At 35.3% G+C, this 144179-nt stretch overlaps 13 protein-coding genes and 1 long non-coding RNA gene across 18 annotated transcripts in view; 6 read left to right on the top strand and 8 right to left on the bottom strand.

Moving 5' to 3' along the window:
* LOC115701302 (protein TRIGALACTOSYLDIACYLGLYCEROL 4, chloroplastic) overlaps positions 1–1744 on the top strand; it is a 2279-nt gene extending 535 nt beyond the window's left edge. The window contains exons 2-5 of the mRNA XM_030629055.2: positions 15–261; positions 386–740; positions 1059–1399; positions 1480–1744. Coding sequence (XP_030484915.2) covers positions 15–261; positions 386–740; positions 1059–1399; positions 1480–1677 — 1141 coding nt within the window. The 3' untranslated portion in view covers positions 1678–1744. The remainder of the gene's footprint in view (positions 1–14; positions 262–385; positions 741–1058; positions 1400–1479) is intronic.
* A 5346-nt stretch (positions 1745–7090) lies between these two features.
* Positions 7091–10439, bottom strand: LOC115699651 (argininosuccinate synthase, chloroplastic). Its single transcript, XM_061102630.1, has 10 exons — positions 10149–10439; positions 9849–9892; positions 9618–9705; positions 9230–9375; positions 9082–9126; positions 8801–8983; positions 8477–8551; positions 8213–8398; positions 7871–7959; positions 7091–7772 (listed from the first exon to the last, which is right to left on the bottom strand). The coding sequence occupies exons 1-10, from the start codon at positions 10216–10218 to the stop codon at positions 7223–7225; spliced, it is 1476 nt and encodes a 491-aa protein (XP_060958613.1). The 5' UTR covers positions 10219–10439; the 3' UTR covers positions 7091–7222.
* A 25308-nt stretch (positions 10440–35747) lies between these two features.
* Positions 35748–39098, top strand: LOC115695774 (uncharacterized). The gene is made up of 5 exons (XR_009684081.1): positions 35748–35967; positions 36156–36241; positions 36822–36906; positions 38093–38171; positions 38836–39098. It is a non-coding gene; the product is annotated as an uncharacterized LOC115695774 (long non-coding RNA).
* Positions 39099–54889: 15791 nt separating this feature from the next.
* Positions 54890–56489, bottom strand: LOC115700002 (F-box/kelch-repeat protein At3g23880-like). The gene has a single exon (XM_030627549.2). It carries the CDS (start codon positions 56249–56251, stop codon positions 55037–55039), a length of 1215 nt encoding a protein of 404 aa, XP_030483409.1. The 5' UTR covers positions 56252–56489; the 3' UTR covers positions 54890–55036.
* An 8268-nt stretch (positions 56490–64757) lies between these two features.
* LOC115701262 (RNA-dependent RNA polymerase 1) lies at positions 64758–66613 on the top strand. The gene is made up of 2 exons (XM_030629012.2): positions 64758–65512; positions 65678–66613. Exons 1-2 carry the CDS (start codon positions 64973–64975, stop codon positions 66611–66613), a joined length of 1476 nt encoding a protein of 491 aa, XP_030484872.2. The 5' UTR covers positions 64758–64972.
* Positions 66022–70216, bottom strand: LOC115701264 (F-box/kelch-repeat protein At3g06240). Of its 2 annotated transcripts, none has more exons than XM_030629013.2 (2): positions 68707–70215; positions 66022–66702 (listed from the first exon to the last, which is right to left on the bottom strand). In XM_030629013.2, the coding sequence occupies exons 1-2, from the start codon at positions 69872–69874 to the stop codon at positions 66665–66667; spliced, it is 1206 nt and encodes a 401-aa protein (XP_030484873.2). In that variant the 5' UTR covers positions 69875–70215; the 3' UTR covers positions 66022–66664. The 2 variants fall into 2 exon arrangements, with proteins under 2 accessions (XP_030484873.2, XP_060958606.1); XM_061102623.1 differs by lacking the exon at positions 66022–66702 and adding an exon at positions 67945–68200 and having other exon boundaries at positions 68707–70216.
* A 6417-nt stretch (positions 70217–76633) lies between these two features.
* On the bottom strand, positions 76634–79634 carry LOC115698563 (uncharacterized). Of its 2 annotated transcripts, XM_030625659.2 has the most exons (7): positions 79449–79607; positions 79250–79361; positions 78612–78751; positions 78163–78525; positions 78007–78069; positions 77646–77862; positions 76634–77284 (listed from the first exon to the last, which is right to left on the bottom strand). In XM_030625659.2, coding segments are annotated over exons 1-7 (978 nt in total). In that variant the 5' UTR covers positions 79530–79607; the 3' UTR covers positions 76634–77282. The 2 variants fall into 2 exon arrangements, with proteins under 2 accessions (XP_030481519.2, XP_030481518.2); XM_030625658.2 differs by lacking the exon at positions 76634–77284 and having other exon boundaries at positions 77399–77862; positions 79449–79634.
* A 1475-nt stretch (positions 79635–81109) lies between these two features.
* On the bottom strand, positions 81110–81943 carry LOC115700001 (uncharacterized). The gene is made up of 2 exons (XM_061103259.1): positions 81935–81943; positions 81110–81616 (listed from the first exon to the last, which is right to left on the bottom strand). The coding sequence occupies exons 1-2, from the start codon at positions 81941–81943 to the stop codon at positions 81110–81112; spliced, it is 516 nt and encodes a 171-aa protein (XP_060959242.1).
* Positions 81944–82401: 458 nt separating this feature from the next.
* LOC115700822 (uncharacterized) lies at positions 82402–86737 on the top strand. Its single transcript, XM_030628483.2, has 6 exons — positions 82402–82951; positions 83190–83285; positions 83506–83739; positions 84396–84498; positions 85883–86112; positions 86267–86737. The coding sequence occupies exons 1-6, from the start codon at positions 82632–82634 to the stop codon at positions 86481–86483; spliced, it is 1200 nt and encodes a 399-aa protein (XP_030484343.2). The 5' UTR covers positions 82402–82631; the 3' UTR covers positions 86484–86737.
* Positions 86738–93327: 6590 nt separating this feature from the next.
* On the top strand, positions 93328–97659 carry LOC115699583 (uncharacterized). Its single transcript, XM_030627070.2, has 7 exons — positions 93328–93465; positions 93984–94457; positions 94942–94994; positions 95744–95808; positions 95913–95991; positions 96630–96935; positions 97101–97659. The coding sequence occupies exons 2-7, from the start codon at positions 94012–94014 to the stop codon at positions 97253–97255; spliced, it is 1104 nt and encodes a 367-aa protein (XP_030482930.1). The 5' UTR covers positions 93328–93465; positions 93984–94011; the 3' UTR covers positions 97256–97659.
* Positions 97660–108256: 10597 nt separating this feature from the next.
* LOC115700523 (rhomboid-like protein 20) lies at positions 108257–114100 on the bottom strand. Its single transcript, XM_030628072.2, has 8 exons — positions 113932–114100; positions 113715–113815; positions 112419–112559; positions 111412–111478; positions 110755–110906; positions 110571–110672; positions 109541–109657; positions 108257–108769 (listed from the first exon to the last, which is right to left on the bottom strand). The coding sequence occupies exons 1-8, from the start codon at positions 113954–113956 to the stop codon at positions 108602–108604; spliced, it is 873 nt and encodes a 290-aa protein (XP_030483932.1). The 5' UTR covers positions 113957–114100; the 3' UTR covers positions 108257–108601.
* A 1440-nt stretch (positions 114101–115540) lies between these two features.
* LOC133030499 (ninja-family protein AFP3-like) lies at positions 115541–118050 on the bottom strand. The gene is made up of 3 exons (XM_061103258.1): positions 116300–118050; positions 115996–116247; positions 115541–115930 (listed from the first exon to the last, which is right to left on the bottom strand). The coding sequence occupies exons 1-3, from the start codon at positions 116705–116707 to the stop codon at positions 115736–115738; spliced, it is 855 nt and encodes a 284-aa protein (XP_060959241.1). The 5' UTR covers positions 116708–118050; the 3' UTR covers positions 115541–115735.
* LOC115698562 (uncharacterized) lies at positions 116081–118615 on the top strand. 2 transcript variants are annotated; one of them, XM_030625657.2, is made up of 3 exons: positions 116081–116238; positions 116951–117009; positions 118047–118615. In XM_030625657.2, the coding sequence occupies exons 2-3, from the start codon at positions 116960–116962 to the stop codon at positions 118282–118284; spliced, it is 288 nt and encodes a 95-aa protein (XP_030481517.1). In that variant the 5' UTR covers positions 116081–116238; positions 116951–116959; the 3' UTR covers positions 118285–118615. The 2 variants fall into 2 exon arrangements, with proteins under 2 accessions (XP_030481517.1, XP_060958605.1); XM_061102622.1 differs by lacking the exon at positions 116081–116238 and adding an exon at positions 116365–116504.
* Positions 118616–119003: 388 nt separating this feature from the next.
* Positions 119004–122212, bottom strand: LOC115698561 (F-box protein At2g32560). Of its 2 annotated transcripts, none has more exons than XM_030625653.2 (6): positions 121840–122212; positions 120367–121508; positions 120205–120284; positions 119872–120044; positions 119724–119798; positions 119004–119411 (listed from the first exon to the last, which is right to left on the bottom strand). In XM_030625653.2, the coding sequence occupies exons 2-6, from the start codon at positions 121069–121071 to the stop codon at positions 119221–119223; spliced, it is 1224 nt and encodes a 407-aa protein (XP_030481513.2). In that variant the 5' UTR covers positions 121072–121508; positions 121840–122212; the 3' UTR covers positions 119004–119220. The 2 variants fall into 2 exon arrangements, with proteins under 2 accessions (XP_030481513.2, XP_060958604.1); XM_061102621.1 differs by having other exon boundaries at positions 119004–119600; positions 119641–119798; positions 121840–122211.
* Positions 122213–144179: the final 21967 nt, after the last annotated feature.

Here is a 144179-nt window from a genome sequence, read left to right as displayed (position 1 = left end):
TATATGCAATGCAGCTTTACCACATTGCTGGGTCAGTTTAATTTGCAAAAATTCGTTTCGTCCATGAAGCATAGTGGAGATAAACCTAAATCAGCATCGTCATGGCTTCAAAAAATTGGAAGACACTTAAAGAATAAGTCATTATATGCTTATGGTTTGTGCTCGGAGTTATTTTTAACACCTGATGATACATTTCTACTTAGTGTTGATAAATATGTTGAAAAAGACTTGTCTCGAAAGAAAGCAGTTTTTCATCACAAGGTAAAATAGCTTTCAGCTTTAGCACTTACTAAGATTGCAGTTGGTTATAGCGTAAAGACTAATTGCAGATGACATTTATATCTTTTATGCTTTATGTGAAGAATGTTTCATTCTATGCTTGCAGTTTCCTTATCATGATTTAACTGTGGAGGCAGTTTGGCCAGGACTTTTTATTGACAAGGATAGAAACTATTGGGATGTGCCATTTTTAGTGGCAGTTGATTTGGCTTCTTCTGTTTCTGATTCTGGCATAAGTTATCACCTTTCTGCGGTCCACAATTCGGGCTCACCGGAGCAGTTTGATGGCAATGGGAGCAATCAAGCACCCACGATTCTGCTTCCCGGGTTGTCAGTGAAAGGTGCTTTTGCCTATAAGAAGGATATAGAGCTATGGAGAAGTATTGCACCGAAGTTGGAGATGGTTCAGCCATATGATATTTTTCTCTTGAATCCTCGTGTTTCAGCTTCAGGAATCATTGGTAAGACATTGCCAACTTCTTTTACAGATTTCATTGATCCTCTGGAACTCAGCTAAGAAGAGTACAAACTAATAAAGATTTCATCTTTTCCATTAATTGAATCAAGCAGTTCTCTGGTTCATCTGAAAGCTGTAACTAATCTGTGGTGGGCATGATGGTTTGTCATAGCATGTAGTTGCCAAATTTTATTGCTAGATGTAGAGTCTCAAGGAGATTTGAGGATGAAAATCTGTTACGAATGCTTAAATTTGAACCTAAACTGTTTTGTGCAACTTTTATAAAATGGTATATGTAAATCACATTTTTCTTTGCATATAGGTGCTGCTGTTACAGCTTGTTTTGGTGAGAATTCAGCAAGGCCAAGAAGATTGGAAGAAAGTTTTCAGGGTTTTAGATGCTATAGTTTCCAGTCTGGCTCTGTAAAATCTGCCTTACAAGCAGACATGTTTGGATCTCTATTATTTACAGCTCAGTATGGGAGCTTCCAGAAGCCTTATTTCGATCTTACCCGATTTCATGCTCGACTGGATTTCCCTTCTGGTTCAAAATTTCTTTCAGGTGCAATACGGCTAGCACAAGATTTTGTGAATTCTCAGCAGCCAACTTCTAATGCCCTTCAAGCTGTTTGCCCAAATACATTTCTCTCCCTTCAGCAGCAGGTATTTTGAGGCATATCTATGCATTCAGTGCTTAGAATTTATTTTTCTTTTGACTTTTTTCAAACATTGTTTGTTTGCAGATTGCTGGGCCTTTTAGTTTGAGGGTTGATTCCGGAATTTCTGTTGATTTGAGGAACCAAGATTGGAATATAGGTCTGGAAGAGCCCATAATTGCCCTAGAATATGCATTGCAGGTCCTTGGTTCTGCCAAGGCCATTGCTTGGTATTCCCCAAAGCAACAAGAATTCATGATTGAGCTTCGTTTCTTTGAGACTTAAATTATTTACCCTCAATTATTTATAGTTTATGCTACAACCATGAGTAATTAGAGATTTTTTTCACTCATCTCACATAGCTCCATAAAGAGTACTAGTATTACTTACATGTTTGTAGCAGAAATTGATTTAAGAAAAAAGTAAGAGGCATAGGAAATTAAATTGAGCCACATTCTTCTAAGACCATCTCTAACCTATACACATAATTTGGTGTCAAAAACTATTTTCATTCTAACCACAACACCAAAAATTACACTAAAAAAGATATTTATTATTATTATTATATTAACTTTTAATGAAATAAAATATTTTTTTAACACTATACTAACTTACTAAAATCACTACAATTATAATATTTAATTAATAAAATTAGTAAAACATATTAAATTAAAATATCATATTGCAATAATATAAATATTACATTAGTAGAGAAAAAATATTACATTAATGACGAAAAAATTGCAATAAATTAAATCAAACTTAAAACACACATTTGAAAAGATTAATTAAATTATATTAATTTTGCGAGCTACCATATTCGTTCCGCGGGTGTTCGATTAATGCATTTCAAAGCTCAACATGAGCTTTTTTATCTTTAATTTTTCTATGTCTAGCAAGAAATTATTGAAATTGAGCATTATCATCTTCTACTATCTCAATTTATGGACTTGGTACTTTGACTCGCTCTTCAATTGATGCATTTAGATTATGTTCATCTTCTATTATCATATTATGCATAATAATACACAAAGTCATTATATCATGTAAAACTTTTTAATTCCAAAGACGTGTCAGTCCAACAATAATTGCAAATCTAGACTGCAATATTCTAAATGCGTGTTCAACATCTTTTTTATATGTTTCTTGTTTCATTGCAAATAATTTTTTTTTTGGACCGCGTGGATAATGAATAATTTGAACAAGAGTAGACCATCTTAGATATATACCATCAACTAAATAATAAACCATATTATACTCTTTTTCTTTAATAACACAATTAGCGGGTGGAACAATAGCTTGAGCAAGATTAGCAAAAATATGAGATGCTTCTAGCACATTAATGTCGTTATTAGATTCTGGTAAACTAAAATATCCATGTCATATCCAGAGATCATAGTCAGCTATTGCTTTAAGAATAATAGTCGGGGACCCACTACGACAGACATATTGTCCTCCCCAAGCAGTTGGGTAATTTTTTTTTCCAATGCATACAATCTAAACTTCCTAGCAATCGTAGAAAACCTCAACGTTCACCAATGTGGAGTAGCCTTACAACATCATGAGTGTTAGGTGATCGGAGATAGTGGGCTCTAAACACCTCGACAACAGTACAACAAAATCGCTTCAAACTTTTTAAAGTTGTAGATTCTACTATTTTGATGTATTTATTGGTAGCATCTGTCGGCACACCGTACGCTAACATTCTAAATACAGTTGTTACTTTTTACAAACCTGATATACTGAGTTTTTCCATTCTATCCCTTCGCTGGATGAAGTAATTATCATGTTTTTGTATAACGTCCAAAATATAAAGGAATAAAAGACGACCTATTCGAAATCTTTGGCAAAACATCAAATTGGTAAATTGAGAATTCTCTGTAAATTAGTCATTGAAAAAATTGTGATCAATATTTTCCCGATCACAGTTAATAAATGAGTTATTTGCGGCAAAACCTCCTTAAGTGGCCAGATTTTTACAACTAAACCCCAATTCTAAAATTTTGGTGGTAAAACTTCCTAAACCCAAGTTCTGTTAGCAGATTAACACTTCCATCCATTTTTAGCTGTTAACTGCCATGGTGGAATGTCCATGTGTACACAGTGTACACGTGACACAATTTTATTGGTCCACATAAATAAATATTTTAAAAAATAAAAAATTAATTATTTTAAAAATGAAAAATATAAAAATTATTTTTCTTTAAAAATTAAAAAATTTAAAATTAAAAAAAAAAAACAATTTTAAGAAAATAAAAATTAAAAAAAAAAAAAAAACCAAAACTCCCAAACTCCCTCACGCCCTTCTTCTTCTTCTATCTTTTTCTATCCTAAAAAAAAACCCTAACCTAATTAGGCTCTCTGCAACTCCAAATGGCAGCAGCCTCTACCAAACTCATCTCCTCTCTCCTCCTCCTTCACTTCCCTTCTCAGGGTACCCTCCTCCTCCTCTCTCCCTCCTCCGCCGCCCTCAAATCCCAAATCCTCCACCACCACAACCTCCATAATCGAATCTCCCAAATCTTCCCACTCACCAACGCCTCTCTCTCTACTCCTCCGTCTCCGTCTTCTTCATCACCCCTCGGATTCTCATTGTCGACTTCCTCAACTCCAAAATCCCCACCTCTCCGAGACCTCCATCGAGGCTTTCATCGTCAGAATCCCCACCTCTGCCATCGCCAGGCTTTTTCTGATAAGCCGCACTCGATGCACCTTTGGCCTCGGTTCCATGTTTATGTGTCTCAAGAGTTGGAGAAGGAGGCTCCTGAAGTGGTGGATATTAGGGTTTTGGAGGCGATTTTCGAGGTCATGGATGGGTGTTTGAAGGAGATGAGTTAGACGAAGTGGTGGTGGCGATTGAGAACGAGAAGAAGAGTGGGAATGGAGCGGCTTGGCAGAGAGAGAACGAGAAGAAGAGTGGGAATGGGTTAGGGTTATTAGGGTTTATTTTTTATTTTTTTAAAATTGTTTTTTTAATTTTTAATTTTTTAATTTTTAAAGAATTTATTTTTCATTTTTTATTTTTAAAATAATTATTTTTTTTTATTTTTTTAAATATTTATTTACGTGGACCAATAAAATTGTGCCACGTGTACACTGTGTACACGTGGACATTCTACCATGGCAGTTAACAGCTAAAAATGGATGGAAGTGTTAATGTGCTAACAAAACTTGGGTTTAGGAGGTTTTACCACTAAAATTTTAGAATTGGGGGTTAGTTGCAAAAACCTGGCCACTTAAGGAGGTTTTGCCGCAAATATTATGACCAGGAATTGCGCCCCGACGCGAGCCTTTATTTTTTTTGGTGTTGGGCGACACAAAAATTATTATTAGCAGTAATTTGACCTATCACTTGCATTTCTATATTATCATAATATTCATTATTTGAAGAAGACGATGATAAATAAAATGAACTACTAGGAAAATAATTCATATTTTTTAAAGATAAAGTGTATATATTTTTACTGGTGTACCCGATATCATGTATATATTTTTACTGGTGTACCCGATATCATGTATCATATCAATGCTTTTTAATGTAAATATTTTTTATTTTTTGAATTCAAAAAGCAAAAGGTACGAAATCTCGTGGTTTAATCTTGGTCGCTAAAATAATTTGACTGGGATCTCAACCGTTACAATATGTTATCACATCACATCTTATCTTCTAAATCCAAAATCAGAAGATAAAAAATGTCAAGGGTAAATTTATAGTCAAAAATTATTTGAACACATAAGATCCTACATAAACGAAAATGCATGTGATGAGCGGTCCTCTTTTATTATTATTGTTACAGTAAGGGAAATTTGATTTTATATGCTTACAAAATTAAAAAATTTTATTATTAAACCAAAAATTTAAACCCTTAAAAAACTATGCATTTTTTTTCAAAACCCCAAAAATACCCCCCTCACAATTCTCTCTCTCTGCATCATCTCTCTCTCTCTCTCTCTCTCTCTCTCTCTCTCTCTCTCTCTCTCTCTCTCTCTCTCTCTCTCTCTCTCTCTCTCTCTCTCTCTCTCTCTCTCTCTCTCTCTCTCTCTCTCTCTCTCTCTCTCTCTCTCTCTCTCTCTATCTCACCCCAACCGCCCACCCTCACCACCACCTCCGACCTCTGACCCTCACTGCCACCTCCGACCACCCGCACCAACACCCCGACCCAGCCCCACTCTCTCGGACCGCCCAAAAGTCGCATCCCGAAATCTCTTCCTCTCTCTGAAATCGTAGAAAGAAAAAAAATTGCCACCAGGTTCGATGGTTGGACCATGGGGTCCGACCAATCGGACCCATGGTCGATCGGACCTGGGAGCAATTTTTTTTGCGTTTTCGAGAGAAAAATTGCTCCCAGGTCCGATGGTCGGACCATGGGTCCGATGGGTCCGATTGGTCGGACCCCATGGTCCGACCATCGGACCTGGTGGCAATTTTTTTTTTCTGCAATTTTAAAGAGAGGAAGAGATTTCGGGGTGCGACTTTTGGGCGGTCCGAGAGAGTGGGGCTGGGTCGGGGTGTTGGTGCGGGTGGTCGGAGGTCGCGGTGAGGGTCGGAGGTCGGAGGATGGAGGTCGGAGGTGGTGGTGAGGGTGGGCGGTTGGGATGTGAGAAAGAGAGAGAGAGAGAGAGAGATGATGCAGAGAGAGAATTGTGAGGGGGTATTTTTGGGATTTTGAAAAAAAAAGGCATAGTTTTTTAAAGGTTTAAATTTTTAGTTTAATAATAAATTTTTTTAATTTTGTAAGCATATAAAATCAAATTTCCCTATAGTAATGTGTATATATCAATATCTATGTGCATGGTGTGTACAGTGTACTAGAGTATATGCCATATGCACTGCAGCACACACAACAAATTGAAGTGTGCTTTGCCGTTACGTTTGAGCGGGATATAACACCAAATTTGATGTATGCATACTCGTTGGTGTTGCTCTAACGGGGGAATATTATTCGTAGGGCAAGTATACTTTCATCAAATAGTTCAGAATGCATCATCAAGCTCAATAATATTCATGAGTCAAAAGGATTAAATAAACTTACATAAACTTAGATTGCTTAAACAAACATATGAATCCTCAATTTAACTTGGGAACTTAACTCACAAGCTAACAACTTTCTCACACACGGCTCCTCCGGTTCCACTTATCACTTTTAACAGCATCTCGATCATTTTGACTCTTTGCCCTTCAACATATCTATATTGCCTTAGTACTTGACTGTTGCTGATTTTCACCCTATGACTAACATGTACCGATGTTACCTTAGTATTTGAATGTTGACCACATCCACCTAGTATTCGAGTTTCATTGAATATACATTCTGAACAAATGGTTTCAATGATAATTTGCCTTTAATGGCTTATTGAAGCTTGTATTGGACTTGGTCCCTCTCCTGATTCTTTCTCAAAAAGAACTTGTTATCAAAAAGTAAGCAAGTGTTTCGAACCAACAGAACATGAAGCTCAAAGCAATGTCACATATGAAAGACTACAAAGAGAAACTCTAGGACGAGATTTTTCTTAGAAAACTACGGGCAGTCAACCTATGAGTTGCCCCTAGAAACATGCATACCATTACAGTAGCAAATTCCAGAGAATACAACCTAAAAAATACCAACTCCGAGTTAAGCTTTGGCTGTCCCTCTATGTATAGAAATTTCCCAATTCAGCTATGAGGTTTAAATATTAAAATATATGGATATGTTAGTGGCGGAATAACCAATTCAGAAATTATAAGGAAAATAAATAGTTGAAACTACATAAAAGTACAAGTCAAACTGGAGGAGAAAACATTATTGAAACACTGGAGACAACTAAAATATTTGGATTAAAAATACATTTAACTAGATCCAAGCATTGCTCGAACCCTCATTGGAAGACCATAAAGCCTAATAAATCCAGCAGCATCGGCTTGATCATATATATCCCCACTCTCAAATGATGAAATATCTTGCCTATACAAACTATGCTTACTCTCCCTGCTAGTGACTGTGATAGAGCCTTTGTATAGTTTTAAAGTCACTGAACCTGTTGTGGTGTCTGTGATCTTCTCCATGAATGCATCCATTGACTCACGAAGTGGGTCGAACCATCTGCCTGCATACACCAACTCAGCATATTTCAGGGCCAGGGAGTCTTTCACTTGCATTGTTTCTCGATCCAATGTTAAGGATTCAAGCTCGCGTACAGCAGCAAAAAGGATGGTACCCCCTGGGGTTTCATAGACTCCTCGGCTTTTCATACCAACAAGTCGGTTTTCTACCATGTCAATTCGGCCAATTCCGTGCTTTCCACCAATTCGGTTGAGCTCTAACAACATATTTGCTGGTGAAAGCGTCTCTCCATTGACTTTAACAGGGATCCCAGAAACAATATCAATTTTTACACTCCTGAAGAAAAGAGACCATGTGAACAAACAAGAGGATTAGCACATACATATCAGCAGATAATAAGAGAAAATCAAAGTGAAACTCTAGGATAAACTCACTCAGGTTGGTTAGGTGCATCTTCTGGGTCCACTGTTAACATGTACATATCCTTCTTAGGTTCATTTGCCGGATCTTCCAAAATGTCACCCTTCAGTTTTGTAGAAAATACTCATATATGAGATAATAAGATCAAGATTTACAAGTTAAACAACACAGTGAGACCTCTTCTGATGCAAAGAAACTGAGGTAAAACCATTATATTTGAAATATTTAAAAAGGCCAAGATTCTGCTATTGCAAAAAAAGTATTGAATCAAGCCAGATGTTAATATTAGAAAAATGTCATTATATAACATCTTGTTATGGTTTATCCAACTAATATTATATTTAGTAGAATTCTACCTCGTGACTAAGGTGCCATAAATTTCCATCTCTGCTGTATATAGATTTCTTCGTCACTGGAACAGGCACATTATGCTTCTTAGCATATTCAATGGCATCTTCTCTGCCTGTAATATCCCACTCCCTCCAAGGAGCCACAACATTTAGTTTGGGATTCAAAGCGAAGAAGGTCAGCTCAAAGCGAACCTGAACACAGAACAGATGACATCAATCGTCAAAAGAAACAGATGGGACTAGTGTTAAACATGGAATTGCAAAACTTGCCTGATCATTTCCTTTTCCTGTACATCCATGAGCGACAGCATCAGCTCCAACTTCTTCGGCAACATCAACCATTGCCTGTTTATAGGATTATGTCAGTTAATAATTAACAGATAACAATCTATAAGAAAGGAAAAGGCCCCCATATATGAAGCAATTTGGCTTTTTAAAATCTGACAGATTTGAGTAGTGGATGCATAAGAATTTTTGTTTTACAGAATGTGGGCACAGTCAGTTTAAACTAATGTATCTTAGTTTTCTTTGTAGATACATACATTCACACCTAGTGACTTCAAAACAGTTGACAGCAAGAAAAAAAAAAGTCACCTTAGCAATAACAGGGCGTGCCATTGAGGTTCCCAGCAAGTATTTTCTCTCATAAATTGCACCAGCCCGCAGGCAAGGAAATATATAATCTTTTACAAATTCCTCTCGTAGGTCCTTCACAACCAACTGACAAGCCCCACTGGCCTTGGCCTTTGCTTCCAGACCATCCAACTCTTTTATGCCCTATAAAAAAGTGAGAACAAACTTACACATCCCAAGAAAATGTACCGAGAGAGATTGTCAATTACCAAGGACCGTTACCAAGAAGTAAAAAAACATACCTGACCAACATCAGCAGTGAAGCAAACAACTTCACAACCGTAGTTCTCCCTGCAGAGTTCAAATGCATAAGGTCAAAACAGGGCAGTATAATAGAAATAGAAGCACACTACTGCAGTTAAATTTATAAATAAAACACAAACAAGGTACATGCCTTAGCCAGGGAACAATGACTGATGTATCTAAGCCCCCACTATAAGCTAGAACAACCTTCTTCAATTTTCCACGTAAGCCTTTATTGCTTGTTGCTTCAGATATTTCCGGCTCTTTATAACTTGGCAAGGTTGATCTAATGACTGCAAGGTAGGTAAAAATGTCAAACGCCATTGAGTCAAAGTAAAATTAATTTATCTTGTGAAGAAGAAAAGTATTCACTAGTTCATCATTAACCAAGCACTAGTATAAGGCCTGTAATCATGTTCATGTACAAGAAAATACTGACAATGTTAATGAGTCCACATCAAGTTAGTTTCATTAGATCAAGAGTAAGATAATTGAAACTACCAAAGAAGTAAGAAACAGAGTAAAAGAACCAAACCTTGCTTGTTACGAGAGCCAACACTAGGGCCATTACTTCTAATGGATACACAAGCATTACCATAAAGCTCATTTACTCTCGCCCCCAACTACGAACATAAATAGACGAGTTAATTAAGAGAAAAAGTAGCAAAAATCCAAATAAAAGATACACCAGCCCCTCAAAAGAAAAATTACGATATCATCTAAAGAGATATATGTGCATCATTTAAAACACAGTATATATAACTACCTCTAAAGTTGAATTCAATTTCCTGGACCAACAGGCTTGGTGAGCTGAAAAATAAGAACCAAACGAGCATATTAATCGCAGAAAAGAGAACAAAAACCCGCCTACATAGTGATTGTTCTACAAAGAATAAAGAAAACCCCAGAACAACAATTCTATCATAGGTTTAAGCTAAAACAGTAGCGAAAACCCCAAAAGTCGTTCTTTTTAAGTGTGTGCATTGAGAAAGGGAAGAAGGGAAAGCCCAGAGGTTCAACAACGAATATTATGAAAACCAAGATTGAAAAGAAGATGAAAATGTACCTCTTTCTGGACCATGAAAAGCGAAGGTGGTTGGTGAGTGTGAAGAAGAAAATGACTTCAATTGCGCCATTACAGAAGTGGCTCAGGGACAGAATGAGAAAGGGTAAGAGAGGTGGAGACGTAGACGTAGACGGAGGTAGGAAAGGGTGACAACTTGGATTAGGGGACGGAGATGGGTGGCGGCCGGGCGAGTGTGGGTTTGGACAACTTGGATCAGGGTTCTACTACACTATAGGTGGTATAAGCTTACATGCTTTAATCACAATAATTTCTTTTATTTATATATTTATTATAGTACATTACTTTTGTTTTTTTTGTTTTTTTTTTTTTTTAATCACAAAAATAAACATAAATTTGTGTTTTTAATATTTTGTTTTTTAAGAAATAAAAATGTGTTATTTAATCACTTTTGTTTTTTAATTTTAAAAACAGAAAATAAAAGTGTGTTCTATAACTATTTTTATTTTTATTTTTTAATTTTATTTAAGTCGGGTCCAGATCTGGGTTTGGGATCGGGGCCGTGGTTCAAGTCCGGGACTAGGACCAGGGCTAGAGTCTGGATCCTAAGGTCTAGATTGGGATCGGAGTCCAAAATATTGATTAACAAAAAAATTATTTAGAAAAATTTTGAAAATAACTTTTTTTTTTATTTTCAAAATTTTGATTCTTAATTAAAAATTGAAAAGTGAAAACAGTTTTATAGAATATGTTTTTGGAAAATATTTCAATTTTCTAATTAAAAAAATATAAAAAAAAGATTAAAAAAATATTACCGACACACTATATTATTTTTTTTATTGGTTACATGCTACTTTGTGTAATATAAATATTACAAATTACTAGGAGTGTTCATAAAAAACGAAAAACTGAAACTGACTGTCGAACCGACCAGACCGTAATTGAATTTTCGGTTCCACGTCATCACCAAATTTGGCATTCGGTTTCGATTTCGATTTTTTGACATGGCGGTCAGTTTTGATTTTTGAAATAAAAAAATGGTTAAACCAAAAAAAACTGTCAAAACTGTCAAAAACTACAATAAACCGCCAAAACCTATCCAAAACTGCCAAACTAAAAAATCACTAAAAACCGTATGGTCGGTTTTATACGGTTATAATTTCTAAACGGTCGGTTATAAAATTGTAAAAACTGACTATAACTGGCCGATTTTTAATAATGTAATATATTTATTTAATTAGTTGGATAATAAAATCAAATTATTTTAATAGCTTATTTGGTAACATTTAACTTTTTTTTTTATATTTATATTAGTTTATTTTTACTGTAAATTCTTAGGAGTACTTACAATAAGTAATGTTAATGAATTTTTACATTACATACTAAAATTTAGTTAAATTTTATAATTATATTAACACAAGAAACTTTTACATTTATGCTTTCTCATTTTTTTTATACATTTTTAAGTTTTAAAAATTATAAAAATACTGATATGTACTTTTTTTGAGCTTTCCACACCAACCCCCCTTCATTATCAGAAAAAAAAACTCCATCTCCTCCTTTGTCGAAGTTTCCTCATCGTGGCTAGCATCCCTCCGTCGAGCAGAGATCATCGTCTCCAGCCATTGCCATCGCACGCATTCTGAGTCAGTTATCTACCCTCTTGCTCAACTCCTTCTCTCTTTTCAAGCTTTTTTTTATAACCATTTTTGTTTAAGTTAACATTCTAAATTATTCTTCTCCTTTTATTTTTCTTTGATTTATATTACATTAGTATAAGCTTGGATCTGAATATATTTGCACAATTATTGTGTTTGTTTTTCTTATTCTTTAAGTTGATTTTTATGTATTGTTGACCGAGGTTTTCGGCAACCAATAAAATAATAAGAGTTTAGAGAGCTGTAAGAAATTAAGAGAGTGATTTTTACGTGGTTAGGGCGTTAATGAGCCTTAGTCCACGAGTCTGTATATTTATGAGTGTATTCAATACAGAGAATGTTCTTGGTGAGTATTTACTCTTCTTGCACTTATGCAACCCAGAATTCTCAACCCTCGTTAATGAGCTTTGAGGGGGTATTTATAGTGTTTTTGTGGGGTGATCCCCAGAATTATAGTACATGTATTTCTGTAACTATCAATAAAGTTGTGTATTCCCAATGAATATACCATGGGTAATGCATGGTCAAATCCCTAGGTGTTGTAGGGATTTTATGTGGGTTGTCCTTATTCCCTTTTGACCGATGTGATTCTTCACAGAGTAGCCGTTAGTAGACTTTAGTGGTCATAGTCTTGTAGGTGCACATCGGGGGTTGTGTCGTCAGACTTTATTGCGTGTGGCAGTTCCAACACGCCCCCTCCCATGCGGCATTGAATGCGAGATGACTGCTCAGAGGAAGCCTAACACCTCCCGGAGATGCTTTGATGCCATCTTGGTCTCCGAGAGCATATAGAACCTTGCATGCCTTCTCTGGGAGGCATATCCAAGATAATGTATTTCTACACAAAGACTTAGCTATTAATTTAAGTGCTAAAACCTTTGTGTCCACGTGTCCTTGTCTGGTTGGTCCACGTACATTGGGCAAAATCAGGGGCAACATTTACCCCCCAAGCCTTGTTTAATTGTGAAATGAACAAGGCTTGCTTAGATGCCTCTGGTTGGCTCCTCGGTTTCAAGGCACGTGCTTCGGGCGCGTGAAGGTGTATTTAATGATCACCATTACTGCAGCGATTCACTTTTTGCAGGCGTCGATTCGTTTCTTGTCCATTAATTGATACGGCGCATTAATGGGTGTCAGACGGATACTCAAGCGTTTCCACCGCCTCGATGACAAACCAATTCAGCCGTTGGGTCTTGGGAATTCAAATCGTGTGCCTTCCCAACTGCACGATTGGTAGATGATCGCGCCTATTCCACATGCACTTTGGCTTATAAAAGCCACCCTTCTCACTTCATTTGGTTACTTTCAGACTTTCACCAAATTTCTTCAAGTTTTCCAGAGAGAAAGAAACCCTCGAACCAGAAAACCCTCAAACACCATAGATTTCTTACTGACCTTCCTTCGCCATTGTCAGTCAACTTTTTACCGTCGATTAACAACAACGCCCAGTTCTAAAGCTTTATGTAAGTTCTTCGCATCTCCTACTTTATTGTTTGTGCTCATTGCATGCTTTACTGTTCATCTGCTTTTTTTGGGTTTGATGTTTGAATTTTCTAGGAATTTTCGTCTTGAGTTTCTGTGTAATATGTTAGATTCCTCTTTTCTGGTGTTCGAGTTACTTTTATTCTGCGTATTATTTTTTCAAGGACCCATCTTTTCTTCACGTAATGACCTTCAAGGGCTCAGAGAGGACTTTGTCTTTCTCAATTTTTACCTTTTTTTTTCTTTTCTTTGATTATTTGTAATGTCGCCATCTGTACGATTCTTGCACCCGACTTTTGTCAAGGAAAACCTTCTAAGGCTTTCTTGTTGATAACCGTTCGGAGGGGGCCTCTTTCCAGCGGTTAGGGGACCCCCATCCCCTTTTTTGACTTAGGGTTTGATTTGGGGCCTGACTGCTGGAATTTTCGATCTTTTTCAGAACCAAAATGTCTGCATCCGGATCCAAATCTTCACAGAAAGGAGGGAAACGTCTGGCCACCCTGGAGGAGGTAATGAAGGGTCCGGTGGCCCAAGAAGGGTATAAGCCCCGTGCTAAGGGGTGGGAAGCAGCCGAGCTTCACTCTACCCTTACCTGTCCCCACCAGCTGGAGCACATTGTGGTGGTGGCAGGCATCAAGCCTGCGACTTCCGGGACGTACCACCGGCCGCCCCAGGACGCGGAGACGCCTAATCACAATTACGGAGGCTTAAGAGTCTGGAGCCAGGCGCATTTGATGACCGGGGCCATGCTTCCCCTTCAAGACTACTTTATTAATTTTCTTGTATTCGTCGGCCTTGCGCCATACCAACTCATTCCTCAAGCTTACCGCCTGTTTTCAGGCTTATTTATTTTTTACTCTGCCCGGTGCTGGGGCTCTTTCAGTCCGGCAGAGATTTTGTACTTTTATGAACTTGTTTCTGTCCCTAAACAGGGGGACAAACTTAAGGACGACTTTTACGGTTTCTGGGCCCATCCTTTGAATGAGGGCCTGGTCCCTTTCAACCAGCAAAAACACGTCAGGGAGTACCGTCACCGCTTCTTCTTCTCCTCCGGGTTCCAGGTTGTGGAACATCCGGAGCTTCTCACGGAGTGGGTTAGGATCCGTCCTTACGCACGGACTGAACCTACTCAGCTTTTCCTTCAATGGGCTAAGACCTTCGCCACATATGACAAGAAGGCCCTTGACGTCGGGGAGTTGGTCACGACGGAGAACTGCCGAAAGGCCAAGCTGATCCAGGGGCATCAGTCGGTGCATGACTCCAATCTTTCCAAGGTCATCTGCCAGAACATAAGGGTTCCGGCCGCGGAGAAGGTACTCCGGGAGGACATCATCGCCACGGCGGAAGATAAGTACCAGAAGTACCTCTTCCAGAAGGCCCAGGAGCAGGCTTATACTAAGGCCCAGGCGGCCGCCGGAAGGCCCCTTCGCATCGGGAGCCCAGTCGAGAGAAGGACCCCTAGACCAAGGCCTACGGTCCAGGTGCCGAATATGGGAGCTCCCGATGCCAGCACTTCTAGTTTTGGTAAGTCCCCTTTAATGATACATTACGTCCCTTCTGTCCGTGAGTACGCTAGCCTTAGGCCTATAGGGTTCGATGAACGTCTCCATAGGTTTAGGATGCCGTCCCTCGGACAGCTATCTTGGGGATGATGCAACCAGTGTTAAGATTCAGGACTTTGCTAGGGCCGAATTAGAGAGTCAGGGTAGGGCTAGCTTGATTGCTTTTTAAGTGTATGCTGCTTTCGCAGATATTCTAACACTTGACTCTTTTCTCTTGTTGCAGCAGCCGATCCCATGGATGCGATCTTGGCCACCCTTGCTGGAGCCCACAGTCCTGATGCTTCCCCTCCTCCTACTTCTTCCCAGTTGGTCACCCCCGGGAAAGCTTCTTCCAGCGCCCCTCCAAACACTATTGACTTAGTGGACGACGAGGAGGTACTTCTTGAGGAAGCTGAAGAAGGTGAAGAAGAGCAATGGGTACTTCCTGAGGAAGTTGAAGAAGGTGAAGAAGAGCAAGAGGTTGCTCTCGTGCGCAAGCGTAAAGGCAAGATGGTAGCTGAGGAGTTTTCTAAATGCCCGCGGAGGATGGACACTCCGGCCCCGAGTCATGACTCCGGGATCCCCTCCGAGGCGGAGGAGTATACAGTGCCTCATGGCATTGTGTTGACTCCGGTCCCTGAAGGTGAGGAGAGGCAGGACCTTCGAATAGCCAAACATAATTACGCCCTTGACGAGTACACCCGGGGGCACGCTGAGGTGGAGGCCTTGAGGAGGATCTTACGGGAGGAGTTGCAAAACTCTCTTAACGAGGAGAACTTCCGGAATCCGTGGGATCTGAACATGGACCCTCTGACGGATTGGTTCAATCGTTTCCTCGGGCCCACCTTGGCCCCTTTTGCCTCCGAGATGACCAGCGAGTATGTCTCCCATCTGACTCGATTCCCACCTAAACGGTACGCTGCTTGTGCGTCCTTGAACTCCGTCTACCAGGTTTAGGACATCAGCAACGCCATGGCTGCGGTAAGTACTTGTGATTTATTTCTTTCCTCGATATTTTGCCTGAGGCTTTCATTCTCACTCTTACTTCCTTTTCCAGATCACTGCAGAGACCAGCCTGTTGGGTTTTATGCCCTAAATAAAACTCTTTACAATCTGATTAGTTATCAATATAAGAAATTTGAAGTGATTGATGTTTCCATGAATTTTACATGCTAATGGTTTAAATATGTTTATTACATTCACACACACAAAATCAGTTAAATCCAGATCATATGTTTATTCACAATTACAGTATCGTCAACACAGTGGAATGTGATTGTGATCATATGAATCAAAAGACTTGGTCCTTGTTTCATCAGTGTTATTGGATTTACACTAATGTGATAATCAGCGATGATGTGTACTTACACTTGGAGTAAGTGTTACGTTCTTTCCAGGACATTAGTAAAGTATACTAGTTTCGAATGTATGGAGTATACATTGGACTGGACCGATATTGCAACTAAGTTAAGATATTACAAACTTACCGTTATACATATCTTTCTAAGTCAATATCAGTAGTTGATCTTAAGATTAAAAGAATCTAAATCCTAATATGCTTAGGCTCAACTCAGGAGTGCTATTCATGTTCCTTGATTTATTAGTTAAGCCTACTTTTGGGTCAGGGTAATACGTATATTTTGGGAACATGATAGTATGATTGAGTGGGAGTGTTGAACATAAATATGGAATCTATAGCTTCTACTGGTGTATAGAAGTCAAGTGATGATTCCCTTCGAGCTTAGCAAATAGAAGTAAATAGATGAGCTCTTGTTTAACTGACTAATTATTAGATCACTAAACACCATTTACAGGTAGCTAAGTGTTTTAAGGGGCAAAATACATTGAGGGGTGAGAACGGTAAAGAAATCCCATCTCGATGTAGATCATCTATATAGAGGATCTTTAAATCACAATAAGATTATAACAATGGTTAAATGAGATAGTATATTGATATCGTGGAACATACAATATGCTCTATATAAGTCTGAGAGTGCAATTCTAAGTTCTAAGAGTGGATTCAACGAAGAATTAATAAGTAGGAATTTACTTGCTAAATTTGGTTCACTTATTGGAAGCTCAGCATATAGATCCATGGTCCCCATTCTAGTTGAGAACATTCTGCTTGTAAGACTCATTAATTGATTCGTGATTGATCAATTATAATTCTAAAGTTAGACTATGTCTAATTTTATGAATTTTCACTAAGCAAGGGTGAAATTGTAAAGAAAAGAGTTTCTAGGTTTATTTATTTATTAATGGACTTTATATGTCTAATTAATAATTAAGTTAAATGACAATATTATTTAATAATCTGTTTTAGTTATTAAATAATTAGTTTTGGCATTTAAAAGGTTAGAATTGGAAAATTAGCGTTTTTGAGAAAATAGAGATAAAATTTGATAAAACTGCAAAATCAAGTGAGGCCCATTATAACACCATGGCCGGCCACTTATTGTGGATTTTCAAATTAATATTTTCATTATTTTAATGCCAAATAATTCCTAACCTAAACCTAGTAGTTGCCTATAAATAGAAAGTGATGGCTCAGTCAAATCACAAGTTTTCACAAGCTTTTCTGACAGAAATTTCTCTCTTCAGAAAAACTGAGCCTTCCCCACTTTCTATACCTGGCCAAAACCCTCTCTCTTCTTTTCTCCTTGATCAATTTCGACCCTAGTGAAAGAGTACGTGCCCACACACAGCAAGCAGTAACTCAATCATAGATTGGAAGACTGTGAAGGATCAAACTTGAAGAAGAAGGACATTCGAGCTCAGATCTTGATTATACTCTGCTACAGAAAGAATACAAGGGTTAGAGATCTGAGTGGAAGGAGACATTAATTCCGCTGCATCAATGTAAGGTTTTCTTAACTTTATATGTGTTTAATTTATCGTTTTAGAAAGTTGATATTTAGGGTGTTTAAATAACATACTTGTGAGTGGATCTAAGATCCTGGTAAAATAAATTTCCAACAAATGGCCTCAGAGCCATGGTAATTGATTTACTTACAAGAAATTTGGACTTTAAAACGATTGTTTGTTTGTTTTTGGATGGTATCATGTTGTATTGAGTGTTATTTGATGATTGATTGATGTTTGTAAATTTTCGTGAAAAATAATTTCGATTCTGTTTCTGGAATTATTTTTATTGGATAGTATGGAAAAAATTAAGCAAGTTACTTTTTTACAGAACTCAATTTCGATTTAATTTGAATTAGTTATGAATTTTTGAAGATTTGAAAAAATCGGGGCTGTGCTGAAATTTTCCTGCGATCGCGAAAACTGTCCGTACAGCTCACAATTTTTTCATTTTTCTTCGATTTTTCATACTTTTTCATGGAATTAACTTCCGATTTTTTGTGTACTTCTATATTTATACTATTACTATTCCTAATTCAATTCTAATTATCATTTTGAATTAATTTAATATTTTTTAAATTTAATTCAAGATATTAGTGTAATTTGAATTTGAATAGAATTAGTATCTATCTTCTTGCTTAAAAATCTATCTTATTTTAAAATTTGATTATATCTTATCCTATTTTAAATTTAAAATAAGATAACTATAATCATGTAATTTTTAAATGATATAAGATATTTTGCTAATTTTTTAAATTTTGTTATTTTATTTATTTAAATTACATTTAAAATTTGAAAAAGATATTCATTTATCTTTTCTAATTTTTAATTTAATTTTTATTTATAAAATAACATTTAAAATTTAAAAGTAGTTAGCAAATTTTTGAAATGATATTTAGGTTGGTTGAAACCTAATTTTTCAAAAATTGTAGGTTTAATTTTAAATTTAAATATTTAATTAAATTTCGAATTGTTTTTAATTTTTTAAATTTTTCGATTTTTTTTTATTTAATTTTTTTTTCGAAATTAATTATTTAATTTAAAATTAAATAAATCCTACTTCCAACTATCCAGCTAACCTTGTTGCAGGAGTATGTGGTTTTAGCTTGTGTATAAGTTTTCAAAACCTATTATTACTTGATTGCAAATAGCAATGGTTACTTTTTGCCAGATCTAATGATCTGATGGCTCCCTTGGTCAAGTTAATAATTTGTAACAGGTAAATTTTACAATCTTCTTTCATCTGTGTATGACCTAGCAACATGATAGGATCCATCCAAAGTGTGCCTGTGTGAGCCTATATGTTTATTTTATTATATAGATGCATATAGGTTGTTGCTAAATAAAATGTCACACCATGATAGATTTTATTTAGGTCCATCTAGTTATTGGACATATTCAATTAATAACAGTTATTTATTTTAAGGTTAAATTCCTCTCTTTTGGGCCTTGTGTGAGAGTTGTGAGCCATAGAAGTGGGTACGACATACTGAACTCAGCACCCCCTCACATGAACTACCCCAATTGTGAAGGCCCATTTACCTGATTTAAATAACTGTACTAGGTTAATTATATTAGTTTGACCTAATAAAATTGAATTAGCAACATAATTAACTTTTAAAATATATGAAATTTATTTTCATTTTAATATTTTAAAGTTAATTTTAAGAAAAACACTTTTAGTTTTAGATATTATTTCTAGACAAACTATTTGTATTTTTCTTGTATTTAATTAAATATAGAATTTTAACTAACTAAGATTCTTTCTGAAGCTTATTTAATTAAATATTCCTATTTAAGTTATAAATTAGTTTAACAACTGATTTTTCTTATCTAACTTAAATTTGAATATTTGATTTAAATTTTAAATCAAGTTGAGGAATCCTAGGCATTAGTTATTAAAGATTCTTAAGATATTTTTTAAGTTAATATCTTTTCGAATATTAACTTAAAATGGAATATTTTAGATATTTTTTAGGTTAATATCTTTTCGAATATTAACTTAAAAAGATATCTTCAAATTAAGTGGTAACAACTTAATTTTTGATATTTAATTAAATCTAAATTTGAAATTATTTAAGTTTTAGATTTTTTCTATATAACTTAAATTAGATATTTTTCAAATTTGTTGAAAAGATACTTAGTCAAATAAGATATTTTCTAGATAGTAATTTCTAGACTACTTATTATTTCTAATATTTAAATAGGAAAATATTATACTTTGTGAAATTAATTATTTAAATAATTAATTTTGGTACAATTTTATTAAGTATATTTTTCCTAGTATTAAATAGAAATTAATAATTAAGCCTTCTCTACACTTAATTATTTATTTCTTGAATTTAATACATTTAATTAACTTGAAAAATTTAAATATCTAAGTTGATTTTCATCATGATACTTAAATATTTATTGATTTTTCATGAAACTTAATTAAATAGAAAATTATTTTTAGGTTGAAATTTAATTTTTCAACTTAAATTTAAATAATTTTCAATATATATTTTTCTTTATTTTCTTAATCAATTTCGAAAATTGCATTTTAATTATGCAATATTTTTTCAAATTTTTAATTTTGAAAAATAGATTGAGTTGTAAATCAATTATTTATTTTAATTAATTCTTGGGCCAACTTCAATCAATATTTTTTTTTTCATTTAATTGATTAATTCGAAATAAATGAATTTAAAATATATATATTATTAAAAATTGAATTAACTAGTCAAAAGAAAATCTAGATAGGTGATATTTTTGCTTGAAGTATTTCTTTTCTATTTTTATTATTTTCGAAAATTGTATTTTTTATATACTTTAAATTTTCGAACTCAATAAATATATTCTCAAAGGAAATTTTTAAGTTGCTAATTATTTAATTTAATTCAACTTAAATTAATTTTCTTAATATTTATATTTAAGATTATTACTAAGATGGAAATAATTAATTTTATTTCAATCACCATCTAAGTATAATTTTATAAATATTATATTAAATTCTTATTTTTGAATTTCAATTCTAAATTTCGAATTTAATGAGAATTTATTTATTAGAATAATAAAGAAAATACATTTTAAAGAATGAGCTTTATTATTATTAAGATATTCGATCTCCATTGTGGGTTTTACACCGCGTTTGTTTTAGTGAGTAATCCTCCCTAATGGAGGAACGTTCATTAGCAATTTCGCACCGTTTAATCTCGCATGATAAGTGGTTTGTAAGTGTTTTATATGGTATGGATCACCCTAATGGTGGCGACCATATTTGACTTGCAAATTGCGAAACAATGGTAGAAGCTCATGAGATAGAATAGCCTTGACTCTCGCCTAAACGGGACAACGCTGGATTCCAATCTTGATCGAATAAAAGGTTGCTAGAATGTTTAACATTTTAGATGAGCTGACAACTCTATTCAATGGATGGTAGCTTTGACTCTCGCCTAAACGGGACACTGATATCAGTTTGTTGAAAGACCTTGGAAATTATTTAGGATTGAATTTTTTTTTAAGTATTTTCTCATATCATTCCTACTTGCTATGTGCTTATAATTTCTGAATTGATTTTGTGTTAAACCATTATTTAATTTCTATTTGTTGATTTCTATTATTCTGTAGTATCCTGTATTATCAAAATGAATCCCATGTTATCACTGTTGACTGAAAACAAGCTGAATGGATCTAACTTTAATAAATGGAATGAGAACATTAATATTGCTCTCATAGGAGAAAGTGCCTTGTTTGTTTTAACTGAGCCGTCACCTGAAGTGCCTGGGGATAATGCATCCAAAGCTGTGAAAGAAAAGTATGAGCGTTGGCCAAAAGCAAATGACAAAGCTCTATACTTTATGCTTTCTAGCATGGTTGACACCCTCAAAACTCGGTTTTCTAAAACCGAGAAGGCTGCTGAAGTTATGACGAAGTTAAATGAGCTATTCGGTAAGGCATCACTTCAGTCGCGCTTTGACGCGACTAAGAAGTACATTAATGCACGGATGGAACCTCATCAAAATGTGCGTGACCACGTTCTCCTCATGTCAAGTTATTTCCAAGAAGCCCAGGATCATGGTGCTGAAATGGACAGTGCTACTCAAGTTAGCCTTATCTTGAATAGCCTGACTCCAACATTTCTACCATACACATCAAATTATGTCATGAATACGAAGAAAATTGACTTTCATGAATTAGTCAATGACCTTCAAACTTATGAAAATTTGATTGGAGGACCCAAGAAGAAAGGGAGTAAACCTCATAATCCTGGGAATGGTAATGGGACGATGAAACCTGAAGCAAATGTTGCCTCTGCTTCAAAGCCCAAATCGAAGAAGAAGTGGAACAACACCAAGAAGCGAACAAAAGCCATGAAAAATAAAAAGGTTGTTCCTTCTGGTGATGCTACACTTAAAGGAAAGTGTTTCTAATGCAATGAGAAAGGTCATTGGAAACCCCAGTGTCCTAAAATTCTTGCAAAGAAACAAGGTATTTCCATTAATAAACTTTGAGAGTTTTAGTGAATTATTATCCAATTGGATTTATGATTCTGGACTAAACTTTGTTTATTTGTTTTCTTCTTCTTATAGGCCAAGCTACTTGAACTCAGTTGAGTTGGATCAGAAAGCTGGACTAAGGGTGAAATCGTCCAGATGAAGATGAAGCTCTTCAATTATTTTTGAATTAATTGTTTTAGTTTAAAAACAATTTGGATTTCAAATTTTAGTTAGGGATATTTATCCCTTCTTCTCATATTGTTGCAATACATTTTTTATTTTATAAAGTATTCTTTATTTTCGAAATCAATATTGCAAATTATGAGATTGAGCTTCATTAATTTTATCTTCATCAACTATTACCACATTATCTTTGTATGTTTGAATGTGTAAGTGTTTTTATTATTGATGCAAATTCTATAATATTTACAACTCTTCATAGAGTTATATTAAATAAACACTAGAAATTATTTCTATGTTTATTAATAATTGTTCATTCTCATACAATTATTAAGAATTTGTTTAATAAAAGGATCTTATGATCTGATAGGGGTGGAGAAAAGTTAAGAAAACTATGCAGTTCAACGATCTTTTATATCTAATGAACTCTGGATAGTATTCAACTCCACATAAACTCTATCACACTAAGAGAATAATGATCTTTACAACCTTTAAAGGTGGATCATAATCTCTATATACTTAGGGGTGGAGGTTATCCATAGTACCCTATATGTATATTCTTAGGGGTGGAGTCTATTCCACAATTCCCTATGTAACACACATCTTATTTAAACATGGAAGTAATATAATGAGTCAGCTATTATCAATATAAATTCTTGATCTTGATTGTATGTTCCATTTCGTTTTTACTGTTGTAAGTAACAGTTTGATACCTTTGAAAGTTCTTTGTTAAAGTTTCACACTACCTTAATTGAGTGGGAGAATTTTAAAGTTCTATACCCATCTTCATCAGGTTGATACTTGTGATAGGTACTTAAGAACACTACTGAAAAGCAAATCTAACCATTCACATGGATAGGAATAGCTTATCAGAATTATGAGAATAAGATAAAGAACTCTAGTTCAGTCCATTCGAATGACTTGAACCTAGAATTCTTAATCCTCATAAAATTTTATGGTATCTTAATTTTGATTACTTTATCTCTGGCATGTATTTTTCACTTCAAATACTAGTCTGCTATGTTGATGACTTAGTCTTAACTTAAAGTTTCAGACTAATACAAAAGTCACAACTGGATAACTCTCTAAACAATAAGAGGTTAAAAGTATTATTTAACCAGACATCTGCTATTGAGTGGGAGCTATCTGAGATGTAATCAAATAGGGAACATTAGAAGATATTCAAGAAGGATTTATGAAAGTGATCTATATGTTAGATATTAAGAAACTGTGTATCAGTTGTCTTTGTATCACACCATCTAATTTCGAAATTCTTAAGATGGTGCTTACTTTGGGGGTGAAGGAATTATTGAATAATAATTCAAGCTCTACCAGAGAAGAATTATAACTTTGTGTATTAGAAATCCAAGAAAGTTATATCACTGAAGAAAAGTCTACACTATATTATCTCAATTACATATTTTAAAATATGAGAGATATGTCTTCTGTTAATTCAGATGTACTTTTAAAACAGTAAAGATTTAAGTATCCCTTGATGAGTAAAACATATAGTAAAGGATGTTTCATAAGTGTATTTATGAACTAGTTTCTAGAAGTTTGGGTGGATTCAAATATACTACACTTGATCTGAAGATCAAGACATCAGATTGACCTATTTGCACAGTTTGTTTTATATTAGTGCAAGTGGGAGTTTGTTGGGTTTTATGCCCTAAATAAAACTCTTTACAATCTGATTAGTTATCAATATAAGAAATTTGAAGTGATTGATGTTTGCATGAATTTTACATGCTAATGGTTTAAATATGTTTATTACATTCACACACACAAAATCAGTTAAATCCAAATCATATGTTTATTCACAATTACAGTATCGTCAACACAGTGGAATGTGATTGTGATCATATGAATCAAAAGACTTGGTCCCTGTTTCATCAGTGTTATTGGATTTACACTAATGTGATAATCAGCGATGATGTGTACTTACACTTGGAGTAAGTGTTATGTTCTTTCCAGGACATTAGTAAAGTATACTAGTTTCGAATGTATGGAGTATACATTGGACTGGACCGATATTGCAACTAAGTTAAGATATTACAAACTTACCGTTATACATATCTTTCCAAGTCAATATCAGTAGTTGATCTTAAGATTAAAAGAATCTAAATCCTGATATGCTTCGGCTCAACTCAGGAGTGCTATTCATGTTCCTTGATTTATTAGTTAAGCCTACTTTTGGGTCAGGGTGATACGTATATTTTGGGAACATAATAGTATGGTTGAGTGGGAGTGCTGAACATAAATATGGAATCTATAGCTTCTACTGGTGTATAGAAGTCAATGTAGGTATTATATTTATCCAGGATCTTAGATCTATTGCAAGTATGTTGATTTAACAACCTAATATTGAACTTCTAAAACGATGAACTAAACACATAAAAGTTAAGAATAACTTACAGTGATTGCAGTGGAATTTATGTCTCCTTCCACTCAGATCTCTAACCCTTGATTCCTGTCTGTAGCAGAGTATAATCAAGATCTGAGCCCGAAAGTTCTTCAGTTGGATGTGATCCTTCACAGTCTTCCAAACTATGATGAGATACTGAATGATGTGAGTGGGCACTTCTCTCTCACTAGGGAATTTCGAAATCTCTCTTTGTTTTTCTCTCTTATTTTCGTGTGATACACTTTGCAGAGCAAAGTTTCTCAAGCAACACACATGCATTCAAAGAGAAGAGAGGGGCTGCTATAAATAGGAAAAGAGAAGATCACAACTTTCCAAATAAACAGTTTCCTCTTTTACTGTGTAATAGAATAATTGCTTTATTTAGTGTGATTCACCACTTTCCTATTTAGGCTAGGCTTTGATTAGCAATTAAATGACAAATTAAATTGAAAAATAATAATTGGGAAAAGACAATGATGTGGCCGGCCATGGTGTGAATGGGCCTCACATTGATTTTGCAGTTTCCTCAATTTTATTTCTATTTTTCCAAAAATGCCATTTTTCTAATTCTAATCATTTAAATGCCAAAACCAATTATTTAATAACTAAAATAGATTATTAAATAATATTGCCATTTAAAATTAATTATTAATTCAGACATGCAAAGTCTCATAATTAATAATTAAACCTAGAATCCCTCTTATTTACGATTTCATCCCTAAACTGTGAGAATTCACAAATTAGACATAGTCTAACTTTTAGAATTATAATTGATTAATCATAAATCAATTATAGAGTCCTACAAACAGTATAGTCTCAACTAGAATGGGGACCATGGATCTATATTCTGAGCTTCCAATAAGTTGAACCGATTTACCAAGTAAATCCATAACTTATTAATTCCTCGTTGAATCCACTCTTAGAACTTGGAATTGCACTCTCAGACTTTGTAATATCCAGATTAAAATAGTATTTAATTTTTTTATTTTTTTTTTGGATATTAATTGAGCGAGGATAATTATCTTGTTTCTTTGTGTTGTTAGTGAGTTGATATTATTGCTTAGAGTAGTTGTACCAATTTTCTAGAGAGTTAAAGTTGTATTAACTACGAAAGTAAAATATTATGGTATTTTTACAGAGTAAGTAATCGTTTAATTAAAGCCCAATATGAAGGTCCATTAGGGTTTTATAATATATTTAGTGAGTTTAATTAATTAATGTTAAAAATTCGTAGGTTTGGATAAATTCGCAGGATTAAAAACTGTTTTACTAAAACGATCATATCTGGAGTTCTAGAGCTCGGATTGAGGTGATTTCAGTGGCGTTGGAAAGATAATTCAAAGATCTATCAATTATGTAGAAATAGATTTATCGTAATTTTAACTTTATTGGGGTCAAAATTAGGTTACAAAGTGACGACCTGTTAAGTTTAGTATAGAAACCCTAAGTTTTAAAATTTAAATTTAAAACTTATATCTAACAAATAAGATTTTTATTTAATTATTCTATTTAGAGTTAAATTAGCATCAGATTATAGGGGTTATTTTATTATTTTCTTTTATAGATTTAATTAGATTATAAAACCTAAATCTATCACATTCTTGATACGTAATATGCAGAGTCTCTAACCCTAAGAAAAATAAAACTCAATCTCAATCTCTTTCTTTCAAATTCGAATACAATTCTGTAGAGAGGACACTCATAAAATCCTATATCCTACAAGTTATCCATCTCGCTACCTATCAAAGATTTATAATTTTCCTTCTTGTTTCATTCTCTTCGCCAAACAACACTCATGATTTTCATCAACATAACATTGAGATCATCATCACCATTCTAATAATTTGAGATTTCAAGATCTAGCACTGATTAAGAAGAGTCGTCAAGAGGTAAGAGAGTTCTTCCACTTATTGTTGTGAACTTTTAGGTTAAACTATGAAATCTCGTTTTTATTTTTTTCTGAAAATTATTGTCTTAGTAAAATAGTCATATCTCTCTCAATATTGATTCGTTTCCAGCGATTTTATATCGTTAGAAAGCTTGTTCGATGATCTAAAATTTTTATCAAGAAACTATTCACCAGTTCGGTGATATTCTATGTCGAAAATTATCATCTTTCTGATGTTGTTGTAAATCGTTTTTTTCATATTCCCAAAAAAAGTACTTTCACTTAAAATACCATAACTCTCTCAATTCTTGTCCATTTTTAATGATCTATATATGGTTTCAAAGCTTATTCAATTTTCCATAAGTTTCATGAAGAAACATTTCGTGAATTCGGAGTTATACTATGTCGAAAAGTTAGTTTCCTTCTGTATCATGTAATTCGTTTCTTGAATCTTGTTCTTCCAAAACTGTTTGGGTAAAATTGTAATATCTCTTTGAATATAATTCCAATTTCAGAGATTTTGGTATCATTGGAAAGGGAATTTAATTTCCTAAAACTTTCATGAAGATGTTATCTTCTAGTTCTGAACCTTTCAATACAAAAAGTTTGTATTTTTGCTAAGTCGTATAATTCGTTACTCCATATTCCTTCTCAGAAATAGTTTCAGTAAAACAATCATAGCTCTCTCAGTTTTAATCCATTTTTAATGATCTTTATATCGTTGGAAAGATAATGGAATTTCCTATAATTTTTATGAAGACAACTTTTACTGAATTAGTGTAGTTGTTGGTCAAAAATAGTAATCTTTCTGCTGTACTGTAAGAGTACGAATTTTAATATTAGGGCCTTGACCCATGTCTTATTATAGGTAGTAGTGACGAGATAACAACTCTTAAGCAGCGGGATTTGAGGTAAGGAAATTAGATAGTTTTGTATGTGTTTATCTACATAAATTTAAATTCTTTATATATTGAAATATGATTTATGATTTGTTATTATGAATATGTATATGGTACTGAGAATGTGTGGAATGGACACAATATGAGTTTGTGAATTGATACATAGATTATGGTTGTATGACTTGTATATGTTGTATGTTGTATTTGTATGTTTCAGGTTGTATGTTGTATGATATATTTGTATGTTGCATGTTGTATGTTGTATGTTGTATGCTAACGTCTCAGGTAAAGTGGGGGACCATGGTGGGGTATGATACGGGATAAGGCCGTTGAATGTAGAGATACCCTACCCTGCATTTTACTGAGTCGTGTATGAGATTGTTATGGTGGGTATGATACAGTGATGTTACTGTTGAATATAGAGATACCCTATCCTATAACAATGGTAGGGCTGCATAGGCCCATGTTATTATATGGGCAGATTAGGCCCAGGATATTGTAGGGTCAGGCTAGGCCCGGGTTATGTAAGTAATGGCTATGATATGCCAATATTGTGATAATGTTATTATTATTTATAGTATTGATATGATTATGTTATGAGTATGATATTACAAATAGTATAGACTTGTATGGTAAAGGTTTCCATATGTACAGTTATTTGGTTATAGTTATAAAAGAGCATGTATGATATTGCTAAAACTTAATAAATACATTAATGGTATGTGTGATATTATATGGTATTGTTTGATAAGCATTTCCTTACTGAGCTTTTAGCTCACCCCCTTACTTTCCCCCTACAGGTATTAGACAGGGAAGTATGTATAGTGAGCAGGGTCAGTTAAGTACGTATGCGTGAGCGGCTACGGCGGACAAACGATCTAGAACGCCGGTGGTGCCTTAGTTTTATTTTAAGCAGTTGATAAATCTAACACAGTGGAAATGCATTATTTAAAATTATTTACTTACTGTATCTTGTTTTACAAATGAAGGATCCTTCTCTGTTGCATTTTGATTTTTTTTTAAAATCCACTGTTGTATTTAAATTATTTTTTTTTATCTTTTCAAATTATGCATGAAAATAGTATTTTTGTAAAATAAGGCAAAATACTGGGGCGTTACAGTTGGTATCAGAGCCGATCGTCCGTTAGCCCGAAGGATACTCACGGTATACATACAGAAGACTGAAAAAGATCCCTCTCACTATTATGTAAGTGTTAGTTTTAATTTTCTTGGTATTGCCATTAATAGTCTTATATGTGATACATATAATTAGAGCCTCATCTTAGGTGGTGCTTAGAGACATCAATAGTACCCTCTATCTCTTATGATTGATTACACTTTTTAGGAAGAAGATGTATAGGTTTATATTTCTTTATTGTCTTGAATTGAACTAGGAAGGACCGTGTTGCTTTCTTGAAAATTTAGAATAAATTATAATAGGAGTTCATAAGACTTTATTTGATAAATAGAATATTACTAGTTAAGCTTGACAACATTAAGTTTAGATATGTACATAGAATCTTCTCTTCCAATAATTGAACTCTTTTGTTTCTTTTAAATCAACATTTCTTGTAAACATGAAACTAGAAGATCAGTTAGAATCAATGTGAAAGGAACGACCAATAGAGGTGGGGGCTAAGGATGTGTGTTCCGCTGACCCACAAATGGTTGATGTTCCAGAGAACCCAATAATAGTTAAGGCTAACGATCTAATAGAGGTATTGGAAGGACTACGAGCATGACTAAGACAATTTGTTGAAGAGTTTTCACAGGCTCAGCAAAATATCACCAACACTAGTAGTGGAACTTGAAGCACATAATGAAATGTACCAATAGCCAACTAAGTACCGACGCATATATTTTCACCTATCTATGAATGGTTGAAGAAGCGGTCTCTACACCTAGCCATGAATGGAAGCCCAACATATAGGAAGTAGGGATGACTTAGAATAGCGTACGCTATACCAGACTGGGACAGTATAATTTACGAAACTTACTTATTAAGAAGGATGAAATAATAGATCTTTAAGGAGAAGGTACTATCTTGTTGGATATTCTATAAGTTACACACTCTTAAGTTAGATGGTAAGAAGTATGAGTACTGTATGCAAAGACATTGGAGATAAGTATGTTATAGAAATGAGTCAGGAGAGGACGATGCCATCATATAGAAAGGAGTGCGGTGTGCTGAATAGAATCCAAAATGAGAAGTTAGAAAGAGACATGATAAAATTACTAGAGGTAATAACTTATGAAGGTATCTTAAACACTAAGAGATAAGCAGAGCATCAACAAATATTAGATTACCGAAGGAAAGTTGTAAACTTTAAACTCAAGGTCATCTACTTGGTGGAGGAGATAACAGAGAAAAATGTGTATGGTTTCGGCAGAGACATTTTCAAAGGAGAAAGACAAAAAAAGTCCAGGCACGGCTAACAATTTGGGTACAACATGAATGAGAGACAACTAAGAGGGTGACTACTCGGAATTGATCACAACTACACAACTAAGAGATTGTGGATGCAGCTTTGTGGCAGGTGTACAACAAACAACTATAGAGAGTAGATCGCAAATTCAAAACTTGAGAAAGAGGAGGAATTAGCATTCAAGGGTGACATCCCTAGATTCCAAATACTCACTGATACAACAACAATGGTGTGGAGTATAGCTCAATGAGAAAATGTTAGGAAAGCCTCACTTAGAGACAGGAGAAAAGTGAGACACAATTAGGACCAAAGTAACATATATTGAAGAATGTCATGGCATGTCAAGGACTATACAAGTTTTTGATAAGTGTTGGGATTAGAAAATACACTCATGCAACATAAAGGAATTCAAGGCACAACGTAAGCAAAGGATACTACAATCCAATTACGACTTATATTATGGGCAATAGTATAAGTATGTTGGAGTGTCATCTAATGAGAAACTAAGAGGAAAACTCACAAAGTTCAGCCCTGCTGAAAAGAGATGGTGTTTCTAGGTCCTATAATGCCCGAGAAGAAAATGACTATGGATTTGTCAAAAGCTAAAATTGTTAAGAGCAAAAAAAAAAAAAAAATATTAGATATTTTTCTCAATCTAAAAAGCCAGTAATAGAGATCTTTGGAAGGACTCTCTCAAGCTGACAATAACTAACTTATTGCACACTACTAAGTCTTGTCCAATTGAAAGTGCAAAAGTTAGAAGAAGAAAAAAAAACAAGATAGGTATTGATAATTTGGTGGCGTTTGGATGTAAAATGAGACGCTTGAACGAATTATTGACTTGTGCTTAAAGGTAGTATGGGAAGTAAGAATAAAAAATTCCTGACTAAGGAATTATAAATAGTGAGTCTCCAGTAATAAATCAAATACAAGTAGGGGTATAGGAGGTATAATAGTGATGGACAGAGTAAGGTCTGTTCGGCATAGTTTGCAAATTATATATATATATATAGTATCCTTACCCTGATAACTTGGATGATCAATACATTATGAGATTGGTATGGTTGACTTATTGTTAAAAGTCAACAAATAATAAATAGTTGGGCTACGATAAGCTATGGTAGGATTGAACTTATTTTAAAGGGGTTATTAGTGTGCTTTCTATGTTTTAATACATATATGTTATAGTCTTAAGTAAATAATCAGTATTGGAATGTATGTTTAAGAGATTTGGAAGATTTAGAGGTACAATTAAGAAGTTGAGATATATATATATTTTTTTTTGGTGAATTAAAGAAGGCTACAATATACAGGGCATGAATATGGCTGGAATAATCAATGCTATGATAAGTATGAAATTATGTGATACCTTAGATGGCTAGTATATTAGAAGAAGCAATCATTGAACATAACTATCAGAATCTATCGGCATTACAGATTCAAAGTTCACCACTATAGCAAGATAATACCAAAGTAGATAAAAGTTAGTATAGAAAACTAGCTAATCTCATAATCAAGTCAACTTGATTGAAGGGGGTAATGGAGGACCAAGCACCATAGGAGAGATTAGCAAAGAAAATACAATATAGTGATACAAGAAAGAGACTACAAAAGGAACCGACAGTGGTTACCTAGGAAAATGGGAAGGCGTGACAAGTGCAATGAATACATGGATAAAGGATATCAAGAGGTGAATGTTAGACAAAAAGGTGGTCGAAATGGATCATTAAATATTTATATATAGAAGACCTTTTAAAGAGCTTAAATGTTTATTTCCAAGTGTCATGGAACAAGTGTCTATCGATGAGTGGGTAACACCTATGAAATTGAAAGAATGACATTGTAGCCTTATAGTAGAAAATCAAGTAGAGAAGTAAGATTTTTATAGGTAATAACATTCAACTAAAGAATGGGAATGATTAAAGACAAGTTTGCATAAGGTCTTCTACCCTACTCTTTGTGTTTGTTATTTTGTATTGTATAATGTGTTCTCAAGTGACATGTAAGGATGTTCATTTAGAGAATAATTAGTGTTACTTTAAATGGCATGTAAGGATGCTCATAGAAGAATAAATAGTTTCACTCTTAATGGCATGTAAGGATGATCATAAGAGAAAGAAAAACTTTTCATATATTACGAGCATGTGATTGCAAAACTTAGTATTTAAAGCATGTATATGTAAGTTATTATGATGGAGTACATTTTGGTATGTAAGTAATGTATAGAGAAATAATAATACTTAATTAAGTTGTGTATATTTTATGTGTTATGGATTGACCGATAAGACATAGGTTAAATGCATGTTTATTGGGTCCATATATATGGTAGATAATGAGGTAATGCAGTAGTAAGTGGTGAAAGACATGACGACTCAACACCCCGAGTGTTGGTAAGTTAAATTTCGAGGACGAAATTTTTTTTAAGGAGGGTAGAATGTAATATCCAGATTAAAATAGTATTTAATTTTTTATTTTTTTTTTGGATATTAATTGAGCGAGGATAATTATCTTGTTTCTTTGTGTTGTTAGTGAGTTGATATTATTGCTTAGAGTAGTTGTACCAATTTTCTAGAGAGTTAAAGTTGTATTAACTACGAAAGTAAAATATTATGGTATTTTTACAGAGTAAGTAATCGTTTAATTAAAGCCCAATATGAAGGTCCATTAGGGTTTTATAATATATTTAGTGAGTTTAATTAATTAATGTTAAAAATTCGTAGGTTTGGATAAATTCGCAGGATTAAAAACTGTTTTACTAAAACGATCATATCTGGAGTTCTAGAGCTCGGATTGAGGTGATTTCAGTGGCGTTGGAAAGATAATTCAAAGATCTATCAATTATGTAGAAATAGATTTATCGTAATTTTAACTTTATTGGGGTCAAAATTAGGTTACAAAGTGACGACCTGTTAAGTTTAGTATAGAAACCCTAAGTTTTAAAATTTAAATTTAAAACTTATATCTAACAAATAAGATTTTTATTTAATTATTCTATTTAGAGTTAAATTAGCATCAGATTATAGGGGTTATTTTATTATTTTCTTTTATAGATTTAATTAGATTATAAAACCTAAATCTATCACATTCTTGATACGTAATATGCAGAGTCTCTAACCCTAAGAAAAATAAAACTCAATCTCAATCTCTTTCTTTCACGAATACAATTCTTAGAGAGGACACTCATAAAATCCTATATCCTACAAGTTATCCATCTCGCTACCTATCAAAGATTTATAATTTTCCTTCTTGTTTCATTCTCTTCGCCAAACAACACTCATGATTTTCATCAACATAACATTGAGATCATCATCACCATTCTAATAATTTGAGATTTCAAGATCTAGCACTGATTAAGAAGAGTCGTCAAGAGGTAAGAGAGTTCTTCCACTTATTGTTGTGAACTTTTAGGTTAAACTATGAAATCTCGTTTTTATTTTTTTCTGAAAATTATTGTCTTAGTAAAATAGTCATATCTCTCTCAATATTGATTCGTTTCCAGCGATTTTATATCGTTAGAAAGCTTGTTCGATGATCTAAAATTTTTATCAAGAAACTATTCACCAGTTCGGTGATATTCTATGTCGAAAATTATCATCTTTCTGATGTTGTTGTAAATCGTTTTTTTCATATTCCCAAAAAAGTACTTTCACTTAAAATACCATAACTCTCTCAATTCTTGTCCATTTTTAATGATCTATATATGGTTTCAAAGCTTATTCAATTTTCCATAAGTTTCATGAAGAAACATTTCGTGAATTCGGAGTTATACTATGTCGAAAAGTTAGTTTCCTTCTGTATCATGTAATTCGTTTCTTGAATCTTGTTCTTCCAAAACTGTTTGGGTAAAATTGTAATATCTCTTTGAATATAATTCCAATTTCAGAGATTTTGGTATCATTGGAAAGGGAATTTAATTTCCTAAAACTTTCATGAAGATGTTATCTTCTAGTTCTGAACCTTTCAATACAAAAAGTTTGTATTTTTGCTAAGTCGTATAATTCGTTACTCCATATTCCTTCTCAGAAATAGTTTCAGTAAAACAATCATAGCTCTCTCAGTTTTAATCCATTTTTAATGATCTTTATATCGTTGGAAAGATAATGGAATTTCCTATAATTTTTATGAAGACAACTTTTACTGAATTAGTGTAGTTGTTGGTCAAAAATAGTAATCTTTCTGCTGTACTGTAAGAGTACGAATTTTAATATTAGGGCCTTGACCCATGTCTTATTATAGGTAGTAGTGACGAGATAACAACTCTTAAGCAGCGGGATTTGAGGTAAGGAAATTAGATAGTTTTGTATGTGTTTATCTACATAAATTTAAATTCTTTATATATTGAAATATGATTTATGATTTGTTATTATGAATATGTATATGGTACTGAGAATGTGTGGAATGGACACAATATGAGTTTGTGAATTGATACATAGATTATGGTTGTATGACTTGTATATGTTGTATGTTGTATTTGTATGTTTCAGGTTGTATGTTGTATGATATATTTGTATGTTGCATGTTGTATGTTGTATGTTGTATGCTAACGTCTCAGGTAAAGTGGGGGACCATGGTGGGGTATGATACGGGATAAGGCCGTTGAATGTAGAGATACCCTACCCTGCATTTTACTGAGTCGTGTATGAGATTGTTATGGTGGGTATGATACAGTGATGTTACTGTTGAATATAGAGATACCCTATCCTATAACAATGGTAGGGCTGCATAGGCCCATGTTATTATATGGGCAGATTAGGCCCAGGATATTGTAGGGTCAGGCTAGGCCCGGGTTATGTAAGTAATGGCTATGATATGCCAATATTGTGATAATGTTATTATTATTTATAGTATTGATATGATTATGTTATGAGTATGATATTACAAATAGTATAGACTTGTATGGTAAAGGTTTCCATATGTACAGTTATTTGGTTATAGTTATAAAAGAGCATGTATGATATTGCTAAAACTTAATAAATACATTAATGGTATGTGTGATATTATATGGTATTGTTTGATAAGCATTTCCTTACTGAGCTTTTAGCTCACCCCCCTTACTTTCCCCCTACAGGTATTAGACATGGAAGTATGTATAGTGAGCAGGGTCAGTTCTGGTACGTATACTGTGAGCGGCTACGGGCGGACAAACGATCTAGAACGCCGGTGGTGCCTTAGTTTTATTTTAAGCAGTTGATAAATCTAACACAGTGGAAATGCATTATTTAAAATTATTTACTTACTGTATCTTGTTTTACAAATGAAGGATCCTTCTCTGTTGCATTTTGATTTTTTTTTAAAATCCACTGTTGTATTTAAATTATTTTTTTTTATCTTTTCAAATTATGCATGAAAATAGTATTTTTGTAAAATAAGGCAAAATACTGGGGCGTTACAGACTTATATAGAGCATATCATATGTTTCACGATATCAATATGCTATCTCATTTAACCATTGTTATAATCTTAATGTGATTTAGAGATCCTCTATATAGATGATTTACATCGAGACGGGACCAATTTACCGTTTACACCCCTCTATGTATTTTGCCCATTTGAACACTTAGTTACCTGTAAATGATGTTTTAGTGATCTAATATATAGTCATTGAAACAAGAGCTCATCCATTTACTTCTATTTAACTAAGCTCAAAAGGAATCATCACTTTACTTCTATACACCAGTAGAAGCTATAAATTTCCATATTTATGTTTAGCACTCCCTACACTACAAGAAAATTGAGCAAATTCGGAACCCCAATCTCGGCGGGCTCGTGTGTGTCCGTCGAGATTGACTGTAAAATTAGAAAGAATAAGTTCTAACGGACAGCATTCTCGGCGGGCCTTGTGTGTACCGTCAAAATTGAAAAAAAATTCACTGAACAATGGACCAATCTCGGCGGGCTATAAAAAGGCTGCCGAGATCGGTCCCCTTAAAATTTGAAGCTGACGGTTATGGGCATCAAGACTACCCAATCTTGACAGAAACATTATGGCCCGCCGAGATCGGTCCTTGAAAAAACCCTAATCAACTGCCCAACCCGTCACAATGTTTGCCTCTCTTTTCTTCCCTAATTTTTTCCCTCTCTTTCTCCCTCCAAAATTTCAGTCGCGTATTTTATCCGCCTCTCTGATTCTTCATTCTTCTCTCGTTCTCTCTCCCTCCTCTTGTTGATTCTCTCTCTTGCTCACATTTGACATTTGACATCTTGCATCACCATCTTCCTTTCGTTTTTCAGGTGTGGCGAGTGTTGGAGAAGACATTGGGGATGGGACAACGCCAGAGCTAGGGACGACGAAACATGGTCACTGGATACGAACACTAGTCTGTGCTTCCTCTTCTCTTTATTATCAAATCTATATTTTTTTCTTCCATTTATATATATTTGTATAATTTGTATATGTATATATATATGTATTTTTTGCTTAAATTAGTTTATTTTCTTTTTTTATTTATACATATATATATATGTATGTATGCATTTCTATTATGCCTGAGATTTGTTTTTATTGACTTTGATATGAATTTGGGGATTTTAATATTGTTACAGGCAGATATATTGGATTGCTTTTGTCAATAGAATTTTTATATATTGGATTGATTTATGTTTTGTAAGTTCATAAGAATTGAATTTTGATAAATGGATTTTGTATTTTTGGAAAAGGAAATTCTTTTTTGTTTGTTTTTCGTTTTTGATTCTGATATATTTATTTTCATAATTATTTTCGTTTTGGGTTTCTATTTAAAATAGGCATTTGGTGGTTTGGTTTTCAAATAATGTTTCTTTGATTGATTTAATGGAATTTGTCTCTGACCAGAAGTTTTTGATTTCTTTTTTTAGTGTGGTGTAAGAAATTTTTTTGAATGGGTCTACTAATTTGAGACTTTACTGTGATTTTTTCAGTTGAATTTTATCTTGTGGAAGAAATTATATAGAGTTCATGCTACCCTTTTGCAAGATAATGAAGACAAAGTATGAGTGGAGTAGGGTAACTCTTTTTCCCTTTCAACTTTATTGTCTTCTGCGTATTATGATTTTCCTGGGTTAATAAATGAACTACTTGCTTCTATCTGTAATCTTTAGCTTAGTGGTGAGGGAGGGATGAGAAAAAGAGAGGAGTTATGGGTTCGAACCTATAACCTGCTACAACACATTGATTAAGCTTACTTGTTTCTTTCCTCCTCCAACACATTTGGTTTCTTTGGTCCCTTCTGCAAGTGTTTATTAGGTGCAAAAAAATATATTTGGTTTTGTTTCGTCATCTTTGTAAATTGTTAGGTACTATATATTGTTTGGTCTAATATGATAGTTGTACATGTTGCTTTTTCTGCATTTAATGCAGTTATAACCTTTAGTAGGATCAATGTATTTCTTATCTTATAAGATTAGTTTAGTTTTTAAAGTCTTAGGATGAAAGAGTAAACAGAGCTAGAAGCTATAGTAATTACTTCTATTAATGTTATTATTATTGCTATTAATTCTCTTATTGAATTTGTTTCTAAATTATAGACAAGAAGTCAAATAAGCTGTGGTGTTTTTTTTTGTAAATGTGTTATGTTTTCTGTTCTTTTGATTTACTATTTCAAATGAAATTGATAAAAACAAGAATCATAAAATCTTAATATTTGCATAAATAATTACTTATTAAATTGTGGGCATTCTTCAAGTGGGCATATGAAACTTTACTGGTTTTAAAATAAAAATTTTCTTCTTTTCATAATCATTATTGGACTCGGTGATAAAGATACTTGACACCTTTACCATAACAGAAAATGTGCTAGGTTCTTCGTTCTGGAAACTATTGCCAGAGTTCCCTACTTCGATCAGAGTTTTTTGTTTGTTGTTTGCTTTTCTAGCAATATTATACTTAGAATAGTTATGAGGTACTTAATCTAAAAAACTTATCTTAAGGTTTGGGAAACATGTAATTTGATAGGATTTGGATCACAAGAAGGGAATTACTATATTGTTTGCCACCACTTATTGTACTTAAAATGGTTATGAGGTACTTTTACTTAATCAAATAAAAAAATTAGCTCTTGTCAGTTTAGATCATTAGCCACTAGGTTGATTATTCATTGTTTATTTTTCTGATGTTGACCTAATTTGTCATAGTGGATAATTAAATACCTTTTTCTACTATGATTAATGACTTTCTAATTTATTCTTTACAGGGTGCCCCTGAAACTATTTAAGATTAGAGCAGATTCAACCAATGTATTGTCAAAACTGAAAGGCTAATCACATGAATTGGTAAGTATTTTTTCTTATGCACTCACACAGATACGCTAAAATATATTCTATTGTATCTATAACATTTGTGGTAATCTAAATATTGAGAGTAACATTTGCATTGAGTGTCAGTTTTAAAAAAATTATTACAAAAAATATTGTGTTGGTATCTGTAAATATTGTGATGATTTTGTTTAGATTTTATAAAAGCAGATATGCTTGGAAAATGATCAATAATAACAATGACAACAATAATAAAAGGAACTTCTATCCAATGGTGTGTACTTTGAATGTAAAGGGTAAGAATTGATTTTAACTTCAAAATAAACCTAACCCTCAAAATTACAATTAATTTGCATTCTTTTTTCAGCTTTGATATATATGAACATCGGATGCCATCTTAGACATTTTACAATTATTGGATTGTCATTTTATTCTAATATGAAGTTAATAATCATAGGTAATAATAACCAGTGATCAAGCCTTAACAACATGTAAAAAAGTTAAAATATACACTTATGTTAAATGATTAGCTTCCTAAATAGCATTGGAAAAAAACCTACTAGTTCATCCTTGTTATAAAGCATATCATTGTTCTTCGTTAATATAGCAGTGATATTTACTATTATTTTGTTTAATTGCAACATAAGTTTTTGAGTTTACAACATTGTTTTGTGTTCTGCAGGTTGTTGATATTCTTGAAAATGTTGCTTAAGGGGATAAGCCACTACTAGAAAATGAGGATTAAGAAAAAAAAAATAGTTGGTTGTTACTTTCATGAGAGTTCATGAGAGGAGATATATTGGTTGCCATATTTGTAAAGTGACCAAGTGTGTATGTTACATTTATTTTTGTATATTTGCTTTGAAAGATTTTTATTATTAATTATGTATTGTATAGAAATCATTTTTGTTTGATATTTTTGGAATAAAATTTGGTTATTATATACACATGAATAATATTGGCAGCATGTGAATTTTTATCTCTAAATTTTTTTTTTTTTTTAAAAATGACCTATCTCGAAGGGCTTAGCCCGTCGAGATTGCTCACCTATCTCGGAGGGCTAGGCCCGTCGAGATTGCTCACCTATATCGGCACGCTAGGCCCGTCGAGATAGACCCATACTCAATCTCGGCGCTCAAATTCACGGCAGGCAATGACCGCCGAGATAGAGCAATAACGGGGGGCTGGGCCCGCCGATATAGGTCTAATTTCTTGTAGTGCTATTCAGTTGTGCCATCATGTTCCCAAAATATATGTATTATCCTGACTCAAAACAGGCTTTAACTAATAAATCAAAGAACAAGAATAGCACTCCTGAGATTGAGCCTAAGCATATCAGGATTTAGATTCTCTTAATCTAAGATCAACTTCTGACATTGACTAGGAAAGATACAACGGTAAGTTTACAATATCTTTAACCAAGTTCAATATCGGTCCAGTCCAATGCATACTCCATGCATTCGAAACCAATATACTTTACCAATATTCTGGAAAGAACATAACACTTACTCCAAGTGTAAGTATACTTCATCGCTGATTATCACATCAGTGTAAATCCATAACACTGACGAACAGGGACCAAATCTTTTGAATCATATAATCACAATCACATTCGACTGTATTGACGATACTGTAATTGTGAATAACTATATGTTCTGGATTTAACTGATTTTTTGCATATATCAAATATATGTATTAAACCATAAACATGTAACATACATGTAAGCATGCTTCACTTCTAAATTGATAACTAATCAGATTGTAATGAGTTTTATTTAGGGCATAAAACCCAACAGTCAAGTGATGATTCCCTTCGAGCTTAGCAAATAGAAGTAAATGGATGAGCTCTTGTTTAACTGACTAATTATTAGATCACTAAACACCATTTACAGGTAGCTAAGTGTTTTAAGGGGCAAAATACATTGAGGGGTGAGAACGGTAAAGAAATCCCATCTCGATGTAGATCATCTATATAGAGGATCTTTAAATCACAATAAGATTATAACAATGGTTAAATGAGATAGTATATTGATATCGTGGAACATACAATATGCTCTATATAAGTCTGAGAGTGCAATTCTAAGTTCTAAGAGTGGATTCAACGAAGAATTAATAAGTAGGAATTTACTTGCTAAATTTGGTTCACTTATTGGAAGCTCAGCATATAGATCCATGGTCCCCATTCTAGTTGAGAACATTCTGCTTGTAAGACTCATTAATTGATTCGTGATTGATCAATTATAATTCTAAAGTTAGACTATGTCTAATTTTATGAATTTTCACTAAGCAAGGGTGAAATTGTAAAGAAAAGAGTTTCTAGGTTTATTTATTTATTAATGGACTTTATATATCTAATTAATAATTAAGTTAAATGACAATATTATTTAATAATCTGTTTTAGTTATTAAATAATTAGTTTTGGCATTTAAAAGGTTAGAATTGGAAAATTGGCGTTTTTGAGAAAATAGAGATAAAATTTGATAAAACTGCAAAATCAAGTGAGGCCCATTATAACACCATGGCCGGCCACTTATTATGGATTTTCAAATTAATATTTTCATTATTTTAATGCCAAATAATTCCTAACCTAAACCTAGTAGTTGCCTATAAATAGAAAGTGATGGCTCAGTCAAATCACAAGTTTTCACAAGCTTTTCTGACATAAATTTCTCTCTTCAGAAAAACTGAGCCTTCCCCACTTTCTATACCTGGCCGAAACCCTCTCTCTTCTTTTCTCCTTGATCAATTTCGACCCTAGTGAAAGAGTAAGTGCCCACACACAGCAAGCAGTAACTCAATCATAGATTGGAAGACTGTGAAGGATCAAACTTGAAGAAGAAGGACATTCGGGCTCAGATCTTGATTATACTCTGCTACAGAAAGAATACAAGGGTTAGAGATCTGAGTGGAAGGAGATATTAATTCCGCTGCATCAATGTAAGGTTTTCTTAACTTTATATGTGTTTAATTTATCGTTTTAGAAAGTTCATATTTAGGGTGTTTAAATAACATACTTGTGAGTAGATCTAAGATCCTGGTAAAATAAATTTCCAACACAGCCGCCTTTCCAAGACCATAGTTAATCACGGCTTCGTCCTGTCCCAATTTGGGGGCATAGACGAGGTTGTGAGGATCCTGCGGGACTTGTCTGCTGAAAGGCGGATGATCCAGGAGGAGGCTGAGCGAAGGGAGGCTCTTGCTAAGGCAAAGCTCGAGGAGGAGGTTAGACAGAGGGAAGCCCAGGCAGAGGCGATGCTCCGAGAGGAGGTCATGCGGAGGGATAGGCTGGAGGTGAGGCACCGGGAGGCGCTGAGGGTGGAGGGCGAAGCCACTGCCAAGGCCAAGCGTGAGCTTCGGGAGGCTAGGGAGGCCATAGACGAGATGGCCACCAAGGTGAGGTCCTTAGAGGAAATGCACCAGGCGGACTTGGAGTCCAGGGCTAACTTAGCCGTGGAGATGAAGGAGCTCAAGGACTTCAGAGACCAAGCCTTAAAGAAGGCTAAAAGAGATGAGCTCCTCTCCCGTGTTTCCTGCAAGCGTTGTATCAAGCGCTTTGATGATGGCGTCTACATGGCTTGGTCGACAAATGGCCAGAGCATCAAGCTTGACTTCTACCCCAAACCTGAGGAGATGATTGCCAAATTTCGGGGGAAGAAGAAGAAACTTGACACCATGCTTGAGGCGCGTATTGGTCCTCTCCTTCCTCCTCGCATTTATTAGGCCGTTTGAATCCAGCTTACTTCACCAAGCTTTTTCTTATCTTTTTTTTATTATTTACAGCTATTTTTCTTTTATTTAAGACAATCTTTATCTTAATAGCTGCCTTATTTTCTAAGGGGAGACAATGATTAAGGCCTGTCCCCGGGCCCTTTGTATGTATATATATTTTTTTTGATGCATAATTTCTCTTTTTGGACCTGTCCTTTGGGTCAGGATATTTTACTTTTGGCTTGTTTTCATCTGTCCGTGTGGTATGCTTTAGGACCCCCCTGAGTGGCATGAAAACTTTGTTTTTAAGGCACTCAGTTTTATTTAAAATTCAGAGGTTACATACACTTAGACGATACAAATCCTTTAAACAAAGCCTTAGTTAAACATTTTGGACTATTGGTAATATTTTCGGAGGTGATCGGCGTTCCAGGCCCTGGGCACAATGGTTCCATCCATCCTTTTTAGCTTATAAGTTCCAGAGCCGATTTCGTCCTCGATTTCATATGGCCCTTCCCAATTTGGCCCAAGTACCCACACTCCGGGTTCTTGGGTGGCTGGGAAGACTCTTCTTAAGACCATATCCCCAATAGTGAATTTTCTGTTTTTAACTTTGGAGTTAAAATATTTGGTCACCTTCTTTTGATAAGCTACCATTCGTATTTGCGACTCGTCTCGGAGTTCTTCAACTTGATCCAGCGCTTCCTGTAATAAAGCTTGGTTTGTACCTGGATCGTAAGTCGTTCTCCTGTGGGACGGGAATAACGTTTCTACCGGGACCATTGCTTCACAACCGTACGCCATTGAGAAAGGCGAGTGGCCGCTCGTGGCTCTGGGGGTCGTCCGGTAGGCCCATAACACTCTTGGCAACTCTTCGGGCCAATTGTTTTTGCAGGCCAGCAGCTTTTTCTTCAGGGTAACCTTTAAAATTTTGCTGACTGCTTCTGCTTGTCCGTTTGTTTGCAGTCTTGCCACCGCGGAGAAGCTTTTTACGACTCCGTGTTGGTTGCAGAAGTCAGTGAATTCTTCGCAATCAAATTGCTTTCCATTGTCAGAGACTATTTTGTGAGGCAAGCTATATCGACACACTATGTTTTTAATAACAAAGTCTAGTGCTTTTTTAGCAGTTATAGTCTTCATTGGCTCAGCCTCCGTCCATTTGGTGAAGTAGTCTATTGCTACTATTGCATACTTTACTCATCCCTTTCCTGTTGGGAGGGACCCAATACGATCTATTCCCCAAACCGCGAAGGGCCAGGGGCTAGTCATCAGGGTAATCTCATTGGGAGGAGCTCTCGGTATGTTCGCGAACCTTTGGCACGAATCACATTTTTGGACGTAGTCTATGCAATCTTTTTTCATTGTTGGCCAGAAGTATCCTTGTCTCAATATTTTCTTTGAGAGACTCGGTCCTCCTGTATGATCCCCACAGAACCCTTCATGGACCTCTAGCATAATTTGGCTAGCTTCAGGGTCCAATACACACCTTAAATAAGGCATGCTGAGTCCTCTTCGGTAGAGAATTTTATCCATCATTACATAACGGTGAGCCTGATAATGAATCTTTCTGGACAGTGCCCTTTCTTGGGGCAACTCACCTTTCGTTATGTATTCTATGATGGGGACCATCTAGTTGGGTTCTTGCCCAACTGTTGCTATGTCCTCTTTTATTTTGATGCTTGGCTCTGCCAAGCGTTCCACAGGTACTACCCCCAGTCCTTCAATCTCACTGTCCGAAGCTAACTTAGCCAGCCAGTCCGCGTGAGCGTTCTTTTCCCAAGGGATTCTTTCTACTTTATAATCTGTGAATTCGTGGAGCAGTTTCCGAACTATCGTTACATATGCGGCCATTCTTTCGCCGCGCGTCTGATACTCTCCTGATATCTGGTTCACGACCAATTGGGAGTCGTTGTAGATTTCTACTCTTTTGGCCCCCACAGCCTTTGCTAATCTCAGCCCTGCTATCAAGGCTTCATACTCGGCTTCATTGTTTGAAGCTGAGAAGTCGAACCGTAGGGCTGCCTGGAGTCGAAGTCCACTCGGGGATATCATTGCAACCCCTGCTCCGGATCCATTTTCGTTGGAGGCTCCGTCCACAAAGACTTTCCATGTTGGGACCAACGGTACTGGTGCATTCGCGGTTGCCTCGGCTTCATTACATTCGGTGATGAAATCTGCCAATGCTTGTCCCTTTATGGAGATACGGGGTGTGTAGTGTAAGTCGAATTGACTTAACTCCATTGCCCATTTGAGGAGCCTTTCGGACGCTTCTGGCTTTTGTAGGACTTGCTGGAGGGGGTGATTAGTCAACACCTTGATTGGGTGCGCTTGGAAATAAGGCCTCAACTTTCTTGAGGCCATTAGGAGGCAAAAAACTAGCTTTTCGATGACGGGGTACCGCGTCTCTCCCCCTATCATGCGCTTGCTGACGTAGTACACGGGATGTTGAGTTTTTTCTTCTTCCCGGACTAAGGCCGCGCTGACCGCGTGCTCGGAGACGGCCAAGTACAGGAACAGGTCATCTCCGAGAACGAGTTTTGATAGGATTGGAGGCTTGGCCATGTGCTCTTTCAATCTTTTGAATGCCTTCTCGAACTCGTCTAACCATTCAAACTTTTGGCACTTCTTCAAAATGTTGAAGAAGGGAATGCACTTGTCCGTAGACCGGGAGATAAAACGGCTTAGGGCAGCAACCTTTCCGGTTAGGCTCTGCACGTCTTTGTGTTTCTTGGGGGATGGCATGCTCAGGAGAGCTTGAATTTTTTCTGGGTTTGCCTCAATCCCTCTCTGGCTGACGATGAAGCCCAAGAACTTTCCTGATTTGACCCCAAAGGTGCATTTCTTTGGGTTGAGCTTCATTCCGTATCTCCGAACTACTTCGAAACATTCTTCTAAGTCGTCCGCGTGGCTATTGCACGCTTTAGACTTGACTAACATGTCGCCTACGTACACCTCCATGTTTCGCCCCAGGAGGCCTTTGAACATCCGGTTGACCATTCTTTGATAGGTTGCACCAGCGTTCTTCAACCCGAAAGGCATGACTAGGTAGCAGTAGACCCCCTTATCGATCCTGAAGCTAGTGCACTCTTGATCTGCCGTGTGCATCTTTATTTGGTTGTAACCGGCGTACGCGTCCATGAAGGACAGTAGCTTGAATCCGGAGGTGGCGCCTACCATCTGGTCGATCCTAGGCAAAGGGAAACAGTCCTTTGGACAAGCCTTGTTTAGATCACTGAAGTCTATACAAACTCGCTAGGTTCCGTTAGGCTTCGGCACCAGGACCAGATTGGCTAGCCATTCTGGGTAGTAAACGTCACGGATCATGCCGTTTGTTAAGAGCTTATCACTTCCTTCTCTAAGGCATCGACCTTCACTGAGTCAAGGGGACGTCGCTTTTGTTGGACTGGCAGCATGTCCAGGTTGACGTTGAGGACATGGGTGATGACGTGGGGACTTATGCCAGCCATGTCCTCTTGGCACCACGCAAAAACGTCAACGGCACCTTTCAGTGTCTTTAATATTTTTTCCTTCTCCTCCGGGTCTAGGCTCTTCCCTAGCCGGAGTACTTTGGTGGAGTCGAGGTCACACACTGATATCTCCTCGACGTCCTCCATTGGTTCTACGATTTTTTCGGACCACACGTGGGGATCCAATTCGTCTTCTTCAGCCATTTCTGGCTCAATAGTTTCCCGGACCATCAGCACGGGTAGGTGGGTGGCAACGTTGTAGCATTGCCTCGCCTCCCCCTGATTTCCTCTTACCGTCCCTATCCCAGCTTCCTGGGTTGGGAACTTCAGGCACAAGTGCCGTATTGATGTGACTGCGCCAAAGTCTACCAAGGCCGGTCGGCCGAGGATTGCGTTGTACGCTATCGGGCAGTCCACCACCACGAAAGTACAGTACTTGAAAGTACTCTGGGGTGTGTCCGGGCGCAAGGTGACCGGAAGTCTCACCTTCCCCATCGGGATAAGTGTTGTTCCGTTAAATCGTGTGAGTTGAGAACCACTCGGTGAGAGGTCTCGGTCCGTCAGGCCTATTGCAGTAAAGGCCTCTTTAAAAGCAAATTCACGGAACTCCCGTTGTCGATCAGGACTCTGGCCACCACTTTATTGGCAATGGGGGTCTCTATGACCAACGGGTCCCGGTGCGGATGCCTGCCTGGAGAAGGGCAAGCTGTTGTCCGTCATCAACTTTCTTTGTTTTCGAGGCTTCCTCCCGGAACCTCTTTATATAATTCTTTAGGGTCTCCGTAGGCAGCTGCTTGATGTTAGTCAAGGCGCTGACCTCCAGATTGACCTTTCTTGCGGAGACAAACTGTCTCCGAAAAATTGGTCTGTAACTTGTTCCAGCAGCCCACGGATCCGGGCTCCAATTTCTTGAACCACTCCTCCGCGGACCCGCTTAGAGTAAGCGGAAAGCACAGACATTTAGCGTCATTGCTGACTCTCATGACCGTCATGACCCGGTTGAACCGTGACAGATGGTCGCTTGGATCAGAGTTCCCGGTATAAGCTGCCATGTCGGGCATCTTAAAGTTCTTGGGGAGCTATGCTTCCAGGATGTGCTTGGCACATGGCTCTCGGTCCTCACAGTTTGAGTCGGAGTCGTCGCCTTTCTGTCTCCGGGAGACTCGGGCGATATCTTTTCGTAGTATGGCGAGTTCTCCATGATTCCTTCGTTTAACGTTCCCCTGACCTCGGGCCCGTATTTCTTTGGTCAAGGTGATCCCGGAGGTCACCTTGATTCCCATTGATTTGATTCCTCAAATCAACGGGAGGACATTTCTATCCTCTTCTTCCTCTCCCTCCGGGCTCCTGGTGCACGAAAACGCTTTTTCGGTCCTCTCGATCCTGAGGGCCAAGACTCCCTTTTTGGAGTTTGCCCCTCTGCGGACCTTTCCCTTTCGGGAAATCTGAGCGGACCTTTCACGGATCCTGCACCTTTTTCTTTTTCCCGGGGGTAGGAGTAGGGTTCTTCTTTTGGTTCCCCTCAGCAAGATACCTTACAGGGGAAGGATGCCTGCTTGGAGAAGGGCAAGCTGTTGTCCGTCATCAACTTTCTTGGTTTTCGAGGCTTCCTCCCGGAACCTCTTTATATAATTCTTTAGGGTCTCTGTAGGCAGCTCCTTGATGTTAGTCAAGGCGCTGACCTCCAGATTGACCTTTCTTGCGGCGACAAACTGTCTCCGGAAGTTGGTCTGTAACTTGTTCCAGCAGCCAACGGATCCGGGCTCTAATTTCTTGAACCACTCCTCCGCGGACCCGCTTAGAGTAAGCGGAAAGCACAGAAATTTAGCGTCATTGCTGACTCTCATGACCGTCATGACTCGGCTGAACCGTGACAGATGGTCGCTTGGACCAGAGTTCCCGGTATAAGCTGCTATTTCGGGCATCTTAAAGTTCTTGGGGAGCTTTGCTTCCAGGATGTGCTTGGCACATGGCTCCCGGTCCTCACAGTCTGAGTCGGAGTCGTCGCCTTTCTGTCTCCGAGAGACTCGGGTGATATCTTTTCGGAGTATGGCGAGTTCTGCCATGATTCCTTCGTTTAACGTTCCCGTGGAGACCGTGGGCCCGTATTTCTTTTTGTCAAGGTGATCCCAGAGGTCACCTTGATTCCCATTGATTTGATTCCTCAAATCAACGGGAGGACATTTCTGTCCTCTTCTTCCTCTCCCTCCGGGCTCCTGGTGCACGGAAACGCTTTTTCGGTCCTCTCGATCCTGAGGCCCAAGACTCCCTTTTTGGAGTTTGCCCCTCTGCGGACCTTTCCCTTTCAGGAAATCTGAGCGGACCTTTCGCGGATCCTGCACCTTTTTCTTTTTCCCGGGGGTAGGAGTAGGGTTCTTCTTTTCGTTCCCCTCAGCGGGATACCTTATAGGGCTTGGTTCCCTAAATTTTTGCCTTTGAGTACTTGGCGAGGATTCCTCTGGTTCCTTTCCAAGTCCGGTTGACATGGCTTTAGGATGCACGTGGATTCCAGCTGCCTCCATGGCTTTTTGCATGGCCAGCATTACCTCTTCCATCTTTTGATTTTGTGCTTTTTGGGCTGCGATCTCAGCTTCATGATCGACGGCCTTTTGTCTTAAGAGCACCAATTTCGAGTAGCTACCTTCATCGTAGGCGTACTCATCGAGGTTTCCCTCGTAATCATCATCAGGAATTCCTTCTTCTTACTCGGAACCCTCAGTTGCCCTTGAGGCCACGTCCTCCTCATTTGGGTCTTGAGCATCTTAAAGAGGGCGAGGTTGACGAGTGCTTCGAGTCTCCACCATTGTTGTAATGTATTGTGTGTTTACAGAAGCTTTCTTCAGCTCTCAATGAAAGCACCAAAATGTTGACCGAGGTTTTCGGCAACCAATAAAATAATAAGAGTTTAGAGAGCTGTAAGAAATTAAGAGAGAGATTTTTACATGGTTGGGGCGTTAATGAGCCTTAGTCCACGAGTCTGTATATTTATGAGTGTATTCAATACAGAGAATGTTCTTAGTGAGTATTTACTCTTCTTGCACTTATGCAACCCAGAATTCTCGACCCCCATTAATGAGCTTTGAGGGGGTATTTATAGTGTTTTTGTGGGGTGATCCCCAGAATTATAGTACATGTATTTCTGTAACTATCAGTAAAGTTGTGTATTCCCAATGAATATACCATGGGTAATGCATGGTCAAATCCCTAGGTGTTGTAGGGATTTTATGTGGGTTGTCCTTATTCCCTTTTGACCGATGTGATTCTTCACAGAGTAGCCGTCAGTAGACTTTAGTGGTCATAGTCTTGTAGGTGCAGATCGGGGGTTGTGTCGTCAGACTTTATTGCGTGTGGCAGTTCCAACACGCCTCCTCCCATGCGGCATTAAATGCGAGATGACTGCTCATAGGAAGTCTGACACCTCCCGGAGATGCTTTGATGCCATCTTGGTCTCCGAGAGCATATAAAACCTTGCATGCCTTCTCCGGGAGGCATATCCAAGATAATGCCTTTCTACACAAAGACTTTGCTATTAATTTAAGTGCTAAAACCTTTTGTGTCCACGTGTCCTTGTCTGGTTGGTCCACGTACATTGGGCAAAATCAAGGGCAACATGTATATATATAAAAAAAATACATGCAATGTGTATGATGTAATACCCAAAAGAAAGGGAGCATCTTCAATTGTACTTTTTTTTTTAATCTTTTAAGTTAATTTTCTTCATGATATTGTCATTGTCTTTATTTTGTTGATTTGGGTTTTATGAATTACTAATTTTATCTTTAGATTTTAAATAAATATGTTTATTTTATTTTGCTGTTGTTGTTGTTTTTGCATTTCAGTTGATTTATTTTTGTTGGCAAAGCTCAAATCTAAATCTTAGGTATAAAACTCAAACTTAGAGTTTTATTATTCAACAATCTCCTTTGGATTTGGTTTTTGTTGTGAAAATTATATACGCAAGTATACGCAATCAAACAAGTAATAAAGTGATAAGTAAGATCGTCTCCACAAGGATTGCAAACAAAGCTTAATGTAAAACCAACTAATTACAACTTAAAATAGAGCAAATAATATGTAAATGGTTGAGTAATGATTCAAAATTAGAAATAACAAGAATTAAACTTGCTAAAATTAAAACTACTGCTGCTAGAAAAATTGTTTGCAAGATAAAAAAATGTAATATGGCAAAAATGGCTTGAATAACTAATTCCTTCTAGTCAAGTTTTTTTTCGGTCAGTACAGCATCGGTTCAGCATTGCTCTAGCATTCTGCACAGAGATAACAACAAATTCCTCTAGGCTTGTGAGAATTTTCCAACACTCACAACTTTAATTCTACCATTTAGCTCAATATATTCTTATATCAAACCAGCAAGCAGAACACTATTCAAACATTAATTTGGTAAGTTATGCAAGGTAAATGAAATATTCCTATCCCACTTACAAAGAAAAGCCTAAATCTAGGTTTTCACTTGCTTCATTCAAGTTGAACTACTAGATCTAGCCCTTCCAGTACAAGATCTAGCTTAGCAAATTGTTCTTCATGGCCAAGAAACAACAATCAATTAAAATGAAACTCACTTGAATGAACAAAGGCAAACAAATGCTAAAGTAAGCTTAAAATTTAATCATACCCAACTTAGAAGTTCATAGTCATTCAAGCCTCAAAAGTTTAGCTCATATTCAAGTAAGAAGATAAAATCCAAGCTAAAAACAATTCATCCATGGCTGCTGCCCAAATTTACAATCTCAAGAAGTTTTTAATACTAAGTACAAACAACAATAAAAGAGAGTAAAGAAAGAAAACTAAAGAGAAGGGGTAAAAGAAAAGTCAAACACTAAGGCTTGGTCCCCTCTTCTTTCTTCTTTTTAGTACTCCCTGCTGTGAATTAAAGCTTCTCCAGTAAAATGGCAGCTGCTCAAGTACGAAAATTGATGAAGATGACTCCCCTGTACTTCCTTTTTTCTTTTCTTTTTGTTGTTGGGTTTTTAGGGTACAAACTTCATACCCCAAAATAGAAGCCCAAACTTTTCCACTTTGGCCTACTAGGGTAAGACCCCTTTCTTCCACGTCAGCTGGCTGATGCAATTTGAGTGACTGGACCGAAGTTGCTGAGGTGGATAAGTGAAATTCGTGTTTCCACGTCACTGCCAGGATGCTGAATTCACTTCAGCATTGCTTTAGCATTGCTTCAGCAATCAGCCCAGTTTCAGCTTGTGCTCCTTTTCTTCCTTGCTTCTTTTTCTTTTACCTATTAATTTAATTTCTCCTCTTTCAACAAAATAAGCACAGTTACTTGGAAAAACACACCCAACAATATCAATAGTTACAAGACTTAAAGGTTAGATTACTAAATAGAAAATAACACTAAAACTAATTAAAATTAAGCAAATAAACACAATTTCACTACTCTCCTCACAATACTTTAGTTTAAAAGCATAAAAAATAACTCTATACCATAGAGCTATCAGTTTTCTATCTTTTTTCAAATGATCTTAACTTTGAAATCTAATGCTTATTGATGTACCCATTTATCTCACAAGCTGGTTAAGTTATTTTTTTACTGAGTTGTGCATAGATTATGTTGTTATATTGGATGTTTTTTCTTAAAGAATGTAGTTCTCATATTTCTTCTGCGATGTGCTAGCATTGTTTATAAGTTGTTTATATATTATTTTCTAAATGCTTTTATTTTTATGTTGTTGTTTTTTGCTATTGCAGTTGAATGCAAGAAACTTGATTTTTTGTTATTTTAAACTTCAAAGTTGATTAGAATAAGCTTGCTGTCCATTTCTATTCTATTTGTAAGTTAAACTTTTTTCTTTTTCAGAAATACATTATTGATTTGGATATCATTTTAGTTGCAAACTTTGTTCTGCAAATATATTATAATAGGAGTTTGGATTATATATATATATATGTGCATGTATATAAAGGCACACATGCTATGTGTTATCCGTATTTCTAAGCAACGGATACATGGAATTTAAAAGAAAGGGATTAACCTCATAATTTCCTAAATAAATTCCCTTACTGCAATCTTGTCGCGGAGAATCCTCACAGAGCGAGGAACAAGTTTATCTTAGCTTCTCGGATGTAGAAGGTATGTTGTCTCTCCCGGACGTAGAGAGGCCCAAAGATGGAAGCATGCGTAGCTAGTACCCGGGCGGGTATTCGAAGGGCCTAATGTAGATGTCGACTGCCCAAGAGTATTGCGGATGTCTACCTTTGACACAAGCCAGGTCACCAAGTGACAGTTATGCTTTTTCTGACACATGATTAGATCTTGTCCCCTGTGTCCAAGCATGGTAGTGTGCACACCTCCATCACTTTTCTGCCAGACGAATACAATAAAGGTGAAAGATTTTGGTGACACGTGGCTTCTACTTTTAAAGGCTAAACCTTTAAGCACCACGTGTCCACTTCGTACAAATGGTCCCCAATTGTCCAGCTGCAGCATGCACGAGCACAATAGTTTCCAAGGGACCTAATAGTCAACTCTCCTTTGTATGTAATTTATCTCATTAGTGGACTTTGAGTATGATCCCTAGGCGGGTCATGGGCATGTCCATACCCACCACTTAATTTATAAATACCCTTCTATTTCCATACAAAGGGGGATCAGAACTTTAGATAGCTAAAACTCTGCTAATTTTACTCTTCGTCTTCTTCAATGGAAACAGGACTCCTATAGTGATTCGGGAACAAGCTTACAACCCCTCTATACACGATTAACTAGCCAAAGTTTACGAAGTGCCATCAACAAGGACTTTGACAAAAATTAACATCTAAAGAATTTGCAGTTTGCATACTTCAAAGATTCAACTAATTATTCTAAAGTTTGAAAGTTTAAGGGTATTAAGTTTTGGCTGTTGGAACCAAAAACTTCAAAAAATCCTAAGACAAGCTATCGAGTGGCCTAAGTTAGCAAATAATAGTAGATGAGGATAGCAAAAGAAAGCATATGGCAGATAAAGTAAACATACATAAATCAAAAGTAGCAGTCTTCTACCCTATTACATGAAGCCTCGCGGTTAAGGCATAATATAAATTGTTTCTACAAAAAACTAGTTTAAAGTAATAAAGGGAAAAATTACAGGAAAAGACTACTTCTAGACTGGTTCCTCAGTTTGATCCTGAATCTAGGCTGGAAGTATGTTTTGGATCGAAGTTGGAAGATCTTCTAGTTTTTCCTTAGAAGGATCCTCGAGGTCCTAGGCAGCATTCCCTAAAGATACTACCACTTTAGCAGAATGTCTAGGCTCCAAGTCCTTGGTGAATTCATTGCCAGACTCTTCACTACCTTGTGGATTGAGAATTTTTAAGTTTTGAGTTGATTTTTAGATTAGGGTTTGTGATCTCATGGTTTTTGAATAAGTTAGAGCTTGAGTTTAATGATTTTGATGGCTGCTATGTTTTGAGTAGTGGAATTTTGAGTTTGATGTTTAATTTAGGTATAAAAATGAATTATTGTGAATTGTTAAGTTGAATACCTTATTTTTGTGGTATTATACTGTTCTAGAAATGTTGGACAGGTATGGATTGGTTTTGGTTCGAGTTTGGGGAAGAAAGCCCAAAGTAAACTGGTCTGCCAGAACCGGTCGACCGGTTGTTCTGGTGCACCAGAACTGGTCGACTGGTTGCTCTGTAGGGGGAAAATCTCGAGTTTTTCTTCGAGTTCTGTTTTGGCTCGAGGTAGTACCTAGTACCTGTTTTAGGTTATTTAGGTGTTGCGTAGCCTGCCTTAGGATTGTTGGAAGTTAGGTTGTGTCCGATTTCGGATTTAGGGTTTTATTCCGAAGTTATGATTTAAGACATTTATTGAGTTTTGGTTGTCGTGACATAGGACTAGGATCGCCCAGCTTTGTTTCCACTCAGGTCGGCCCGCACACCAGATTTCTGGACTGAGGTAAGAAAAGTGTTACGCATCACTTAGGAATTAATAATTAAGTTGATTTTATTCAAGATACTTAGTTATTGGTTTCTATTTTAATAAAGGGCTTTTTTCAGTTTTAACCAAAAAAAAGTAACAATTTTACAAAAATACTTCTAGCTGGCCAAATAAACAAATATACAACCCAAATAAAAAAAATTACACAAATACCACTTACACACACCTTTAACCTAGGATCCATGCTTCTTGGGCAACTATCACGCAACCATCGCGCAACTACACAGCAACCCAACGCAATCAAAACGAAAATTCAACCAGAAAGAGAACCACCATTAATTCTGGCAACTTCACCTGAGAAGACGACCATAATCAATCAAAATAGGGGCTGTTTAGAATTCATAAAAAAAAGTGTAGAAAAACTACTACGAAACTAAAATTCAACTGGAAATCCAGTTTAATTTGCATAAAACTAATGTCCTGACTTCAATTTTTAGATCCATGAAAGGCATATCTCAAAAAGTTGAAGTGGAGTTCCCAAACAATCCAACTCAAGTATAATCCAAAAAAATGCATCAATACTATAGTAAAATGTTTATCCTGATGTATTTTTGTTGTTTTCCAAATTTCTAATGGTGAATTTGTTCATATTAAATCATAAGAAGACATGTATAGAGTTACGTACGTGAAAATACTGTTCTGATTTTTAATGTTTCACAACAGTTGCATTACAGTTGCATAAACATTTTGCTAACAATTATTTTGTCTGATTGAAACCTTCATCTGATACAACCTTCGGTCAACCACCCAGCAACCACCCAAAAACTTTCGTCTGATTGAAACATTCGTCTGATGTAACCTTCGGCCAACCACCTAGCAACCCCTTGCAACCATTGTCTGATGCGACCACCGCGCAATCACGCAACAACCATCGTCTGATTGTGTAAGTGGTGATAGTGTAAGTGGTATTTTGGTAATTAAAATTACATAAAAGGTATAAATATTGACTTTACCTTATGGAGGTATTTTTGTAAATAAATGTTATTTTATATTTTCTATGTAATAATTTCTTTAATAAATTTAATTAAATAGAAAATCATATTTAAGTTAAAAAAATTTCAATTTCAGATAAACTTAAATTAGAATAATTTTTAAAGTATATTTTATTTTATTTTAATAATCATTTTTATATATAATTTTTTTTAAATGCATTTATTATATAAATTAGATATTTCGAAATTTTGAAAATTAGATTAAAGTTGAAAATTAATTTAATAATTAATTTTATTTCAACTTAAATCAAGTAATTTTCATCAATGATTTAATTAAAATAAATAGACAAAAATATATTATATTTTATTCAATTTTACTATTTCAGTGTTTATACTAAACCATAGGTAAAAATCCTAATTAACCTAATTATATAAAATAGATAAGAAAAAAAGAAGATGAAGAGAGATATACTTAGTGATAAGGAGGAAAATATTTATTACAATTAATAGTAATTAATAGAAAAAATTTAGTTGATTTACACATTCATATAAATAATATTTATAGCAGTTGGAATATTTTTTGGTATTTTTTTTCAATCATTTTCTATTTTTGGATCATCTAATGAGAATGAATTTGTAATTAACGCTTAAAAAAAAAGTTAAACCAAAATAAAATTATGAGAATTTAAACCGGCCAGAGAAACCTTATTACTAAACAAGAATTAAAAAAAAATAAAGGAATCTTCATTTATTCCACTTCTTCTATGATCTCCAACACACTGCATCCAAATTAGCCTTGAATAAAAATATAGTTGAGAGAGATTACTAGATGACTTGATCAGAAATACCATGAACAGATACCAAACTGGGGGCATAGAAGAAATCCCAACTTTGTAATCTAAACACCTTTTGAATACGTTTTCTGATCACTTGATTTCGAATGTTGTACACCAATATATTCCTCTCATCAGTTTGCATGAGAATTTCATCATTTTTCATGAAATTCAATGGACGTGCAAATTCCACTCCACCAGCTTCAATCACTAGTTTTCTACTCCAACAATGATCTCGATTATTATTCAGCACCCACAACTCAAAAAATACTTTATTCTCACTATAAAACATTAAAGCAAGTGAGTCATTCCAAGCAGCCATTGTAGGAATCTGCTCTTTATGCACTACAAGATTATTACCCGGTAACGCCACATAACTAAATACCTCCTTACACATATCAAAAGATATGATTAAAAACTCAGATGATGAATTAACCCATTTAGACCAATAAAAAAACCCATTACAATAACATTTCATGGCATTGCCTGTCCAACGCTTGAATTTAATGTCAACTCCAATCTCTCTCCAAGAATTTGACCTCATGCTATAAACCTCAGCCAAAACTTTTCCAAGCTGATTCTTTCTCCACCCAAACCTAACAACTTTGTAATCACCCGATTTCGAATCGTAACCGAATCCAACTCCTTGGGGGCTGATATTCTCTCTCAGACATGTTTTGGGAAGATTTCTCCATTGCTTTACCACCGGATTGCATAAAGCTATGGCTCCTTGGCAATTCACTTGGCAAATTATACCATTACAATGAATCCCAATCACACTAGAGGCGTGTTCTTTACCCGAAATCAAAGGTAGATCAAAACGTTCCAACAAAGAAATTTTTGTAGAAGGATCATAGAATATAGTGAGAGATTTGAAGACATTGTTGCGTAGAGATTCGAGTTCCGGGTAGTACAAGTGGCCATATCCAGGGCAACAAAAGACCATACATGATGAAGAGGTACAGATGGAGTTTAGGTTGCGAAAGTGATTGTGGACAAATGATGAGTTTTTTAGAAGAGAAGTTATGAGACCATACCAATATTTATTCACGCACTTGAATCGGATCAAAGACTCTGCAGGCAGCCATGAAAATACTTCAACTAACAGCTCTTCCAGTAGATTGGACCATACACACTTCTTACGGTGTAGCAGCAGCCGGCGGCCCCCGCGGCGGTCTGCCTTGCCTCCGAAACAAATCCTTAGCATGCTTCTCACACTCTCTACTACTCTCCTACAAACAATTATTTTAACACAATCTCTTCATCTTTGATTGAGTGTTTTTATTAATGAAGTGATCAAATGAAAAATATTAATTATAAATAGAGTAGATATATAGAGGTCAATTATTAGAGAAATTCAAAACAGTTCAACTAATGCTCGAGAGAGTCTCCAAAACAACCATGTGGCCATGTAAAACTAAACTATATAACTTTTTAAGCAAACAAACATTACGTATTTGTCTAACTAATTCAGCCGTTAATTAAACCAGGGAAATTCGTACATCATAAAAAAAAAATATTTAGACAGAAATAAATTAAGGGCTTTTTTTTTTTTTTTTTTGCATTTTTACCAAACAGAGCACCTTAATTGCACAAAATTCATATAGATAAAAACTACGGAAAAACCACTAAAGTAATCCAAATTGTAAGTTTGAAAAAAAAAATTAAAAAATAGTATATGAGTTAACTTTTAATAAACTATTTATATTTATTAATTAAATGCACATTTATAAATACCAATAATTTATAAGTTAACACGGATATCAAATTTTAAAAAGTAATAAGGCAGATGTATACCATTTTAACATTATTTCATTATTGAAACCAATATTTTATTTAGGTAAGTTAATTGGCACAATATATATTTTTAGGCCATAAGTTTTTATTATTAGGGATATTGGTGGAAAAACTACTTTAATTTTACATTTTTTAAAACTTAACCACAAAAATTGAAACTTTTACTATATAACCTACTAAACCCAGGTTTCGTTTTGCTCATTACACTTCTATCTAAAAATCTCAATTAAGTGTCACAATGTACTGCCTACGTGTACACAAATATACACGTGGTAAATTTTAAGTAGTCCACGTAATATTAATTATCAAATATTATAAAACATAATTTGAAAAATATAAAAATAAATAAATTATAATTAAAAAAAATTATTTTATTTTTCTTTCTTTTCTTTTTTTTCCATTTTTTTTCCTTTTATTTTCTTCTTCCTCCTCTGAACTGAACAAAAAGCTCTAGCTCATCTCATCCATCCCAACCACCTCCCCAAACTTTATCTTCTCCACTCAATTTTCCTCTTGCTCTCTACCTCTTGAGCTCAGTAACTCCCTCATCGTTCACGGTGCGAGTCCGGCGAGCATCTCTCATCAATCAATGGCCAAAATAGAGGCCACCACGGGCCTCCTGGCGTTTGATTTCGAGACACCGAGCCCCTCCTCCTCCCTATTTTGCCTAATCATCCCCTTCTCTCCATCACGTGTACCACTGTTGGATAGAACGGACACCAGCAGTGGCCTAGTGGCCATTCTCATTGTGGAAATCAAGACCCCGAGGTCTCTAGGACTTACCATTCCTCTTCATTTTCATTTTTATTTTTATTTTCCTTTTCTTCTTCTTCTTGCGAACTGAACAAAAAAAAAAAGTAGTAAAACACTTGAAAGGGTGAGAGAGACAGATCAAAGGAGAGAGAAGAGGGAGGATCGGGGTTGGGGTTGGGGTTTTCTGGGTCTTGGGCTTCGGTTCTGTGGCCCGTGTGGCCTAAGGTGGTCAAAGAACCCCTCGGGTGGGTGGCTGGCGAAGTACACAAGAAAGAGAGAGATAAAAATCGAGAGCGAGAGAGAGAGAGAGTAGAGGGGGGATTGGGGTTGTGGATTTCTAGGTCATGGGGTTTGATTTCATGGCCTGTCTAGCCGGCTTAAGGTGGTCAGAGAACCCCTGGGGTGGCTGGCCGATGCTGCGCACAAGAGAGATAAAAATTGGGAGAGAGAGTGTGAAGGGATATTAGGGATTTTTCAGTTAAGAAGAAGAATAAAAAAAATGAAAAGGAAAAAAATAAAGAAAGAAAAAAGAGAAAAAGAAAAAAAATAAAGAAAAGAAAATAATTTATTTATTTTTATAATTTCTAAATTATATTTCATAATATTTTAATAATTAATATTATGTATATTATTAAAAAAAATTCACGTGTACACAAGCAGTCCACTGTGCCACTTAATTGAGGTTTTTTGGACAGAAGTGTAATGAGTAAAATGGAACTTGGGTTCAGTAGGTTTTACCGTCAAAATTTTAATTTTTGTGGTTAAGTGTTAAAAAGTCTAAAATTTGAGTAGTTTTGTCGCAAATATATTATTATTATTATTATTATTATTATTATTATTATTATTATTATTATTATTATTATTATTATTATTATTATTATTATTATTATTATTATTATTGAGTGGGTATTGAGTGGAGAATGCAACCCCAACCCTGCCCCCATTCCCCATTTATGCCCCCCAATATTCCTCGCCTCGCCCTACAAGTTCCCAACGAGTTCGAGGTAGGGGAATCTCTATTGGGTACCCATAAAAATTAAAAAAAAAATGATGATAAAATAGCTCACAACCTACAATATAACATTAACAATACAAAATTTATCCACCCATCCGACCGCAGTACATGTATTTGCAAAACCTACTTCACTATGGTTGAATATTTAAGATATTCAAACTCAACTAACATGCATAATTTTTTACCCATCCGACTGTAATACAATATATCACAGAACCTACTTCACTGTGGATGAATATTCAAACTCCACTAAGCATTGATAATTAATTATAACAAAAAGTTAGTTAATGTATATACCTGTATAGCAAGCTAGAATCCAATCAACTCCAAATTATTTAGAACCTTCAAAAATAGTTCACAACCTACAATATAATAAAATACAATAAAATTAAAATTTTAATTATTTAACGACTTACTAATTATATCAGTAACTAGTTAGTAATAAAAATATATGAACATGAATGAAAAAAAAAAGTAACTAGTTACTATTTAGTAAATTATATACATAAACTTTCAAAAAAATTATATATACATACATGGGTGCACTCTTAATGGGTATTATCCATGAATGGGTAAAATTAGAAAATTTTGAGTTTTTATGCTTAATTTTTTTTATCTAATTAAAAAAATCTCTCATTTTTATATCATATGGGCTGAGATTGTTTCATCGGAAAAAAAAAAATTTAAAAAAAAGTTTTTTAGCAGGAAATCTAAGAAAAGAAAAAGTTGAGTTTGAGTTAAATATTTTTTATATAGTGTAAAAAGAGATATTTTTTGATATTTTTTTTAATTAAGTATTTAAATTAAGCATAGAAATTTAATTTTGTGATTTCATTATTCGTTATTAGATTTGTTGCCCTTAATTTTGTCCAAAATACGTGGACCAACGCGACTGTGACACATGGATTGAAGGAGTAAGACTTTGAGATAATTCGACTAAGTCTTCTTAATCAAAAGGATCAGCAAGGAGCATGCCTCCCGGAGAGCAAGGCTATAACAAAGCTCATCCGGGAGGTATCAAATCCTACCTGAACAGTCACCTCGCATTTAATGTCGCATGGGAGGAGGCGTATGGGAACTGCCATAAGTATTAAAGTCTGATGGCGTAACCCCCCTTCTGCAGCTATTACGCTATGATTAATGAGCCTAGTGACAACTACTTTATGAGGAATCACATCAGTCAAGAGAGGATAATGGATTACATCCACCTAACCCCTAAAAACCTAGGGATTAGACCATGCATGTCCTATGATACACTCGTTGGGAATGTGTGCCTCTACTGAATAATACAGAAAGACATGTACCTCGGTTCTAGGGATCACCCCACAAAAACACTATAAATACCCCCCAAACTCATTAAGGCAGGGGTCGAGAATTCTGGGTTTCATAAGAACCAAAGAGAAAAACCACCAAGAACATTCTCTGTAATAAATACTCTCATAAATAACAAAGACTCGTGGACTAAGGCTCATTAATGCCCCAACCACGTAATAATCTCGTGCATTAACTTCTTACAACTTTCTTATATATTATTATTATTATATTGGTTGCCGAAATCCTCGGTCAACAAGATCAAAATTTGATGGTTTGATATTTTTAAAATTAATATTTATAGTTAAATTTGTTTAGTAACCATTCATGGTAATACTCATTAAGAAGTGTTCCATACATACATATATAATAAATAATATCTAACACTAACAAAATTTTAAAAATTTCTAAACTAATTAAAACTCTCAATACAAAAAATATATATACAAACAATAAAAAAATATATATACACACTGTACAGAATATATAAACACAATATGTATGCATAAGATATATATACACAATACAAAATATATATACACACATATTCAATAAAACACAAAATACATACATATATACTATACTAGCAAAAAACTACGTGCGAGGCACGTATACTAAATTTTATGCTAGGTTTTTTCTATGTTATTTGAAAGTAAGATTATTATTGAATACTGAATGCAATATATTAGTGTTTAAGAAAGCTTAATGATTTAAATATGTTCTTAAGTTAATCCAAAAATAAACTAAAAATTGATGTTCCAATACTTAAAGAAACATTACTTAAATGGGGGTAAGATAAAAAGAAAATTAAAAATCAATCTCTAAATTGTTGATAATTGAAGATAGCATTAGTCTAAAAATTGTAGATAAGAAAACTAATGATAGTCATTGGTGGATTTCAATCTTCATTTTCTTTGATTGAGACAATAATGTAATTTTTGTATTTTGCACTAATGCTTTTTGGGATTTGTTTGTATAGTAATGCGTTTGTATTTTGATCAGTTCGATTCAATACAAAAAATTCTATTAGCATTGATTTTTTAAAATGTTCTGAAGTGGAAATGTTCGATAGGTCTTGATCTGCTCTGAAATTTACTGGGTGTTGATGCTCGAGGTGCAGATGCAAACTATAAACTGACGGGTACATCTCATTAACAATAAACCCATATATTCTCCACATAGCTTCAGGTGCTGCAATCCATCGGGCCATTTGGAACTGGCGAATTTCATCTACTTCGTCGTTTCTTGGTTCAGATACTAAGTTGAAAGCAACACGATCATGACCTTATAAATGTACTTGTAAAGATACTTGACAGCCTTTACTGTAGAGCAAATTTCGACATTAATGTGACAGTCAAAGGTTGCAAGCAAATACGGGTTGTATGGGACGACCCAACGATTGTCTAAGTGTGTGCCTCTCACCTTCACGTGCGTTCCATTGTTTCGGCGTCTATATATTGGGAAGCAATCATTTCCAACAGACGTAAAAGATGCATAATTTTTTGGATAATTACTTTTGCAACGTGGAGGATTGCCCTTCATGTAAACATTTGATTGATTCAAATCTCCACATGGTCCATGCATCATGTGTTTCACAACAGCGTTATGCAAGTGCATGTTTGTATTTTTATCAAAAATCTCCGTCGATACTATCTCATCAAAAGATTCAGGTGCATGTAATCTCCAATCGCTTTGTAGGATACTATCTCATCAAAAGGCTGTCAGGAATCACATCCAATTTAAAAAAGCATAAACTTTGGAAACGAAATAAAAAAAGGGCAACATTGTACATACTTATTGTGATATTTATGCAGCTCAACATAATATGCTTTCTTTTCTTTCCTCAAATGTTGATCTCGCTGACGAATTGCATCAGGATGAAGATCACCAGAGTAAAGTGAAGCACCCCTGCAACCAAACAATCCAGTTTCATTGAATCTTACAACGCAGGAAAGACCTGGGACTCAAGCACCCTTTTCCCCCCTCAATATTTATTATTCGTTAAATTTCTTATAAAAATAATAAAAAAATAATAATAAAAAAACACTTCCTTAAATTAAGAAAAAATTCATCTAATCTCCTCCTAAAATTCAAAATTACAATGTAGCCCCCTCATAAGAAATTCTATCTCCTATTAGTATAGACGTCAGTCAACTAAGAAAGAAATCCTTTTCAACTACCAATAGTACTCATGGCTCCAATAAAACACAAAGCAATAGGAATCACAATAGACTTCAGAATAGTAGTAACTATTTACCATCGATCCAGTCTCTGTATTGTAGCTTGACCAGAGAACGTAGCAGTAATTTCCCAATAAAAAATTAAGTCATTTCACTTGATTATTAAACTTTATTAGAAATCAACACTTATACAATTTTGAACTTTGTACTCTTCTGGAGGAGAAAAGAAAACACTTGCTTAAATCTCAAAATTAGCAAGCTACATTAAAATTAGGTTTAAAAAAATGTACAAGACTCGCGAGAGAAAATTCCTTAAAAAAATATATAGAAAGAGATAGTAAAGACACATGACAAAAGTGCCAAAAATCGGCAGATGAACATGAAAAGAGAATGGACCATGTCAATGAGTCAATGACAAGACTAAAATGTATCGTTCATTAACTTGAGTACACAATGACATAAAACAAAAAATAAAAGAAATCTCATAAGAACATACAATGACTATTCGACTCAATTAAAGAAGCATAATGCATATATATATATATGTAAATATATCAATATAGAGCATCAAACACAAGACTGGTCATTTATTTATATGTACAAAAAACCAAACTCAGTTCTCTGCTTCAAAAGTGTTATATAGTATATATCACCATATATATATATTTATCAGTAGTAGTAGTAGTCATTCTGGTCCTCTCCAAAATAACACATACCTGTTTAAGAATAAGAGTCAATAATCATGTCATCAAAAATAAGATGGTTTAAGGTTAACGAAAACTCGAACTCACATTTCGATCGTGTTCGTGTTCGTTCAAATATCAATTCAAATAGATATAATTAAGAAAAGAATAAATCACAATCAAATATTTAATATTTAATATTAGTTCAAATATCAATTCAAATATTAATAGGATTTGTTTTATTATTATTTTATTATATATAAATAATATTTTATTAAATAAAAATAAAAAGCCACCCATGAATTTCTCATAAACTAAGAATTTCAGTTATATAGGCACACTTTATATAGAATAGATATTAAGGTTTAAATGTTTACCTTACAAGTGCAATCCAGTGACCAATTCTAACAAAAATTCGGTCACCATGCACATACACAACATAATGTTAATAAAATAAAAAAATCTCAAAAAAAAATTACAAAAAAAAAAATTAAATGTACATTATTAAAACGAACAGAAATCATATTTATACCTTAATGGACATTGAGATTCAACGTTTTATCTACTAAAATTGGTAGCCAGAGTTATGCCACCAAGTTTTTTCAATAGGTTCTGTTTATGGTGAAATAGGGTGAAAACAATACTATTTTAGTGTATAGATTTATGTATCGAAAATTAAAAAAAAATTATAAAAAAATGAGGTAAAATGGTGTGAAAATGAGGAAAATATGGGTGTTTTGAGTGGTGGTTGGCAAGAATTTTTGGTGGTGGGTTTCAAATTTTGGTGGTTGTTGTGTTCGTAATGAAGAAGACGAAGTGAGGGATCATCTGCTGAAAGCGTTTGATAAATATCCTCTATGACGTCGATTTTTATCAAATAACTGACGCCATATGCTAAAAACGTAACAACACGTGTCACCGTGTCATATGGCGTTGGTTATTTGATAAAAACTGGCGCCATAAAGGATATTTCTGGAAATATATATTTTGATCTTAAAATTGACTCTAAATGGTACGTAATAAATGATATAGCTACAATTTTTATTAAAAATTACCTTTAAATGTTAATTTTGAACCAAACAGATATTTTTATACTCTGTAGCTTCCATTTTTATAAAAATTGTTGAAAAAAATAGCCTTTAAGGGCTCGTTTGGTACGACGCATAAGAGTTGTATTGTATTAAATAATAAATAACACTATGTTTGGATAAAACAATGTATTGTATTAATTATTACGACCAAAAATTTTAATACAATGTGTTTTGTATTATTTAATACATAACAAATGGTCCGTATTAGCTTGTATTATAATATTTAGTCAACACCAATCTCCAATCTGGACCTGGGACCCGGATCCGCACCCCGGCTTCCGGTCCCGACTCGGACTCCGACCTAGGACCCAGACCCACATCCGGGACCCAAATTAAATAATACTAATACAATATATTAATACAAATCAATACCAAACATAGTATTGTATTAAATAATACTAATACAATACAATATAATTCAACATAATACAATACAATACTGCGTACCAAACGAGCCCTAAAAGTCTAAAATTGTAGTAGTGTTTGTTCTTTGCTCGTCTAGTCTAATTATTAAGCATATGGTGCATGATTGTGGGCACCTAACACAATTTTCTTATTACTGTTATTTGTAATTCTAATTCTTTTTCGTTGACTTAAACTAAGAGGTTCTTTTGTATTCTTGTCTAAGAAAATCTTTTTAGCTTTCCCCACTTTGTTCTAGGTTATTCTAGACTATTCCTAGTACAGAATTCTTTTAATAATATTAACTAGACAAATTGTGTGTGTTTACCATTAAGTTAAAACGTTTGTGCTTATCTTTAAACAATGATTAGGTCAATTGTGGTCAAAAAAGCATTGACCTTTCCAAACTGGACAAATATACTTGTAACACAAGAAGAGTTCGAACCATTAAGCCCTTCTTACACAAGGAGAGTGCTTACATACTACTAGGCCATTCACAGTTCCAATAAACTACTCCCTCTCTTCCAATTATGTTTCACCACGTAGCCATAATCTGTTACACTGGCTTGTGCTACAAGGTTTCACCTCTACGTATAACTATAAATATGGGCACAATGGATGGTCATATAATGAGTGAGAACACTAATTAATACCCATATCAATCAGTTCAGTCCAAGGGTGAAATATAAAATTGATATGGGATCAAATACTACAATTCAGTTGTATGGATTTTCTTGTTTTGATCAGATCAATGATGAAGCAATAGTCAAGAAGTTTTTGGAGAAATATAGTGGAGAAGGAACTGTATGTGGTGTTGAGATCGGTCAGTCAAGGGCACATAATGCCGCTCATGCAAATGTTCACTTCACTGACTTTGCAAGTGCTGAAAAAATATTGTCCATGGCAAATGATCGCGAATTATGGTATGGTAATTCGTGTCTCAAAGCTTGGGAGCTGAACAGAGAAAACGTTTCGAAGCCGAAAGCTGTGTTGTGGAACATGGATCAGAACATAATAATGTACTTTGGATGTCAGGTTTCAAAGGAAATGTTCTCTGTTCTGTGGAAAACAAAGAATGTGAGTATGAAATTCAGAACAAGACTGCGAAAGATGAGCCTCTACTTCTATTTTGTTTATTCTTCTGTTGAGTATAAGCTTGAGCTCTCTCATAAAAGTATATGGCAAATTGAGTTGCACCGCCCATTGGGACAAACCACAATGTTTCTTGTCCTTCAGGTTTGTTTTAAGATGTATATAAATTCTTCTAGACATTGCTATTAGTACTCATTTTTGTATGTTCAATGTTGTTAGAAGTATTAATCCTTGCTATCTTGAAGTTCATTAGATTAAAATGACTAACTAGCTTTCATTATCTTTCCTTTTCTCCTTTATGTCTACTAGTTACTTGGTGCCCCTCGAATTTATAAGAGAGAAGAGTCTGTTTTAAACAACTTTAAGGACAGGTCTGGTAGCAGCTGGATAAGGGATGTTGATTTCACTGAATCAGGCTGCATTGGGCAATCATCTGCCATATGCTTGGAAATCCCAACCACTGCTCATCTTCCGAATTTGCGCAACAACTTCATTTACTATAAAGAAGATGAAAGCCAATTTCTTTTAAAGAAAGTTTCTCCATTCTCTTCCAACTCTTACCTTGTTCCCATGGTACTTCCACCTGAAGAAATTAACTTGCCATACAAGATTTTGTTCAAGATAAACTCCTTAGTTCAACAAGGATGTCTTCCTGGAGAGACACTTGGTCTCGAGTTTTTTCAGTTAGTCGATCCAAGTAGAATAAAGATTGAATACATAGAGTCTGCGCTTGACAAACTCTTTCAACGCAAGGAATGCTGCTACGAGCCACTTAAATGGATTACTAAACAATATAAGAAGTACAAAAAGAGTGGATGGATTCCTAAATTACATTTAGATAAAGATTTAGTGTACTTACACCAGGTTCAAATAACACCCACAAAAGTTTACTTCACTGGTCCTGAGCCTGAGGGAAAACTCTGCAATAGCGTGTTGTGTAATTATCCAAATGATATCGAAAACTTTCTTCGTGTCACTTTTGTTGATGAAGACTTCGATAAGATGCATTGGAATGATTTTTCGACGAGTCCAAGTTCTTCAAATGAGAAAAAGTGCACAAGAGTTTATGATAGGATACTTATCATTTTGAGAGAAGGTATAGTTATTGGTGATAAGAAATTCGAGTTTCTTGGCTTCTCATCAAGTGAGAAACATGATATGTCAGCTTTGATGTTTGCTTCGAGAGAAGGGCTTAGTGCAGAAGATATCAAGAATTGGATGCTCGGTGTGTTGTTAACAAAATAGCTCTGACCAACAGAATTGAAAGCTACCACCATCTGGTCTTTGAATCTATCATCATTGGTGAATTGCAAAGCAGAGACTTCCCCTGTTTCCTGTTAAGCCAAATAATTTTTAAGCATCTGTTGTGAATCTTAAGTAAAATGAATGTCATATGTAACTATTAGAATATGTGAATCTTAGGTTGTTCTATTGTATAAAATTATAAATATAGATATTTTGTAACAGTAGCTGTAAGAAAGGTGTCTAGTCAAGAAAAACTATATTAAATGGTCTTAAATAGTACACTTCAGTAATTTGATGTATATGAATTGTCATTTGCCAGTCAACTACACATTTCATCAATCTTTTTTTATATATTGGAGAGTTAGAAAAAAAAAAAGTAGGAATAAAAACAATTCTAACATATTAGCCCTCGTTGAATGTCAACTATAAGCAATCTATGAGTAATTCGACTTTGATAAGCCTTCTTAAGACCAAAGACACCTTCAGCCATATTGAAATTCAAAGGAGAAACTACATTTGTTAACAAAAGTAACAAAACTCAAAACCCACATGTTTCCATCCACTACCAGAGTCCAAATACTGGAGTGTCCCCTTCCAAAATCACTTTCATCTTTTCTTGTTCAGCTATAGTCTTCAGAAGCCGATCAAGGTATAATAGCCATTAGCAAAAACTTGAGCAGCCATGGGAGTAACAAACTTTGATACAATAAAAGCAGAACTTTCTATTATAATGTTGGGAACAAAATTATGCATGAGAACACCCTTCTTTAATACACATTAGATCACCTAGGTAATCTAATGTCATGTTAGAAGGGATGTGATGAACATATGAACAAAATTTGTTTCTTAAAAATCATTTTATCAATTTTTTAGAGAGAATGACTCCCACCCTCACACTGAAACCGAACTCCCTACATTAACACCTATAAGGACTTAGGACTTAGGAGTCGAATATAAAAGATACTCATCCAATTGTGCAATAGGAAAATGATAGACCCCCACTCACATTTGTTTATTCCTGAAGGTCTAAGCAACACAAGGGTAAGGTACCGGCAACAGCAGGGTGTTAGCTCTGTGAGTTTGTTGAGATAATTGGTTAGTTGAGTTAGACTTAGGCGTGGCTGTGGTATTCGGTACATGCCAGGGAAGCAATAAAACTAGTCTTGAGAGTTTAATATCAGTTTGTTCTTCCTATTTTGCTATTTGTTTGCTACTGTTTGGTTTTATTTCTGCAATAATCAGTTGGCAGTTAAGCTATTTTCAAGAGACTTCTTGTCATGAATCAAAAAACTATTGTCATCAAGAAAATACATAATTTGATTAGAGTGGCATCAGCAAAATATAGTTCTCTAAATTTATGATAATCAAATTCAACACTATAGAAGAATGATCAGAATCACAACCAAAGAAACATAGAAACAATTCAGGTCAGGACACAGAGCACCCTGTCCAATCTTTCCTCAACAAGAATTTTGGCCATCGATAGACCATGTCCTTATGCAAACAAGAAATCTTCATCCTTCTATTTTATTAGACGAAACAATACTATTCAGAGACAGAAGCGCCCAAAGCTTTATCCAACTGTTGCTGTATGATAATTATAAAAGTTCCATACATTCATTCATATGTTGAAATATAAAAACTAGAAGCATTTTCAAGTAGTTGGCATAAATGGAGGTTGTCTAATTGAAAGTTAAGAATAGAGTTATGATATGAATCTTAACAAAACTGCTTTGAGTGCCAGCCTGGTGATTTTGAAAGCCAGAGCACATAAGATGAAAGAGAGCAAGGCATCTCAATGCTAATTGGGAAAAAGCATCAAACAAAAGAGCATAAACACAAAAACATAATTAAATATACATATTTATATAAAATAATATTGCTACCACACAACCTTAGTCAAATGCAACAATAGTCAAAGGAAACTAAATTTCCTACACCATTTAGTGCAAGTGCAACTATATCAAATACTGAATTGCTTCAAAAGTAAACAGATTTTTTGAAATTTACTGCAGTTAGACATAACTACTGCCTATATCTTGGTACATAATTCCAGATCAAACATTAATTATTCAACAAGATGGCTCATTTACCTTCAACTGAAACCAAAGTCTTCACATATGAAAAATCCCAACGCCCTATTCTTCCAAACTCCGAAACTGTAAGATTTCTCAGCAATTGGCTGTCGAGGTTGTACGAGACTAACCCACCATCAATTCCTTCCAACAGGAGCTCATCACTCTTCCAGAATGTCCATGGAGTCACAATGTTCACCAGTGGTCCAACAACTAGTTTCTTTATCCAAAAACAAGACCCCTTAACACCTCCATGGCAGTCATCCAATACCCAAACTTCAATAGAAATTGAAATTGAAACCCCTCTATTTTCAGGATACGAAAACAAAGCAACAGATTCATTCCAAACAGCTAATTTAAGGCGATCGAATTGAAGACTATCTGGCAACGGTATGTTGCGAAACACCTCACCAAATACATCAAAAGAAATGATAAAGTACTTACGAGCCCACATAGACCAATAGAAAACTCCATTGCAGAAAACTTGCTTGTCACGAGATGGAAAGCGATTGAACTCCAAATGAATCTCAATCTCTCTCCAAGAATCACTGCCCATACTGTACATATCAGCTCTGGGTTTCGGATTCTCTATCCTATCAGGAAGAAACCTATCGATCCCGAACCTAATGACCTTGTAGTCATTTGCTCTAGAATCATAGCAAAATCCTGCTCCTAACACAACAAAGCCATCATTAGATAGACAAGGTTTTGGAAGAGTCCTGCATTCCTTGATTGCAGGGTTGCATAACATTACAGTTTGATAATAATCAGCAATACAAATGATTCCATTACAGTGAGACCCCAACACACTAGCCATATCCAACTCAGCTGAAGGAATGGGTAAATCAAAATCTTCACTTACGTAATTTAGGCGATCACTCGTGTTATCATCATTAAATATAGTAAGCATTGAGTACAGTTCAAAAGGACCCAAAAATTCCAATCTCGGATCTGGGCAATAACCAGGTCGATGGCAACAGAAAACTAAATTTGTAGCAGAAGACAACAACTTGTTGTTGATATTGCGAAGATGCTTGTTCACGAAAATTGAGTTTTTGACAAGTGATTTGATAAGACCATACCAGGATTTACTCACACATTTGAAACTTATTAAAGAATCAGGAGGTAGCCATGAAAATATTTCCTCCAATACAGCCTCCGGCATATCACTGCATCCCCTCACCATAGCTATGCTTGCTTTAAATTAAAGACTACAAATAAAAAAGAAAGACCCACTTAAAATAACACAAGAAAAATCCAAAATATTAAGCCCCATCTGAATTTAGATCGAGGTTTCGCCATCAAGATAATAAGAAATCTGATTGTGTCTCCTGCGCATTCCTAGCTGGAAAGACAAGTTTGTGTTCTTGCAATTATTTAGTTTGTTTAATATGATTAGGGATGCCATTGCTGTTTCTTCCTACAGTCTTGCTGCTTTTGCTACGGAGAATATATTATTATATTTGGCTTTCTTTCTGTTGAGTTGATCTGCCCTTTTGTCTTTAACTTTCATTTTTGAGTTTTATAGTTTATATTATTAATAGACTAGAAGTAATTTTATGTTATGTATTGGTTTGGAATCTTTGGATAAGTGTTGTTGCATGGTTTTTTAAGAGTTTATTTTTGCTCAAACATACTTCATGTGTAACTTGGATCATTGTTTTTTTCTTTTTTTTTCATAACGTTTAACGGTTCAAGTGATCTTGTTTGATGCACAAATTCTGAGATGATTTTTCTCACCTATTAATTTACGTATTATTTTACCTTAATAACCATTCACTTTCATGAGGATCCTTCTAAATTCGATATTCTTGAACACATCATACTCTCAAAAAATGTAAAAGTTTTATAATTTTTATGTGTTTAAACTACTAATTTATCTTACCTAGCATAATTGATTGCAAGCAATAAACAAACAATATAACCGGTGAGACCCATCGTTCATCAAAAGTACACATGCAAAACACTATAATGATGAGAATTTATTGCACTTTGCACAATTTTAATAATTTCTTAAAATTATATATTAACAAAAATTGATTTATTAATTAAGAATAAAGTTTCAAGCATAATATATATTTTTTTAATTTTTTTTATCAATAATATAAAATTATGTAATATGTTTATATAACATATTTTTTTCATTAGCACAAATATTAACTATAATACAATATAAATAAAAATGCAATTCACAAAAAATTATTTATAATAATTAAAAGTTATCAAAAATATAAATTCATTTTAAATGAATCAGATATTAATAATAATTAATAAAAATATTAATTATTATAAATTACACATTAGATAATTTTAAAAATTATAAATAATTAATTAAAAACATAAAAGAATGGTAAAAGAAATAATTTTATACATAAACATCTAAATTATTAAATACATATTATTATAGAGTATAGATTAGATTGAGTAAGACTGATATAATCAATTACTCCAGAAGGAGAATAAATACAATTTTTGGACAAATTAAAAAAAAAAAAGAAAAGCTCAAGATAAAAGTGCTCTTTTATCACTATCGTTTGATAATAGTGATGACGTGATTGAGCTTTGGACACCACCTGCAACAAACAACATCAAGATTAATGTAGATGCGACACTCTTTCAACAAGACAACTCATACGGCTACGGATTAGTGGCGAGGGATCACTTTGGCAAGGTCATAGAGGCCAAAACATGTCACTGCAATGGTTCCTATCCTATTGAAGTAGTGGAAGCTTTGGGCATCAAGGGAGTTCTCAGTTGGATAAAGAATAAGGAATGGCATAATGTTGAGCTTGAGTTTGACAGTCTTCTATCTGCGAAAGCAATTAGAAGCAACCAAAAGATGTCTTCTACTTTTTGTATTATTATAGAGGATTGTCATTTGTTATTTTCTCATTTAAAGGATGTTAATTTACGTTTTGTTAAACGATCAGCAAATCGTGCTGCCCATGCTATTGCTAGGCATTCTCGATTTATTCCTGGTGGTTGCATTTTAGAGCAAGTTATCTGGCCTGATTTGAGGGATATCTTGTATTTTGAATGCTATTGAAAGGATAATGATATCCCTTAAGAGAGCCATGAACCTTGGATTACATTATCAAAAATTTCTAACTGTACTTGAAGGATACAATGATGCAGACTTGAATACTATACTGAATAAATCCAAAGCAACAAATAGCTATATTTTTAACATAGTTGGTGGCGTTGTTTCTCGGAAGTCAAAGAAACAAACTATTTTAGCACAATTCATCATGGAGTCTTAAATGATAGCACTAGCCTCTACTAGTGGGAAAACAGGTTGACTAAGAAGCCTATTAGCTGAGATCTCTTTATGGGAAAGATCGATACCACTATGTTGATCCAGTACGATAGTGTACCGCGACTATTGCAAAAATACAAAATCATTATTATAATGGTAAGAAATGACAAATACGTTGTAAGCACATCACTATTAGAGAGTTTCTCTTAATAAGAGATGTTAGAGTAGATCATGTATGCACTGATGACAATTTAACAAATCCTTTGACAAAAGGACTAGCTAGAGAAAAAGTTCATAAAACTTTGAAATGAATGAGACTATTTCCCTTAGAAAGATGAGTCATTCATAATGGTAACCCAACCTAAAGACTAGAGATCCCAATAATTAGGTTCAACGGGTAATAACAAGTTATGAGGTGATGTGTTGATCATGCTATTTTTATATGAGAAGCATGAAGTCCTGAATCGATAAGAGGATGAGTTAATAGAAACTCTTAATGAGATATATTCTCTATGTTGAGTGGAGTACCGAGCTGCAGGGGTATTCTTGATAGACTCACCTATGTGAATGTAGAAGTGGGGTCACTGTTAGGTTATTTTTAGTAGTAATTTTAGATTAAGTTTAGTATATTTTTAATTGAGTTTTAATCATGTTTGGAGTATTTTTACGCTTGTTATCTTTTATTTTTTCAGATTTAAAATAGAAGAAGATTAGAAAAATATCAGAGAAAAAGATGGGAAAAAAGATAAAAATATCATGATATTTATAATAGAGAAAATTGTGCAAGCTGAAACTTCAAGCCTGAATTCGACGATGTTCTGATTAGATTTTGGAAAAAGTCAAAACATAAAAGTTCTATATCTCTCTTTTATCTTTCCGGAACATCTTGAATTGTCCGATTCCGAGCAATATTGAGAGAGTTATGGCCAAAATACTATCAGTCGACGCAGCAGAAAAATCGCTTCCAACACGGGCCGCGGCATGGCTTTAGCATGCCGCGGCCCGCCTCCCTAAACAGCACAAAAATCGTATTTTTCTCTCACGTGGGTGTTGGGGGTTTCCTAGTTCGAATAGGCATTTAACATGTGCGTTTTTCCATCTTTTTAGGCCCTGAATGCATATATAAAGAGCAGAAGAGAGTTGATTTCATGAAGCAATTTCAGAGAGAAGAAGTGAGAGTTCAGATACAGAGTAGAGAGATCAGCTGCAATACTGGAGACATACTGCTCAGGGTTTTTCAGCATTCTTCTTTTCTTCTCTTCTTTATTTTTCATCTCTTTTCTATCAGTTAATATGTGTATTTGTGTTTCATTGAACATGAGTAACTAAACACTTTAATTAGGGTTAGATGGATATTGTTTAACATTGTTTTATGGTTTTAATATGATTTATTTTCCCCCTAATTTCTATGTATTCTATTTTATTTGTGCTTAATTACTTTTAATTGTCTGGCCACCAATTAACTGTTTATGATTTTGATGCGAGATCTGAGAAGTGAGTGTCAAATATGCTATAGTAAAATAGAACTGAATTTCGATATAGGACGAGAGTACCTATATAGTTTAGATAGCTTATAGGGTTTCTGTGTTTAATGCCTGTTGCATGTTAAATTTATCACGAGAGTAGAAAGTTTGCATGTAATTGAGGTTTATATATCTGAGAAGACTATAAATTACCTTAGTAAACCTGCTATTGCATAGGAATTAATTATTAGGAAAATAATCATATTAGACCATATTCAATAAAAACAATTGAAATCGACACCCTAGTTTATTAACTATTAATTTTCTCGAATCGTTGCTTCCAACTCTTTTTCTTATACTTCATTGTTTTTCCTATCTTTTATTTAATCAAATAGAAGTAAAAGTTTAATTTTAACGTACTTAACTCCACTCCCTGTGGGATCGACCTCACTCCTAGTGAGTCTACTACTTGAAACGATACGTACACTTGCGTGTGCTAAATATCGCAACAGTCACTTCCTATAAAATTTGGGACAAAATTTCTAGAGTGTACACTATACTGGGATAGACGTGCATGGTCATTAATGCACAGGCTTTTCTGAATACACCCTTGAAAGATTGGTGTGTGGTATTGTTGGAAATTATTTTACCAGGATCTTAGATCTACTCACAAGTATGTTGATTAACACCCTAAATATGAACTTTCTAAAACGATGAAATAAACACATATAAAGTTTAGTTTACCTTACATTGGGTGCAGCGGAATATGATGACTCCTTCCGTTCAGATATCTAGCCCTTGATTCCTTTCTGTAGCAGAGCATTATCAATATCTGAACCTGGATCTCTTTCTCTGATTCTTTAGTGCTGAAACTCCTTCTTGTTGAAAGTCTTTCTTCACGATCTTCCTCACTATGATTGAGGTATCACTTGATGTGTGTGGGCACTACTCTAACACTAAGAATTTCGAAATTCAAGGAAGAAGAGAGAGAGAGTGGGGTCGGCCAAAGATAGGGAGAGAGAGAGAGACTCAGTTTTTTCTGAATGAAAAGTGAGAAGAAAAATGTAATTTTCCTGAAGCCTTCACTATCTATTTATAGCATTCCACTAGGGTTAGGTTTGAATTATTTGGCATTAAAATAATGAAAATATCAGAGGGAAAACCCTACAAAAGTGGCCGACCATGCATAGTGGATTTGGGCCTCACTTTTTGCAATTTTGCAGTTTTTTCTTTTATGCATCTGATTTTCTCAAAAATGCCAATTTTCTAATTCAACCATTTAAATGTCAATTCTAAATATTTAATAACTATAAATAATTATTAAATAATATTGTCATTTATCATATTTATTAATTGAACCATACAAAGTATCATAATTAACAAATATGCCCCTAAAACTCTTTCTTTACAATTTCGCCCTTACTTAGTGAAAAATTTACAAATAGATATAGTCTAATTTGAGAATTATAATTGATTAAAAAAAACATTTATATGAGTCTTACAAGCAATATTATCTCAACTAGTGCGGGGACCATGGGTCTATATAACCGAGCTTCCAATAAGCAGATCAAGAATTTATTACTAAAATTCACTAACTTATTAATTTTTCGTTGAACCCACGTATAGAACTTAGAATTGCACTCTCAGTATATAGAATGCTCTATATGTTCCACCATATAGACACATCATTAGTTATCCATTGTTATAATCCTAATTTGATCAATGATCCTCTATATGAATGATCTACACTGTAAAGGGATTAGATTACCGTTACACCCTACAATGTATTTAATCCTTAAAACACTTAGCCCCGTATAAATGATATTTCAGCTTATGTGAAATGAGATCTCCACCATTTATTTTCGTTTGGTCAAGCTCGAAGGAGATCATCCTTTACTTACTATTCGCCAGATAGAAGCGATAGATTCCATGTTTATGTTAGCACTCCCACTCAATTACACTACCGTGTTCCCAAAATGTACGTATCACCCTGACTTAAAAGTAGGCTTAACTAACAAATCAAAGAACACGAATAGTCTCTTGAGATTGAGCCTAATCATAACAGGATTAAGATCATTTGATCTAGGATCAACTAGGCGATATTGACTTGAATAGATATTACGGTAAGTTTAATAAATCTAAGTCAAAGTTCAATATCGGTCCCTTCCGATGCATACTCCATGCATCCAACCTGAGCTTTACTTTAACCAATGCTTTGGAAAGAACATAACATTTCTCCAAATGCAAGTAAACTCTTGTTGTAGATTATCATATCAGTAAAACCCTGTGTTTGATAAATCTAGGAAACTTTATTCACATAGTCATGTTTACTTTCCAATGTGTTGACAGCACAATAAACAGGATCAAGTATGTGATAAGGGTTTCAGATGAATTTATATATTATGTACATATAATCATGAAATAAATCATGTGAACCATGCAACATTAAATGTTATTTCTGATCTATATTAATAAGTAAATCTGATTATATTGAAATGAGTTTTATTTAGGGCATAAAACCCAACAGGTAGGATGTTAGAGATAAAGTTTAAGACTTCGAGTCACTCTAGTAAAATTTAAATCATATTCACTACGTAAAAATTCAAATCGAAAGATATCTTTGTTTAAGCATTGTCTTTTAGTTTTGTAATATTGCTCGAGAAAATGTTTTTTTAAAATTTCAAGTGGGTGATTGTTGGAACTATAGTTAAAATTTTACAAAATATATAAGAATGAAGTGTGTATGATAGTGCATTGAGTCTCACATGGGATATGAACACTTCTTTGAAAGTTTATATAAGGGATAACTATGAGATTTGAGTTTGGGCACTAGGAGTCACCCAGTTTTGTGCGCATGTGTGAGGACTCACACACCGAACCATCACACGCGCGTGCGCCGTCGCCACCGAACCGTGTTGAGCCGAGCTGGGAGATTGATTGTGATGTCACTTTATTTTTTACCAAAAAATTATTTAATAAAATAAATATTTTTTATTTATTACTTAATTAATGTTAATTAACTGAAGCAGTAAGAGCAATCAGTCAATAATCCACTTTTCACTGCCAAGAACCAATGTTCCGCCTACAATCATATTTACCGTTTTATTATTAAAAATTCTCTATATAAGTTATATCAGAAGAACGGAAGAACACGTCTTTTGAAACACAAAAAAAAAAAAAAAATCTTTCTTCCTTACAATTTTTCTCAAAACAATTTTTTAAGTGTAATCTAGCGCTATTGTTCGGTGCAAAGCAATTCGTATACAGAGCATGTTTTACCCTGGAAACGTCGTGATTGATAAACTGTAGTGTACACTTCGGGTAGAGCCGCAAAACATCTTAAAGAGAGCGACATAATCCGTGGCTCAACTAAAAATATCATTCGATAATTCGTTCCAATTTATTAATTTTCAGAATAACAAATAAGCATCGACAAATGTTGTATCTGTCCTCTCCAATGATGGTGGCTCACACAATAAATCAAAGCACCCCTCCAAAGTGTTGGGGTTGTAGACCTTTGCAATTTCCTGTTAACTTAGATTAATCCTAGTTATCATGCTACCTACATTCAGTCTCTCTTTTCCATGCAGCAACACATTGTACCTAGCCGTCCAGATGCAATCAAAGATACAAGCAGAAAAAGAGAGCAAGCCTTTAGTGTCAACATTATTGTCATTTTCACAGTACCACCTAATTAGTTGAGTCATTCTCAGCTTCATTTCTCACTTTTGTGGCCCAACCATGTACCTCTTACAATTGGACAAGACTTGAGAAGATGAATGGAGGTTTCAGCTTCATTGTTGCAAAGCGAGCACTGATGCTCTTCCCCTGTTCTATTCGCCAAAATATGCAACAAATCTGCCCTTGGAAAAAAGCTCTATTTGCCATGTGCAATAGAAGAAATTTCAGCAGTCTCAGTGGGAAGAGCAGCCCAAATTTTTGGCCACAAATTTGGTTATTTCAAATATCAAATAGTACTTCGGTTCAAATCTTAAGCTTAACCTAATATATTATATAATGACGATCTAAAACAAAACATAGTACTATCATACCATATGATAATATATGTTTCACATACATTTCCACATCATAAACTAGTACTTGATGTTACTACATAGGAAAATAATAGAAGCACGATTTAACAGACATTTATAGATACCATTACTCAATGTTTAAAAAATAATATGGAATTTATTCTTCTTCAACAAAGTGAAACATTCAGTAGAATGGAAGCTTACATTTGGTTATAGTATGATGTTTACCAAAACTGCCTGTGGGACAATCTGGTGGAAGTCGCAAATGATCTTTATTGTACATGACATTCACAAGACAAAGCCCGTGAGGTGGAGCAAACATGACATATTTAGCAAGCTCCCTTCGATCTTGCGATGCCAGCATACTTGGAACGATATCAGGAGGAAGTGCTTCCCTTCCAACTTGAAGCAGTAGAGCAACCTGTTACAAGTTAGTCAGCAGAAAATGTTCTTTATAATTAATAAACATTATTGTGACACATACAAACATTATCATTTTGATAAATTGAATTATGACAAAAACAAACAACTATTATTAAAAGTGACTGAGATTATTGGTACTGACCATATTCCGGACTTGTCTATATAGAAAACCCGAGCCTTCAACCTCTAGCTGTAAAAGAGCTCCCTAAATAGTATAATCAGCCAGTTAGAGACATGTAATGTCACTGTCATTATGAAATATGTTCTAAACTATAATCACCAGCACAGAAAGTGATACCATTTCAACAACATCAAATCTGAATATACTCTTGACTGGATTCCGCACTCTGTCGCTGTTGGATGTGTTAGCAAAAGCAGAGAAATTGTGGATTCCAACAAAATGCTTTGCAGCTTCTCTCATAACATCAGCATTGAGCTTACAAGCACTGTGGTAAGCAAAATGGCGCTGCATTGGGTCCATGACAGCATCATTATATATCTTGTAATGATAAGTCTTGCCTTCTGCTGAAAACCGGGCATGGAATTCAGGCACTGCGGGGCTAATCTCTCTAACTCTGATATCATCAGGAAGAATACCGTTCAGAGCAGCATGAATGCCATCCAAGCTGCCATAGTTGAAAGGGGTCACAAAGTGTGCCACCTGAAATCTTTACTAATTGTAAAGTTTGTGATTCATCAATCAATAGATACTTCTTTGAATCCTTAAAAGTGGTAATATAGACGGACCTGGCCTAACGCGTGAACTCCTGCATCTGTTCTTCCTGCTCCAACCAAGCAGAGATCTTTCCTTTCTAGCTTTGTTGCACAGTGTAGAGCCTTCTCCAGAAAGCACTGTACTGTCGGTGGTGATACCTGATACTGCCAGCCTGAAAAACAGCTATCATGGTCATAACAATGCATCATATATCAGGAAGTGTATCTTCCGAAAAAAAAAAAAACAAGCCATTGACATCCTCCAATGCACAATGTATTACAAAATATGAGCACTATACCTAATACATAACAGTTTAATGATGCTTACCATGTTTCAATCATCTCCAAAACACACATCCACATAATTAAATGGCACAATCCAATCAACATGTAGTGCTCAAACAGTTTGAATTAAGAGAAATTTTAAACATGACAATGGGGGAGACTATCAAATATAACATGGAATTAGAATTAGAGCATCAATAAATAGGCAAACCTAAACTGACTTAACATCCAACCAACATGTATTACACAAGCTATTTTGATATGGAAAATTTAAACAACACAAATCAAGTAAACAAACTACTAAGAGATGGTTTCAGTAAAAAAAATTACTACAGCTAAAAAGAACAAACAAATCCCAGCATTTAAGGGTTTGCATAAAGCAGTACCTGCATATTTAGTTCCTTCGTATGAAATAACCAAACGCCACTTATACCCATTAACAGCTGGCTTCATTTCTACACGGTTAGAGCCCTCCGAGCTTTCGCCACCAACTGTGCTCTGCAAATTTTGAGAAAGGCCCGATTTTCAGTAGAGAAACTAGCATCCCCATTGTAATATCATACTCTGAGAGAGAGAAGTGATTACTGAGTTGTGGGAGGTAGAAGATAGAGACCCATCAAGGAATGGAGGAGCATGAAGGGGTAGGACTGGCACTGCATAGCTCATCTCTTCCACCAAAAGCAAACAACTTTGTTCAAGGTTCCAAAATAAATAAAATATTCGGTAATTTCCGGCTAAACCCTAGAGTTTTAGATTTGTTACAGTTAAATTCTTTACTAATTTGGACTGGACAATCGTTTTACTCTATAGTCTTTTCCTTTACTTTAGTCTCTTAAGTGCGAAAAATGATTTAGCACCAAAATAAACTACCACAATATACATAAGTATATACCTGGCAAAATTTTATTGATAATTAAAAAAATATTTTAAAATTTTAAAATAAAAAAAAATTATAAATAATAATTATTTTAAAAAAAAAATAAGTGACTTTTTTATGTTACACTATAAACTAATTTTTTTTTTTTTTTTTGCATTTTTACGGAAAAAAAATACATAGAAATCCCTATTGCAACTAGCACTGCAACCTAAATTGCAACAAAAAATCGTAGATAAACTCCTATTGCAACTAGCACTGCAACACTTTAGAAACTCAAACCGTAAATTTGAAAAAAAAAATAAAAAATTAGTATATGGGGTAATTCTCCTAAAAATAAATTACAATTTTTTTTCCTTTTTTTTTCTTTTTCTTTTTCCTTTCTGTTTGTTTAATCTAGAACAATCACCAATAACCGTCACCATCAACAGGAACAAAACGAGGTTCCTCCTCCTCCTCCTTTCTTTCTTTTTTTCTCTCTCCCTCACATCCTCCCTCTAAGCTGACCCCGAGACATTTGTGTTGTCGCCGATCAATCCCACACCGGTGACTGAGAACCCCGAGACCCTGGTGTCGTCACCGTCACCGAAAACCCAAGACCTCGAGATCCACCTTCGTCGCCATCACCAAGAACTCTAAGGGACCCAAACCTCGAGATCTCCCAACACTATTCTCCAGTGCCATCACACCATTGCCATTGCAAGTGTCGTTTTCATGTCAGATATGTTCTCTCTCACTTTCTCCTTCTCAGATCTGCTCTCTCACGTAATTTTTCTAGCACCAAACACGTCATCGTGTTCATCTCTCCGGTTTGTATAAGGTTGTGTTTGGGAGGTATTTAGGGGTTTGGGATGGGTTGTTTGGGTGTCGAGTCGAATATGGGTTGGGTTTAGATGGCTTGGAGGTGCAGGTTTCCATGGCATGTGGTGAAGAGAAACTGATCTCAGAGAGGGTTATCAAGGTTTGGGAAGCCAAGGTGAGAAAGGTCGAGAAAAAGAAAGGAAAAAAAAAAGAAAGAAAAAAGAGGAAAAAAAAGATTTTCTTTTTATTTTTTATTCTTAATTTTTAAATTTTTAAAATATTTTAAATTATTTTTTTAATATTTATATTATTAATATTAGGTCGACTAATGAAATTTTACTATGTGTACACTTATGTATACTGTGGCAGTCCACTTTGAAACTTAATAGACCAAAGTAGATGGAAGGACTACAGATAAGGATGCACATTTCTCCCGCGGGGACCCGCCCCTAATGGGGCGAGGATTTCCTATCTAAATAAGGAACGGGGCGAGAATAGGGATCACACTCCCCGCCTTGACGAGGACCATTTAGTATTTTATCTTTTTTCTTTTTGAAGGAAAATACTTTTATTAACCAACAAATTCAGCTACCAAGTAGGGTAGCAACTCAGTTGGGACATCCCCAAAACTGAAAATACGATCAGGAAATAAAATGAAAACTCTAGCGAGACTATGAGCTACCATATCAGCTGACCGCTTAACAAAATAAATAGAGACATTTCTTAACTCTTTAAGCACACTCTTACACTCATTGATTACATTACCAAATAAAGAAATCATTTTGACATGACTGCAGAGCGCTTGTACCACCGTTAGGCAATCTGTCTCAATGAGCACTCTTTGCCACATTTTCTCCTTTAGCCAGCTCAGCGCTTCCCTCACTCCCATTGCTTCCACCAAAGCAAGGTCCAAAGCTTCATTGAAAACTTTTGTGAACCCCTCAATGAAAAGACCCTTGTTATCCCTGGCTACAACTCCAACACCCGCCCGAGCCCCATCCTCAAACAAAGTTGCATCTACATTAATCTTAACACTATTCTTAGGTGGACAAATCAAATGCTCAGCTCCATCACCAGCCTTAAAACTAGGCCATGATACCTCAATTTGAGATTTTTGAGCATTTCTCCATTTTTTTAGTAATATTTTATAATTTATAATTTATGTTTGTATTTTTAGTATTTTATCTTTTATTTCTAGTAATAATTTATAATTTATGTTTGCATTTTTTTTAGTACATTAGTATCTTTTTTATGAATTTTAAGTTGTGTTTTGGATTATAATTAGTTTAATAATTAATGTGTAATATTTTAATTTTTATGTAGTTTAATATTTTTGTATATTAAAAATTTTAAGATAAAATTTATTTTTCTATTAAGAAATTCTCCGCCCCGTTACTGTCCCCATTAGGGGATTATCCGTCCCATCCCCAATAGGGAATAAGTGGGAATTGAGATTCAAATTTTTAACAGAAATGGGGACGGGAGAAGCACTCCTCGCCAATTTCTCGCCTCGTGTGCATCCCTAATTATAGAGGAAAACGATTGTCGAGTCCAAAGAGTATAAGCCCTAATTTTTCGAGTAAAGGAGTTTAACCGTAACAAACATAAAAGTATATAGAGTTTAACCGCAAATTACTTTAAAATAAATAAATGAAAAATTATAGAAAATGACCCAAATCATAACACTGTGTGAGTAAATTATAATTTTGCGGCCCATAATGTGGCAAATTGGGCTTTTAACCACTAGATGTACGGATCCATTCCGATCAATTCTTTACCAGAGAACATTTTGTATAATGATCGTGAGGTCTAATATTTTTCTAATATATAACTACGCTTATTTAAAAAAAAAAAAGTGTGAGTAAATTATTTTAGTGGTGATGCTACCCTCTTTACTCAAAACCGTATTATTACTCAAACCTGAAATCATCGAATCCAAATGATGTGTGTTTTCAAATCATTAAGCATAAGCTACAGACCAACAACCCCATGTGGAAGATGATGATGATGGCCTATTATACTCTCTCAGTCCCAAGATCTGAATTCTGACACTTCCTACTCTTCCTCTTCTTCTCTCGGCAACACAAACTTCAATGGCGTTTCATAGAGCTCCAAAGGCCAAACAAAAGCCCAGATCCTCAATTATCTACTTAGTAATCGCCGTAGCTGCCATTAGCCTCCTCTTCCTCGTTTCCTCTCTACTCTCCACAAATGGGTCTTTATTTTCTTATAATGCCTCTGAATACATTGCCAAGTTAAAGAGACCCAAGTACCGCCCTACAGGGAATGAGAAATACTTGTATTGGGGTAACAAAATTGACTGCCCTGGAAAGCATTGTGATTCCTGTGAGGGCCTCGGTCACCAGGAGTCCAGCCTCAGGTGTGCTCTTGAGGAGGCTATGTTTCTGCAGAGGTATTTTTTTTCACTTAAATTTTCTTTTTCACTTCCTTGTTTGGTTGCCGAGAAAACGTAGTTAGGAAGTAGAGAATCTTTAATTTTAGATATCTTAAATGGGATATGATTTAGTGAAATTTGAGACAGACCAGTGTCGATCTAAACATGGAAAACATCGGCACTGGACTTGGGTAGCAAAACTTGAAATTTATTAGTGGCTGATTCTTTGCTATTGTACTGATCTTTATTGTTACAGAACTTTCGTAATGCCTTCTCGAATGTGTATCAATCCAATACATAATAAGAAGGGAATACTTCATCAACAGGCCAGTAATGAAAGTTCAGACGAAAGGTAAAACAATTTGCTAATTTTTTTTCTAATTACTATTATTGCTTTGAAAGAAACAGTTTTTGCTGATTAGATAACAAGTGTTGTTGCTAAAAATAATAATATCGGGTCTCAGCTTATAGTTTCTGATTAATTTGATGCTTTGGCACATTTTGAAATTAGAGGGAATCTGCAATTGCAATTTGATTTTCTACAAATGTGTGTGTTTCTTTATATTTGGTAGGTGGGCAGCAAACTCGTGTGCCATGGACTCTTTGTATGATATGGATTTCATAAGTGAAACTGTACCAGTAATTTTAGACAATTCAAAGTTGTGGCATCAGGTGCTATCAACAAGTATGAAGTTGGGATCCAGAGGGATTGCCCACGTTGAAGGTGTTAATCGAGTTGAACTCAAAGAGAACGATCGTTACTCGAATCTTTTACTAATAAACAGAACTGCTAGCCGTCTTTCATGGTAATTTGTCATAACTCAGAATTCGAGAATTCTACTTTATGCATAATCTGATAAATTTGCCGACTACCTTGTCAGTAGATCAAACCTGTGTTTGGTTAAATCTAAAAGAGTTTGTGTGAGTTTGGTTAATTTGTCACAGTGTATGTTTTATCACAAAAAACTGGGTATAAGCTGTATTCATTTTCATTTTTGTATGGATTCACAAATATTTCCCCTATAATACATAGTTATCATTCCCTGAATTGTTATAGTGAAAACTGTAGCTATAGCTGCAAAATACAATAGAATTGAACCATGAGCTCACATGACCTATCAGTGGATTGGGTAATTCATGCACACTGCCTGTAAACTGGACTACATATGAGCCTACCTTTTTAACTTTTCTTAATATAATAATTTGTGATTTGGCTTAGTAATATTGAGTGAGAAGCCATTTATTTGTAAAGGTCTAAGACATGCTCGTTTTATGTTCTTATTGCCCTTGTTTCTTTCAGTCGATTTTGTTTATACTTTATATGTTGTCTTCATTTAGATGCATTGCAGTTACTTATTCAATTTATTTAATTATGCCCCTTGCAAATTTATGTGAATATCTAGTATTTACATCTATTATGAATCATATTTTTGTTGAGATTTTCCTAATGCTTTTCATTCAGGTTTATGGAGTGCAAGGACCGAAATAACCGCAGTGCAATAATGTTGCCATACTCGTTTCTTCCTTCAATGGCAGCAGCGAATTTAAGGATTGCAGCAGAAAAGGTTTGTTGAGCAGAGTTTATTAATGCATATAATATTTTTCTTACCAGTGATTTATAAGTCTCATTATGTATGTGTCATATGCTGAATCATAATCTCAGCATTATCATTGTAACAATTCAAATCCTTAATAACCTTTTAAACTTAAAATTATGCATTGAAGTGCATTAAATAATGCCATTGTATAGTGGTGAGATATGGATGGTTAAAGATATGTTGGCTCTGAATAGCAGAAGGTAATTTCCATGAGATCAAGAGCTAGATAGATGTATGGGACATGTGATGCTCTGAACCATGCACTTAAGATTTAGGCTAATATTGCTTAGATATATAATACCATGCTGGGGGTATGTGGAGCTAAGGACTAGGGCTGTCAATTTGTGTTGCTGTGTCATATTCGTGTTCATGTTATGTAGGTTGACATATTTAATTAGTCAACTCTAACCCGCCCATATATACTTAATGTCAAGAAATCTCAACCCTAACCCGACCTGTCGTGTTCTCGTATCGACCTGTCGTGTTCGCGTATCGACTGTATACTTAATTTTTATAAAAATAATTTATCATAAATTATCAATACAATGAATAAAATTCTTAATATCAAATATAAATTATCTATCTTATATTCTTGTAAGCAATTTTCTTTCTAATTTTTATATTTTTCTATGAAAATTAATAATACTTTAACTATAAATTAATAATTTTAATAATATATTAGATATAAACGGATCAATTCGTGTCGATTTCGTGTCACATGCGTTAATCCTAAGCCGACCCAAATAATAATTGTCATTCGGGTTCGACCTAATTTCGACATGCGTCTAATTTTTATGACCCTAACCTGTAATAATTCGTATCAAGTTTGTGTTGTGTTGTCGTGTCATGACCTGAATTGCCACCCCTACTAAGGACGAACTCTGTGTGCCCATAATAATTGTCTAGGACATGATTGATTTCTAATTCAAATTTTGAGTGTTGTGTGGAACTGAATAATGATGGTATTATATCAAAGGTTTTGAAGTGCATTAAACTTGAAAGGAAAAGAAATATTCTAACTAGTAACTACTGGTGTTTGAGTGGTGCTGATGACTACCAAATTATCTGGCCACCTCCAAATCACGACCTATCTCTGTGCTGATTTGGGTTGTAAAGCTATGTTCTCATTCTTGTTGCTGTCTACAAATAACTTTCTGATTTTCTTGACTGCATTCGTTCTGTTCTGTTAAACTCCCAACATAAAATTCATACTAGTTAAGTTTCTAATAGGACTTCCCATTTCTAGACTACTCTTTGTTCACTTGGGATTGTTTTTGTCCTGCATTTTTCTGTACTTCTCATCTACACACTTTCCCCTACTTGTCTAATCTTTGCCTGTATTGAATTCCAGATTAAAGCACGCCTTGGTGATTATGCTGCCATCCATGTTCGCCGAGGGGATAAAATAAAGACCAGGAAAGATAGGTTTGGAGTCGAAAGAAGCTTGCATCCTCATCTAGACAGGGATACAAGAGCAGAGTTTATTCTCCATAGAATTGCAAAATGGGTACCACCAGGTCAAACTCTCTTTATTGCCTCAAATGAGAGGACACCAGGATTCTTTTCACCTCTTGCTGCGAGGTAAACCCTTGCCATGCACATATTTTGGTGCTACTCCTAATTTGTCAGCTGTACTTGTTTCCCGCACATAAAAATCACCATCATAAATGACCTTTTCCTTTTAAAAATGTATCTATGCTAATGTGATTATTATTATTGGGGCCCTTAATTGCAGGTACAAATTGGCGTATTCATCAAACTATAGCAATATTATCGATCCCTTGATTGAGAACAATTACCAGTTATTCATGATAGAGAGGCTGATCCTGTATGGAGCCAAAACAATTATTAAAACATTCAAAGAAGACAACACAGATCTCAGCCTCACCGATGATCCGAAGAAGAACACCAAATTATGGCAAATACCAGTATATACCATGGATGAAGAGTGAAGGCAAAGCTAAGAGAATATTTGGGAAATGAGGCTGAATACTGCTGTGAATTTTGTAAATTATGGTATGAATGAAATTACTATACGGAGTTTAAATTTTATACTAATTCTTACATTTTTTGTCCTAATAGCCTAGATGGTTTATTGGCATATTGCTGATGTTACATGTATGTTTTTCATCACTGAGTTGTGTTTGTTTTAACTTAAGATGTCTTATTTTTATTAATTTGATCATTAAAAATTTCCTTATCAAAATACATATCACATTATATGTTTGTAAGCTTTTCTCTGAAATGCTCTATCAGCAATCCATCGAGGAAGAGAGAGAGAGACGAGAAAACAGAGCAAGAAGTTCAATCTGTTACAATTACAATTCAGCTAATTATAGTAGCTTGAGTTAGTTGCATCACTAACTAACTAACTCTAGGACACTAACTAACAACTAACTAATACCAGAATTAACTAACTTGATACTCCCCCTCAAGATAGGCAATATATATTCTTTAGTCCCTATCTTGTCTTTTAAGTACTTGAATTGAGTAAGGAATAGAGGCTTAGTTAGTATATCGACCAGTTGCTCCTAGGAAGCCACATGAACAGTCTTAATAATCTTTTCTTGGACCTTTTCTCTCACCAAATGGCAGTCTATCTCTATATGCTTTGTCCTTTCATGGAAAATTGGGTTTGCTGCAATGTATTGTGCTGACTTGTTGTCACAATACAACAATTCTGGTTCATCGTGATCAACCTTGAGTTTCTTTAGGATAGATAAGAGCCAAACAATTTCACAGGTTGTGTTTGCCATTGTTCTGTACTCAGCTTCTGCTGATGACCTTGAAACCGTGTGTTGTTTCTTACTTCTCCATGATATGATTGAATTCCTTATGAAAATACAAAACCCTGTTGTTGATCTCCTTGTGTCTGGGCAAGCAACCCAATCTGAATCTGTATAAGCTCTCAGCTTGACTTCAGATTCAGCATGAAAATAAATTCCTTGACCAGGGGTTCCTTTCACAATTGTAGAACTCTAATTGCTGCATTCATATGAGTAGCACGAGGCACAACAAGGAATTGGCTCAGTTTATTTACTGAGTAAGAAATGTTTGGCCTTATTATGGTCAAATACTGGAGTTTTCCCACGATTCTTCTATATAGAGTTGGATATGCCAGCTTTTCTTTTTCATCCTATCAAAGCTTGAGATTGGCTTCCATAAGTGTGTTAATAGGCTTACATCCAAGGTGTTCTAGGTCTTCAAGGAGTTGTAAGGCATATGGTCTTTGTGATACAAATATGCCTTTTTCTGATCTACCTACTTCCAGCCCCAAGAAGTACTTCAGGTTTCCCAAATCTTTCAGTCTGAATCGAGCATTTAACCTGATCTTCAATGCCTCCAACTCTTGTAGGTCATTGCTGACAAGAATTACATCATCAACATAGACCAACAAAAAGATGAAGTGATTGTAGTAATGCTTTATGAACAATGAGTGATCAGTTGCTGAGTGATTGAAACCCTCATCAAACAAGGCAGTGGAAAACTTTGCAAACTATTGTCTCGAAGCTTGTTTTAAAGCATACAATGACTTCTTTAGCTTGCAAATAGGGTTGTGTGGAAGCTCCCCCTTTGGTTTATAACCTTGAGGAAACATCCTCTTTGAGATCACCATGTAAGAATGCATTAGTAAATCCTGGTTATTGTTTGTTTGGGCGAGCCTTTGATTCTGGTCGGCCTTAACGTACTTTTGCAAGTGCGGGTTATTCTTTCTGATTAAGAATTCAATTTTGTGCTTCAGGTTATTGCACTCATTCGTGTCATGGCAGTAGTCTGCATGAAAACGGCAGAACTTGGACATGTCTTTCTTACTTACGTCCTTTTTCATGGAGCAGGTTTTTTGTATGGGACCATAGATTGAGTTGTTGCGTAGATTGTCTCTAGGTCATCAGTCAGAACAGAGAAGATAGTAAACTTGGAAGTATTTTCTCTAGGGTTGTGTTCGGCATTGCCTGTGAACTTTCCCTTTTTTCTGTTGCCTTGCCTACCACTGTTGTTTGACTTCTTCTCACTCGGATTTGAGCTGCTAGGATATTGTGGACTCTAAGCAGGTCTCTTTGCCGAGGGGATATGTGGCTGGCCTGGCTTATGTTCGACGGTGTCCACTCGCCAAATAGCCTCCTCGAGCTTAATAAACCCATCTGCTTGGTCTAGAAATTCTGCCATACACCCCACGGGGCCACATCTTTTGATGTCCTTCTCCGAGTGGCTCAATGCCCCCTGTATGGCAGCCAGTCTTCCATCCTCAGTTAACCTTGCAACCTTTATAGCCTCTGTCATAAATCTACTTATGTAGACTCTGAGGAGTTCTCCTGGTATTTGTTTTACCTCGACCAAATCTTCTAGGTGCGAGGGGAGTTGACGAGAAGAGGAGAACTGTGCGTGGAATTAGGGCTGAGCATCGGTCGGTTTGGTTAGTTTTTTTCTATATAAAAATCCAAAATTCAATGTTCTGTATGGATTAGTTCAATTCAAAAACCAACCGACCAATCCAAAACCTATCTTAAAACCGACTGTTTTGAACCTCAGTTTGATCGGTTTAAACCGCCCAAACCAAACTTTAAAAAAAAATAATCCAATTTATTTTATAAATACATTATTTTACATTTTACAACTACAAACATATAAATTAATTGTTCAAAAACTAATTATCTTATTCTTTTAACTTTAATATTAATAAAAAAAATAATATATTATTTTTATATATTATTAGTAACTATAATACATGCAAAAAAAAAAACTTAATAAATTAATATATATATGTATAACGGCCGGTTTCAGTTTTTTCGGTCAGTTTATTACCCAAAAAAAAAGCAACCGTTCAATGGTGGTTTTAACCGTTAGCAATTTTTTTCGATTTTCGGTTTCATCGGTTTCGGTTCCAACACTGTTTGGTAGGTCGGTTTGAATGGTTTTTTCGGTTTTCTGGATTTTATGCTCACCCCTACGTGGAATTCTGAGGAAAAGGTTTTCCACGAATTAAACCTCCCTGGTGGTAGCTTGAAGTACCATTGTTGGGTGGCTTCTACAAGTGTAGTAGGGAATATTCTACACTGCACATCACCCCGTACTCCCTGCAGATCCATCTGCATCTCAAAATATTTGAGATGTGATAAGGGATCTTCTTTCCTTGTGTACATCTTCCAAGTTGGCATCTTGAATTTAAGGGGTAATTCAAGGACGTCGATCTTGGGGGTGAAGGGTGATCCGCGTGCTTGCACAGATGGATGAACTAGTTCAGCCTCTTGACTGACTTGTGTCACATCAGGATCTCTTGGAGTTGGGTCCTGGATGCGGATACCTGGTTGAGCAACTGGTTGAACGTATTGTTCATCCATACCTCTTCTTTTGTTCAGGTCAGCCCTGAGTCATGGACCACACCCAATCTATTGAATACTGAGGTACTAGGTGGTCTTGGTGTCTGATTGGTTTGGCTAGTGGGTTGGCCAGAACTATCATTTTGGATGAAGTTATTAGGTATAATTCCACCTAAAGAGCGGTCAAGTAGAATCTAGCCGTCTACCGCTTGGCCCACAGGTTGGACTTGTGGCTGGGGATTGGACGACTGACCATTATGAGCTTGAACGGTATGCGCAGTAGCAAATTCTTATGTACAGCCTAGTGGGATACTGGACGCGGTAGCTGGTTGCTGATTAGCAACCTGGTAGGCCCTCTGTATCAGTACGGTAGCCTGCCTTGTGCGGTCATCAATGGCTGCTTGCTGAGCCTTCAATGTTTCCATCTCCCTGTCCCTCCACTCAATGAACTGGCGTCGCTGCTCATCAAATGCAAGGTTTATAGTAGCACGGAGATCCTCCTGATCACGATGCAAGGCATTATTATGGCCTTGCATGAGCCCAAGGGCAGCACAAAGGTTTTGGATCTCAGTGTCATTCCCTACCGCCCTCTGAGCATTAGTGGTGGACGGGACTCTAGTGTTGGGAGTTTGGTCGGCTGCTGAACTAGTATTCCCAGTCTCTTGCACACCTGGTGTGATCCCAACCAGAGGGGAAGTCACACCATGGCCCACAATAGGCGGCTGTGTGTTGGCCTGCTCGGGATTGATCCCCGGTGGTACCCTCATGTTCCCAGGGGTTCGCACACCAGGGTCCATCACCATTGGGTCACTCTGATCGACCAGGCCTCTGCAAGTTTGCACCACCATTCTATATGCCTGTTAAGACTTAAGACAAAGAACAAACTTAGGTTTTTGCTCTTAATGAAAGCACCAAAATGTTGACCTTGCTTTTAGTCAACGACAATGAGTTAATTATTAAGCGATTAGAAATGTAATAAAAATAGAGCAAAAACCAATAAGTGATAAAGAATACCAGATTTTGAAGAGATTTGGCCCCTTTAGTACGGTAATAGCCTACTTCCCTTAGATTGTATTAACTCGAGAACAAAGAACACAGTGTTTTCTCTCTCAAAGCTCTTACAATGAAATCTCTGAGTAATTATCTTAGATCTCTCTTTAAAGTAATTTTTTCGATCCCTTTTACAGTGAAATTAGATCACTATTTATAGGGGCTTAGTGCATGAGGGAAGGTTTTTATTTTGCTTACAATGTGTATAATAGGAAGGAACATTCATTACATAATTAGAATACACAAAATGGGAGATTGAGACAGCCTGCCGTATCCTTTTAATTCAATCCCATGATTGTAGGATTGTCTTTGTGCTTGGACTTCACGATATCAATCTGAAGGGAGTCCTTGTAAGTAGTTCAGAAAGTCAAACTTGCCCCTGTATGGGTAGTGTGCCTTTTACCCTGCTCGGGTAATTAGAGATCATACGCGCGGTGCAAATGTTAATTGAAGTCTGTTCGGGATATTCATCTTTGCCCAGATGCAAAGAATGCTGGACACGTGTCACTCGTATGTGCTACCACGTCATAGTGCAAAAAATGGGTTAACAGTTAATGTAGAAAATAAAAAAAATACCGTTAAACTAAGACATAGCTATATTTTATATAGAATAAATATTAAAATTTTAAATTTTTTTGGGGATTGGATGGATCCAATCTAATAAATACTTGTGTTGACCGAGGTTTTCGGCAACCGATAAAATATTATAAGTTTAAAGAGCTGTAAGAAAGTTAGAGAAGGATTTTTACGTGGTTGGGGCGTTAATGAGCCTTAGTCCACGAGTCTTTGTTATTTATGGATGTATTTAATACAGAGAATATATTTGGTGAGTGTTTCACTCTTATAAATACAGAGAATGTTCTTGGTGAGTATTTACTCTTCTTGCTATTATGCAACCCAAGATTCTCGACCCCATTTAATGAGCTTTGAGGGGGTATTTATAGTGTTTTTGGTGGGGTGATCCCCAGAACTATTGTACAAGTGTATCTGTAAGTATCCATAAAGTTGGGCATTCCCAATGAATATACCATGAGTAATGCATGGTCAAATCCCTAGGTGTTGTAGGGCTTTTATGTGGAATGTCCTTATTGTCTTTTGACTGATGTGACTCTTCACAGTGTAGCCGTCGATAGACTTAGATGATCATTACTTCGTAGCTGCAGATTGGGGGTTGTGCCGTCAGACTTTATTGCGTGTAGCAGTCCCAACACGCTTCCTCCCATGCGGCATTAAATGCGACTTGATTGCTCAGGGGAAGCCTGACACCTCGCGGAGATGCCTTAGTGTTACTTGGACTTCCGGGAGCGTACGGGGCTCCCTATGTCTTCTTCGGGAGGCATGTCCCGGACGCTGCCCTATTACAGAAAGACTTAGCAAATAATTTAAATGCTAAGCTGTTTGATCCACGTGTCCTTGTCTGGTTGGTCCACGTATATTGGGCAAAATCAGGGGCAACAACTAGATTTAAAACATTGGATGGATCCAATCTGATCCAAAAAAATACCAGGTCTAAAATATTAGATTGATTCAAATTAAACTAATGGATATACATGAAATACATTCAATGGATAAGACAGATTCAATCCGACATCCAATGGATGTTGGATCCATTAGATGACTAAAATGAATTGGATCGAATTGCATAGTAAAATCTAACATCTAATATATAATTGAATCAAATTTGGATAGGCTTAAAAATATTAAATATGGTACAATAAACACTCCTAACCCTACCACATTTTTATAATACATTTGGTGTGATTTCAAAGTTTATGCAACATTGGGTCTAATAAATCGCACTACTTAGGGCTGTACAAAAAAATTTGTAAACCGTCCAAATCAAACTGAAAAAACCCGAAAAAATTACAAACTGCACAATCTGTTAATTGGGCAGGTTGAAAATAAGTCCAACCCGTCCAATTAAACCGAATAACCCGACCAACCCGACATTGGCTTTTTTTTTTTTTTTTACTTTTTAGTTTTTATTATATATAACATAAATGATTAAATATATAATAATATAAAGTTATATACTTAATTGTTAGTTTCAAAGTCATATATATTGTGTTGTGTTTTAGTGAAATTCGATATTTTTAATTTTTATTGACTTTGAAACTAAAAAATAAAAAATTGGCCTTTGGTCGGTTTACAATTTTTTTTTCTTTTAAATTGGGCGGGTTGCACTTACATTTTAGCAGCCCGAATTTTAAACTAAATTAAAAAATATATAAGATAAACCGTTCAAACCGACCAATGTACAACCCTAGCACTTCCCACACGAAAATACTTTCGAAGTGTATGTTCCAAAAGAAAAAGAGAAAAGTCCCAATTCAGTGGTACTAGGCGCACCGGTACACGCAATTGCCCCCCACCCGCGCGTGCCAAGTCTTCCCTACGTCGAGCTTTTCTTTCTTACTCTCACGTGCGAATCACTAAATATATTTATAGGCAAAACTCCCTAACTTTGTGATTGTACAGAGAAGCTGATAAAGTTTTTCTTCTCGTAAAAAAAAAAGAAAAAAGGAAAAACCACAACTTCCATAGTCGGACTATTTCGAATATTAAGGTTTGATTTCTCTTTCCAATCGAGAATCTGCAGCATGTTTTTTTTTTTTTTTTTTTTTTTTTTTTTTAACGTTTATTGTATTCTACATATTTGTATTATTTTTCATATAGATATTTCGATTGATGAAACGCATGAATATCAATCATTTATATTTCCTAATAATTTACTTGTTGTTTGAAGAAGTTTGATTTCTTTATGGAGGTGAATTCTAGTTTTGTTTGATTGGAAAGAAAATTTGGGAAAGATTGTTTAGAGTCGTCCTTTTATTTTGTTTAAATATTTATTTTGTCTGACAATATGAACTCTTTCCCATTGAGTCAACAAGTGGTAGTTATGCTAGGTCTAGGGTTGATAAAGTTTAAGTTTTCTGGTATTTTTTCCCATTATTGCAAGCTTTTACTGGATGGATCATGGATAACTAGCTTTCTTTTTTATTATTTCTTTCTTTTTTTTTTTTGCATATTGTTATGATGAAATGGAAACTGAGATGTTGCTTTGCAATGGATTTTGGGGACTAGGGTTTTCCCGGGTTTATTGGTTATCATCATGCCGTACCTTGTCCGTGAAAACCTATTCATTGGCAATATTGGGGACGCAGCAGAAGTTCTCCAAAATGGTAGCAGCGATATTACTCATATTTTATCAATGCTTAGTACTGCATCCATATCCATTTTCTCAGAATGGCGAAGTGGTCTAACAATTCCCACAAAGGAGATAAAAACACATTATGTTGGTGCCTCAGAAACTGAGGATGATTCAGCTTCAGAGGATGAATCGACTGAATTGTCAAGTAGCGCCATGTCGCCAGGGAAGGTTTTGTACTCGTTGGAATATGCTGGCAAGGACTTGAAGGTAGTGAGGATGGCAGTGCCCATGAGAGATATGGAGAGTGAGAATCTGTTGGACCACTTGGACGTGTGCTTGAATTTCATTGACGAAAGTAGAAAAAAGGGATCCGTTTTGGTGCACTGTTTTGCCGGCGTGTCAAGAAGGTACTTCTTTCCCTGGCACTTGACTCTTCCTTTTATGTATGCTTAATTTCACTTTAAATTTTGAAGTTCTTCCCAACAATCTCTATTGATTTTGTCTAGTCTTGATGATATATAGTAGACTTAGTGCTTTTTATCTTGTATGTTTGTATCCCATACCAATTAAAAAAATAAGTGAGAGAAGGAAACTATTAACACTCTGACGGTGGGTGAGCTTGGACGTAGGATAGCCCTATAATTTGCTTCCATATGGCCTAGGGTTCAATTTTCTCTGGATTAGTTAATGGATTAATCACAAGTTTCATGCTTTTGTGAAGAACTTAGTTATATAGGACACTCCCGTTTCAAACTTGAGCCTGTAAACAGTTTTAGATTAACTTTGGGATATTGAGTGGAAAAAAGTAAGGAGCTGTTAACAACAATATGGTTAAACAAGTTTAAAAGCTTACTGAATTATCAACTCTTTCTTTGAATGCATTTGTTGCAGCGCAACTATCATTACAGCATATCTGATGAGAAGCGAACATCTTTCCCAAGAAGGTGTGAAGTAAATAATATTTGTTTGAAGCATTGTGGGTCTACTCGTTGGTATATGACTGTAGCTTTAGTTTTTATTTGTTTTAACTTTAAGCCAGGGGTAGCAGTTTTGTTCATGGTGGTCAACAATTAATTTCAATATATCAAACCAATTAATCTAATATTTATTTTTCTTCTTGTATAATCAGTCTCATTTGGATTAGAGTGGTAGTAATTTTGATGACGAAAGATAACCTAAATTGAATTGTATTACTTTTTGCCCTAGAAATAACCAAAACCAATCCAATATCTAATTTATAAATTTAAAATAAATTTATTTTAGTTACATCTATACATATTGTTTGTTTCATATATGAAGTGTGTTTTAATTACTTTGTACATTCTAGCATCAATATCAACTTCATTTTTGTCATACTGTTTAAAATTTTATTTTCCTTACATGTAACAAAAAGAAAATGACTGATTATCTTTTAATTATAATGCAAATTTGCCCAAAAAGAATGGCATCATCAATAAGTACATATTAAAAAATTGTTGAAAAGTGTTTTAAACAAATGAATAACTTTTGATTGGATTTAGCCAGTCCGAACTGTCTTTGATTGGATTGGATTTAGGTTTTTATTTTTAATCGATTAACTCCCTTTTTTTTTATGTAGTTTAAGTATTGGAGATGTCTTTATGAAATTTTCATGCTTATATAACAATTCCATTTTGTTTATTCTATTCTCTCTTTTCTCCCTACGCATCCGCAGATGCTCTACTATCTCTGCGGCAAAGCTGTGAGTTTGTTTGCCCAAATGATGGTTTTCTAGATCAGGTGACGCAAGGGCGTTTAATGCTGACCTACTTTATAAGATGGCATTTCTTGCTGCAACTTTATTGAGCGAAGGCTGAATTTTACTTTATCTTATTTGGTTGCAGCTTAAAATGTTTGAGGAAATGGGTTTCAAGGTGGATCGTTCTTGCTCCATATATAAACGATTCCGCCTTAAAGTATTGGGTAAGCTCAGCTCCTTTAGTTTTTATGCCTGATTCAGTGACCTTGTCTGTGAAATTCTCCAAGATAGGAGTCAAAAAGCTCTATCTACTCTACTCTGGCACTCGATATCAATAATCATAAGCCTAGACACTCATACATAAGCTTCAATGAAGTTTCATGGTAGAGTTGTATATAATTTATGTGAAATGAAAAATAGAACAGGATTTAATCCAGGAAACCTTTTTATGGTGAAGTGGAAGGGAAAATAAATTGTTTGTTTGGTTGGGAAGAAACTAGGATGGAAGAGAAAAATGGGTGGGTCCCTCCCAACAATATTCTTCTATCTCAAATTGAAGAGAATACTTTTAGCATACATTTAATTCAAAATTACTGCCTTGTTTTTAATTCAAAATAATTTATGTACTGTAATTTTACTTCTATGCCTAATTTCTGTCCTCCCAAATATATTTTCAAATAATGGAGGCTTACACACATGGAAATTTCAATTTTCAATGAATATGAACGTTAATATTTTTGGTTGTACAATATATCCTTGTTTATTTCCATTGCTTTGTCATCAAATTTGTTTATTTATAATGAAAGGCAAATTGGAAGTTCTGCTTTGCAGCAATAACTTAATGGTTTTACCATAATTTTAGGTGAGTGCTATAACCGTGGGGAGAGAATAGACAGTTCGAAATTAGGTGCTGATCCTGGTTTGCCTAGTGAGACTTCTTCAGATGCAGAAGTACCTAGAGATTCAGAAAATAGTAGTAGATCTGCATACCGCTGCAAGAAATGCCGGAGAGTAGTTGCATTGCAGGACAATGTTGTGGATCATGTTCCGGGTGAGGGTGAGGCATCCTTCAACTGGCAGAAGCGAAAAAGTGGCAACCCTTTCAATAAGTCTGAGGAGCCTGAATGTTCTTCCATTTTTGTGGAGCCTTTGCAGTGGATGACAGCAGGTGAGCTAATCTGTATATTTGTTGAACTTAATTTGTTTTGAACCTTACTTGTGTATTTTGCGACTTAATTATCTTTTGGTTTTGTTAAATCCTAAGAATGTTGTCGTAGATGTTAGATCTTATGCTCTGCCTCTTCTAAGGTCTGTCATATTTATTTCTTACCAGTTGAAGAAGGTGCATTGGAAGGCAAACTCTCATGTGCTCATTGTGATGGTCGCTTGGGTTACTTTAACTGGTCAGGCATTCAGTGCAGTTGTGGGAGCTGGATCACACCAGCATTTCAACTCCACAAAAGCCGAGTCGATATAAGCACTGTCTGAAGATTTGTTATGTGTACAAGACTCTTCATTTGTTCCCCTACTATCAAAGTATCTGTTTATTCCTTTTGAGATGGCATTCCTCAAGTTTGTGAGATACTCAAATGCCAATCCTACCCGCCACACTCTGGAAGATGAGTGTGACGACCGCGCACCTGGAAGGTTTTAATTTTATTAAAATCATTTTTCTATGACTTTGAGATTTTTCTAGTGGAGAAACAGGAGCCTGAATAAGTTCACCTTATTATGCTAGGGTCATTGGTTATCTGAGTGAGCCAGAACTAAGTTTTCCTTGAATGTTGTGTTCTCAAAGAAATTCCCCACATATTATAGCACAAAAATATACTATTTTCATTTTAGCCGTTAATAAAATGATTATAGCACAGAACAATCTGTTACATGGTTAATTCGTTTGCCGTTCTGATTATTTGCTAGTGCTTAAACTTGCACCAAATCTCTAATGCTAAAATGCCAACAAAGTTTTAGATTTTAATAGAATTCCAAATATTTGTAAAATTAATTTTAATTTGAGAACTATCTTGTTTTTGCACATTACTCAAATGCTTTGTAACTAGGGGGGTTTTAAAAGAAAACAATTTTCATTTTATTCTTTTGTTTAGTTGCATTTAAAACTATTGGGATACCATTTTGATGGGATGGTTTTTCCATATTTTAATAAAATGACTATTCCATTTTAAAAGGGAAATTTGATAATTTATGCTAAAAAATTAGATAGGGTGTTTAATTATACCCAATTATTACACATAAAAAAAGGGAAATTTTATTTACACCCCAAAAATTGTTAAGTACACCCCATTTTAATAATTTTTATTTTATATAAAATTTATATCTTTAATTATACTAAGTATTTTTAACTTTTTTCTTTCAATTTATATTCTTAAAAAATATACCTATAAAACAAAATTAAATTATATTTTAAAAATTATGACAAAAAAATTAAAATAAAAAATTATATGACATTTTCTTAGAAAAAAATAAAAAAATACATACATGAATTAGAAAAAATTATAAAAATGAAATCAAAATAAGTATTGAAATTAACATAAAATAATGTGAGGAAAAAATTTTAAAAATATATTAAGAGTAATTTTTAAAAATTATTCAAGTTTATATTTTTTTTCATAATGGGGTGTATTTATAATTTTGTGGGGTGCAAATATAACTCCCCTAAAAAAACTATACCTATCTTTTAATTATCTTCCAAAAATACCCCTGTCTTTTCAAACTTCTCACATTCCCTCTAACTCTATTCTCTCTCTTCTACCTTCTCTCTCTTCATTCCCTCTCCCCCCACCGACGCAAACAACAACCACACCGGACGTAGTCGACCACCAAACAACCAAAATCGCAGTCGACCACCAAACAACCACCAGACGACCAGGAACCCACAAACCCACAAACCCACGAACCCACGACGACGACGACGAACCCACGGGCACGAACCGAACCCTTGAACCCAGACGAACCCTCGAACCCACTCCAATCGACCCCATCGACTGACGCCTGAGCGAACAAGGAGACCCAGTCGAATCCCACGAACATAGCAATCCAGGTTAGTTTTCGTGGAATTTTTCTTTGAATTTTCTTCTTTAAAATGCATACATTTGTGGTTGAATCTGGTATTGAATTGAAAGTTGTTATTTTGTATGTTTTTTGGGGATAATTTGTGCAATAAAACTGTGGGATGAATGTGGGTTTCGAACAATAGATTTTTCTGGGTTTTTAGGTTATTGTGCGATTTTATGCGATTCTATGTGCGCTTTTGTGCGACGTGTCTGGAGTCTGTACATGTGTTTTGTGTTTTTGCGACTTTTGTGCGATTTATGTGCGATCTTGTGCGATTAAGTTGTAGACTCTCTGTGTTGGGTATGTTAAGCAATATTATGCGATGTTGTGCGATTTTGAGCGATTTATAGAATGTGGTCAACGTCTTGAATTTTGGCGACATTATGCGATTTATTTGCGACTTATTGTGCGATTTTACCGATCGAAATTTCCAAGTGTTACCCACACGACCCACACGAGACCCACTCCAAGCACAATCCACGAACCAGGTATGGGCTAAACTTAACTTTTTTTTGGCAATTTATCATATACATTGTGCATACGTGATATAGCGAAATGTATTTGTTTAAATTTATCAATTTTAGAGTTTGGGAAGAAGAAGCGAGTTTAGGGAGATAAATTTTGGGGTTTTTTTATGTTGTGCGATTTTTGTGCGATTATGTGCGATTTCTAAGCGACATGTAGGAAGAACTTTTATCAATTCTGGAAAAAATTGAAAAATAGCGACGTTTCACGATTAAGTTAGCGACATATAGCGACATTAATGAAACTTTTATTTATTCAGTGAAAAGTCGATATTTAGCGACGTTTAACGATTACATTTGCGACTCAAAGCGAAGTGTAGCCTTGCAATATTTGCATAGAGATCCGGGCTTCACTGTTTACCATTTAGATAACCTAACTTGCGGCGACGGCGGCCTTCGGGGAACCCGTGGTGGAGCCGCCATACTGTTTTGTTAAATTTTTTTTCAAGTTTTAGAAACCTCCACTCGTTCATAAGCCGTTCATTTTCAAAACGTTTCATGTCGTCAAGCACTTTTTGCATTTGAGGCGTAATTTCCCCACAATCGGGCTCTGGCAGATCTCTTCGAGGAGTAAGAATCGGATATTTGCCCTTGTTCCTTCTAGTAGACATTGCTAAGAGAATTATCTTAAGAGGAAAAAAAATTAAGAAAATATGTGTAACTTATGAGATAGACAATTGGCTTTTATAGAGAAAACTAGTGGTTGGGAAGGTGGGATAATAAATGTAAAAATTGAATTACACAATTGTACACATGTTTGTCATGCAAAAGCAATGGGCAATTTTCGCGACATGTAGCGATTTATGTGCGATATGTTAGCGACATAATCAAGTAGTTGGTTAGGCGGGATAATAAATGTCACATTAATTACCATTTAATGTGGAAACGTCTTTTTGTGCGATTATTGTCGATTTCTTGTGCGACTTTGTGCGATTTTATTTATAGCGATTGTGATTGAAATTTTTATATTTGTGCGATTTTTGTCGATTTCTTCTGCGACTTTGTGCGATTTTATAGCTATTGTGTTTGCAATTTTTATATTTGTGCGTTTTTTGTCGATTTCTTCTGCGACTTTGTGCGATTTTATGGCTATTGTGTTTGCAATTTTTATATTTGTGCGATTTTTAGCGATTCCTTGTGCGATGGTGTGCGATTTATATTCAAATATGTTGCCAACTGTGGATTATTACGGTGTGCGATTAATGTGCGATTTATGTGCGAGTTTGTGCGATGTTGCATGTCATTCACTTGTTTGTTATGCGATTTATGCGATTTCTATGCGATTAATAATCTTCCGTTTGTATTTGCGGATAGCTCAGAACTCATTCTCCCCGCAGTGAGCATTTTCACTGGGCGTATCACTTACCTGAGGAAATGGGTACTTTGCTTCTATTAAAGCAAAGTTTGAAGCCTTTAACTCGACCGAGAGGGTGAAGGAAACTCCTTTTGGAGTTTTTTGGAATGCGAATGAACCGAAATTCTAGGGGTGATTGTGCATCAACTACGTTGAGGAAAATGAAAGTGAGTGAGGTAAAGAATGATGAAGTGTGGTTTTACGTGGGTAAAACCGAGGCCGAATTTGGAAGATGCGAGTTTGGATTGATTACGGGGATCGAAGATGAGCGGTGGCCCCTCGACTGAAGAATTGAATACACTATGTGAGTCTGATCGGATATTGCGGGACTACCTCAATAATGCCAAACGGGTCACTTTCAAAACCCTTTGGCTAGCTTTTGAGGCGTGCGATGTGGCCGACGACGTGTGCAAGCTGGGGCTGTGTGCATTTGTTGAAGGAGTGCGTCTATCTAGGGCTGAGGGTGTTTACATATGGTCGGATATGCTGAAGTTGGTAGAAAACGAGGAGAAGTTCTTCGAATATCCGTGGGGCCTTCTTTCATATCAGAAGTTGTTGTCATCCACAGCCAAAAGTATGGTACGACCGAGGAAGAACTACCTTGATAAATCTACTAAGGATAAGAAGAAAGGGAAGAAGGAGAAAAAAATTACTCAACCGTAGGCGAAGTACAATGTCTACGGATATGCACGGCGCTACAATGCGGGCCTTTGAGGTGATGCGGGATTTGGGGAAGAAGTACGGGCGGTCAGTAGGGACTAGATTCCCTCGAATGTTGAATTGGAGCACCCCCAACACGGTTACGAAACATGATGTCAAACTCGATGTCGCTACCCTATTCGAGAAGAGGGTATGCCAATCTGACTTTCTTTGTTGTTTTGGTATTTCTTTTGCTAAATTGTGCTTTACAACGATTTTATGCGATTTTAATGCGATTTTTGTGCGATTTAAACATGTTTTTCATTTGCCTCTGTTTCATTTAGCGACTTTATGCGATATCAATGCGATTTTTGTGCGAGTTAGACCTATTTCATTTGCAACTGTTTCATTTTGCGAGTTTATGCGATTTTCGTGCGATTTGTGTGCGATTTCACTATGCTGAATAGGATTCTGCTATTATTCTGCTATTTTATGCGATTTTATGCGATTTTATGCGACGTGTGTGCGATTTTTGTGCGATAATTAATATATATTTTTTTCCAGATGGTTGTTCTTCAAATTCTGTATCCTAGGAATTGGGAGGTGGACTATTGGAAGAGCAATTGTGAGGGTGAGGTCCCCACGGTGGAAATGGGGTTGGATGAGGTCGAAGAAACGCAAGTCGGGCGCAAGATTCGACCGCATTCCGGACCCAGCGAACGAGGTGGCGGATTATGTGAAAAAGTCCAAAATTATTCCACCATCCCCACCCAAAGAAGCACCGGACGCCTCCACATACGCCATACCGTGCCCCCAGCCGCCGTGCCCCCAAGCTCGCTCTGACCAATGACTCGAACTACCTCTTGTTGGCTAAGAGGTTGGAGAAGGTAGAAGCGCAACAAGTTGCGATTCTCCTGCAGGCGAGATGAAGGGCGACTTCAAGAGAAGTCGAGAAGAGATGAAGAATCTTATCATGGATCAAATTGCGACCGTGATAAGTTTGTTACAGAAGCAGCCTTCGGAGCCGACACAACCATCAGGGCCGGCACAGCAATCAGACCCCACACCATCAGACACGGCAGAGCCATTACAGACGGTACATCCATCACCGCCGACATATGATGATGATGATGATGTCTACCCGAGAAGATTGGCAACCTCGACGCATGTGACGTTCATACTCCCCGCAAACGCCATTGTCATTTCGGCCGGGTGATACCGAATCTCAGGATGTGGAAGAGTTGCAGGGGCCACCAGATGGATTGGAGTTCTGTAGGCTTAGGCGAAAGCGCAAGCCGCTTTTCTTGAATGACTACACTTCTTTGGGAAGAAGAAACAACGACAAGGGCCGTGGTAGTAGACACCACAAGCCGGCGGACGCCCTGTTAAAATTTTTCCGAGAAGTGGATCACTTATGCTAGGGACAATGGCCGTCCTAGGGATGTTCACCTTGGCGAAGCCACTAGATCGTGGTTCGTGAAGTTGATGGTGCTCAACGAATGGCTCGAAGATGCGTAAGTTATTTCTTAACAGAATTAATTTATTGTGTTTTTTATTGTTTGTGCGACTTATATGCGACTTACATGCGATTTATATGCGATTTATACTTACTCTATATGTAATCTGGTTTATGCGACTTTATGCGATTTATGTGCGATGTGCTTGCGATTATAAAATCGATTATGTTGGTTCGCGATTACCTTGTGCGATTTTTGTGCGATTGTTGTGCGATTATTTGAAACAATTTTGGTAATTTGCCGTGCGATTTCTGCGATTCGTTGTGCGACTTTTATGCGACTTCTTTCTAAGCTTGTTTTCATTTGGAACACGACAAATTGATGCCATGGCGCACTTATTGAGAAGAAGACGGACCACAGTACCGAAGTCTACACCCGAAAAGGTGTAGTTTTGGACACATACGCTCCACGTTCTTTTCCATGTTTTGGAATATGTGTGAGGGTGACGGGAGCAAGATCAAATGGGATGAGAGCGTCATGAGCTACGTGCGGGGATACCGCACGTATACTTGCCATGTTGGGAGAAGCGAGTACATATACTTTGTGTTGCACCTTCCCGAAGAGCGCCCGCGGGTGGCGAGTTGAGGTGGATATCGAGAAGGCGGAGATCATTGTATATGATTCCGATATCGGTGCCACTGGTTGAGCGGCCATGGAGTCATATTTGAAGCACTTACGGCGAGCTCTTTGCAAATCTAATTCGAGATAGCGGTTATTTCCAATACAACAATTATGTACATCCGGTGGAGTTGGGCGATCTCGGTCGGCTCACTCCTACCCTCCATTATAGACGAGCTACTTCGGAGGTTGTACCACAAACGAACGGCAGGTGAATCTCTTTTTCTTTTGTATATTTTGAGTAATTTATTTAATTTTGCACTCCATTATGAATTACTTAACTTAATTGTTGCTAATATTTAGTTTTTTTTTTAGTGGCAATTGTGGAGTGTATGCCATGGAGCACATTGAGCACTTGATCTTTGGATCGTTCGTTGGAGCATGTGCATGATGATAACATGCTCACCTTTAGACATAGGTGGTGTGTGGACCTATTTTACCAGAACTTAACGTGGTAGTTTTTTGTAGGTTTTTGCAATGTTAATCTTGTACACATAAACTCCCCTTTGTAAGCGTATTATAATCTCACCAAATTTATATATAACAAGTAAATTTAAAGCTATTTAAATTGTTGCTTGTATCAATTTATTTCTTTTTTAAATTTTTCATAAATCCTGTGAGAAGATGACTTCTTGATAAATTATTTCACTAAGAATCGCATTAAAATCGCACATTCATCGCGCATAATATCGCCAAAATACACAAACTAACAAATCTAGATTACTTCACATCGCAGAAAAATCGCAGCATAATCGCACAATGTCGCCAAAAATACAGAACCAAAGCAAACTCAAAAACGAGGATCTGTCGATTAACATCGCACAAAAATCGCACAATAATCGCAGGATATCGCCAAAAAATACAAAACAAACTGCAAACTAGCTCCTGTCAGTTACAAATCGCACAGTAATCGCATAATGTCGCCTAAAATCGGTAAACAAACCAAAAAATTATTAATCTAGGAGAAAAAAGCACAATATCCAACAACCAGCAATACAACACATATTCATTTAAAAATTGGAGAAATGGTTCAAACTCGAGCTTTGCATGTAGCTCGTTGTGCCACGAACCGTGACATAGCGAACGATGACGAGGTTCCACTACCACGACCACTTTAGACGGTCGACGCTTCGTCGGTCTTCTACACGTACTCTTCCTAGGCCGACCTCTTGGTTTTTCTCCACTGGTACCCCGATTCTTATGTTCTTGATATGTTAGGTAGTACCCAACTCATCCTCCTCGCCAACAATATTAATTGTGGCATCGTAGGTTTTTCTTCCACGTTTCTTTAGTGTAATATGGAGAGCAAAGTGTGTACACGCTCACATTCGACTAAGCTGCGGCACATGCATGTGGACAAGGGATTTTCGGCATTTGGAAAAGTCGCAAGTGCATGTTCTCTCCACTAAGTTCACATCACCACCTCTCTCACCTTGAGGACTCGTACCAACGTTGAACAATTGGGCACCATTACGAAGGACACTCCTGAACATACCATCTTTGTGTTGATCCTTTAAATCATTTTCAAAAGTAGTAGCCAAAGGAGTAGCGCACTTACTAGCCTTTTCGAGACGAGAAGCAAACCAATTTTGAAGTGTGAACCTGATGAAGTCAACCAAAATAGTTACTGGATATTTTACGAGATTCTTCATCACCTTGTTGAAGCTTTCGGCGGCGTTGCTTGTCATTATGTTGTACCGATCGCCCGGACAATAAGGACGAGCCCACTTTTCAAACCTATTTGCTCGACGTATGTAGCAATGGCGGGGGTCCATACGTTTCGGCACCTCGAAATGCCTATCACATTCCGTCTTGTTCCATGCGTAGTACAAGCCATATTTGCTTGTTGCATACATCGGTCTTAAACTTGTGATTGACATTCATAGTAATATGCTTGAAGCATGCACGGTGGCATGCTTAAGGAAAACAACATCAACAGCATGTTCAATGCTTTGATGCCTATCCGATATGAACATAAGATTTTCAACCGGACCAATGGCTTCCTTCAACTTTCGCAAGAAATACTTCCAAGAGTCATGATTCTCACTGTCAACAATTGCAAAGGCTACCGGAAACAATTGGTTGTTTGCATCGTACGCAACGACTAACGAGTGTTCCTCCATACTTCGTCTTCAAGAATGTTCCGTCGATACTAATCACTGGACGACAATACTTAAATCCCTTCCTACAAGCATCGAGTGACCGAGAAACGGTACTTGAGCCGGTTATCCTCGGCGACAATGTCGGTAATAGTGCTGGATTATTACGTTCCGGCATGTAGAAGTAACCATATAATTTCGTATAAGATTACTGTGGAGTACCCCTCTTGTACATAACTCGCCTTCTCTCTACATCTCCAAGCTTTCTCGTAACTCATCTTGATGCCATATTCATCAAACATATCCCCCTGTATGTCTTTTGCCTTGTAGTTAGATCCATCTGATGTGTACTTGTTCTTAATAATGTGACCAATGACCCACGGTGCTGCTTGCCAGTGATCAGAATGTCTAGAATCCAAGTTACATGTGTGTTCGTTGTGAAACACAGTAACCTCAAACATGTCACAAAGTGCCTTCTTCTTCCCCCTTAATCTCCATTTACAATTTTCATCCTTACAAGTAACGTAAAACACATCAGTGCCAGACTTACTTACCATCCACTCAAAATTATTTTTCAGTGCATACCTACCAACTACATTCTTCAATTCTTCCTTGTTTTTGTACAACTTGCCAAGATATATCTCCCCTGAAGGCGTACCACTAAGAGATGTTGTATACACATTATTTTCCTCTATGTCTTCCCTTGTCCACACAAGAGGTTTGAATTTAGTAGAAACTTCAAATTCGGATACATGGGAGCACTATTAGAAGGACACGGCCGAAGTGCTACTAGTTCTCGGTGTTTGGCGATTCTCATACGGGGGTCTTCTTTGTCGCTCTACTTGGTTGCTTGGAGTTAGTTCCATCCTCGGGGGAGGTACATCGGCGACCACATCATCATCCACACCCAAATCGACCACGGGATCATTGTTGTAAAAGGGAGCATCGAACTCATCCGAATGATGAAATTCGATACCCACTCTCTCATCATCTACATTAGTGCCAACTAGTTCGTCCAAACCAACGGCCCGGATCGGTTTACGGGACAAAGGTCCCAACAACACTTCTAGGGGTTACATTTCGGGGAGTCGCTCCAAATTCACATCATTCTTCACCTTAGTCACAAATAGTGGCAACAGGTTGTCGACACTGATCTTTGCCTTCATGTTTAAGAACACTCTTAGCTGACTGTCTTTCATTAAAACCTCAGGCGGAAACTTAGTGCCTTTCATGTACATGTAAAGAACTTCTAACTTCAATTCAAACACCAAGGGGTCCACCTCCAACTCCTCATGCAAAACTTCATGCAACTTTTCGGTGTACGATCAATGTCCAATATCGATGTCCTACTTTTTGAGGAATCAAATACCCGGTTCAAACCCTCCAAAGTCCAAACGCCATCATACGGTACGATGCACAAATACGGATGAATCTATCCCAAAGAAAAACAAACAAACTTACATTTAAAAATACCATACTATATCGCACACAGTATCGCACAATATCGTACAATAATCGCTTTACACAAATATGATATAAACCAGTTATGATGTCGCACAAAAATCGCACAACAAAGGAAAGAAATCGCATAAAGTCGCACAATATCACATAGTCAACAAAATCGCATAACAATGCACAACATATCGCACACAAATCGCCAAACATCATTATCGCACATAACATCGTATAATAATCGTACAAAGTCGCCAAAATTAATCATGTCATCCCTAACCTCAGATTTCTCATGAAATCGCACAAAACATCGCATGATGTCGCATAAAATCGCAAAAAACAAAAAAACCCAGAAAACCACAGACTGTTAGCCACAAACTCTACCTCCATTTCAAGGACACAAAAGTCACATATTACAACTAACAATGTTCAGATCCATGCAATTCAACAAAAAACTAGACTATTTACTAAGAAAAACACTTACCCATTGCTTTGTTGAGTGAGGTGGAGGTTGAGGGTGAAAATGGTGGAGGTGGCAGTCGGCCGGGAGAGGGTCGATCGGCGGCAGTGACAAAAAGGGAGTGTGTGTGAAGAGAGAGAGAGAGTGCGTGAAGAGTGAGAGAGAGTGAAAGAGAGAGAGAGATCGTGAAGAGGAGAGAGAGAGTGCGTGAATGAAGATGAGAGGGAGAAGAGGCAAATTTTTTGGGTTAGAGGAGAGGGGTATTTTGGGGTCACTATTAAAAGATGAGAATAGTTATAAAATTTTTAAAAGGGTAGTATAATTAAACACCACCTCTAATCTTTAAGCATAATTTATCAAATTTCCCTTTTAAAATTGAGAAAGAAACACCATTCCAATGTAAGATTTGAAAAAAATTAATAATTTATTTTATTAATTTTTTTTTTTATGTATTTTAAATTTTATTCCATTCCCATACTTATTCCCATTCCTATTCTAATTTTTTATTTTCACTCCTCCCAACTAAATGCCACCTAAGTTCAAATAGTAGAAAATGAAGTTCACACTTAGCTTTATTGTAGAGGTAATGTTTTCAGAGCTAATTCTTTGATTCCAAATTGCAAATTGGGTTTTGTATGCTTTTAAAAAAATGATCAAAATTAAAATCCACACTGCATTAAAAGACCTCTTTTCTTAGAAGCAAACATAATATATAAAAACTTGTCAGTGTTCAGTCAAAAGGTAGTTCAAAATATGAGTGAAAAGTCTGTCGAATCATTGAATTAGAAGCTATACATCTGACCCCGAGTCTCTTCCACAGAATTTCAACATTTTCAATATGGTATGAACAAATTATACAAAGCTTCTGATAATATTTTAAATTGTTCCCATCTTTTGACTAAAGCTACATGTGAAAATAAATGGAGAGAAGCAAGTCCCTAAAAATGATGCCGCCCACAGTGCTTTTTTCCTTTTTTGTTTCAGTTCCAGGCATACCAATCTGATCATCAGATTCTGCAAAATTATCTGACCACGATTGGAATGATAATTGCAATTCTAAATCTAACCTTGAATAATTGATTTAGCCAGATGTGTAGAATCAATGGGACTGTGCTTCAAGAAGGATGTTCGTGGCCACATTGACATCGTTTCGAGCCTGAACAAGAGCCTGCCTAGCATTGTTCCTGTCAAAACCCATAGAAACTAGAGTAGCAATGGAGTCTTCTGATGGCTCTACTGCAGACGGAATTGAAGGAGGATAATTTCTCTGAGATAATAAAGTTAAAAATAGTTGACGCAATCAGTCTTCGTACATTTACAATATCACAACCATGTCAAGAAGAAATGTTTTTCAAATGTCAGCTTCTTTAAACTCAATTGCACACCACATTAAAGCATCTCCCAATCTAATGCCACGTGTAAGTGGAAGCACAACAGTTCTATATTTTAACATGTCAAAAAATAAAATAAAAACTTCAATGTAGTTCTAAAAATTGTGCCAAAATTGGTACATAATTTGGCACAATAATAAAATGTATTTGTAAGGTTATGCCATAAAGATCTTCTAAATATTTAATTTTTTTGTTTATTGAATAGTTGGCTTTTCATATCACATTACATCTTAAAATGTGCATTGAAGCACGATTTCAAAATGGTGTGCTAAATATAACATTTGTCAATTTGTGTCAAATTTGGCACTATATTTAGAGATGGTCTAACTAAAGTATGTACCAAATATAGCATTTGACTACTTTTTGACCCCAAATGTGGTATATGCACTGGGGATGCTCTTATTGACAACTCAGATAAGAAAAGCAGTAGACTGAATGTTCAGATGGAAAATTGAGATGTTACTAGATTTAAGTTTTACTAATCATGCAGCTCAATGCTTTTAACTCAAAGTTCCCCTGTAAATCACACTAGCCTCATGATAATCAGAAGTAATGATTCCAATTGTATATGATGGCCATTCCAAGTTCAAAATACAACAATGCTAAAACACGTCAGAGATTTAAATGATTCAAGAAAAAGCACTTGCCTCGACTGGGCGACCTGCAAATGATGGTACGTTTCCTCCTCTACTCGGAGCAGCAGGTAAATTCCCCGCTGATGGCCAAGAAAGTCTTGAAAACAACGAAGTAATAAACTCTGGGAGCTGTGAGAAAAAGGAAACAAACAAGATCATAATTCACTTCAGTTGCTACAATTAACGTGAATAGCAAAATCAATTAAAAGAAGAGAAGAAAAACATAAACTATTTCCAACACCTTTGTTGAAGTAACTCAGAAGTGGAAGACACTCCACAAAGTAAAAAATAAAAATACAAATAGGAAACACATTCATGCACACGATTAAAACCGGCAAATATTGTTGATAAGCATTGCTCGATAAATACAAATGGATGTGAAGCATGTAGATAAAAACATACAAATTAAGATTATTTTCTTTTACAAACTGCAATCCCCACCTAATCCTACAATATTTAGGGAGTAAAAAATTGCTATGTATGTGCCCAAGATGAACTTCAACCTCAGATATTGTGCCAAAAAAAAAAAAACAAAGCGTGTCTCTAATCATTTGAGCTACTCCAAGAGGGGTCACCAAATAAAAGTACATAAATTTCATTTTTATAGGATACAGACACTTGAACCCAATACCCCACACACTGTACCACACACAGAATGCTCTCCACTCTCGATCGGCACTGATCTCTTCTCTTCTTTCTCAATTTGTACCCACCCAATTACTTTGGTAAGCCTCAAGTGGAAACATTGTATAAATATTATGGGAACTGACTGCACAATCAAAGGGTTTCAACATAGTTTTGCATGCTGTAGCAAAGGCCAAAGCTGTAAACGTAAACGGTATCCATTTTAAGATGCAGGGTGTAAAAGCTTACTTTACACCCCCAAGAACCTCAAAAAATATTATCAATGGATTGTCTCTCAGCAGCGAGAAATATGCATTACTTGAAAAGAATATGAACCCATACAAGCTACAGTAAAACTAGAAAATAAGAAACCAATGAGAATGTTTTTCTCTTTTTAATCTTCAAATCAAAAACCAACCTTCGCCTTGCGAATGCGAAAGATATTCAGGCGATACAAGATACCAGCAAGGATGCCACAAGCCCCAGGCAATATAGAACGTTTCCATGATGATAAAAGAAGCTGAGGCAGACAAAGTTAAAATTAGGTTTCTATGGCAGGGGAAAGAGATACTATTATGTACTACACATTCTTTAGTTTTTACCTGAAGACCAGCTAGGTATATGAAAGATTTATCAGAAAAGTGCACATTGAATACAGTAAAGCGTGTAGAAACTGGGATATCAAAGAAGAAAGGCACAAATGATGCAAATATAAGGCCATAAGGTCCGGAGGTGATCAGGTTCTTAGCAGGATCTGCAAAGAAAAAAAAAATGATACTTATACAAAGTCAGTTGCAGCACGTATATGTTTCTTTGGAAATAATATCTAAACACACAAAAATAGCAAGCATAAGAACCGTGGATGAAATAGCATCCAAACCATTTACAGATTAATTATCTCTCTAGTGTTTCCTCAAAGCGGAGACAAAGTTGTGCAAATACAAATTGTGAAAAAGAAATTGAACTAGGAATAGGAAGCCTCCACCACATGATGAGAAAGCAAACAGATTGTTGAAGCATTTTAATCATAATACAAAATATTAATAACAATTATCCCAACTAAAACAACACACCAGCTGGTAAACAAATTGTTGTTTAATGACGGCCCCTTTAGGCACAGCAATATACATTTTTCTTTCCTACATATTCCACACCAATTATTTGGGAAAAATCACACTGTGATCAATATAATTAAGGAATAGACATACATGGCAGAACATTAAATACTATTATTGAGCAAACTTGATAATGCAGCATACCTTTAAGGAATGAAAGAGCAAGAACCTCTAGCAGTAATGAAACTGTTAGAGAAAACAAAATGAAGACCTGCACGATTAGGGAAGCCTTATTACTGTTGAAAAAAACTAATGATTATTGAGGATTAAAAAAGTACAAAGGACACTAGGCCAAGAAAGATTTTTGTATCATGTCTTTCTGTTTTCTCTGTTTCATAGCCAGGATCACAAGTATCAAAATAACAAGACATTAATAACCAACCCTATGCAAAACAAACAATTACTCGAGTAACCTATTATGTGAATCGCAAATAAGTGAGAAATATATATATAAAGATATATATATCAACTCTGCCCAGAGAAAAAAAGATAGAGATTTGGTTATAACAAGAATCTAACAATAACCACTTCCACTGTAATGTAGATCCATATCTATTACATTTAATAGGTACATATTTAATTGATTGCACAAAATACTATAGTAGATCATTAATATAGTTGAGTATTAGAGTCTAGCAAAACATGCTGACAATCATTTCCCATTCTCTCTTAATATTTTACCATTACTGTTCACAATTACCAGAAAACAACATTCATTTCATATGTTTGGTATGGAACCCCAAACATACCAGCAAACCATGGCCATGATCACGTGACCTACCTCTAATGAGTATACAAGTCTATTTTTCATCCAATAAACCTTCTTGGAAAACATACTCCACAATCTTTAGCCCTTATTAAATATTCTTTCAAATATCCTACAAAATCCCCCAATTATGTAAAATTCAAATTTAATTCAGGGCAAGCACAATTACCACATTTGTAACTTATCAACCATCTCTAATTCCTTCATAAAAAAATATATTTAAACATCTATTTTCTTCAGTTTTAAGATCTCATAGCATGAGAACTAAGAATAGGTGTTAAATAAGCCATAGCCAGTTCAAAATTGCTTAATATTAGCAGGTCTTTAAATAACACATCTGTCATTCAAAAAATTATTCAAGTATTTGAGCCAAATGATTACCCACCGAATATTTATTGGAACCAATCTGTCTCTCAAAGACCCTGAAGTAATATAGTAGATACAGTCCAAACATCAGTTCCGGTGTCGATGAAAAGGCAAAAGCTGACACAATCAACTTCCAAATGCGGAACTTTCCAAAAATATCCTGGCAGAAGCACAAATTATTATATTGTAAAACGAGCAAATAAATAATTTGTATTCTCTACCCAGTTCCCAATGTCAAGAAATAAAGCATAAAATACAAGTATCATAAAATTTATGATCAAGCATGATAAACACTCTATAGAAGAATAAGGCAGAAAATGCACTGACTATATAAGGCTAAGATTGTTAAAAAAATGTAACAAACAAGAACAAAAAGTTGTAACTAACAAGAACTATGGTATGAAAGGAACTAATGGACAAGATGAATTCATGCAGCCAACTTCTAGTGGTTTAATAGTTTCTTTATGTTCAATGCCATATCTCTTTCTCTGCCAACACATTGTGTCTACCCAAGGATCTCTAAAAAATCACCACAGATCTATATCCATCACATTCATCTTTTGTAATTTCTAGCAGTTGTACTGAAGATGCTTATTGTAGCGTATTAAATGGAGTAGCAAGCAACTTTCAGAATTCAAAAAGTTTGGATTACTGAAAAAGATTCAGAACCATAAGAAATCCCAGCAGAAACATCAAAAACAAACAAAAGGTTACTAACTTAAGGTATCCCACCATAAGGTATCCACTTCTCTTTGCCAAAGCAAAATGAAAAAATATCTCATAGTTAAAACCACCACCAATTAAGCTTATCTAAATAATCTCATCATTTCTTTTGCTAACTTAGAAAAGGTTGAAAGTGCACTAGCTATAATGACTCCTAATATTGAGAAAACAAGACCTAAAAGCACTATCAAGAGACACAATCGTTTGGCCCATTTAACATGGACGACAAGTTAAGGTATCCCATAGAAAAAGCACAGGGATCCTGGTTTCATCCGAGCAAAGTAATAGACATCCAAAAAATAAATATTACAAAAGTATATGTTTTTTTATAGCTGTGAAAATTAAATGACAATCATAAAAGAAAATACTCCAAAAATATTACGAATTACCCACTACAAAATCCAAAGAGCAAATTGAATCTCTTCACGGTCAGAACTCATAATCAAACATTATAGACAATTAGACATTAGAGAACAGAAAAAGTATATTTTTTTAATGCATTTGGACTCCGTTGGTACAAATCCCGTTTCCGATTACACCTCAATTAACATGAATTGCAAAATCAAACGCTCAAAAAATAACAAAGAAGTACCAGATACGACAAACCGAGGTTATTTGAGCGACCCTGCATCCCAAAAAAGATGGTGAAGAGAGCAGAGGCGATAACGAATGTCCTCGTGACTGGAGCATTGTCTGTGAAGCCATTGGATCAAAGTTAATGAAAAGTTCCCAAAAGTAAATCAGAAAAGAAGAAATAACAACAAAAATCAGATGGATTTTGAAGAAAGTGAAAGAGAAATTGTACTGACTGAAACCAGATGGACCGCCGTTCATCTTCTCAATGATATGAGAGAAAGCAAAATGCAAAGACTTCTTTCTTCTCTCTTCCTTCTCTGTAATTGCAACCTTTCCTATGCTCTTCTCTATTTCCCCCTTTCTGTACTACTTGGACTTTTTTTTTTTTTTAAGAGTTTTTGTATTTTAGGGTTCGATTTAAAAATTGTGTTTTTTTAAAAGAGTCTTTTGGAAAAATAAATTGAATTTTGTAAGTGAAAATTGTTTTTAAAAATGTGATTGGTTGTAGTGTAATTTAGTATTCTTGATTTTTAAAAAATTGAATTTGTAATTAGTTGAAAGGTTAATTAGGATTTTTTCCCTTGAACTTTTCACATGTGCAAAATCATGACCCTGAATTTTTACATGTACCAAATCATGATCTTGAACTTTTTAGGTAGTTAAAAATACCTCCGAACTATTGAGGTTGTTGGATAAAAGTCCTTAAATCCAACAATCTCAATAGTTCAGTGGACATTTTTAACGACCTTAAAAATTCAGGGAGCATGATTTGGTACATGTGAAAGTTCAGGAGAAAAATCCTAAGCCTAATTAGAAATCTAAAAAAAACAAATAAGAAAGTATTTAAAGAATTTTTGGATTCAATGCTTTGGAAACATAGAAAACATATTCAAATTGTCGTTTTCATTTTAGATTAAAACTCAAAATTATATTCAGATTTTGTTTTTAAAAACATCTTACCAATCGAGTATTTTTATTTGGATCCATACCTTTTAAGTTTTCAAAAACATAAAATTGTTTTCAAATCTCAAACCAATCAATATTCAAAAAGTTTTTTTTTTTTTTTTTTTTTTTAAATTACAATCAGAATTTTTATATTTAAATATTTTTTTTATATGAATTATACTATGACAACTTTCGAAGAGAAATTTTCTGTCAACAAGTTAATTGTCTAGTCAAAGATATACAAAGTCAGAATATGAGTCACTACAAACAAATCGATTTATATAAGACAAAGTTATCTCGAAAATTTAGACAAAACACTCGAGACCACCTTCAAGAGGCAGCTAAAATAAATAAGTCATTGGACGAAAACTACCTATAAAATAAATAGATATAAAATGTGGATTAGCACTCTATAAAACGATAATATTATTAATTTCAAATTAAAGATAAAATTCAATTATTATTATAACAAGAAAAAAAATATCTTTGAAGTTTTTTTCCTCAGCATGTCACCATTGCATCGAAACTAAATTGTTATGTTCAACTATTAGAATTAAATTTTTTAAGACAGAAATATTCAAGTCAATTAAACTTGCATTATACATAAAATTTGAGAAATTAATCAAATGCTAATTAAAATTAACTATTTTGCTAAAAAAACTAATAAGTTCAATTAGCTAATAAATAAATAATAAAAAAACAATAATATAAAATAATAGCTAAAAAATTCTTCTAAAATTATTAAAATATAGTTAAAGTAAGATTTAAAACTTATATGTAAAAATTAATAATAGCACTCTTTATGATTGTATTCATAAACAAAGAACATACTCCAAACTAACCAAAACCAAAATATGATACAAAAAGTCAAACAAAATAGCACAGACTAACCAAAAATGTGAAACACTATAACCAAAATTAGAAAAGATATAATCTCAAATTAAAATGAGAGTATCAGACCCATCTTCTTTAATCAACACATCTTTGATTAATGTCAACTATTAAATCCACTGTATGTACTATTTCTTTTCCCTTTTTTAAAAAGAAAAAAAAAATTCCTAATTCTTTTGAAAAAAAAAACTATGGATGGAATCACTCAGAAGGAATAACAGTGATGTGTTTCAAAGGAGTAGATACGTCAGTACAGCCGGCATGTTCAACGAATTCAGCCGGTGAGAATGCAGTTCCACGGCAAACACAAACAATATTCACTTCAGATTTTGCATATCTATACAGAAAACCAGTGAACCTTTTCCCATTTGGACCCTCACCTTTAGTCGAAATGTACTAATTTCTCTAGTTTCAAGTTTCAACCACTGATTCAGAAACAGTAGTAGTTTCAGAACTATTACTATCTGAGTAGAAGAACTAGTATAACCACCATACGACGTCGTTTTCCTATCTTCACCCTGTGTTTTTTCACCGCTCTTATCCGACCCGAGATCCGAACCCGTGTTAAAGGGTCCGAACCCAACCCGACAAGGCATGGGTTGAACCGCATTTTTTAGAGTAGAACCTGCGTTTGGCGTCCACCACGGCATCATCATGTATGGGTACGGAAACCCATTCGTGTACGGAACGAACTGAAACGACGGGTAAGGGTACTGATAATGCAGTGTTTGGCTATTATTACTCATTTGCCACGCGAATTTATATTACTCTTCTCTTTTTACTGGCTCGTTGTTCATCATCGCGATCTTGATTTTGATCTTCTGTTACAGGAGAGACATTGTTCGAGTTTCTTAACCCTCGATTCCTTTTCTCTTGTCGTTTCTTCTTCGCCTCTTGTCTCCTCATCGCGTGAATCTCACGTTTCGTCTTCGCATCAAGAACTTCCCTCTCCGGTGCCGGCGCCGGCGAGGTACTAATTTCTCTCGTTTCTAAATTAAAGCCAATATTGGGTTTCTTTGTCGTTTTGTATTTACCGAAACTTCCTCTTCCTCTAATTGATAATCCTAATTCAAGCTCAATCTTTTCTCGCTCTACCTCTGCCATGGCTAAGAAAATATCTGAGCTTTGTTTGGTTTGGAGAGTCAAAGGATTAAAATACGAAAGTATATACATATATATTTAAATATTTTTAATTATGTTTAAAGTTTAAATATTTATTGAATTTTTCTTAGGAAAAAGGTCCCATTTTGAAATTTTGCCCTAGGCCCCCAATGCGCTCCCTGATGGTTTCACTTGTGCTGTGTTCTACATAACTTGGATTAAAACAGTCAATATTGAGTTTGATTTAGCTTCTTTTGTCAATGTTTTCTCTGCTTATGGAATGTTGAAGTATGATTCCTTCATATGTTTAAATAGTTGACAAGGATGGAAGGCCAAGACAATGTTAAGCATCTTGAGGACTGCTCTGTCTCCAAGTTAGTTATTTCTTCTTCTTCTTCTTCTTCTTCGTATTATTTTTTTTAGTAATTCTTTGTCGTTTTTATTCATTCACATATTGATGTTAGAATATCAAAAATGCGGATTCTCTTTCAATGCGTTTTTGGATCTCTTTAGTTTTTTCATGAGCAGGAGTCTTGCCCATTTTGGGATATCACCAGTTTTGAAGTATTATTATTCTATATGACAACTCAGTAAACCTGATCAGCTAATGAATGCCATTTTGCATTCTTTTTTCTTTTAGGTGCAAATAACAGTTTTTCTTAAGGTCAAAGTGTAAAGTTCTCATCATTTTTCAAATGAACATTTTAACTGATTTTAACACTATTCAAAGTTGTCTACACTGCTTTGTGCATACTACTCATTTATTTTTATCAATTTTGTTTATCCTCCATTCATGGTCTCAATGTTTGGATTAGATACTACTGTTTTTCGTCTCCACTGCTTTTATGCTCTCTACTTATATTTAGCATTATTCATGTAACAATTTAATGATAATGATGCTGGTTATATTGAGTTTGAGAGCACTCTTTTCAAAATAAACACGCTTACAGATACAGAGTCACAATTGAACTCATCATAGTACTTCAGATTGTAAGATGCTAGTGAAGATTTAAAGCTCTTGTCACAATCATTAGTCGTTCCACTAAAAAGTAGCGGATTATCTAATGTTATCTGGGGATTATTATATCATTTGTCAGATATTTTTTATTTATTTATTTATATTTTGCTTTAAATGACAATGTTGATTGAGTTTGCCATGTCTCGTTTTCATCACCATATCTGATTTAAACTTCATCTACAAAGAATTAGAGTATCAATATTGACAGAATGTTTACGGCTTGTAGAGTTTGTTAGTATGCTTAAGTGTAATTTAACAACCATGATATAGTTTTAAAAATTATTTACTTTCTGAAAAGGACTTGCATTTCAAGCTAATGCGTCATCTTCCCCTTTCCTTTAGTCCTTTTCATTATTCCCTAACTTCACTGAATTTAATATGGATCATATGCAGTGCACTGGGGACTTGGGTATTCTCTGTAGCAGGAGCATTGTTAGCTATTCCTGTGGGAATAAAAAGGAAATCTTTAGCTCCTCTTGTGTTCTTTGGTACAACTGGTACAATGCTCGATATCATTATGGGAATAACTGCTTGCGAAAGAGAGCACGCAGAACGCCAAATGCAGCTATTAGAAGCCCAAAACTCACCAAATGATGGTAGTCTTATCTCTGAGAGCGGAGGCGAGTCTTAGTTTCATTCATTTTTTAGCTATGTTTTTGTAATGTGTGAGCTGTTCCATACTTCCATTTGGTTAGTCAGAAATACCCAGTTTTTTATTTTATACCTTTCTTTTTTTCATTCACTGGGATATTAGGTGTAATTGCACAACATAAAATAAGCCTTACCTTTTGAGTAAGGTGCATATGTTGGTTTCTTTTTCTTTTCAGAACTGTTTGGTGATTTGTTTTTGAGCTTTCTGAGGAAAGTAGATTACAAAATTGTGTATTGATTTCTGCTGAACCTGGTTTTGGTATGAACAAAAAATGGAGAGCAAAGAGCTGCATAATTTTTAATTGGGACAAGACATTTGATGGATTGTAACTTTTCACTTTGGTTCGGTTTGATGATATGGTTGATTTTGGAATATGTTATCCCAACAGAAACCATTTCTAAAAGGTCATCGACAAGCTTATCAACTTATGGAATAAGTTCACTCTCTGGTCTCTATACTAACACGTTCCATTTCCAAACTTTTTTTGTGATTATCAATTATTTATACTTTTGACATATCAACAAAACTAAAAATGACCATTTGAGAGTACATTAAGAAGTGAAAAGATTGCTATGAAAATCTACAATCGCCTCATTGGAAAGGAATCAACAATGGACAAAATTCACCAATAATGGTGGAACCGTCTGTTTCAACACAAACATGCTTGAGGGAGTTGAGTGCAAAATCAGATCAGAGAATGGCTTATAACAATAACTGTACATTTCTTTTTCACTATATACAACCCTTCAAGTTTCAAAGGTCTGCTTGCAAATAATGAGAATGAGTAATATTTCACTCTTAGAATAGCAATAGGCTTCTTCTATAACATTATAAACTCTTCATTGGAAGCTAAAGAGCCAAAAAAAGAAAAAAAGTTGTGCCTGCTTCTTTCCAGGGAGGGAAGTTTGGCAAACCCTACTGTTCCAGGACTTGAGCTGGCCAAAAGTGCTTCCACCTAGCAATCTCTTCCTCTTTGTAAAGCTTTCTAATTCCTCCATAAAATCCATCCACTTCATTCCCTTCTTCACGATGATCCTTCCTATTTATCAAAGTTCGTCTCCATCTTGATTCAGAACTGTACTGATTGAACTTCAGTACTACTGTATCTGGAAACAACACACACACACACATACAAACTTACACTTGTGAGATATACAGTGTTAAATGTATATTCCTATCTTCAGTTTTCAATATAATCAATTATTCCTATCTTCAAACTCTCTTTTGTGTAATAAGCTTTATTGGGAAACTTCATTCTCTTTTGGGTAATTTATTAGCTACAATCTGTAGTAATTCTCATGGTGACATAGATTATATAGTACATTCACAACATACCCTTATGCAGCATCTATGTGATATGATCAAAGAAATGAAATGAAGAAAAAAAATTAAAGTGCAAAATAGAATGACATTCTCACCACTGTAATGACAGCGGCACAGAGTCTCATTTCCATCACAGGGCTCCAGGTGATCAACATGGCCATACCACCAACCTGCAGCACAATTTCAGAAATAGTAAGCATTGGTGCCAATAAATTAAGTTAGCAGTTCAAAACCGAAACTAACCGTAAGGGAATTCTTTGTTTCTTCTCCACTGGATCTCAATATAGTCACCGGGTTTTAAGTCAGGCAAACAATCGGAAACATGAAGCACGAACGGAGGAGTGTTAACAGGTGGTGCTCTTAGCCTATCCCACCCTATATTTTCCTCTAATGTTCTCCGTCCATGAGACGAATACCTGCCATATGGAACAATTTTTTTCTGAATTCAACAAAGGGCCTTGCTTAACAGGGGAATTTTCTAAACTAGTTACTTGTTAAACCACACAACACAAGCCTAGATCAGTGAAAATTGAGAGAGAGTAATTGGTGAAGAATGTCATTCTTCCCATCCCATACCTTGCATGAAAGTTGTCAGTTTCGGAATTGTAGCAGAGCAGAGCATCATAACATGAGAGCATGAAGCCTATATGACCATTCTGCATCCAAAAACATTAAAATGTTTATAATATTATGTAATGTCTAATGTAGTACACAAACTCAAATGCTTTAGACAAATACCTCTCGGTTGTAGACCTGAGCTGGGAACCAGAAGTTGCCACTCTCAAGAGAAAGATACCAAGCCATGATTGAGTCAACTGGTAAAGTAGTCCTCACTTTGCAACTCTTTTCTAGTTTAGGTGTGATCCATGAGAAGGGCCTTGAACTAAGAAGAGACTCAAATAGTCCCTTTTTCTTGTCTTGACCAGAGAGGCTGGGTCCATTCCTGGAGGCCACTTGACATTGCCATCCTTGGTAAGCTGTATCACCAATTACTTTACCCCATTTCTGCTTCAAATGTATCTCCCATAAATGGTCACTAGTACACCTCTCCCTCAAAGAAGAGCAAACTCCAGCCATGCTGCACAAACCCGCCGGTGAAAGCCGTTCAAAGATGCACTCCAAGGTCAATTCAGGCAAATCCAGAAGGGAAATCCTCTCATTTTCCTCTACATTCTCTACCCTTGTTGAACACAAGGCCATCTTTTTCAAAACAAGGGTCATGGGGCTTTGCACAAAACTCAAAGGGATCCTACTTTTCTGGAACCGGGACACAAGAAATTTGGAAAATTTCTCACAAAACCAGATTGACAACAGTTTTAGCACACCCTCACATAACTGGAGTGTCCTTTGAGTAAAAGACTCGGAAAGAAATATCAAAGGGACACAAGATATAAAGAAGCAAAGCATAGGATTGAATGAGATTCCAAATTTTGAGTTTGACATCAATAGTGAAAAACAACTAAAGAAGAAGAAGAAGAAGATATCTTCAGATGAACACAAGTGAATGTATCCCTTTCTATTATAAGGATGCAAACACAACTGTTTAAGCCATTACTTCTTTGGTTCTGAATTATGATTGAGTGAGAGGTCCACCAATGGAAGGTGTCACACTGTGCTAGTTAGGCAAAAACGGACAGCTTAGCACTTAGCAGAGGGGACCTTTCTAACAAAACTCATTTAATAAAACAAGATATATTTGTGAACACCTCAACCGACAAATTATGGCTGATGGTAGTTAATACGCAACAGACTGAAACTTTGGAGTGATGGTAAAAAAAAAATACACAACAAGGCTTCTTCAATCAATGCTGAAAAGGGTATCTAGATACAGTGAATTCCCACAACTAAGAGAACCAAACTATGAGGACAGTGGATGGCGGCTGTCAGTTCAAGATTGAAAAGATGTGAGAAACAAAAAAAAAAAAAATAAAGAATAAAATCTTAGGAACAATTTTTCACATAGATTTAGAGAAGGTGAGAACCCAAAAAGAAAAACACAAGAAAGATGAGTTATTTTCTGAATGAGACTCCACTTGTCAAAAATCTACACGTTTGAGAATAATAAAACCCAAATGGAAAAAAGGAGGAAAGAAAAAAGGGATGATGTGAATGGACCAGAGTTACATAAATGTGAGACTTTTATTAGTTAAAATACAAAAATAAAAATAAACCAGTAAGAAAAACTAAATCTTTAAATTGAATGACATTTACCAAAACTTGGAGCTGAAGTTTTGAAAGTTGATGAAGATGGATGACAATGAGGACGAACCATAAAGTAGAACCTTCCCAGTTTATCCAAAACTTACAAAAATCTTTCCTCTCTCTAAAATGAACAGAAAAAAGAGATGGGTTTTAAAGAAAAAGAAAAAGAAAAGAAAAGCAATGAAAGATGATGTAGTACACTAGTACTAGTAATAGCAAATAAAACTCTTTATTTTGGGATATGGGGTGTGGGGGTGTTTGTTTGTTGGGTTCATGCACAAGTTGAATATGTAATATTTATGATCAGAAGAAAGAGTTATAAAAGCTGTACTGATCCTCTTGCCTAACTTCCACCGAACTCAACAACAAATTCCCATTCACAACCATAAAAATTGCTAGACAAAATCATGCTCCATTTAAAGACTTGGATTGTGACCGTTTACATGGGAATGGGGTTATAATATTAATATTAATAAATAAATAAATTATTATCCGGGGTGTTGTTTGACGTGAATAAATTTGTGAATCTTATTTGTTCATTACAAAAAGACAAAGCTCCACTTATTTTGCCAAATACAATGATGCTTACAATGTCTTTTCATATTGTTTTCCTCTACATCATCATCATGTTATGCAACTACACATACTATTTTTTTTTCTTCAATTATAATCACACTTCATAAAAAATGATTCATTCTAGCACTCTTTAAAACCAAACTTTTCGTTTTTACCGAATAATTTGTCATGCATCTAAAATATAAAATATCTGAATAATCCTTTGTTATATTTTAAAGGGGCGAATAAGTTTAAAAAAAAAGTAATAAAAAAAAATTAATCAAACTCTAGTGAATATTTCACTTACAAATCACTTATCAGCATAATGTTGATTTTCACTTGTTATATATGCACTTTCTTTCAACTTTCCCTTTTACTAAAATAACAAATAAACTACAATTTTATTTATTGTCTTGTTGTTTGGTTTTTGATAAGATAAAATTAGGGAAGAAATATATGCTTAATTTTTGGGTTTTTAGGTCTTTATTTATATATGATTTTATTTCAAGGGTCTTATTTTGATTGCATCACTATTGAACACCCACCATTACCAACATCAATTCTTTTATTTTTAATATAATTATATATGTTGAATGTTTTTATTAAATAACCATTGCGGCTGAGAGAAGATGACAAAGGTAAATGATCAACCAAGTCTTTGTAGTTTTTAAATTAATTATTATCATTGTGTAAATCATATAATAATAATATATAGTAATTAATTTCTCTAAGGATGATATTCTTTTTTGGTATTTAAATAATAAATTAAAAAATACGAAAAATATATTATGTCATCAAACATTTTTTAAATATCTCAAAATGTTTCAAGGAGATGTAACCTTTCTTTTTATATAGAAATGCATTGTTAATTAATACACCGTCTTAGAAGAAACGAAACCAAATCTTAAAATTTGGAAGAAGAAAAAAATATATGCAATAATTTTTTGAGAGATATTTTCAATACGACCTATTTAGTAGTACTAATAATGTGTGATGAAAATTGTTGCCCCAAGTTTTGGTTAACTAAATTAATACGACTTAATTCTCTAGTCTCCTCCTCACCTTTGATGTAACACACTAACCTTACACCTTTGTTTACCAAAGTGTGAGTCTTGCTCTTGTAAAAGTATTACAATAACTAATAATATTAAGACGATGGGTTTATGATTTTTGACCCAGAACTATAAATTATGCACAATTAATTGTGTTCCTTGATTTTCTTAGCTGGTTAAAAATAATTATAAAACTATTCTCAATATTGTAAAGTAGTTATTTTAAGTTTTGTTAAAAGTGTCAAACAAAATATTGACACTCAAATAAAATTTTAACATGAGTGTTTTAACTACCACACCTCAACATTACTTATATAATTTAAAATAATAATTAAGAATATGTATTAAAAAAAATTATTAAACTAAAAATTAACTTATTATTATAAAAAAAAGTTAAGTAAAACTATTATTAAAAAAATTATATATATAATTTTTAAAATTACACACATTACATTAATTGATGTGACAATAGACTAAACAACCATATTAATATTTTATAGTTGAAAGACCACAAAATATTGTGAATAGTTTGAAGACTATTTTTAACAGATAAAAAGATCAAGAATAAGAATGCATAAATCAAGACAAAAATCTTAAATCTAAATACTTTTGTTCATTTTCAGAATTAAAATATTGTTACCAAGATTAACAGAGAAGTTTAAATCCTTTCATGATTTTTATTTTGTGTTGTTTAGTTAAAATTCCCCGTTTACTTGATGTGATTATGTTTTTTCAATTGTAATAAATGATGAGATTAGACACCAAAAGTGAGTTATATAAAATAAGGCTAAAAGGCTAAATTATTTTTGCCAATCAAAAGAATTTAAAAAGGTAGAATTTAGGTGGAGTTTATTATTTTGATAGAATAGAGTTTAGGTAGAGTTGTATGCCAGTATCTTACTACATAAATTTGACCAGGCTTAGAAAAAAAAATAAAAAAAACCTTTTTTCTTGGATAGGGGTTGAAGGAAGCATCAACTTTTTGATTATGAAACTACTTATAAAACTCCATAGTTTTTGGTCTTTTTAATTAGTTCTACACAGGTTATCTACTTAATTCTATGTGTAGACCTATGAATGTAGCTAAAATGGATTGGTGACTTGGTGTAAGCCTCGGTGACTTCTTCATGGTTTGCGTACGTACTTTATTTTTAGGTGATCTAATTAAATTATATTATGTACCTACATAAATTTCAAAAATAGTAGCCACTTTGATCTTATTGATAGAAAAATAGGTACTTATAATTATTAATTCACGTATTCAATAGAATTATCAATTTGTTTAATTAGTATTAAACTGATATTAATAAAAGTTGAATATAGTTATTATCGCATTATAACTAATGACCGGCTAATTAATGCAGATGGATCTTAATTAATTCAAACTCTTGAATGTAAAAGTGATGAACGCAGGTGTCTTTAAATGCGTGCGTAAATATAAATATACTAGCGAGACACTTCTTATACAAACTAAAATATTTTTTTGTACTTGGTATCTTTACGTGAGAAACAAGAAGATGCTAATACTTACTTGTATCCTTATGAGCAAGATGAGATATACTTGTATCGATTTAGATGCTAATATGTACATGTTGTTAGAAAAATTTAAACAACACTAAAAATAGCGAGTATTCAAATAAAAGAAGAACACACACTTGCAAATATGCGAGTATTCACCTAAAGTGATGAAAAGTTAAAAATTAGATTACGAAATAGACAAAACAGACAGTAAAAAGTAAATGAGACATAGAAGTATAGTAATTCAGTTAGAGCTTGGTATGCTTAGTCTACTTTAGATAATTCTTTTAACTTACTCTATTTGATTTGGATCACTCCTTTATATAGACAGCAAGTGTCCTTTGATTTTACATAACCGATCAGACAAGACCGTTTATACATTAATTACACACTTTAGTTAAGATAAATATTAACAGAATAAATGTAAGAATAATTTCGTTCGTTCTTTGATTAATTCCCTGAACGTGAGCGACTTGTTAAGTCGCATATTGACTATCTATATTCCAAGCACGCGAGCTCGCAGACTCTGTTGTGTTTTACTCGCATAATGGACCTTTAGGCCTATTAGGTGAATGTTTGCGATCATCCTTAATCACATATTCGAACATTCCTGTGTTGACAACTTAGAGCTTGTGAGTTCCTAACGAGTCGTCGAACACATTAGTCTTTCGGACCAAACACGTGTAAAGAAACAGTCTTTACATGTCGCAGGAGAGATATACTTGCTCATCGTGTATAATTGATATATGTGCAATCAATACTAGCTTCTCTCGGTCCTGCTTATTTCTCGACACTATGTTGTGCACAGTGTGTGACTAGATCATGTCTCGATCACACCTTCTCGCAAGTTCATATCATGTGAGGTTAACTCTACAGGAGCTATTTATTGACATGCCATCTTTTTCCATCGAGAATTGGATCTACATGTCAGTTGTTTATGAGATTATACTCGTATTATAAGGTAAAAAATTCGTGCCATAATACATGTTCCTAGTTTCACGATGACAGTTGTCTGTCAAATGGTGAAACTATCTCGAGTGACAAGCGAGTTATGTTGTCACATCGCAGTGATCATGTTTGGATGTCTTATTGAGGATTTTTGAAACGACGACTGCAATTATGACTTTTATCTTCCCAAGATGTCATGTCATCAAACCCTTTGGAGTATATGCAGACAGGACTTGAGAAGACCATTGGATTAAATGACCTTTGGTTTCTGATCAACATATGTCATGATCTCAACAGATGACTATGATGACTATAAAAACCCTCTTTATATGAAATGAGAATTTTTTATTTTCTCTCTCATTCTCAAATTCTCTTAAACTTCTTTCTCTCAAAGAACCAGAGAATTTTTCAATTCAAATTCGTGATAATCTCTTGAAGATTGTTTAAAAGATTTTGCTGCTACACTACTCGAAACCACGCCTAAAAAATCTAAAAGAAATTTGTGCATTTAGATTTAAGGTAAGTTCCTTTGACTCCCCTTGGTTATTTTCATTTTTATTTTTTTGAATAATCACATGTTTTTTGGGTTTTTTAGGGTAAAAAATATGTAGAAATGATAGGATAGTTTCTGGGTAATAGAATCCTAGGCAATAAAGACTAAAAAAGCTACTTTTTCTAGAATTTTTTTCCTATTTCTTGAATGCTCGCATCTTCTTCGTATGAACTTTAAATAATCGCATGTTTTTAGCTAGGACACTTCAAATACTCGTACATACATATAGATTTCCACTTAAAACATGAAAAACTGTACGAAGACTCGTAATTTTTCTAGAATAACTTATTTTTCCTTAACTTAAAATTACAATTACATACGTGTGAGGGCACTCTTTTTTTTTTTTCTAAATTGTATGTACAACATGCTAAAAAGATCTTCTATCTTTCAGATGAGCAATCGCTCGGACAGTCAGATGTACAAATCTGATGGAGGAGCTTTTGCAAATAAACCCCAAAGGAGTGACAACTTCAAACCCACGTCACTATCAAACAATGCGACTCGTAAGAGGGTAGGACCGCAAACATCCTTTTTCACAGAGGAAATAGCTTGCATGGTTAGGGAGTTAAAAGAACCAGTGGTGGTTAAAGTAAGAGGAAGCGAGTCCACCGTATCTGCCCAAAGTTTTATCCATCCAAGGGCTATCCCAAACAGTGAAATCGAGGAAGTTGAACAAGACTTCAACTTACCCACTGGCAAAAAAGAAGAAGCGAGTGACGATGAAGAGGTTGGGGTATTTGATGAGGACGCACCCTTTGGCATGCCTTTCTCCTGGATGGACCTCGAATTGAGGGTGAGGCTATCAAACCTAATTTCTTTTTAGAAACTAAATCTAGTTCAAGCTGGTTGCACAAATCTAGTGGCTAGGCAATGACCACACCTTCCTTTTATTAATCTTGAGATCATCAAATATTATGTCCATGTTATCTTAATTCCCATAATTTGCTATGGAGTCCCAGTTCCTTTCCACCATTTCTTCAAAGATATATTGAGCCATTACGATGTCTCTCTATTCCAACTAGCCCGAAATAACTATAGAATCATACTCGAATTCTTCGTAATGTATAAAGAGTTCGCACAGGGAGCGCCCATTTTCGAGGATTTTAGTTATTTCTATGACATTAAAAATGTTGGCAACAATAAAGGTTTCTACTGCTTCAGAAAATAGGCCAACTTAGAGATAAATGGAATTAAAGGTGGAGTTTCCAATATGGGTGATTGGAAATAAATTTTTTTATGCATTCACATTGCTAGGGATTAGGATAGACTTTGTTGTCCAAGTACAACGCATAATTTTATTCTTGTATTTTTTACTTAGTGAAATTTCTAATCTTTTTATTATACTCGTAGGGAGGCCAGCTCGATCGAAGCTCCTAAGAGATAGATTGGAAATTGTAGAGGTACTTAGCAGCCTACCTATTAGGGATCGTGATTGCAGGATCTTATGTACAATTGCTAAGTTGTGAGAGCACTGTCTAATTTTTTGAGGCGTCAGACTCCAACGTGAACACACATGTAAAGAACCTTTTGAGAAGCAAAAAGTGAAGATTGAGAAAAGCCTTGCCAGACTGAAGCAAAAATAGCTGCAGGTAGTGATGCCCCTAACACTCTTAATCTCAAGTCTTTGATTATGCGATTACTAACACTTGGTGCATTTTGCAAATATGACTCTCCTAAAAAGTGCTCCCCTCGTCTGCAAAGACTCCTTCAAGTGATAAACAGTGTGGTGGCACAATTGTATATGTTGAGGTGTAATGTATGAATTGTAATTGATATAATTATTCATATTGTATTATTATTCTGTCTTGTTGGGCATTGGCTCACATGAGTTCTATTGTCCAGGAAATATTAAAGCAGTGTTAGATTACCATGAGTTTGAGGGTTTTGAAGATGAATTGTATGTGTGTCAGCCAAGCTAAACCACGAGGGTTGGGTCCAACAGGGAATTGTGTAGAAATTCTAATTTTGACGCTTAGGTCGGTCTTTAAGAAATAACTTGTAATATTTTGAAAATAATTTTACGAGATCCTAGCTATGTAATTTTTTAAAATATTTTGGTTTAAATTAAAGTATGTATTATTGCAAGTTATTCATTTAAATTAAGTTTATTATTGATTTTAAATAACTTGGCTTATGGACCCTGATTAACGGGATTAGTTTATTATAATCATGACACGCGATATTCCTCTAAGTAGGATGTTACACAATGGGTTAATAATTAATGACAATGTTAGGACACTTTCTTTTTGTAATAAGTGTCAACACTATTGAGTTGATTTCTTTAAGAATCTACCATGACAGAAGGAACGAGATGATAGCATCACATATGTCATTTCCCATAATATCCATATTATCCTTGAAAAAGAAGCTCTTGTATCCATTTGTTCTTGGGGCTTTAAGGAAAGGAATATAAAAAATGACATTCTTAAGTTCATCTCGTGTGAATTCTACCAACAAAAGATCAGCTTGTTGGTTGGTAACAAAAGGACCCTAATCAACAATAGCTGGTAATACAACTCTTCTCTGCTCCATAGTGCTACCTAGAAGTTTCTTATAATATGATAAAAGGCCTCAATTAATCGAGCTGGTTCATGAACCCTCTCTCCTTCATAAGTTTTTATGGAGTATATTCTACTTTTATTTCCTTTTCTCTAATACTAGCATGAAATAGAGTTGAGTATCATCTCCCTCCCTTAATCCAACTTATTTGAGCTTTTTGTTGCAAGAAAGAGTAGCACGATTTATGGATAGCAACATACTTACTCGTACCTTCAAGTTCCTACTGTATTAAAATCGTATTGAGAGGATCTTACTTTAACTTGTCTTCACAATCAATTAAAGTATTCATAGACTGCATATCAACTATTCATATTTCATCGATTCTTTGCTTGTTTATTTCCTTCAACACTTGCGAGCCAAGTTGCGATCCTTCAGTGCCAACTTCAGGGGGTATAGGACAAGAAGGCTCGAGAAGAACTATTTTTGGGTGGGAACCAGAGAATTTCACCTGGTGTACTGACCGGTGGGTTGCTCTTCAATTTCTGCAGCTAAGGCCTCGTTTTCCATAGCAGGGAGCTCATTCCCTACCTCAGGAGTCTCATCAGTCTCAATCACAAGTTGGTGCGAAGATTTTCTCTTGTTTGCCTTGGTCTTGGTCCTTTTGGGTCCTTTGGCGGCGTCTGAGGCATCATCAGCTTGGATAATTCTCTTCTTGGATATCTTGTCGGCAGGGGGAGGACTTTTGAAAAGGTTCTCCAAGTCCACATCCATATCTATAAAAAAGAAGAGTTACCATTACTACAGTGAGATAAAAAGAAAGGTGGAAGAACTCCCGTTAAGGAGAGTTACCATATTCTTCATAAGATGGCGAGGAAGGATTATATTATTCACTAAACTTGTACTGCTCGGCAATACCATAGAATGACTCATTACAATTAATTTGGATGTGGAATCTAGGGTACCAACTATCGAACCTATGGGAAATGCAATCTACGAGAAGGGGGTTCCAAAAAAAAAATTATACCGACTATCTCGAAAGGAGACTAAGGTATTACGTTCAGCCCTAAGCATTGTGGGCGACCACCCACATTGATTACCTCGGGGTCTTCCGTCCACCCGAGGAGGAACTCTCTCGAGATAACGCGCGCGAGCCACACAGTCGTCATTTTCCTCTCCCTTGGGACAGGAACCTTTTGCCACGAAGAATACTTAGGTATTTTGTAATCACAAGTATATTCTTCTGAGGCAAGAAGGCCTACATTCTTTAGGTTTTGCTCGTTCAGAAAGAAATCTCCAGATCACAATCCATATGGCAGACTCAGTAGGGTTTGGTGACACTCGATTATTTTTGGGGTTGGAATGGGTCTCCGAGGAACCGCTGCAAATAAATCAGAATTCAGCAAATGACATTCATAAACTACAAGTTAATGCGGATAAATTCACAAAAAAAAGGGGATGGACTTACGTATGGCTCGGAAGGCAGTGTTGTTTATCAAAGATAAACCCGTTGTTTAGAAGAAGTCGTCTTTAAGGTCTGTCTTGGGAAGACCAACTATGAGTCTCCGGTCGTTAGTGTAAGCCCCGAGATAATAGAATCCCCCCACAACATTCTTTCTTGCAGGAATAGCTTTGACAGAGTAAAAACAAGCAATTTCCAGAGGAGTAGGGCGCTCCCAGCCTAATGTTGGATATATTTTACCAGGATCTAGATTTACTAACAAGTATGTTTCATTAACATCCTAATATGAATTCTAAAACAATGAAATAAACACATATAAAGTTTAGGAAACCTTACATTGGGTGTAGCGGAATATAATGAATCCTTCCGTTTAGATATCTAGCCCTTGATTCCTTTCTGTAGCAGAGCATTATCAATATCTGAACCTGGATCTCTTTCTCTCCTTCCTTTGATGCTGAATCTCCTTCTTGTTGGATGGTTTTCCACAGTCTTACACACTATGATTGAGATACCACTTGATGTGTGTGGGCACTCACTCATTCACTCAAGGAATTCGAAATTATTGAAGAAGAAAAGAGAAGAAGAGGTTCGGCCCAGAGAAAAGAATAGGAGGCTCAAATTTCATCTGACAAAGTTAAGTGTGAATGAGAGCCATCACTATCTATTTATAGGTAACCACCTAGGTTTAGGTTAGAATTATTTGGCATTAAATAATAGAAAAATAAATAGGAAAATCACACTAAGTGTGCCGCCCATGGATAGTGGATTGGGCCCACTTGGCAATTTTTCCATTTTGTCATTTTTCTATCCCATATTCTCAAAAACGCCAATTTTCCAATTTAACCACTTAAATGCCAATTCTAATTATTTAATAACTAAAAATTAATTATTAAATAATATTTTTATTTAATATATTTATTAATTAGACATATAAAGTCTCTTAATTAATAAATAAACCTAGAATCTCTTTTCTTTACAATTTCGCCCTTGCTTAGTGAAAATTCATAAAGTAGACATAGTCTAACTTTGGAATTATAATTGATTAATCAAAATCAATTAACTGAGTCTTACAAGCAGTATGGTCTCAACTAGTATGGGGACCATGGGTCTATATATCCGAGCTTCCAATAAGTACATCAAGAATTTATATCTTAAATTCACTGACTTATTAATTCTTCGTTGAATCCACGCATAGAACTTAGAATTGCACTCTCAGTATATAGAACGCTCTATATGTTCCACGATATAGACACGTCATTAGTTATCCATTGTTATAACCCTAATGTAATCAATGATCCTCTATATAGATGATTTACACTGTAAAGGGATTAAATTACCGTAACACCCTACAATGTATTTTATCCTTAAAACACTTAACCCTGTATAAATGATATTTCAGCTAAGTGAAATGAGATCTCCACCATTTATTTTCGTTTGGTTAACCTTGAAGGAAATCATCCTTTACTTTCTATTCGCCAGATAGAAGCTATAGATTCCATATTTATGTTAGCGCTCCCACTCAATTGCACTACCGTGTTCCCAAAATGTACGTATCACCCTGACCCAAAAGTAGGCTTAACTAACAAATTAAAGAACACGAATAACACTCTTGAGATTGAACCTAATCATATCAGAATTAAGATCATTTGATCTAGGATCAACATGTGATATTGAATTGAATAGATATTACGGTAAATTCTAATATATCTAATCAAAGTTCAATATCGGTCCCTTCCGATGTATACTCCATACATCCGATGCTGGTAAACTTTGCCAATGTCCTGGAAAGGACATAACACTTATCCAAGGTGTAAGAATACCTATCGCTGATTATACCATGTCAGTCTAAATCCAGTGTTCTGACAAATCAAGGAATAAACTTTCAAACATATAATTAAGATTATATTCCACTGTGTTGACAACACTATAATCATTAACAAATTGATATGTTCTAGACTTAAATAGAATTCATACATTATGTACATATAATCATGAAATAAATCATGTGAACCATGCAACATTAAATGTTATTTCTGATCTATATTAATAAGTAAATCTGATTATATTGAAATGAGTTTTATTTAGGGCATAAAACCCAACACCTAAGATGTGGTACAAGACCTTGAGGCTCGCGACCTGTAAGATGTAGGATTCAGCTGGAAAGGGGCAACCCCGAGGTAGTTGTAGTAATCCTTAAAGTAATCCCTCAGGGGGAGAGTCGCTCCAGCATGAATATGCTCAAGACTCTAGGCTCCCACCCCCAAGGGGCTACTGGTACTATTACCATCACACTCCTCGCGTATTATCCTCTCTGGAGGGTAACTGTAACGCCCTGTCCAACAGGGACGCCACGTGTGTGTGCTTTTATAAAATTCTTATATAGATACTATATAATTATACCAAAAGTGTGGGTAATTAATTTTTTTTGTAATTAAAATCAAGCATGTAAAAACTTCTTTATAGCAGAAGATAAGTAATGAGAACTATGGGGACCCCCTGTTTTCAAAATATTACAAACTAGTTTAATAGTGTTTTTTACAACATAAACTTTGTACTCCCAAAATACTTTCAAAATAGAGCATCCTGATTACTGGGCCAACACACTGTGACTGATATGTACATTGCTGCTACGACCTCGCACTCATGGCTGCTCAACTTTAGTCTTCCCTTTACCTGCACCATAAAGCACCTGTGAGTCGCAGAGACTCAGCAAGAAAAGTGAAATAGACAATAACTGAAAATGATCATCAATTTAATCTCATGTCATCATACTTACACATTACATAATATCATTGACACACAATCTTGGTACTTTATAAAGTACCCCTTTACCACTCGTTAACTACGAGCTGTATATGTCATTATCGTTGCCCGATGAAGCAAATGATAAGTAAGAAACCTAACCGCAGTTTCAAGAGTAATTACTCGTAACGGTATTAACCGTTTCCAACCCTAGGTCATAACCTAGGCTCAACAAATATCTAATCAAAGTCTTGATAATAATCAAGGCCATAACCATTTAACCATTAATATTTAACCACATACGGTGCTTACCACTTTTCTTACCTTAGTTCTGAACTCAAGCGTATGGGCCGACTTGAGTGGAAAACAAGTTAGACGATCCCGGTCCTATGTCACGACAACCAAAACTCAATAAAAACCTTAACCATCTCTAAAACACCCTGAATTCCACTCCGAAAGACACCCCGAATCAGATCGGACTTAAGGAGAAAAACCCGAAATCCCCCCCTTACTGGGAAAAACAGTCGGCCGTTTTTTTAGGTGCCTGAAAAATGGCCTGCCGTTTTTTCCTGGCAGCCATGAAAATTTTTGGTTTTTCACCCCAAAAACCAATCCAACCTCCACCAAACCTAACCAAACTTTCCAGAACAGTATAATAACATAAATATAACATATCCCAAGCTTCAAATTACAATAGTTCAATCTCTAACTCAAAATCATATGCTCAAGTGAAGAAAAAACTTGATTTTAGTTTCAACCAACACAACTCTAAGTCAACCAGTCATGGAAGCCTCTCAAACAAACTCTAATATACTCAAAAACCTAGCCTAAACACAATCCAAACTCAGTTTAATTCCCACAGCAACTAAAGAGCAAAACCCTACCTCAAAATCAATTTTAGAACCTTGAGTTTTCAATCCAAAAAGATTAAGAATTTACCTTCAAGCTCTCCTAGGTTGAGTTGGGGCAAGAACCTGCTTTGAAATGGAGGTAGAGGCTGAAGGAAAATCCTCAAAGTGGCTGGTTTTTGGTTTGCTCGAAGGAGAAGAAGAGAAGAAGAAGCTTGTTGTTATTTTTTTTTTCCTTACTTTGCAAGCTAACTCCCTTAAATAGGTTTTTTTTTTAATCAGCCCTAGAAAGTAAAAAGGGCAAAAGACTAATTTACCCCCCAATGAAAAAAATAAACTTTAAAATAACCTAGGACATTTTTTGTAATTTTTCTAATTCCATTAAACTGACATTCTAAAATTTCTAACCTAGTCCGGAATATTCTCAAAATAATTCTTCCATAAATGTCGTGACATTTCTAACCAAAATCCCCGGGCCCAATATTTTATTAAATAAATTCTTAATAATTATCCCAATATAATCTCCGTAATTAATAAATTACGCTATTTATTTTATTGAGTAAATTCTCAATAATTACCCTAAGTAAGGTCATAATCTTACTTCATTACCAACATAATTACATATTTAATAAAATATGCCTATTTAAATATTATTTATTTTCCGGGATATTACAGTAACAGCTAAATTCCCCGGGCGCCACAAACCTAATAACGCACCCCTTCCACTGCCTAATGCCGCAAGATTGAAGGATGCCACCAATGTAGGCCCCAATGGACCTAACCTTGGACTCGATAAGTTCTGCCTCAAATCTTACATTGGGGTCTTGAGGAGTCTTTGATTTGCGGGGCTTAGAAGACATGATTTCAAAGTCGAAGTCGCCTAGTTCAAAAGCAATCGTGATTGTAGGTAAAAACAAAAGCTTTGCCAAAGGAATAAAGGACACACTGGGAGGTTTTGGCCAAGCTTCATCTTGCAAGAAACGGTGTTTGCCTTCGATGATTTCTTGCAAGAAGCACCTGCGACGACTAGCAGTATCTTCTTGGTGGGTTCTCACTAAATGTTCCCTAACCCTAGCATCGTTCAACTCTAATTTGGAGGTGGGTTTTGAAGTGTTGGATTTATACGGGATGGCTGATTCTGTAGGAAACTCAAGTTCTAAATCTTCTAGACGATAAATTCCTGAACCAGAGTGGGACATTGCTGCAAGAAGAAAGCAGTCCCAATCCTTGGAGAGAATTTTATCAAACCTGAAGGTGGTGAGTTGAAGATTCTGAAAAAACCTACGTATTGCATGAACCCTAATATTGACCCAAATACACTTCAACCCTATAAACTACTAAAACCAAATGAGATGGCAACGATACAAACAAGAGATGCAGCAATTAAGCATGTAACAAGCATGTAAGATATTAAGAAGAGAAGTTACTTATTGTTTGAGGTTGGGGCTTGGGACGATATACAACTCTTCGGCCTGTGAACCTTTGAATGCAGTAAGGATCTCTTCAAAAATATGAAGTCGGAAGAAACTTGCAGAAAAAATATCAAGGACAGAGATGGCATGCGAATTCTCGAGCAAACTCGATGCTATTCCTTAACAAAGAAGCTTAAGAGTTTATGAGGATTTCTAAAATGGAGGAAATAGTGCAAATGTGGTTCCTTTTTCTTACTTTATACTCATGATATCAACTTTGTCGGATCAGAAAGATATTTGATCCTACGGACAGAATTCAAAGTAGAAGTGGAAAAGATGGTCATTTAATGTTGATGTACCTCGAGACCGCAAAACTGCTAAAATCAGAGGACATGCATTTTTTTTAAAAGGGATCATGACAAAAATACCCTTTGTAATCATTAGAAAGCACTTTTTAAGGGGCAATTGTTATACCCAAAATTCAGCTAGCACATCAGAGAAAGACACGTGTCAAGCTAGGAAGAATAAGAACTCAGACACGTAATCATAATTACACTTGAGATGGAATAACTCGTTAAAAGTATAATTAACAGAATATATTTACAACTCAGCTGACTGAATAGTCTTATGCGAGATAAAAATATATAAACTGTTGCCTTGTGCCTCGATGAGAAACCATGTAACTTCAGGTGTATAAGACGAGGCACTAACCTCAATTACGTGGATGGGATATATTATCTGTGAAGACACTTAGCATATAATGCACAGTATACCAACTAAGTATAGTAGATGGGTGAACCAAAGCAAGTGATAGTGAGGCGTCCACCTTGCCATAAGAAGAGATGCACGCGAAAAAGATAATCTCGCCACCAGAAACTACGGTTGTCAGATTCAAAGTAAAAGCGACGAGACTTGCATTATCAACCTTGGAAAGAAATATGACGAACTCCAGCTTGCTATCAAGATTGACTCTACTCTATTTCCAGCGAGACATTCCAATACGACGTGGTTTACAACATATTTAATACACGTTCATTTTGACCCAGTAAAAGCAGGATATTCACAGTTGTGTGATATTCAGATAATAACCGCATTTACTTAATGTGATATGTAATCAGATCCCATAATTTTAGGGGATAATCGTTGTAAAAATATCACTCAACCCTGTAATTAACTGCCTACTATGTGATTATAAATAGTGGCAAGTTAGATCAAAAAAAGTGGACGAAAAAAATCATAAGAAAAACAGGCCCGGAAAAGCTATCAGAAATCTAATAAGATTGACTCGTACTATGCAGAATTTTAACTGCAAAACCACGTACAAATTCCTTGTGTTCATACCTCTTACTTTACTGCTTTTATTTTTTTGTGTGAGATTATCACTATTAGGCTCAAATTTGGTTAGCGAAAATCTGCGTTAACAGTAGCCTTATACTACATATTTCTTTTTCTTTTATTTTTCTCAAAAATAAATTGTATAAATATAAAATCTCACTATATTTTATTTTCCCAATATTATTATTTCAAAAATAAAAATTTATTTTTTGTAAACTATTTTTCTCAAAAATAATATATTTAAAATAATACTTTTTACTATGTTGAATTAATTGATACTTTATTAATCTATTTTACTATGTTAAATAATAACCATTATTATTTTTCTATTTTACGAAATTTTTTGTTTATGTTATTAAGCTACTCAGGGAACAAATGGATATGTAGTTTTAAGCTCCAACAAATTACTTATCTCATTAACAATTACTTATCTCACTAACTCTTGGCTCAATAATTAATTTATTAACTATGATGTTAGTCAACTAATAAATCATAGTTGCACTCTTAGAACTTACAATTTATTTTATTTAGAAGCAATTAATCACATTATTTATGTCCATTGATATAGTCATTACATGAGTTATAATCCTCCACTAAATATTTATAATTAGAGTTAGGTATCTTCGTATGTTAATCTCTCTAATTTTATGTTTATCAATCAATGCCATTTATACTCTAATGAATATTTAAGTAAATCATGTACAAATGAAATTTCTATTCTCTAATAGAAATCAAGTGCTTTTTGTTGAAGTACAACTATCAATACTGAATAAAATATTTAATATGCAACCAAGAATTGGGTCTACGTTCTTTTTCATAAATTTTATTCGATATATTTTAGTTGCAGAAGAGAAACAATTACAGAGAAACAAAGAGAATGAAAATCTCATTTCATTACATTCAAAACAGAGGAATGAACAATATTTATATACAAGCTTCAGCAAGCTTCAGCTCTAATTGCCTAACCGCAATCCTAACTAACCAATTCCACAATATAACAGAAAGATACAACTAACTCAACACCTTATAACAAATCACTCTAATACTCCCCCTTAAGGTGGAGAGTATATGTTACAAATTCTCATTTTACTCTTGAGAACCTCAAATTGGCTAGGAAGCAAAGCCTTGGTGCAAATATCAGCAATATGATTTTTGCTAGAGATGTGGGCAGTCTTTATCATTCCTTCTTGCACTTTGTCTCTTACAATGTGACAATCGATCTCTATGTGCTTTGTCCTCTCATGAAAGACAGGGTTTCCAACTATTTGTTGGGCTGCCTTGTTGTGACAGTGTAAAATGGCAGGTCCTACATGTTCGTAGTTCAACTCCTTTAAGATAGACAAGATCCAAACAAGCTCACATGTAGTATTAGCCATTGCTCGATACTCCGCTTCAGTTGAAGACCTTGAAACTATAGATTGCTTTTTAATCTTCCAAGAAACTAGAAAATTTCCCAAGAAAATGCAAAAAACGGTTGTTGATCTCCTTGTGTCAACACAAGCTGCCCAATCAACATCTGTGTAACCTTGGAGCTGAACTTCAGACTTTGTTTGATAAAACAACCCATGTCTAGGTGTTCCCTGCACATATTTCAAGGCTTTTTGGGTAGCATTCATGTGTGGGGCTCTCGGGGAAACAAGAAATTGGCTCAACTTGTTGACGATGTAAGCCAAATTTGGTCTAGTAATAGTGAGATACTGCAACTTCCCTATTATTTGTCTGTACTACTTGGGATCAGCAAGAGCATCCTCACTATCTTGGCTGAGTTTTAGGTTTACCTCCATAGGTATGTTGGCTGCTTTACATCCGAGTTGTCCAAGGTCCTCTAAGAGTTGTAGAGCATAGTGTCTTTGAGACAAGAAAATGCCCTCATTACTTCTAGCACTTTCGAGTCCCAAAAAATACTTGAGCTCACAAAGGTCTTTCAACCTAAACTTATCATTCAATCTGGTTTTCAAACTCTGAACAGCAGCCATGTTGTTGCTAGCAATGATCACATCATCAACATAAACAAGAAGGATTATGATACTTGATCCTTTTTGTTGTATGAATAATGAATGATCTGTAGCTGAGTGTTGAAAACCTTCAGCAAGTAAAGCTGTAGAGAATTTTTCAAACCATTGCCTAGAGGCTTGTTTTAGGCCATAGATTGATTTTTGTTGCTTGCAAACAACATTAGGTGGCAACTCCCCCTTAGGAGTATACCCTTAAGGGATAGTCATATAAACTTCCTCATGCAAATCTCCATGGAGAAAAGCATTGTTAACATCCAATTGCTGCAAAAACCAGCCATTAATGGCAGCAAGAGCAAGTATCAACTTGACAGAAATAAGCTTAGCAACTGGTGCAAAAGTCTCATTATAATCAACCCCTTCTTGTTGACTAAAGCCCTTAGCAACAAGCCTTGCCTTGAAACTTTCAATGGATCCATCGGCATTATATTTTATTCGATAAACCCATTTGCACCCAATTGCATGATGTCTAGCTGGAAGACTAACAATGATCCAAGTTCCATTGGATTCAAGAGCTGTTATTTCAGTATTCATAGCTTTATCCCACACTGAAATACCTTTAGCTTGATGATAGAACTTAGGCTCAAAATGGCTGGAAATAGCAAGCACCAGGGCACGAAACTGAGGAGAAAGCCTGTGTAATCAACCATTGCAGAAAGAGGGTGATTTGTAGAAACTTTTGAGACTTGAGATTGAACATTGATAGTGGATAAAAAACAATGATAATCTTGCAAATAAGTAGGTCTTTTAATGTTTCTTATAGGTCTGGTATGAACATCAGGTGTTGGAATGTCAAGCACATCAGAATTGTGAATAGGATCTAGTGTGAAAGGAGTGTAAGAACTCTGATCAGTTTCGGATGTGTGAAAATATGGTGCTGGTGTATCATTTTCTGGTGTGTCATGAGCATTTTGATGGTGAGAATTAGGGGCACAAGCTGATGGAACACGGGGATGGGAATTTGAGGCATCAATATGCTTTCGAGAAGCATCAGCAGCAAAAAAATTAGAGAAATCTGATGACAAACTGCTGTTATTTGAGAAGGGAAAAATGTGCTCATGAAATATGACATCTCTAGAGCAAAAAATTTTATTTGTGGTGAGGTCAAGCAATTTGTTTGCCTTCATTCCAGGTGGATATCCCAAGAAAACACAGGCAATAGCCCTTGGGGAGAACTTAGATCTCCCAGCTCCTAAAGTTGAGGCATAGGCTAAACACCCAAAAGTTTTTAAATGTTCATAAATAAGAGCTTTAGAATTTAGAATCTCAAAATGGGATTTTTGTTTGAGATTAGAAGTGAGAGTTCTATTTATAAGATAGGCAGCAGTGATTATACAATCTCCCCAATAAGCTAGAGGGATCTAAGATTGGAAAAGAATAGCTCTAGCAACATTCAATAAGTGCTGATGCTTTCTTTCCATAACAGAATTCTGTTGAGGTCTTTGAACACAAGGGTGATAGTGTATAATGCCTAATGAGGAGAATAAGGCTGGAAATTGTAACTCTTTGGCATTATCAGACCTAATACCCTTGACTTGCACATTGTATTGGGTTTTAATCAGCTGTATGAAGGCAGATATAACAAATTGGGCATCGGATTTGTTCTTAATAAGATGAATCCAAGTAAATCTAGAACAATCATCAACTATGGTTATAAAATACCTAAGACCTTCAACAGTGGGAATATTGTATGGTCCCCAAATATCAATGTGAATGAGGTCAAAACAGTGTTCAGACAGATTATGGTTGCTAATGAAAGGCAATTTTCTTTGCTTGGCAAGAGGACATATAGAACAATGGAAATCATGACAGTAGGGATATTAAAATTGTAAATTTTTATTCAAAGGATGTTTCTTTACACAAGAAGCATGACCAAGTCTATAATGCCATAGATTGTCATCATTGATTCTAGAATATGAAACAGAACAAACAGTAGGATCTTTATGCTCAGAAATGTAATAAAGATTTCCAACTCTTTCACCCATCCCAATCACTTGACTCTTGGTGATATCCTGAATAATGCATTTTTGAGGAAGAAATAGAAAAGAGTAGTTAGATGAGTTGGACAAAGCACAAACAGATATGAGATTGTGATGAAAATCAGGAACACATAACACATCAGTAAGCATGATATTGAATAATTTGACATTTCCAATAAATGATACTCTGGTGCTAGAACCAGTTGGCAAACCAACAGATCTAATCCTGCTATTAGATTTAACCGAATGAAATAGAGATGGATTAGAACACACAAGATGTGTTGCACCAATATCTAAGATCCAGCTGAGATTAGGAATAGAGACAAATTTACCTGAAATGTTTGAAACAACAGGTTGATCAGTTTGTGCAGTTGGTGTGCTTGTTTCCTGCAACTTCTGAGTCAGCAGATTCATAAGCTTCTAACATTGAGCAGCAAGGTCCATTTCTCCACTGATATTCTCTTTGTTGTCATTTGCTGCTGTGAAATTTGCATTCGATTTTCCTTGCTGATTGCCAGACTGATTGGGCATTTCCTTAGGGAACCTACCATATAGACGACGGCCAGGTCGATAGCCATGAATCCTATAGCATTTTGCTATAGTGTGTCCAGGCACTCCACAGTGTGAGCAGATAGGTCGATTGTCAGATCTGCTATCAGATCTATTGTTTTTTCGATTTCCTTGAGTGCTTCCAACAAACTGATTAGAATTCTCATTTGTGGATTGACTGCTTTCAGATTGAGGAATGATAATTCCTCTTTGTTTCTCTTCTTGGATTATACAAGCAAAAGCCTTATTAACATTTGGAAGAGGATCTTGAAGAAGGATTTAAGATCTAGCATTCAAATACGATTCATTCAGGCCAATCAAAAACTCAAGCACCTTGTCTTCATCCTGATATTCCTGAATGATTTTCAAAGCTCCACAAGTACATACCGGTTGTGGTCTGTATTCCTGATGTAAATCTCAAAGTCCTTTGAGTCGTGTGTAGTAGGCTGTAACATCATTAGAACCTTGTGTCAATGTCTGCATACTTCTTTTAACTTCAAAGATTCTAGGTGCATTCTTTTGATGGAACCTTTCTTGTAATTCACACCAGATCTGAGAGACATCTTCTATGTACATGATGTTATCAGCAATGGTGGGAGATACAGAGTTGAGGATCCATGATATAACAAGGCTATTGCACCTGATCCAAGACTCATAGTCTTCATCTTCTTCATCAGGTTCTGGTAATTTACCATTGATGAACTTGATTTTGTTTCTCGCCATTAACGCCACCATCATAGATCTACGCCAAGAACTATAATTCTCAGCACCAGTGAGAATCTTAGGAACAAGTGAAGAAGAAGCATTATCGCCAGTAGACAAGAAATAAGGGCTTCGTGGATCATTAGTAGGAAGCTTACTACCATCATCCAAAGCTGAAAATCGGTTGGAACCAGCAGCAGCTCCATTGTTAACATTGCTTCGAGTTTGAGTTCCACCTCCTCGAGCCATGGAAAGGTAGAAACAAGAGAGGAGAAGAAGAGGAGAAGAGATGCGGAAGAAGAGCCAAACAATCAAAATGGCTCTGATACCATTTTAGTTGCAGAAGAGAAACAATTACAGAGAAACAAAGAGAATGAAAATCTCATTTCATTACATTCAAAACAGAGGAATGAACAATATTTATATACAAGCTTCAGCTCTAACTGCCTAACCGCAATCCTAACTAACCAATTCCACAATATAATAGAAAGATGCAACTAACTCAACACCTTATAACAAATCACTCTAATAATATAAGACTATGGATATGATTCCATAAGTCACTTCACGATTAAAATCAAATCTCATTTGACCATTGTATGCTGAATGATGAACTTTTATATTTTAATAAAGATTATTGAAAATTTTAATCTTTTATTATGTCCCTAGTGGCGGACCCAGAATTTAATTGGAGGGTGAGCGTAAATTTTTTTCATCTATAAAAAATATTCCAAAAAAATAAGTAAATATAAAGAAAAACACAATTCAATATTTCAATTCCCAACTAAAAAGATATTAAATATCAAGCACTAAAAATCTTATAATAGAAAAAAAAAGCAATCTAAAACGATGTCCAAAATATATAACATACTCAATATCCTAAAATTTTAACAAATATATCAATTTTTGAGCTCATATCTTTAGAGTTGTCCTCGACGAGTTTTCATGTTTTGAAAATGATGAATGATAAGCTCGTTGTCAATAGAAATACATCCTTTTCGAGATATACTGTCAAAATATCATTCAACTATTGATCTCCCATTTTGTTGCGCATTTGTTGTGGGCAATTAAAATAATTAAAAGATTTTTTTTAGTTAAGAAGTAATTTTTTTTTCTCAGCATGGGCTTAAGCCCACATTGGTCCTTAATTGGGTCCGTCAGTGCCTAGTCCAATACAATCTTGTATAGTATACGACACCCCTATCACATTATGTCAACTACAGTTAACTACATTGATAGTTCTATCAAAGATAGTAAATAGGCTCGGCTCATAATTTCAATTGATGTCAAAGCTCCCACTTTTAATATTAACAATTGTGGACATTTGTTTATGTTATTTTCTTGAGTTAAATCATCTTGTATGTATAATCTCATGTATATACTTAACTTAAGATTATATTGAACAACAAAAGATCTTTTCTAAATAAATTGTATGTAAGTAAAATATAATTATGTGTGAATAATTCTTTTTATTTAAATATTTAGTAATTGTATTATAGAATTACACTTTAAGGGCACCAATTAGTCACTGTGCTTGTACCATAATACGCACCAACTATAATAGTCAATCACACTTAGTTTAAGTTTGAATTTAGTTTCAACTTTAGATATTTATTTTATTTAAATTTAAATTTAAACTATGGTTATAGATATTTTTTACGGTTGAGATATTTTCTTATCTAGTTAAAGATATTTATTAGATATTAAATTTGAACAAATATCTAGACCAAGGCCTTCGTCTTCTCCTTCTCTCAACAAGCATGTTGGCAACACAGATCTCGTCCTCTTCCTCTTCAAACTTTCAGAATAGTGATGAGTCTCAAAACTCCTTTTCCCACCCGTCTCCGTGTCGTGGTGGTTCTGCATTAATGGCAATTGGCAGCCATCTATCAGCCTCCTCTCAGCTGGGATCGGAATCGTCAACCTTGTTGACGATTTGGGAGCAGGCGTGCCACTCCATTAATGCTTCTCTTACAGGTTTGATCCCTTCTCTGAACAAATCTCATAATGATCCCTATTTCTCCTTAATCATGGCTGTCTATTCCAGTTCTATTAGGGGTTATAGTCTTAATTGCTATTTCTACCTACCTGGTCAGTGGATGGATTTGGATAATCCCCCGCCTGATCCGGTATTAAATGTCTGTCTTTTATTCTTCCTGTATCACTCGAGTACATCTCCAGATATG

The sequence above is a fragment of the Cannabis sativa genome, chromosome 8 (genome assembly GCF_029168945.1).
Source record: "Cannabis sativa cultivar Pink pepper isolate KNU-18-1 chromosome 8, ASM2916894v1, whole genome shotgun sequence".
Lineage (NCBI taxonomy): Eukaryota > Viridiplantae > Streptophyta > Magnoliopsida > Rosales > Cannabaceae > Cannabis > Cannabis sativa.
Note: the sequence above shows the minus strand (reverse complement) of the source record. Positions and strands in the feature narration are given on the sequence as shown.

Coding starts and splice junctions, on each gene's coding strand:
- LOC115699583 (XM_030627070.2), top strand. CDS start 94,012: ATGCCGTACCTTGTCCGTGAAAACCTATTCATTGGCAATATTGGGGAC. Junction 94,995..95,743: donor CGAACATCTTTCCCAAGAAG/GTGTGAAGTAAA, acceptor ACGCATCCGCAG/ATGCTCTACTATCTCTGCGG. Junction 95,992..96,629: donor ATTCCGCCTTAAAGTATTGG/GTAAGCTCAGCT, acceptor CCATAATTTTAG/GTGAGTGCTATAACCGTGGG.
- LOC115700523 (XM_030628072.2), bottom strand. CDS start 113,956: ATGAACGGCGGTCCATCTGGTTTCA. Junction 113,816..113,931: donor CGGCGGTCCATCTGGTTTCA/GTCAGTACAATT, acceptor ATGGCTTCACAG/ACAATGCTCCAGTCACGAGG. Junction 108,770..109,540: donor TTGCAGGTCGCCCAGTCGAG/GCAAGTGCTTTT, acceptor TTATTATCTCAG/AGAAATTATCCTCCTTCAAT.
- LOC115701264 (XM_030629013.2), bottom strand. CDS start 69,874: ATGGTGAGGGGATGCAGTGATATGCCGGAGGCTGTATTGGAGGAAATA. Junction 66,703..68,706: donor GACTTTGGTTTCAGTTGAAG/GTAAATGAGCCA, acceptor TTGGCTTAACAG/GAAACAGGGGAAGTCTCTGC.
- LOC115698561 (XM_030625653.2), bottom strand. CDS start 121,071: ATGTCAAACTCAAAATTTGGAATCTCATTCAATCCTATGCTTTGCTTC. Junction 120,045..120,204: donor ACTGACAACTTTCATGCAAG/GTATGGGATGGG, acceptor TCCATATGGCAG/GTATTCGTCTCATGGACGGA. Junction 119,799..119,871: donor AAACAAAGAATTCCCTTACG/GTTAGTTTCGGT, acceptor ATTGTGCTGCAG/GTTGGTGGTATGGCCATGTT.
- LOC115700822 (XM_030628483.2), top strand. CDS start 82,632: ATGGCGTTTCATAGAGCTCCAAAGGCCAAACAAAAGCCCAGATCCTCA. Junction 83,286..83,505: donor AATGAAAGTTCAGACGAAAG/GTAAAACAATTT, acceptor TATATTTGGTAG/GTGGGCAGCAAACTCGTGTG. Junction 84,499..85,882: donor TAAGGATTGCAGCAGAAAAG/GTTTGTTGAGCA, acceptor ATTGAATTCCAG/ATTAAAGCACGCCTTGGTGA.
- LOC115701262 (XM_030629012.2), top strand. CDS start 64,973: ATGGGATCAAATACTACAATTCAGTTGTATGGATTTTCTTGTTTTGAT. Junction 65,513..65,677: donor CAATGTTTCTTGTCCTTCAG/GTTTGTTTTAAG, acceptor TATGTCTACTAG/TTACTTGGTGCCCCTCGAAT.
- LOC115700002 (XM_030627549.2), bottom strand. CDS start 56,251: ATGCTAAGGATTTGTTTCGGAGGCAAGGCAGACCGCCGCGGGGGCCGC.
- LOC115699651 (XM_061102630.1), bottom strand. CDS start 10,218: ATGGCGCAATTGAAGTCATTTTCTTCTTCACACTCACCAACCACCTTC. Junction 8,399..8,476: donor CAGGAAAAGGAAATGATCAG/GCAAGTTTTGCA, acceptor TTCTGTGTTCAG/GTTCGCTTTGAGCTGACCTT. Junction 7,773..7,870: donor GATGCACCTAACCAACCTGA/GTGAGTTTATCC, acceptor TCTTTTCTTCAG/GAGTGTAAAAATTGATATTG.
- LOC115698563 (XM_030625658.2), bottom strand. CDS start 79,529: ATGAGCTATGCAGTGCCAGTCCTACCCCTTCATGCTCCTCCATTCCTT. Junction 78,070..78,162: donor GATTTGATGTTGTTGAAATG/GTATCACTTTCT, acceptor TATACTATTTAG/GGAGCTCTTTTACAGCTAGA. Junction 77,863..78,006: donor ATAGACAAGTCCGGAATATG/GTCAGTACCAAT, acceptor AACTTGTAACAG/GTTGCTCTACTGCTTCAAGT.
- LOC133030499 (XM_061103258.1), bottom strand. CDS start 116,707: ATGTATATACTTTCGTATTTTAATCCTTTGACTCTCCAAACCAAACAA. Junction 116,248..116,299: donor CCAGTAAAAAGAGAAGAGTA/ATATAAATTCGC, acceptor CTGCATTATCAG/TACCCTTACCCGTCGTTTCA. Junction 115,931..115,995: donor CTAGTTCTTCTACTCAGATA/GTAATAGTTCTG, acceptor TAGAGAAATTAG/TACATTTCGACTAAAGGTGA.
- LOC115698562 (XM_030625657.2), top strand. CDS start 116,960: ATGGAAGGCCAAGACAATGTTAAGCATCTTGAGGACTGCTCTGTCTCC. Junction 117,010..118,046: donor GAGGACTGCTCTGTCTCCAA/GTTAGTTATTTC, acceptor GATCATATGCAG/TGCACTGGGGACTTGGGTAT.